Source organism: Pecten maximus, chromosome 4 (assembly GCF_902652985.1).
Source record: "Pecten maximus chromosome 4, xPecMax1.1, whole genome shotgun sequence".
NCBI lineage: Eukaryota > Metazoa > Mollusca > Bivalvia > Pectinida > Pectinidae > Pecten > Pecten maximus.
In genome coordinates this window covers 40,147,532-40,291,710 of record NC_047018.1, presented here as the reverse complement: position 1 = coordinate 40,291,710, position 144,179 = coordinate 40,147,532, and the positions used below count along the sequence as shown (strand labels likewise).

Below are 144,179 nucleotides of genomic sequence, written 5' to 3'. Positions count from 1 at the left end.
TTATTTTGGTAAGATAAGTCATAACGGACTGCAAGTTATGATACAATGTTGATGTGCGAAACGGCTTTCTGGTGTTACAGGTCAACAGATAAACAGAGTTCAATTAATCACGAATGGATCTGATAAATCACTGTTACGTTACCTTTAAACGGCTTTCCAGTTCATGTAGCTTTGATATGATATTCAATCATGAAAGACTGAGAACTAGGAATACGTCAGTTCTATATGGCAAACACATCATTAGATGTTATCAAATCTGTCCCTCTCAGAATCCGGATTGACGTCTGTGCTGTTTCCAGTGTTGGGGATATTGTAACGTCCAAACTGTTACAAAGGCGCTAAGCCATGAAAAAATGTCTTAAAGTTATAATGAAATGAATTCGTGATGCATAAATCTTAATTTCAAATGTCATGGCTTATCATTGATAAGACAATTCTGACTTTTAAATGCGAATGCTTTTGTTTACAGTTCACTGAGCTTCTATAGATGAAAACTAACAAACTACAGATCTGGTTTTTTGTTTGTTTTGTTTGTTTTTTGTTTGTTTTGTACATAACAGTGGAATCCTATTGCAATGTTTATTTTATCATTTTAAAACATGTCACGACAAAATATTCCTTTCATTCCCAGCACCATAGCCACATATGAGTGTATTTATTTGAGTTATTTTATTTTATTTAACAACAACAACAACAACAACAACAACAACAACAACAACAACAACAACAACACTGAGACGAAGTTGTCTTGTTAGAGTATACACAATTCAGTATTATCTAATGCATTTATCATCTTGTCACGTTACTCGAGTTAGAGACATTCTGTATTTACCGACAACTTCATGGATTTTTCAGAATTGCTTTCTAAATATAGGTTTGGGTTTGTGGCAATACACAATACACTTTAGAATATATCCCCAACATTCCCTCGAGCCTTTCCGTTACTCGGGGGCGTGTCACGAAAAATGGCAGATGCTTTACGCGCGCGACATACCCACGCCAACTAGAGACTGCCGACCAGTGAAAAGCGCTGCTGAACGGAGACACTGGAGCTGTGCTCTACACGCGTACACTTTAATGGAATAGATTTTGAGCTGTAATCTCTGTAAGTATGAATATGTTTGATTGTATGACTTTTGTATTATATATTAAGTATTTAGCATTTCCGAGAAAAAAAAGTCTATCGGTTGACATTTAACAATATCATTTTAAAGTTATTGCTTCTTGAATACTATTCCCTGTAAGATTTTGCTGCCAGGTTGCCTTTTTGGATACGTTCCTATTTCACTGTCAGATGTTACATAGATACCAACATACATACCTTATATGGGACTGTTTAAATCCTCTCCCAAATAGTTTATTCATGTTTCTTCCTGTAATTTCTTACCAAGATTTGCATCAACGTTATTTTGTTGTGCTCTTCATATATACTCGACGCCCGCATTGTATTCCTTTAGATATGATGATTTAGATGATTTTTCTTGATGGCGACATTTTGAATATTTTTATTTAGGATAAGGTGTTATCTTTCCTGATGAAACGTCTTGCTATTTTTGGTGTTTTGAGTTAGGTAATAAATGCTATAAGGAATAGTTTTTGTATTGTGATTTCTAGCTGTCCAAAGATGTCCTGTAGCTTTCAAATAAGCTACATGTGGCTGTTCAATAACTTAACCCTTCAATCTCTAATAAGTAACCCGTTGTGGTCACCTACTTGGCAGATACAGACACAATTAAGACTATCTAATATTTTACACGAAAGAAAAAGATCGGCTTATATTCCTAACATAAACATACTGTTATAACCTATTGGATAGCTACAGGTAATAGTTAGACTATCCTATATTGTATATCAAAGATAACGTTTGGCTTATCTCCTTAACATGAACCTGCTACATATGTATTATTTTATTCACTAATAATTGGACAGCTTCAGGTAAAATTCAGATTATTCGATAGCTTAATAGACAACTTGGAAAACTCCACCGAAGCCTATTTTCGATTTTGAAGAATTGGAATTCAATTAGGAGGCTCAATGTTTCTTCTGCGAGTCTATATTAGATTTTATGCATCTTTTATACTGATGTCTATGTAAGGATATTTGTAATAGAAATTATTTTCAAGGAGAATGCATACTAGAATTAGATTTAGAGTCAGCAATTGATATAAATATGGTCTTTGTTTAATCATCATTCCTTAATTTTCAATTTCATACTTAAATGTATGTTCGAAGAACGTTGCATAGAAAAACGACATATTTATCTTTACAGCAGTAGAAAAAATATACTCGGTGTGTAAAATAATCAATGATAAGGGATTTGTTTTTGCATATGATTGGTACAAGTATAATATTCCCTTGGACGATTTCCATAGGCTGTGCTGCCCTGCAGGTAGGGCGTTAGAATTGTACCTGCTGCGCCCATTGCATGATCGTAAAAGGCGACTAAATATGGGATTTATTTTTCCTAAACAACTTATTCTTCCTCCTAATGTCTCCCTTGACACTGCCGAACTTTTGGCCGTTAGCTGTACTTTAGCCTTTGTGAGGAAGGCTTTTGGTTTTGTCCTTGTCGAAACATACCACAGTCTATATAAATGGTCATTAAATGACCAAAGCTGTTGATGGGACGTTAAACGATACCAAACCAAACCAATAGCTATGCAAATCAGAAAACAAAATTGTGACGTCATAATATGAACGATGCAGTTACATCATGAATTGAAAAATGGCGCAGCAAAAGAGCTGCATCTGGTTTTGTTTGTCCTCCACATTTTCACGACATCATTATCTCAATTAGAAATATTCTATTTCTTGTGGGATGTGATGTCAGACTAGTCGATGCTTAAATGTTGATATACCTAGTGATCCGTTGTCATCATCCTTGTTCTTCTCATTTTGAGTGTGTGACTTAAAATGGATATGCACGGTGGATATCGTCGATGAAGTATCAGACGCTTACCATTTTGGAACACATGGTCTTATTGTACTTTTTTTTAAGGATGTCCATGCAAACATACAAATGTACATGTATATCTATATTTCGTATTTTGCCCCCCCCTCCCCCCCCCCCCCCCTTTTTTTTTTATTTCAGTCGGAATTAGGGTTTTAAATGTTTGATTCTTACATTCCCTTTTCTTTTGACATGATTATGTTATCCATATTGTCTTCCCTGTTTTAATTTACAGATCATACAGGAAAACAGGCATAATGCCTCTTTCTGTTTGCGGAACTTACCGATGGGCGCGATCTTTCTTTCCCCAATTCAATGCTACAAAGGAAGAAAAACTACATTTCGTGAAATACTCAACTTCAGAAAATGATATGGAATTATGTGAACTCACGAACGGTAACTTTCCTCATTCGGATTCGGACGGAATTGGCATTGATCCAAAAGATCAAATCAACGAATGGCAGGCTGCTTGGAACATAACGAACGCTATACAGGTAAATGCTGTTACTGTAAATGTTAATTTTTTTTGAAACATTAATTTTTCACTTATACTGCATTCACAGGAATGTGGCGCCCATTCTCAGCCCTATACTCATATTTGTGTGGCACACATATGAACAGTGGATAAGAAATTTGTGCCAAGTCCCTGTGACTTTGTTTGATATACGTAATCATAACATGGAAAATAAAGTACATATTTCAGTTGCATTTCAATTTTAAACTTTAAAAGGAGTATATGACCTTTTAAAAGGGCTAATCAAATAATTCGCATTTGAATAAGTGCATTTGTATCTTTATGATGCATAGACAAATAAGAATTTGAACTAAAGTAGCAATTATCAGTAAATGCAATTGAAACTATAATTCAGGGCATTGATTTTACTGATGCCATCCCTAACCGTATAGAAACAGGCAGTCCCGTTTTGATTGCAAAACTGTTTTCATTAATTGAGTAGAACAAAGCCAGTTCTTTTTAAATCCCTACAGGAAATAACAATTTGGGATTTTACAAAAACAAAACATATGCAAGGTAAAGATGAATCACTATTTATGTCTTGATAGGAAATTGATTTTTCTTGGATTTCATCCAAATCCATTTTCGATTGAAAGAATCCTATTATTTAGCAGCTGTGTTGTAGCACAATGTAAGATGATATTGGATGGAAAAAAAATTACTGTTAATGACATCTTCAATATTTTCTATCAGTCCTGTTTAGACAATACCATATCGATGACATTAAAGAAAGAGTTTAGAAAAGCATTGTGAAAAGATCCGGAGATAAAGGATATGAATAGCGGTAACATTGTTTTCGACAACACACATAATGACTTGTTGACAAATTTTACATTACATTACATGCTTAGCGAAAGGAACATTGCATATCCTCGTCAAAATTTAATTCATAGGACACAGTAGTGAATAGTACTTTTAGAAAATTTACAGTCGACCTTCGTTATTTCAAAGTCAGCTGGGTCATTGAGTATTGTACATATACTTTTTATCATTGGAACTGGATTTTGATTTCCAGTTTAACAAGGTTTTAGGGTGATAAGAATTCGAGATATCGTCGTTTGTATAGTAGTTTTCTCGAGGTCGGCTGGGTTATAGAGTATATTCTACATAATTTTATGTTTTTTTTTGTGACTGGATTTTTGTTTCGCGTTAAACAAGGTTTTCAAGGTATAAATTTGAGATATCGTAGTTTGACTGTAGTTTAATTAAACCGAATAATTAATATAGAGAACTAGATCATACAGCTGTTTCGTCCTTCTAGGACTCGTGAGTAATGCTAAGGGTCAAAATTGTGGAAGACAGGAAAATCACAATAGACCTCAAATTTGGTGCATTCTTATTAAATTAAATTAGTATATTTTGGATAATAAATAATTCTGAACGAACGTGAAACACTTCAAAATGTTATTTAAAGAATGAATAACTGACAAATATCTTATCCATTCGTTGAAACACATCAAAATATTATTTAAAGAATGGAAACTAACAAGTATTTGATTCATGAAATTATTTTTATCAAGTTTTGTACATGTCACGGATAAGTTGTATTGGTATGCACTATGGATGAAAAAGGAGTATCGGCCTATGTCTAAAACTCGTTTTGGCTCTACTGTACTAACTAGTATTTGACTTTCAATTTGTATTGAAAGGTATAGCTATCATTATTGTTATATCTTGAGATGACTTTATGAATTGGATAACGTCTTCCGGTTTGCAGTACATGTATCATTACTATTTATACATTTGTTTTACAGGGTATGGTGATTGTCAGTCTTCCATACGTAGTCCTGAAAAGTGGCTATTGGGCCGTAGTCGCCAACGTGCTGGTGGCTGGCATTTGTTGCTACACGGGAAAGATCCTTGTCGACTGTTTGTATGAAGAAAACGAGTTTGGGGTCAAGGTCAGAGTAAGGAAGAGTTACGTTGAGGTCGCAGACCTTGCGTTTGGGTCTGTGATCGGAGGGAGGATTGTAAATTTCGCTCAGATCATTGAGTTGCTGATGACGTGTATTCTATATATGGTCCTGAGCGGTGATCTGATCGTCGGTAGTTTCCCCAACCTTCCAGTCGATCTGTCGTCATGGATTATGATAAGCACAGCGTTCCTGATCCCCTGTGCGTTTCTGCAGTCACTTCGTAGCGTGTCTTGGTCAAGCTTCTGGTGCACCGTTGCACATCTTATCATCAACGCCATTGTACTTATTTTCTGTATCACCAAGGCGGCTAAATGGAAAGTTCAAGAGGTCAAAGTTCATTTGGATATATGGTCATTCCCCATATGCCTTGGGATCATTGTATTCAGTTATACGTCACAGATATTTGTGCCTACGTTAGAAGGAAACATGACTGACAAAAGTAAATTTTCGTGCATGATGAACTGGACTCATTTTGCTGCTGCCATGTTCAAGTCTTTGTTCGGATACATTGGATTCCTCACATGGGGAAGTGCTACACAGGAAGTGATAACCAATAACATATCGTCAGAAATATTCAAAATAATCATCAACATGTTTCTTGTCATCAAAGCGTTGTTTTCATACCCTCTGCCATACTATGCTGCTGTAGAACTGATTGACACCGCCCTGTTTAGTACAGGATCTAAGACAGTATTTCCCTCCTGTCTAGACGACAAGAAAACATTGAAAGTCTGGGCTGTTGCGCTACGTTTAGGACTTGTACTAGCCACCATGTTGATGGCTATATTTGTACCATTCTTTGCTCTTTTGATGGGACTCATTGGGAGCTTCACGGGAACAATGCTATCCCTGGTGTGGCCCTCCTACTTTCATTTGTACATAAAATGGAGGGTCTTGCGTTGGTATTCCAAAGTTTTTGATATCGGAGTTATGATTCTAGGATTTGTATGTTGTTTTGTTGGGATGTACTACAGCGGAATAGCACTTTATCAAGCCATACAGGGACTCCCTGCCACCCCTAGTCACGCGTCCCATGTGCCCTTCCATAAAGGCGTATAATCTACTAAATCTTAGCCTGGGACGGTTTAATTGTATATCAAAAAGAAATTTTCTTTTAACTATCTTTCGGTGTTCTATTCAATCGAATCTATAATGGATTTTCAGACATGCAGGCAATAATTCAATACACTGAAAGTACGATTTCGTTCCGTTAAAACTTCCTCAACTTCATACTGAGAAAGAAATTTCCGTCACATACCATCTTTGTGTTCAATTTTCCAAGAACGTTGGACTAGCTGCCTATACTCTCCATGATTATAGACATCGTGTTTTCAAGTATCTCGTTTGTTTATTTTGTAGCCGAGGTAAAATGATGCTGTTAAAGAAAAAATATGTTTTCCAATTTTGAAAATCAAATGGAGCTAAGATATCAGCGCAAACATTTGTCGTTCTCTCTTGCTAATTTACTAATAATCGTTAGTTTTGAAATAAAATAACAATTAGTAATAAATGCAATTTACAGGTAAGTATATATTGATTTTAAAAAATGCAATAAAATCTGCACATCTTTGCTATAATCGTTGAAGAAATGAAACGATTCTAAATGTTCGCTGTGTCTTTTTTGTTGTGAAATTTCAATCTCTCTCACCATGGACAAGTATTTCTTAGAATTTACTCTAATTTTACTATAGATTTGAGACGGTGATATTCACTATTCACAATACAATGACGTCTAGTTAAATACATAATGTCCAAGCAATGTATTTTAGCTGAAAAGGGACTCATTCTAGAACACTCCTCGGGGTAGGACTATTGATCTGCTGAGCAATCTGCATGCCTCGTCTTTGTCAAATTGAAAGTCCTCCTCGGTTTGGGATCGCACTGTGAAGTGAAAGGTTCTATTTGTCTATTATGACTCTATCTTGTTGACAAGTTAAACTTTGTCCAAGATTTTGCAGTGGAAGCAATGCTCCATATGGTGCCCGATATAACTGAATGTCCGGATTTTGTGCAATATTTTAATACTATTCACTATTGTGATAGGTATATGTATATACATGTATTCGTTTGAGTTCTTCCATATTGTATACGTTCATACTTTAGCGGTGTTATTATCTTGCGCATTTGGCACTGATAGCTTTCCGAATGATTGCGCCAATTGCAGATTCTTAATACACCAATCAATCGTCGCTATTCCTTTTAAACTCAATTTGCTTGCGCCAAAATAAATATGTTGACTAATAGAGAAAATATTATCACATTTGTCTAGTCAAAGCTCCTTTTTTTATGTCTCGTGCGTTTTTGTTGCATCTAAACGTTTTATCATTCGTTTCGACACGGATGGATTTCATTTATATCCTTATGGACACCAACTAAGCCTAGCTAAATTGTAGGTTGTAGTAAGTGGATCCCGAGTGTTTCCTGTCATCGAAATGACATATTTGTAGGCTTGTTACACGGTAATGTCAGTGTATGTATATGTTGTGGATTGTTTGCATTGATATTCAGACTAAAACAATAATTGATTAAATCATCAATTTTAATTCAATCTGAAAATTGTAATGATATCAATATGTGAAATCTTATTTCACTGGTACTTACGAATATAACCGATATATCTTTTTGAACAAACTTGTCAGTCGTATTTGCTATAATTCTTATGATTTACAACCAAGCTAAGATCATAGGCTATACACATTTAAACATTTATGGGGAGGCATGTGACATTATCTATATACTAGTAGTTAGTATTAAGTACATATTCGTACACTTTTCCCCGAAAAATGCAAAGAAGACGCGAGTTAATTAACTAGACACAGTTAAGAAACTAAGCTATGCAATTACATGTATCTACTATATATGTTTTCGATGATATTCTTGTATACTTCAAGTAATCTGAAATCAAACCAACGCTCACACTAGCTTTTACGGTCAAAATACAACAATTGATAACAAAAATACTATTTTCTCTGTCTTTTACTCATTTAGTAACATATTATATTCAACCCGGTTGGTTTCATTTGAAACGGTAAATATAGATTTTACTAAACTACTTTTAACCATCCGTTTATTTATTTTTCTATTTATTTTGTCAAAAATATACAGCAGATGTGCTATCCTTTTCTGCCGACTTTACGTCTGAATCACTGCCACTATCTATAAAAGGTATTTCGTTTGCTGTGCCCTGTTCAGCTGAATTTTGACTCGAAGAGGCACAAAAAACGTTCTCTAGATCTCTCGATTCCTTCGGGGTGGTGAATTCCTCTGAATCAGATTCACTAGATGAGCTGGATGAAGATTCAGAACTTGAGGAGGTGTCTTTATCGCCATCATGAACAGATGGAGTAGGAGTTCGAACTTTAACACGCTTACAAAGCAGCCTGATCTTCTCAACAGGACCACTTTTGGTTGGCGAATCAACCCCTCCCTGTTTTCCATACAATGCATTTGTATCTCTGTTATCCTCTTTACAAGGTATAGCTGACATATCAATATAATCCGTTGACAAAGTTGCTTCAGTTGACACAGTCTCACCATACTTGCTAGGTAACTCCGAAATCTTGGGATGGCTATCGTGTTTATCAGATAATATGGATGATGAAACCTGGTCATATGTTTCAGGTAGTGTAGCCGTCTCAACATGGTCTTGTTTGTCAGGAAATGTAGGCGTCTCACCGTATGTTTCAGGCATTGAAATTGCATCCACGCACACCTGATTGGCAGCAATTGCAAGTGTCTCCTTCTGGTCCTGATTTCCAGATAACAAAGACATCTCTACGTAGTCTTGTTCACCAGATATTTCAGCCTCGATACCCCCATGTATAATCGGATACCACTTTTGTTCTGTTGTTGTGTTTAATGTGTCCTCAGGGAGTTCTCTTTGATCCCTGCTTCTGTCCTGATCATCCACATTGTCACTACTACTCTTAAAGGACTCGGATGAATCACTCTTTTGACCACGGCCAAGTGAGGTATCGTCTGCTAGCGTGGCATCAAGAGCGGCCAATGCCTCAACAGATGCCGAGAAAAAGTCTTGTAAACCGAAATCGTCATTATTATGAATGGCCAGTTTGTAACTTGACCTCTTAACTAGGGAGTTTTTGCTATCTGAGGATCGAGAACTGTCTTCAGTATGAGAGTCTCGGCGAATAGTATCTGTTGTTATGATGGCGGGTCTGTCTTGTTTAGAGTTTATCGAACCTGTTGAAGATCCCGAACTTTCAGTTTGTTCCTCGCAGTTATCCATGGTAATGAAGTGGGATGAAGGTTTTGCTTGAAAAGCCAGTCCTGTATTGTTTAATTTAGAATCATTTGTGTTTGGAATGACTTCTAAAGATACAGACTTCTTGTCGTCAATATGTGATGTAGATCTAGGTTTGGTTGTCGCCATTGGTATATCTGCTTCACTGTAACAGAGATTGTGTCTTGAACTTCTACCGAAGTTTAAAGGCGTCCCATTTAACCAATTCTGGAAGTCGTTAACGCCGAAATCATCCACACGTTTCGTCTGCATGGGAGAAATATCCTCCACATGTATGTATCCTTGTGTTTGTTGGACTGGAACTTGGTATGCCTGCATTTTATCGGAGACCGAATGATCGTCATCAAGGTCGAAGTTCTTTGTATCATTTGGATTTATATGCATAACAAAAGATTCTTTATTATCCGCCAGTATGAATTGGTTGTTTGAATTTTCCTCGTGAGAGTTTTGGAAGGTGTTGGTGTTTTTTATTATGCCACTTCCGTTTGATGTACCGGTCTCAAGCCTAGCTCCTCCTTGTTTTGGTTGGCTGGTGTCCGGAACTGCGTAATTATAGAATGTTGCTTTATAAAAATGTTAAGTATAAAGTATATCCTAGATGAAATATGTGTTTGCTTTTTTCTACAGATATGAAGATGATTTGTGTGTACAATAATACGTAATGATAAAATATTATTGGAATGAGGGCGATTTATATCCCTTTAAGCGCAGCAAGACTGTAATACTTGATCACAAATTTAAACATATTTTACAAACAAAAATATTGTTGGGAGACGGAAATCAACAATGACCGATTTTGTTTCAAAGACCTAAGATTGAAAATACTGTAAAGTGGTGCGAAAATACTACGGTTCATTCACAAAACCTTCATGTGATAAAGAAAAAAGCGTCGTTAGAAATGAAGTCTATGCTACAAATGTGTAAGCAGGGAAAATAGACATGTCAGAGTTTTAAAACAATGTATGTGTGAAACATCAGAATAACATGTTAAGACAACCTTCCCAGTGACAAATATCCTAGATGTTTTAAACTTTATTTATATTATTTTATACTCACGATTGTTTTGGTTCCAACAAGATTCCTCCCTCTCCTTTTCCGGCTGTAAATATTGTTATATTTTCATTTTCTTGTTATATTCAGTAAATCGTTATATGAAAAACACTATGCTTTTATGTTGAATTGTCCATTTACTATAAGAAATTACACGCCCTTTTAATGAGAATTCCTAGTAATTCAAATCTCAATTATTTAAAAGCTTCATATCCACAGCAAGCAGAAAGCTATGTTTCAGCTATTCTTAATCAAATAAAACTTCTTATTTCAAGTCAGTATAATTTTTTCAATATATGAAATTAATGAAACTAACTGTAGATGAAACACAAGGTTGTCCTTTGTATGATTACCGCATTAAAACACACATCTAATTTTGATACAACGTTTTGTGTACGACGTAAACAAATTATACTTTTAATCCCTAAACTTTAGTGTAAGATATACACATGTAATTGGTGTTCTAATATTTTAGTGGATTCATACTACATGTACGTGTATTTTGGAAGATAACGCCTTATTGAAATGATTAAAATTTAGGAAAATACCTTTGCGTTAATATATTAAACTTATATTTGAAATTAATGATTTATCTTACAAGCATACTTGCATGATAGCAATTGCACTGTGAAATACCCCTTTGTATGGTAGTTTTTGCTATAGTCCTCTACATTGTACATCGAACAGGATGCGCCAGCATCACTAACCTGAATACGTGCTTTTCTGAATACCTGTAAGTCAATTGACAATCATAACCAACGATATTAGCTTAACATCTTTTGACTGCTGAATACTCGGTTGGGATGTTTCTAAGTTTAAACTTATCATATAAGTTAATTCCTAAGATATTGTACAGTCATTGTTATGTATGTTGAGTAAAATATTCCTTTTATCAGCAACTGTCACTCACTGTTACACTATGACAATGATTTATTTAATATCCTTATAAAACTATAAGTAACTCGTATGCTTTATGTTGGAAACAACTTTGTGCAACTGGAAGATGTGAACAGCGTTGAATTCACTACTGAAACAACTTTTATTAGCACACATTTTGTATACCGTGGGAACCGTCTTATGTGTTGGTGTATACGAACTGTTTATGGTATTTTTATGTTCGATATGAAGTCGGATGTGTTAGATGCTAAATGATATGCTTGGTGGATTCGTTGTCACCATCCTACTTCTCCTTTTGAGAACATGACATTACCTGGATCTGATTTAGATCGACATGGTGGATCCGTTGATGAAGCAGAATACGTATGCCCTTCCGAAGCACATGGTCTTATTTTCCTTGTACTTTTCAATTGTATCCATGTAATGTTTTTTGAAGTTTTTGTTCGTATTTAGATCTTTTTCATCTGGTTTATTTCGGTTGTATGTCGGCATTCTCATTTATAAAAATAGTTGATTAAAACTATGGTGTGGGAATATGTTCCTGGTGGTTCATTTTGTTATTTGATACTCCCTGCAACGCTTAAGTCATATCTGAACTATTATGTTTGCACTTAAATTGAATGGCAGCAGTTTCTATTACTTCTCGAATACTTTTCGATTTGATATATAAGAAATTAAACTGATTATATGATAAATTCAAACTTTCATCGATGTTGAAAATAATAGAAAAGTGTAGCCTTCTTAAATTTATGTCAGAAAAGATAATTGAACCTTGATGATTTAATCAGTATATTCAGGCTTATAAATTGTGCTTATACGATGTTAATTGTTAATTGTTCTTATAAATACGTATATCAGATGGTTTCATCTAATTAATGTGGGGTGTATAATTGTTTGACATTTTGTGGATATTACTGTCGGTACAGGATTAAGTCTCCATTTTTGTTGTGGCTTATAATGAATTTTCTTTTGTTGTTTCCTTGTTTTTATCGTATTTTTTCCTATTTACTGATTGTATTATCTTTTTATTTAATCATGATACCGTCGATAGAATTGTTGTTAGAATCTAGAAATATTTTAATATGCAGGCATATTTCTTTCAACTAGTCTTGAGCAAAGGATCTCTTGGTTCTGTTTTTCATATTGTAGTTGTGTGTTAACCTTGATTATGAGTAAATTCGTTTAAAACTAATATGCGTGAATAAGGTGCGTCGTTTCATATACAAAATACGTTTAAGTTATACCTTATTAGAAACATTTACAATAATCAACACCAAAAATAATTCGGTCAACTGAAACAATAAATAGAATACTAGACATGCATAAAAATAAATATTGTATTTATTGTTTATAAAATATCAAAATAACGAACATCAATGATAACTCTATTAAAACAATATAGCTATATAATATGAAAGTGAAAACTGCACATGCAGGTGAAACAGGTGTGAATGCGCACATGCAATACTGGTGATTTGTCAGTTCGTGTTGTGGAGAAAACTTCGGATCATGCCAACGGCTTCGTCAAGTCCTCGCACATCGTGTCCATATTAGTCCACATTAAGGCAGGTGATAAACGAATTTCTGAGGAAAAAGAGGCGCCTTATACTGTCACTGGTCCACCATAGATTATAATGGAACGAAGAAATTTCTACAAATTAAGAGATGTTTGTGATGTAATACCAAATGAGCGTGATATATTTACATGCGTGTGACGTAAGAGTGCTGTTGTGCATTATTTTTTCGTTGGTATTATTTTGATATATATTATCCTCTGTAAATATATATGACGATTATGATATCATTTTGATTATCTATTCCTTAACCATAAACCAAAAATACAGGTTCGTCATGTTCGTCGTCATTTCATTTATTGTTAGTCAAACGACGTGTGTTTGGATTTCTTCAAATTTCTTTCATTCCGTATATGTAAAAGATAATTACAAGCGATAATATCAATTAAATGATCATACCATAATTTTATCTTTTGGAAGAAAATCCACGTTTAACCGTGTTTAAACTTACAGGCAGAATTAATACAAAAGTTGTTTGTTGTTCCATTGTACCGATTTACGGATGGTTTTTGTTGGATCATGTCCATAGAATGGATTTTCCAGCTCATGCCGATTGGGCAGACTGTGAGAGGAAGTACTGTAGTGCCCATGCGTAGTGCTTGTAATGTTGATACCAAAGTTATCATGCCGGTCATTATTTATCACGTGATCTCTATACATGCGGTGAGCAGCTGAAGCAGCCAGTTGGCTGTCGTGGTCATATGGTTTACGAACCTGTCTCCTTTTCCGTATAAAGAAGATGATAATTCCAATTAAGATAAAAAGGACAACAGCTCCCATCACGCCTGCTGCAATATAGGGGGCGCTGTTAGGACTTCCGGCGGACGCCAAAGCCTGTTGGCCATTACTCCCTGACATAAAAGCAAAATTCAAGATCTCTTCAGATCGAACAGAACTAGAATGTCATTACGATGAAGTATAAAGCCAAGCTGTCCGCAGCTTCTTCAGTTTTTATGACAGTTTAATAACATACTATAAAACAAAAATCCACTATCTACGAAAAGTACTTTTTCTAGCAAATTGATAAAAAAATATCTCTTTCACCTATACGAATTATAATGACATGAAGAATAAGGAAGTAAAAAGAGTTAAATAAACAATGACATTGAGACGAGGTGCTTATAATTAGATATGTTCCTTCTATAAAATTGCACCCCACCCAAGTTTATGGTATAGTAAACTAATTTACAAATATATACGAATATAACTTACCTGTAGACGTCTGGGCTGCAATTTCAGATGAGCAGCTGAGAAGTTCTGGATACAAATCTGATGTTGCACATATTTTAAAGGAGTAGCGCGTCCCAGACTTTAGGTTCGATGCCAAAAACATGGCCGTGGTGTCGTTGAGAATAGTATCATACTGACTACCGCTCTCTGATTGTTGGAGGACAAAAAATTGACCGGATCCGCCGTCAAACCCTGGATTACATTGTACCTGGATTTCAGCTTCATTTAGTGAGGACCATGAACAGTTTGTAGGCACTTCCGGTGGACCTAGGTAAAATAAATTCTTACATAGCAAAGGGTTGGGGAATATCTAGAAGCATTGTTTATCATGTAAATCCTTTATTTATGTACAAACAATTTGCGTTGTGCTTAAATCTGACAATATGATATGAATTTGAATACAAAATAGTTAAAAATTCCATAGATCTTAGATAGTTGCTGACATTGATTGGCATATTCCTTCATTTCATAAACGTTTACTTTGCTTTACACCAGAGATATACAGAGGGAGGTGTGTAAAAAGTGCTCAAGAAAACACCACTTTAGTGGCAGCAAACGTATCGTCAACGAAGCTAGAGGCATTGTATTGAAAGTTTTACCACTAACCTGGCCTCACTATACGGTAAAGACATGGAGACCTAGATACACCGATGGCGTTTGTTCCCAAACATTCAACGTCTGTGTACTGCCAATCATTCCTGTTAACCAAAACGAGGCCACATTATTATTCAAAAGTGTCATCGACACTCTGATGGGTTTGTGGATATTATTGTTTGGAGATTTTTCAAATCAATTGCTTTATATTGAAATATATTCGATTCCATTTTATTTATAAATTCGCAAATTGCTCTAAAACAAATAACTCATTTTTGCTTAGGCTCTACATGCTATTGATGAAGCATAAAAAATATGTTTACGCACTTGATTTGACATAAAAAAAACAGAATTTATCAATAATAATACATTATTATAATCACTCTATTATGTCATTATCAGACATTCGCTAAATCTCGATCAAAGCAATTCCAAAATTGTTCTCGATGCACAGAAACATAAATACACTAATATTAGAACGCTTGCAGAGTTCATTCTATACTTTCAATACTAACATGACTGAAATAACTGCCGTCGAAGTGATTTCTCTCGGTCTCCCGTACACCGATCGAGCCGAACCTCTAGGATTTATTGTAATACCCGTCCCCTTGTAACGCCATTTGATAGTTGAATTCCCAGGGTTCCCATCAACTGTACACGTGACCGTTACAGAGCCCCCTAGTTTAACAGCATGCTTCACAACGCCACCTTGTGTGCAAAACGGACGATCTGAAAGCAAGGTTAAGTATAAGTAAGTTAATTGAATCAAAATCACCACGTTTGCGTTAATAACTAAATATATACAGTCACAGGAACATCAAATTGAATGACTCATACTCCAGAAAGATGGAAATGCAAAATGGATGTCGCTTATCAGAAGCAAATTGTTTAGATTGAATTAATTTGTAATTCTAAAAGTTGAAGTATACATGTAATTCAGAATGACACTTGAAATAAATTTGGTTTATTAAGAGGGTAAACCGAAAAAATTATCCAGAGAAAAATCAATCTGATAATTGATTTCTACGAAAGAGTCCAACACTCAAAGCGAAATCAGTTGATGAGCATCATCCCTGGTCATAATAAATATGAACATTATAATTCATCTAGTTAATTAACAAAATGGCCCTATTACGGACGTAATGGAAGAATGAAGAAAGACATTTTAATTCAGCATGATAATTACTACAATAGTACGTTTAAGTATTCATATCTTGCACAGAGGATCTCTCCACGCAATGCTTTAATAGCACAGGAGGTCTTTTTACAGTGGTTGGCTCAATCAACATGGTAATAAGTGAAAATTTTATTAAGCGACTGGCCGCTTGATAAGGTAGTCACTACAGCAGGCTTTGCATGTACTTACAGGACACGTCGATGTGGACTTTCTGCCCTGTCCCTACACCAATAGTGTTCAGAGCCTGACACATGTAATCCCCGGCATCCTCTCTGTGGAAAAATCGGAATGGGGATAACAGGGTACATAAAGCATTGAAGGTTGGTTATATATGTTAAAGGCGACGTCAGTGAAAATCTCTTACACTATCCAGTGTTTCCTCGGGGATATTTGTTAAGCAATATTGTATATAGTGATATGAAGCAATTATTAGAATGCTTTGGATCGTATCTTCACCTGATGACTGTTGTTTGGATGCTGAGTTTCTGACCGTGTACTTGGACCTTTTTAATTAGTTTTAATCAATTTGCTTAAAAGAAGCTCAATATCATTCAAATATTTTTAAACAATCACCTTATTGATAAGATAGCTCTAATGCAATATGAACACCACCATACTTTTGCGATTAAAATGGTAATTATGGAAATAGATATAACTAGTACTTTGAAACATATTTACCTTTTCACTGACGAGATGTGAAGGTCTGCTACTCTACTTGCAGTATAATTAAATCTACTTCCGGTTCCGGTAGATATCATTTTGTTATTATGACGCCAGAATATGTTTTGTGGTATAGGCATTGGCCTAGCATCGACAAGACAGGTGAGGACAATGTCAGAATCCTCTGTGACCTCCCTTGTTCCGTTCTCTGAGGTGATTTCAGGAGAATCTTCATATAAAAATTAAAATATATTCCATAAGTTATTAATTTTCTCTATTTTCTACTTTTAATTATGGATCATCTTCTTATTTTCTAAAAATCAATCAAATCTGGAAAAGAAACACAGTATTTCCATTTTATGAAGGGATGGTGCTAAATCCATATAAAGAGAATACATGATCAGTGTCTTAAAATATAAGCTGTATTTTGGCGAGGGTAAAGAAAGACAAAAGTGGCGAGCCTTGGCGAGCCTTGGCGAGCCACTTTTGTCTTTCTGTCCCGAGCCAAAAATACAGCTTATATTTTAAGACACTGACCATGTATTCTATTTATCCTGCAACAGTCATAAAAATACTCATAAAAATAATCATTTTGAAGTGAAACGGTGTCAAAAATGATAGAAATATGTTCGCCTTTTAAACGTAGTTTCACTTTGAAGTAGGTCAGTCGAACTGACGCACGTGCAAAGATTCCAAAATACAGCTGTTTTCCGTCACTGCCGTATACAGCAAAAATATATACGGTGGGTGTATTCCGACAATGCGGTGGCAGTTGCAGGATAAAAGATACTATCTGAATGATAAGGAGTACAATTAATGGCGATATATCGTCCTTCTGGAAGTACCATGCTGGAAACATTTACATTAATTTAAAACACATAATATCAATTTAAGTAATTAGTATTGTTATATTCATTAGTTCAAATAATATATTAATGTTTATATGATATTGTTTAATGAAAGCAATACAATGTCAAAACACAATGTCAAGGGTTAATTTCCGAAAAAATGTAGATTTTTGAGACTTACATGTAACCAAAAGTGTAATGGATCTGTTTACTTCGCCGACGCCATTGTTTTGTACCACAGAGTTTGAGGCAGCACACCTCATGTGTCTTCCACTCATGCTCTTGTCAAAAGTCACCGATATTATTCCGGTAACGAAAAATGTTCCGTCAGACCTCGGCAGGACTTCATGAATAGTGTTACTCAACTTAGTGTTATCTATATACCAGTTAATGGTGGCTGCTGGTCTGCTTCCCGCCGAAGTACATGTAATGGTTTTCGTCTCGCCATTATTAAACAAACCCGTGAAATATCCGATAGTAGGAACTATAGGTGAAACTGAAATGCCAAAGGTTAGTAAAAAGTTATACTGAAAGGTCATCAAGGGTCATCAAACATAACACTGAAAGATAAAATGTTATTGAAGGTTTTATCTAAAGCCGAGAGTCACTTAAGAAACTTTTATTATGCTGTTCTGAAAATCAATGAAAACAAATGCAAATGGTCTCTTAGATAGTGTCACTAAGCTGATGAAATAATATAAGAACATATAACTTGCTAATTACCAATAAATATACACGTATACTAGCTATTATTACATGCTTTTGATAATACAAAATAACAAAAAACGTTTAGTGGTTCCTTAAATAGGACAGAAAACCACAAGGAGTAGTAACGTTTTCACGACTTTTTCATGGCATACTTTAGCTAAATACGTAAAACAGTATTCATTTTGTCATGTCATAATTTAAGAATTGGTCTTGGCACACTGAAGCAACAGAGAACTTGCAAACAGAATTTGAACTCAAAATCAAAACAACGAGGATTGATACAAACAACAACTTACAGATCGTCATTGCGACACTCAGAACAGTACAAGGATAATAAGACAACTTGCTCCAAAGGAGTGAGCGTCTTTTGTTTTATAGGTGATATCCGTCATACAAATCAAGATCAGATCTGGGTTACTGTAAACCAACTTGTTTTCGCGTGCGGTTAATTTCCGCGTATTTCGTGGGCGATTAAAATGTACCGCGAAATAGTTTCAATCATAGGTATCGTAAGCCTCCTATGACTATTGATCGCGAAATTCGTTCGGCAATGTAAACGCGAAATTAAGGTCGCCGCGAAAATAAGTTGGTTCACAGTAAGTAAGTCTCAAAATGAGAAATATTGTGTTGACAACTGAACCAGCAAGCAACAAACATGTCTGACTTCATATCACATAATGAAATCGAATATTTCCCAATAAATATCATGATTTCGATCATGAAACTTTCACATATTCAACTAGATAATTGAAACCTAATTTTGATTAGCTCTTTGGTTGTTGTAATACTGCCGATTTTGACTACTTACGATTGACATCAAGTTGAGTCTGGAAGCTTTCATTGTAGAAAGGGATTGGGCCTGTGTTTACTAAACAGAACAGAGCGCCGCGATACATCTGTCTCGTTACCGTGAACGTTAGGCTACTTCTTTTATACCAGGTTCCGTTCGGATACTGCTTGGCATCTTCATTGCCAATTAACTTTGTTCTGTTGACATCAGGTCCTGCAGAAATCAATCAGATTTACTTACATGTACATGGGTATGGTAGCAACATTCAATGCATTTCATTGATGAAAATTAATGTGAGAGTGCCAACACAAAATAGCATGTACCAAACATGTCATATCGACATTTTGAAGAATATTTCAAAAGTGGCGAGTTTCTGAATCACTTACTTAGCTCCTAAGAGAGGCATTCGTTGATTTCTTATGTTTTTCACACTTTTGTGTTTTACATATTATGTGATAAGATAGTGGAAAGTTCTAACATTGAAACAAAGGACTGTGATGTTTTTATTTAATTTTTATTTGCAGATAAGCGCAATGATGAATTGACACATAATTAAAACTATATACAGAAACTATATTTAGCTCCACCATGATTAAGTGGAAAACTGTTCAATGCAAAATAAGATTTCCGCCAAATTGTGTACGTTTACAATATATAGTATCTAATTTACACAATACCTGATGGAGTATATGAAATGAAATATGTACTAAACCTTGTAATTTTATTGTATAATATGTCGTGTATCTATATATGTTTAGAGTTTAATTATCTTAAATGAATGAATGATGGATTGGTTGATGGAAATGCTATCTTACCTAGGAGGTACCATTCAATGCTCGGGGAGGGCTTCCCGCCATCAGCTGTACACGTGATCGTTTGTTGGGTGCCCTCGTCGATCTGACCAATCAATGAAGACACTCCAATATCGAAAGGGCGTACTGAAAGGAGAAAAGGGGCGTACTGAACGAGGAAAGGGGCGTACTGAACGAGGAAAGGGGCGTAATGAAACGAGGAAAGGGGCGTACTGAAACAAGACAAAGCTTCTTTAGAGACAGGAAGTGGCGAAACGATTGACTTAACGATTTCAACTGATCTACGTTTAAATGGCCTATGATTTGGTCATATATATATACAAATACCCTTACGCGAACCCTTAAAAAAAGGTTATTATTATTTATAGAGGTCCGTCATTTGACGCAATGAAATAATTCTGAACTATCGTATTATCCTGTTTGTATTAGAATCGCATGAAAATTAATTAGATGAGTCAAAATAAATAATTAACTAATTACTTAGTGACATGAATGCTTTGTAATATCCAGACAAACAATTCCTTAGAATTATTACATACTGCAGATTTTATATCGTTTTATATAAGAGCAAATACAGAAGGTCGAGGCCCGGTCAGGGCACGAGTTATAAAATTGTCTTCATTAGTCATTTGAATTACTATGTTATATGTCTAATTACTGACACAGTGTATCAAAATTTCTATGTGTTGTTGATCCGAATTTTAAAGAATTTAAGTTCCCGTCGTAGATGTACTGTATTGAATGTCGTTTTTTATATATTATATACACTAATTATAGAATTATTTTGACAAAAAAAAAAACATTTACCAAGAATGGTTACATCAAATCTATCAACCGACAGCATATCGATGACGTCATAACACCTGTATTCGCCATCCTCCGCCAGGCCCATCGACTTTAGCTCAAGTGACGTCGAATTATCGGCACGTACGTGAATTGATACTTTAGGGGAGTTCTGGAACCCTGTCTGTAACTTATCGTTAATGGCGATGAACGTCTTTGTGGGGTTTGTTTTCTCCCAGATCATGAATGAGTTGGGAGACGGGGACACAGTACAATCTAGAGTCACAGAGCTTCCCAATACCGCAGGTATCATTCGAAGAACTGTCTGCGTCGATATCAGGAGTGGCCCAAAACATAACACAATGAAGATGATCGAAGATCCGTGAACAAACATTGTCGCTGTAAGAATAATGGTAACTTGACATCAACACATTCAATGTAAAATTGATCAATATTAAAAGATAATAAAAAGATATTTAGAATAAGTTTTTTGTTAATATAAACTGTCATTTGCAATAATCTACATCTACACAAATTTACAAGTAAAATAGACATAAAGCAAAATACATTGTCAATAGTGACAACAGAGGATATACATGTATTCAAATAATGATTTCTATCTCCATAATTTTATAAATAAAATGAACATGAAACAAAATACATTGTCAATACTATCACATAAGGATATATTCAAACAATAACTTCTATCTATATAAAATTACAAATAAAATAAATATGAAATAAAATACATTGTACTTTGTCAATACTGACACAAGTAGATATATCTTAAAACAAAACAAAAACAAACAAAAAAAGAGAGAGAAAATGTTTCATGTACAGTACTTCCTTTAAATTCACCATATCATGGCGGCCACCCTATGCTCCAGACCAAGGACTATTTATGACAAATTAACTTGCATTACAGGCAAATCATACATCATTGGATATAATCATGAAAAAAAGGGAATACATCCCTCGCTCTTCAGATTAACACGACCAGTTTATTCGTCCACGATTAGCCTGACTTTCATTAAATTATAAATTTATTTTATAAGATACCAAAAGTGGAAACAGAAATGCTTGTACATAACTGTTAAAAGTAAAATGATAAGAATAGATGTTACAAGAAATATAATTAGAAATTTTGAGCATAGGAGACAAACAAATCTATGTTATACACAAAACAACAACAAAACAATGGAAATACAGCATGAATCAAATAAATAATTGTTGTAAAAGGCAAATACTACAGAAGTCACCTACCTGAACGAATTTGAAGCTTTCTTTTCGGAAACTCTTGTGTTTGATATAGAACGGCTAATACTCCATATGATAAAAGTCCTATATGTTGGTATCTTTACCTAAATACGCACACAATCTACCCACGTAACATTAACTATTCCATAATTCGAAAAAAATGTATAAATGATTCACCGTGTTGGGCGACTACAGTGACTATATATAAAGTGTGAAATAGACATACCAAATATACAAACACAACTAATTATGATAGCACTACCAAAGGTAACGACGGGGAAATGTATTTATATAAATATATTCAGCATTCATGTCTATAAATAGAAAAAGGGACAGTGCCTTGAAGTCACATTTTGGTATAGCTCTTGTGAATAAATTCAGATTTTCAAAACGTCTTTGCTAGCATTCACAATTACGTAAGAGTTTAAATAACTAATGATAGTAATTAATAAAAAGTATTTATGAATATTTCTGCTACACCCCAATCCCCTTGGACGGGCCTCTTTTGTTTACCATATACGGATTTGTATGACTGCTACAGATCGAGGTGGATGTGGTCCTAAGGGAGATAACTTTGGAGTTATCGGATAATTAGCCGGAGACAAGCTTATTTCCAGTCATTCGCCCGCGCTCTATTTGTCCAATGGGCTCAGCGTGTTTACTGACCATCCCAAACAGATTAGGTCATATCTGTGATTACGGGTTAGGTATTGTACATATTTGTTTAAATGTTTACATATTTATTACAATAAATTATTTGTCTGGGTCAACCAAACGTCATGACATGTGTTTTACTAATTCAAAGTATACAGAATGGGGTATAATATATGGAATTGTTACCTGGAAAAAGTGTGAACTTCAATTGATAATAATTTAGTCCCAACTCCTCTCCATCTCGTAAGTATTGATAAGAAACAAAGGTTTATTTATGTATATGACACCAGCACAAAATCCTGACTGCGGCAGTCATACACCAATCCTGTTAAGACAGTATCGGCCTACTGCATAACGCCTGCCAAACTTCAATATAGGTTGATTTAGACATTTCATCATATGCGAGATGGAAACTTGAGGTGTAAATAGAGATTTTGGACACTGTGTACACATCTTTTATCAGTCAAATCAAATCAAATCATTTTATTACTTTTGACCTGACAGCCAATCAGTACAAACATAATACGTAATACTTCATACTGTACAAAATACAAAGGATAACATATGGAGATCAACATGAACATACATGATATACATATTACATCAGGTACTAGATATAAATATCAATCTACATCTCTACACTTATATATGATGATATTTATTACTTGTATCGAATAATCTTACCACTTTTAAAACACATATAATGTACTATCAATAAATTTGCAATATAATTAAACACATATTAAATCATTCTCTGTTTATTTGCTTGTACAATGAATTTACCTAATATATGCAGTTCCTTTATTTTATTTGAATTCAGTAAATCAAAAACTTTAAAGACCGGTGGTTTATACCATTTTTTTTTTTTATAAATCTCTTCCTTAAATCTGAATACTTAGGACATATAAGTAAAAAGTGAAATTCATCCTCAACCTCGTTTTGTGTATACAGCGTAGTTGTTACAAAGTCTATTATTCCTAACAATGCTTCTACTTCTACCAACTTCTATAGCAAGATTATGTGCAGACATGTAATGACTTGGTTGAATAATATTGCAAAGTGACATTGTCTATTAGATACTTACATAAATCACATTTACTAGAAATATTTAAAGAATTAAATACGGTTTGCTTAGCCTGATCCTCTGGACGCTGTTTGATGAAAGGTAATAAACTGATGTCGGCAGGGGTATGTCTCACTCATATAAAACCCAATCCAAGTTCAAAAACTTTCTGTTTTACAAACACTAACCAATTAGATTTCGGATAAACTTTTTCAGTTTCTAGTAACAAAAATATGTAAACTTCATTCAAGATACAATTATCATGACTTAATAACTTAAACCAATATTTTATCATCCTAAATATGTGCTCATTTGCCAATGGCAATCGACCTAATTCAACATAAACCATAGCATTACAGGTAGATTTCTTGACACCAAGTATATTTTTACAAAATTCCAAATGAATCCTTTCTACACAATTAGACCTCCCTCCCCCATATTTCACAAGAATAATTGAAAAAATGTCCAACAAATGTATCAAAAAGATCTAACAATGTTTTAATATTTAATTGAAAGCTGTTGCATTTGGATTGTAATGCAAAAAGTGCTTTACGACCCTGATCAGCTAATGCTTAATCATATGGGTAAACTTATTATTGAATCTAAACAAGGCATCAATTCTGAAAAGTTAGGAGTTCTATCTAATATAAATGACAATAACGTTGACTGAATATTAACAACAACGAGACATTCCAGAGATTTCATGGTTTTGGTTTTAAAGCGTATTTTGATAATTTTCACATTTGTCAAGTTCAGTTCGATTTTTGTTCTAGAATCTATTTGGTCTAAAAGGTACCCTAAGTTGGCCATCATCGTAATCCGTACATATGAAGATATTTCTTGCTACGTTAGGATTTTTAGTGGCCAAACATGCGCAACTTTCAATAATAGAAATAATTTGTTGTTTTTCTACGCGACTACCAAACCTGTTTCCATCCTTATATTATTGAAACCCTGAGGAAATAGATGTGCCGACATTTTCCCCACACTGATACATAACTTATTCCCGAATGAAAAAATACCTTAATTTTACTATTGGTGAGATGTGTTTCCATGTCATTATGCTACTAGATAATCTAGTACTGGTCTAAGTAATATTTGCCGTTCAAGTGTTACCTTTAATTTACTTAACTGATATCAGTTAATCATTATATATACAATATATTTTTTACTCTTCCTTACATAGACTTATCTTTAAAGGATTGCTGTAAAATCTCTACATCATTACGAATCCCTTCCACCAATAGACTAATACACCCATTATCTAGCTATCCTGTTGGTCCTGCAAGATTGCCTTCGGTCCCTATCATTTGTAGTTATCTCGCCAAATCCATAAATTACAATATGGCATGTTTACCTTTATGTGTTACTCGGTTCATTAAAACGCTTTCTAAGTTCGTGGTATCTCTGTCGCAGCTCTATTTCTGCTTATCCATTTGCTGGTCTTTGCGGCTCATTTCTTCTTCTTCACGGTTGAACGTCGTATTCCGATTATACGGAACAGTCGTTAGCCGTTGTTCTCAATGTCGAGGCATGTTCTCTTATATACAAATACCCTTTTCTTATTTCCCAAAACACTGCAAATGTTTTTTAGGCACGTAAATTTGTAAATGTCACATCGTAGCCATTGCACGTGCAATACATTTCATCGATCGATCAAGGCCTCTTCTCTCGACGGAACAATGGCATCTTCGTAATTCCATCAAAGACGCTGTCATTTTCTTCTTTGTCGTCAAACAAATATCGCATTCATCACTTGCAATTTTTTTCTCAAGATTCTCCCCTTGTTTTGTTGGCCGAATTCTTGGTCCTGTCTTTTTGTATTGGTTCTAGACTCCTATAGCCATTTCTTATTTAATATGTTATTAAAACTTATTCTTATAACTAAATAGCCAATAGCATCCATTTATCAAATTATCAAATTAACATATAATTATGCATAATCAATCACTAGGTTAGTGGCACACATGATGATGAAACAACTCAAATCAACAAAGAAAAACTTAAAATGTCTTGTCATTCATCTTTATTCGTCATTTTACAAAGACATTGTACAAGAAAATTTGTAAATATTTCTGGCATCTAGCATCAAGCTTCACCAGAACAAATAAGAACTGACATAGTTGACTAATCAACTACATATACAAGCCTGGCCGTGACCTACATACAGATAAACCAGGCTGTATCTGTGACCTACATACAGATAAGCCTTGCCGTATCCGTGACCTACATACAGATAAGCCAGGCCGTGTCCGTGACCTACATACAGACAAGCCAGGCCGTGTCCATGACTTACATTCAGATAAGCCAAGCAGTGTCCGTGACTTACATACAGATAAGCCAAGCCGTGTCCGTGACCTACATACAGATAAGCCTGGACGTATCTGTGACCTACATACAGACAAGCCCGACCGTATCCGTGACCTACATACAGACAAGCCCGACCATATCCCGTGACCTTCATACAGATAAGCCAAGCCATATCCGTGACCTACATACAGATAAGCCTTGCCGTATCTGTGACTTACATACAGACAAGCCCGACCGTATCCGTGACTTATATACAGATAAGCCAGGCTGTATCTGTGACCTACATACAGATAAGCCAGGCCGTGTCCGTGACCTACATATAGACAAGCCTGACCGTATCTGTGACCTACATAGAGACCGTGACTTACATACAGACAAGCCCGGCCGTATCCGTGACCTACATAGAGACAAGCCCGGCCGTATCTGTGACCTACATAGAGACCGTGACTTACATACAGGCAAGCCAGGTCATATTTTTGACCTACGTATAGACGTGCCTGGCCGTCAGTACACTACATACATACCAGTGAGATCGTTAGTAAACCACATACAGACCTGTCAGACCGTCAGTAACGAGCCAGACTATATTATTGACTACATACAACCTCCATGTCATTGTTAGCTTTCCTACGAGTATTCACATACAACTTTTACATTATTACTCCTTGTGATAAAAATAGGTCACTACTGTACATGGTGAATGTACTCACCATTGAAATGAAGTGCGATATACACAAGGTCATCTCGCTCAGTTCTTACTGACCGAAAGATAAAAATGCTCCGCGAAATGACAGATGAGTTGAATGGACATATAGATGATATATATTTGAAAAGTGATTTCACAATCTGATTCTACAGGAAATGTGAAAATAACATACAGTTATTATAAGAAAATTGTACGTAATGTACTGCATAGTGAAAATTTCCTACAAGTGATCTTGACGTTTAAAAAAAAAATCCAAATCCCTGCTACTCCTTCCTCCAATTGAATGAACTTCAGTATCAATAAATATTCAATTGATGATATGATGTGGATGATTTACACCAAGTTAGTAGGCTATATATATATTACATCATTTAATGGAGAGATAAATCTGTTTATCATGGAGAATGATTGAATCTCCACTCAACACCTTTTGTAGTTACACCAAGTCATAGCGATTCATTTACATAACAGATATTTACAACACACTTTGAATATACAAATTCAATTTAAAAATTACAAATAAATTATATATCAATCAAGACTTTTAATAAATAATCTTCCATAAATTACTTTATAATGATCACAATGAACCCTGCTCCTATTAACGACTCATCAATGGTGAGTCTGTAGAAACAGCAATACTGGGACGGAATGTTGTATAACATTACATTTGGCATATCTTGCTGAAATGTCGAAATCTTTTTAAGAACTCATTTCAAATTATCAAATCATTTTCATTATAACCAATCATGTAGGAAACTACAAAATGATTAATTATTTGAAAGTGAATCTTCTTTTCAAAATCATATGCAGCCAGACAAAAAAAATATCTTCATAATCACATAGAGGATGATGGATTTCCGACGCTATCACAAACCGGCTTACCATTCATCAAATAACAATGTTAACAGTGAACAGTTAGCAATATTTCATCTAAACACAGTCTTTCCAACAAATATCACATATTCAGAAGATATTTTTTCTGGCAAAGCTGCAACACAACAAGGAAGGAAGGATATTTGCTTCAAACACTTCAAAGCAATAAATTTGTTAGGTAGTCTGGTCTATAATATGAAATTAAAGCATCTTATAAATAATTTCTCGATTTGGAAAACAAATTTTGTTTCACTTTTAAAACTGAATAAATAAAACAAGTAAAATCATTTTTTCTAAAAAAAAGAAAAAAAAAAAAGAAAGTAAAATCACACAAGCTTATCACTTAAAAGACACATTTCTCATTTATATATAAACATGTATACATCAATGGACGGCAGTTGACATCATATTTGGATAAAGTTAAGTATAAAGAAAGAGTGAATGAGAAAAGGACAAATAATTTGACAGAGGTATCTTGAAGCTGGCAATTACTTATATCAAATTAAAAAAGCAGATCTTTAAATTGATTTGAACTCGTACATGAAAAGGGTGATAAAAAAAAAAAAAATTTAACACAAAATAAAGAACAACCGAATACAAAGCATTTATTTATCAAATGGTTACTTATATTTATTCGAAATTAAAGAAAAATAAAATAAAATATAAGATATAAAAACATGTAAACATCTAAGAGATGCAACCAACAGTTGCTGGAATTATTCAATTAACATGGAATGCAAAATGTAAATTAATGAAACGCATCATTCAACACCAAAATATATGAATATTCTGCAAACAGTATGCTACTATGTTAGGATGGTTATATTGTTAATGAAATACAACTGTGATATATATTGGACGGCAAAAACGGTGATATTCTATACGACACTTATCACACTATGGGTAGACATCATAAAATATTTAAATTCAACAATATTTCTTTTTAAATGAAATCATATTTTCACAACAAAAAAATGTGACTTTCCAACATGTGCATTTTTGTTTGATTCTGTGCGGAGTGTGTTAAGAGCATATATACTTTTGAGGAACACACCAGCAGTCCTACCAGGACCTGAAAAATCCTCATTTTCAATCTTTTACTCAACTGTGGGTATTTCAATGAACACATTTTCAGCAAAAACCTAGTTTAAACTATTCTGTGCAATACGCAATCCTTTCAAAATATCACTTACTTTCAACATAATTGACATTTCTATTTTACAAACAGTGTTGTTTTTTTTATTATTAATTTAATTTTTCTATATAAATAATTCAATTAAATGTTTCTCGTTTTAAAATCATTTTTCTCTAATCTACCTCTCAATTTTTCAAAACACTGAGTAAAGTCAGAGAATAGAAGAAAATGGTTCAGCTTTTGAAAATAGAAAAATTACCCCAGCACTTTTAAAGTTTTGCATGCAATCATTTTACAACCAATCAAGATATTTTGTCCTCACTTTAGGACAATCCTCTCAACCTGAATCTCTCTTCCATGTCCTCACGAACATTCCCTCTACTCATTACACACACATCCTCTCCTTGCAAGCGAATCAGGTAGATTTTGCAAATCAATGATACACTATATATAGTTTTACCAATCCACAGCCACAATACTATAGAATTATTTCCAACACACCTCAGACCAGAGTGAAACAGAACACAAGACACAGCTTTGTTCCCAGATCTGACATTTTTTTTCCGTCTACACATGACATGGCCCGCAGAACATCAAAATACGATTTTATCCCAGATTGTGTACTTGACCTTCAACTTTTAGGTATAAAACGGTTACCCATTACAAACTCAGTTTGAAAGAAATCTAATTATATATCTAGGGTACTACAATTTTGCAAAGAATAAACATTTTTGATTCTTTTTTGATTGGTTGTGATCCAACCTTAATTGTAGAATTTTGGAGTGGTATAAGACACTGCATTGTCTAGAGAGGATAAATACAAACATTGTACAATATTTAACTTGCAATAAGGCCTCGGGGGTATATTATCTCTGATGTTAAATTATGTACCACTTTTACATTTAATTTCATACAGTGCCTTCATTTATTTTGAAACCAAAAATCAGAGATTTGAAGCAGAAAGAATTGGGCAATGACATTTGTCCTGTCAGCCAGTAAAATGGATAAAATATGTTTATTAGAAATTTAATTGAAGCAGACAGACAGGCAATGCTATTTGTCCTTTCAACCATTAAAATTGACATATAAATGGAAACAGAATCTTGACAACATGATTTTAAACCAACATATGATGAAATTTTACAATGAAAAGTTGAGCCATGGCAAATAAATACCTTGTGTACAATAGTCTTTTACCTCCCCTGTGTTGCTGAAATGGAAGCGCCGTCTTTGGCAATAAAAAAAAAATAAAGAAAAAAATAATCCAATTCCATATTTTGTTTCAGGGACTATTACACCATCTGTACTATATACTATTGCTTTCTTTGTTGCAAAAATCTAAATCTCCGAATTTTTTATTTATTTTCTTTTAAAATACAGAACTCATCCGCTTGCACCCATGCATAATCTGTATATTAATAATTAATATAAACCTCTGGTGGCTAAAAATAACTATTTCCATTTGAAAATCAAATTTACATGCATTTTACCACTTTTCAAAGGTTTTTTGGCCAGTTGTAAACATCTTACAGATTTACCTCCAAAACATCATTAATCTTTTTCTCTCCTGGTTCTGATGGCAACATCGGCCTGTTTTCAACAAACAAGCCAACTACGAATCTGACACATCTATAGCTTAAAAATGTTGTTTCATTCCTTAAAACACCTTATTCTGGTTCATAGATAATGGAATACATATCTCTATCTTAAAGTTCAAGGAAGAAAGCTAGTGTCAGATTTAAGGTATGTCATGTGCAGACATAACGTTTTGTAGCCTGATAATGTCATCAGTGACCTTTCATGACCTCTTGCCCTGGATTGAGGCTAGTGCCGAGGAGGAGATGGTGCCGACGTTCTGATTGTAACTGCCGAAGTAGGCTTTGTGAGAACCTGCTGACGGATTGTTTATAGCATTGCTGTACTGTTTTTTGCCATACAATGGTTTTCTCTGCTGTTGGCTGGTGGCTGATGATGGCCGCTGACCAGGTACCTAAAACATACAACGACGACTCATTTAACGACAAGAAACTACCATATCTATACCACAAATAAGCCCTGCGGCCCAAAAATAAGCTTCATTTTTGCAGTATCATCAATCCAACCCTCCCGAATCTTTGAATACTAATTTTTTACAGGTGCTTATTTGAGGATAAATTCATCATAATGTCGGAGTAGCAATGGGCAGTATACCAAATTACTATCTTGGGTGACCGGGTACATCAAAGAGTGGATAAAATTCTATCCCCATTCCTGAAACTCAACATGAGGAGACACGGATAACAGTAAAACTAGACCTAATTTCATCTTCACTAATTAAAAAAACAATAATTAGTGTTTAATTTGAATAAAGATACATATATACCTAGCAAAAAAATAATTATGATATAATTAATTTATGCTGGAATTAATAGATATTATTAAAGGAAATTATAGCCATTATACAGCATGTTCCTACTTCATTACTAGTGATAAAACCAAATATCAAAAATTTATCTATGAAATGCCAATACATGTATATCACATTCCATGGCAGAGAAGCATCTGTAACTACATGGCTATATATACTATTATTATTAGGAAAAACAATCTGATTAAAATACAGATAATCATATACATTACGGTATAATGACAATCGGTATCTAATCAGATTGTTGGCAAAACCTTTGTTCAAGCTTGGAAAATTCCAGGTTTTAAATATTAATCCATTGTTTTGTTTAAAATCCTCTCAAACATGCATAAAATACAACGAAAGTTGCAGCAATATAAAAATGCTTTCACTTCACTTCTACTTCGGAACTATCTATATTTTCTTGTGTCAGCATTATAATTATAGTCTACAAGCAAGAGAAGATATAAGTAGTGTGTATAGGTATTTTAGTAAGAGGTATTACAGATATATGACAGAAACATACATATATATATATATATACATATAAGGCTGTCAAAGTTATATGCAAATAAGGTAAAAAACCAACTCTATCTAAATTCCATTTTAACTGATCTTATATAAGAGATTCTTTTTCACAGATCGATATGCAACATCAATGGCTGTATTTTAACGTCACATTTTTCGCACAATTTTTCGACTTTTTTTTTTATAGAGGTATGAAAAAAAATCTCAACCGTTCAGGAAGCTGCATTCTACGTACAAACAATGAATGAAAAATTAATTATTTATTATTAAACAGAACAACTTCATGGTAAAAAATATCTGAAAATGAGGCAAAATATTGAGGAAAACTTCCTTACCCCTGTTTATATAAGGTTCCCTATAGAAAAACTTTCCAAAATATCCTCAAATTAAGGAATATTTAGTCTCGTTCTACCAGACTCTAGATAAAGATGCATGCATAAATCAAGCTTTTGAATGAACGAGACTAAGAAATGTTTGATTGAAAACAGCCTCATATATATAAATAAGTTAGAGTAAAAGTTAGAAAGCCCGGTGTAGTATGGTATTTTGACCCCCATGGTAAATTGACCCCGGGGTCCGGGGTCATTTCACCATAATGGTATTTTGACCCCGGGGTCATTTCACCATGATTCAAAATACCATGCTACACCGGAACAAACCTCAAAAACATTCAGAATTAGCCGAGTATCACTACAGCATGTTCAAATCATGACTGTGAAGATTGTCAGTGGCCAGGTCAGATCTGGTATTAAATCCAGAACTGTCCACAATAGTGACACACTATATATCCATTACTTAGTTAACATAAATGGGTGTGTTAGGAAAAACTAGAAAGTTAGCGAAAAAAACAAACAAACAGAGCAATGGACCCAACAAACTCCTCCAAAAATACACCTCCCGATATTTAAAAGATAGAAAAATGGAAGGTTGAAAAAAATAAAATAAAATGTGTTTATCCTTTTTGATAGGATCTTTACATTAAATCCCCCAAAATTGGCAGTACAGGATAGGAATGATAAATTGTAATGATCTGTTGGTCAATCAAAACTAGAGAATTTCACTGAAATTATTACCTTTTTCTTACACCAGCAAGAATTCAACAGAGATCGGTTAAAAGTGAGGTTAAAATATTCCAATTCTGAAATAATGCCAATTTCCTGCAGAACATGCTATAGTGATGTCAATGTTAAAAGCTGTATATGAATGCAAGGAATATCTCAGACTGATGACAAACTATTCTTTATTTCACAATGATACAGATTATCTTGTTAAGTCATTACTGAAGAGACAAAGAACTTGAAGATATTGAAAATAAAATATTTATGAAATTAAAAAAAGTAGTTATTCTTGCAACTTGCAAAAAAAAAAAATATCTTTAATTTTCAAATTAAAAAAAAATTTCTTAACCAAAGTGAAAAGACTGCATAAAAAATTATTGTAATCAATATGCATAATTTTGAAGAAAAAAAATCCCTAAATTTCAGTCTATGTAACTAAATACTGTATATGGTTGGTTTGTAAGATTTAGATGGTGATGCTATTAAATATGATAAAAAGATTCTGGTGTGCTTGCTGATCGATTAGGAGCCAGTACATCTATAAGTAAACCCCTCACTTACAGAGCAGTCATCAAAAGGTTCGTGGTAGTCATGGTAATACGACTTTATCGGAGGAAGAGGGTCCATTGCGCAAGAAAGCAATCGGCCAATCCCCGACTAGGACAAGTGAAAATTACACAAACAAGTAAGGCAAAAATCCAGATTAACAAAAGGGCTTTGTTTCCACTCTCCAGATAGCATTTGAAATACAGTGGAATGTATACATATTTTTACGGCTTTAGAAATTTTATTAGAGACTGGTCATTTCATCTCTGAATACAAGAAAAATGCGGGGAATAAAACTTTAACACAAACTCCTCTCCCTTAAAAAAAAAACAAAAAAAAAAAACCCAGAAAAAAATCACTCAAGAACCCAGTGTTTAGTCAATGATGTATTTTGTAGTTAAAACACATCAAAGAAAAATTAAAGCAGTCTTGCAGATAGGCAAGACGCTATGAGAAAAAATCATCTATGTGTTATATGAAAATTTTTGTATAATAATTGATTAAATTTGTTCTATGTGAAGTACAAAGCAAAGTAACAAGGCCAAAATTCAGTAAGTACTTTAAATTATTCCAGAATTATCATGATTTTTTAAACACCCCTGCACTTAATCTCTAGATATCTTTGTGCACACAACCTCGTTAAAAAATATTAACCTTTTTGGAACAAATCTTCAAAGGTATATATCTAATCTATGTAAAGTGTTACCTGTCGGATATTGAATTTTTACAAAAATCACTACACGAAGGGAAATAACTCTTGTCTTAATGAAAGACATTTTGATAATTTCTAATGCCAACCTCAACACATATATCTTAATGAAAAAATAAAATAAAATCACTATGTTTATAAATATAGATATGTTTTCATCCTTGTTAGAAAAAAAAAAAATCCAAGTCTGTGAATGCTGACCCAAATTGAACTCTTCTTTTTTGGAAACACAAAACTGAGTGCTGAGACTCTCTACCTAGAAAGGAGGCATCCACTGTATTTCAAATGGGGCAAACAAGGGATACAACCAATTTCAAATAAAAAAGAAACTCTGGCTATATACATTATATAGTGTATGTGAATAATATGTAAATAATATTAATAGTATTGGTTAATTATGTTATATCTATTAGAAATATTTCAAATATCTAGTTAAAATCAAAGAGATCAAACGAAGCACAACAAAGCAAAATTATATACGTAAAAGTGTTGTTGAAATTCTTGAATGTATATACATCATTGTATATCTTAAAGAATTTCCTACAGAGCTCTGAAGAAAATCAACCGTTTCTGTCTACTTTTTCAGAATTTTTTTAGAATATAATAAAAAGTCAAATTTTAACAGGAAAAATTTTGAATTTTGAAATAATAACAAAAAATTGTGTAAATCTGACATATTGTCACCTTTTTTTTGTATTTTCATAAAAAAAAAAAAAAAAAATGTGTAACAGCAACAGCTTCAACAGCAGTCCCTTTAATTAATAATATTGAATTACTGATATTAAATTCTTATTTAATTTGAACAAATGATTAACAGTAAATACTGATGTCTTAATTATTCCTCATATTTTTACTAAACAAGGAGTATGTTAGTTGGTGTATAAACTTACCATTCGTGAGCTGGTAACACTTAGGCCTGACGATTTATCGTCCCGTGTTATGGTTGGGTTCTTTGCACCGTATGCACCAGATATTGGTCGACTGCCCATCCGGGATGCGGCAGGTGCTGAGGCTTGTCGGTTCTTCGATAAAGCTGGGTAGGGATCCTGAGTCATCTACAAAAAAAAATAAAAAAAATAGTATAATTCAAATCAAAGCCAACTACATCAAATGCCAGAATAAATAACTTCCCATCATCTACACAAAGTATTATGATGTGCAGGCAATATCATTGCCAAAGATGACATGTGTATCTAGAGCAATGTCCATTGTTACTATTGTGTTGGCAGACAATGAAATTAGCTGACGCTGACAGGTGATGGTTGAATATTGAAATTAGCAACTTTAAAAATGTAAAATGTAAATGTGGGATGCTAAACACATTATGACCTTGTTGATAGAGCACCATTGTCTCATAGTATTTTTCTTCATGATGGAAAAAGGGTCATATAACATATTATTGGTAAAAATAACAAATTACCCCTGAAAGTAGTTCAGAAGATACTCTGCCGAAAAAAAAAAGAAAAAAAAGAAGAAAAAGAAAAGAAAGAAAAGAAAAAATCATTGAAAAGACTGCAAGATCATATAGGAAGACTACAGAAACTTTACTGCATTAGCTGAAAAATCAATGTCAGTCATTTGATGAATCCAAGCTAATGGTATGAAATCCATATGTTTTTTCTTCTTCTTAATTTTCACCATTGTGAACCCCATGTACAGTGTAAGAAACAGCATTTTCTGTCTTACCAGTTAGATAATTTTTACTCAAGCCATATATCTGTGCTGCTGATCATAAGGTAAATTTATCCAAAGTGAATCCATATTTTTCAATTCATATGATTTTTGGAGATGTGGGGAGAGATGGTACCTAAATTTTTGCTTCTATAAGGGTCATATCTGGGGATAAGCTCATCCACTACTTTTGCCCATTTTCAGAACATTAACTCTCTGGGCTAATATACATACTCATGAAATATGGGTCTGTAAATTCTATGTGAACAATCCTATTACCTGGTAAGTTTGATTTTTAGAATTAATATGATTTAATACATGAACAAAATAAACACAATTTCATGTTTTAACTTCAAAATTTTAATCTAAGTTTTACATTGTTAGCTATGTATTAAACTTGGAGCCAAATACTTTTTCATTCAATAAACCATTATGTATGATTTTTAAAAATGCATTTAAATAAACTTTTCCTTGCTGTGTTGAAATAAAATTTCTTTGCGGTATATAAATTAACTACATTTTTGTACATGCAACAATTTTTAATTATGTATTAAACAATTCATACTTGATGTACATATTTCTCTTTCTGAAGAATTCATAAAAATACACACCTGTTAATATTATCATACAAGTATATTATACATGCAGTATTAATGTTATATTCTAATAATCAATATGCAGTATTCATGTTATATTCTAATAATCAATATTTGGCAAAAGCAAGATTTCACTAGTACATTGCTTCAAATTAAATTGCTGCATAAAACCTGGCCTTCTTGCATGTATACTAGCAAAATGGCATGCTAGACAAACATAAAGCATTAAAAGATGATTATTTGAAAATAAAATAACTAAGTTTTTAGTATTTATAAAAGAAGTTGGTTAGTAATTATGGCATTTTCTAGCAAAACAGAACTGTTATTCGTTTGGACAACTGACAATAACCTACATATTCTGTGAACTGTTAAATTGTAAATTCCTTTAATTGTCAATCCAGACACAAGTCTGCAAATATTGGTCTCCAAAGTTTACGTTCGAAAACTATAAATTTCACATTAGGCATGGTTGTTTAATCCTTATAAATTCAGGACTATTGAATTTCGGGTACTTGTGAAATTCCAAAACTTGTGTACATGCAATACTTGTGTACTCATATATTAAGTTAAACAGAAACAATATTATACAACAGGGAAAATTGCTACGCTACAAACCTAGATCTACATCTACACTGCGTTTATACTGTATATAGGAAAATAACATGTCTCTAGTGGATGGCTTATCAGTATATGGTATATATGTCTTTCAAACATGCCCTAACTGGTAATGTGTCTATGGTTCACGAGACTGCCAGCTCATGACTAATGGCGTATAAATATAGCAACTGGATCATTCCCAAATCGGCCACTGGCATATGGATGTTTCCTTAATTAGTTTCAGGGAAAAAAAACAATGAAAATGATACACATGAAAATGACATGCAAATTATTATATAATCCAATATAGCGTCATGATCATTGCCATCAAAAGCCTCTTACACCCAGAATTTTGGTATTTCAAAGGAGACTAGAGTTCAAAGTATCACTGATTTTGAGAGTGTTCACAGCACAAGAAAGCATACATTTGTATGATTTTATTAGTAAACTCATTACATAATTTTTTTTTTCAGACTTAGTAATGCTTAGGAAAACTTGGCAATGTTGTGTTAATAGTATGTTTAATTTGACAGTGGGGTTCATTTGCAATAAAAAAATAAATGAAAAAGCAGATTTTTCACGCCTCTATTTGACACAGACTACCAGTAAGTACATTTAGTATTAAGACATACACAGCATCACTGTCAAGCCTCTCACTCACCTTGGGCATATTACGGCCATAGAGAAATTGATTCATCTGAACTTTGGGGTTTTGAGATCTGAGGAAGACTTCAAACATCTCCATCTAAATAAATTCAACACCTTATCAGCTTCAAGGTGACTGATGCAAGGCAAATTCAACACCAATAGTAAGGTAAAAAAATAACCAAGACAAATTCAACCAGTATAGGATTCAAGGTAACCATGGAAACTCAAGGCCTAACTAGTAAGCACCAAAATGACCCAGACAAATTCAACACTTTGTAAGTTCTAAGGATGCCAAGACAAATTGTAGACTACATGTACTACCCAGTAAGCTTAAGTGTTATCCAGACAAAATAAAAAAAAAAAAAAAAAAAATCTACAAATTACTCCTGCAAAATCAACATCTAGTAATTACACAAGCTTCTCTAGAGATTGCTGAGGAAATGTTTAACACCTTGTAAGCTTAAGGTTATCCAAGCATTTTCAAAACTCAGGCAGCTTCACGGCGACAAAGGCAAATTTAATGTCTAGTTATGTAAGCATCAATGTTATCCAGGCAAATCCCATACCTTGCGAGATTCAAAATTATCAATTATCAATGCCAAATGCCAGGTAAGTTCTAAGCGTAAAAAGCTGCAGCGACCTGTCCCAAACACTTGTAAGTATTAGACTTCAGTTTTAACTATTGTATGCCACATCATGAACTTCATACATGTAACATTATATACACTGTATATCTAATGACCAAAATTCTTACTGACTTCACAGGCCTAAATTTATACACCAATTCAAACTAATAAGTGTATGAAATCATTCCCCCCCCCCCCCTCCCCCTTGTTTAAATTAATTTGCCACAATATGCAATATTTGTAATCGATATTGATTTTGTTTTCACGAACTAATATACAAATTACTGTTATTTCTAATTAACTTACTTATTAATTGATACAATGATATGTAATATACCTATACACTTATTACCATTGCAGTACATTGTCTAAACGATGGATAGTACAAAATATCCCTTTGTATGTAGCAATACACAAAGTGTAACATACATATATTATTTTTACAGGGAAAAAAAATCTAGTAAAACAGTAAAGTCCTACCATCTAAAGCATTATTTTTAAATTACAAGATATGTTAGCTGTTCATCTGAATCATTAATTTGAATTCACAAAGAAGATTAGAACTTTCGGTATGTTGTAGCATTTATATTACAAACGTATTAGCATGGAGTGTTAAATAGATTTTGTAGATTAGATGTGATGAAAAAACATTCCTATGTAAACCTATGTCAAAGACATCCATATTTCCTCATTCAAGGAAATGTAAGTTACCCTCAATCGTGGTATTTCCATGTAAATATGGGGTGTACAGTTTGAACAATAGCCAGAAGTGCAGCCTTAAAAATATCTTAAACCTGACTTTTATTTTGGTGATCAACACTGCAAAAATTTCATCTGCACCGATATGATAGTTAATTAAAGGCATTGGGCAGGTGGAATTTTAATCCATCTGAATTCAATAGAAACAAAATATCTAGTCACAAAATTCAGGGTGTACATAAATTAATGTGAAATATGAAAATATATAAAAATATTGTAATTCTGTCATTACAACATGACATTTATTCCACCAGTAGTTGTTAAATTCATATTCTAGAAGAGAACTGAAGTTCTGTTCCGGATCAGCTTTTGTATTAACACACAGATGTCTTGATTGTATTTAATGTTTCAGAATTGTGCCATAAGCATACAACTTATTACTGTTACTTTGCCTACAAGTGCAGCACAGAAATTGTATAACAGTTTGTGAGGTTACAGCAAAGCAGATTTAGGTACAGGTGTGCATTTTATTATCCTTTTCTTCTAATATTATTTACAATATGATGCAGTTGACCTCAACGTTTTATTATTCAAATTGAGAATTTTCAATTGAGCGAAAAAAAAAAAAAAAAAATTATATATATATATTGAATTTGACACTAGACAAAAGTCTTCCAGAATTTCAAAATAACAGCAACTTAAACAAAGCAGTTTAATGTTTATTCATACGCTAGATTTAATTTTTTTTTCCTGATAACATTTTCTGGTAGTGCGAGTAAATTTGATACCAGCAGTTCAGAGTAAGAAAGCATTTTAAAGCAATCCATTTAACTGAAAACTGCAGAAGAAATTTTCCATTGTTCATTAAAATTGATATCATGCTCTATTTCATACTGTATGAGATCCTACAATGGATTTGTTCTGTGTATTGAGCACTGTAAAACAGACAGAATCCCAAAAATTCCTCCACGAGTTGTATGGATTTCCATAACCAAATCTGTGATTGGGTGAAACAAATCAAAACTAATTCAGGTGTGTGGGTGAATATGAGATGATATCTGATGTTAAATGTATTATGTTGATGAAATACCGTGTGGAAGCTAGAGTGGGGGCTGAGAGGGAAATTTGATGTTTAAATACAGGAGTGAAAAGGCCTTAAGGGCTGGGAAAGATGTCTGAGGCCTGAACACATCAGTCAGAGGTCCTGGAAGATTAGGAAGGAAGTTTGAGTCTCAAATGGTATCCAAAAGGTCTGGGAGGTCAGGAATCAAAAGGCTAGGGAGGCTGCGACGGAATTTAAAGATTGGAACGGAGATTTAAATACTGAAGGCTAGCACTGAGGCTGGAGGCCAAGATACTGGAGACATAACAACCAAGAGGCTAGGATGGATATAGGGGAGGCCGAGATGGAAAAGTAAAGTTTGGAGACTGGGACAGAGATTTAAAGATTGGAGGATTAGGCAAAGATTTAACTATTGGAGTTGGGGACGGCCATTTGAGGTTTAAAAACAAGAGTCAGAAGGTTGGGACAGATGTTAAGGCTTAAATACAACAGTAAGAAGGCTTGGGAGGCTCCAATCTTTAAAAACAAAGGAGTTAAAAATCTTGAGAGGCTGGGGCGGAGCTTTCAGGCTTAAATACAGCAGTGAAACGGCCTGAAGGATGAAACAGCTATTTAAGGATTAAATCAAAGTATCAGAAGTCCCAAGAGGCTGGAAGTGAGATTTCAAGCTTAAATACAACACAAAGTGTAAGATTTAAAGTTTATTGGAAAATTGGAGATCGGGAACGAGAAGGGTGGTAGGGAAGAACTTGATTGAGAACTACATGGCACAACAGTCTTGGCTTATATAGTAACACTTACACCGGCATTGGTTGCTGCTCTCTCCATGTTCTCATTGTTTGGTCGTCGCGCATTTCTCGACTTTGATTGTGGAGGGGCTTGATCGCCATGTGTTGTTCTTCCGAATGCTAAAATTCAAAATATAGAATACAACTTTAATCTTGAATCACTTTTTAACATTGAGAAATTTTAACATAATTTGACATTGGCATGGAACCCCACAAGACTGAAGACATTGGCATCAAACCCCACAAGACTGAAGACATTGGTATCAAACCCCACAAGACTGAAGACATTGGCATTGAACCCCACATGATTTTAGACATTGGCATTGAACCCCACAAGACTGAAGACATAGACATCAAACCCCACAAGAATTACAGATCAGTTGTAGTGACTTTACATTGTACAGGTAACTCTGACCTATCCTCACCTGAAAATGATGAATGGTGTTGAGGGGCTGATTGAGGAGGGCCGTCCCCTGCATGTTTGTTGTTGTAGACTTTTGGGGATGCCCCTTTGGGAGAGTTGTCTTTGTGGTATGGTTCGCTGGGAGGATGAGGACTTTCTGTGCGTACACGAGTCGGATGAGGAGCACTCCTCATCTCCTGGCGCCGTCTGCGACGCTCCTGTTTCTTTTGCATAATCATCTGTAAATCAAATATCAAATATTTACAAGGCTGGCATTCTAACATCTGAACTTCAATGTGGTTATAATCTGAACTAAAGTAGATCAAATGTTTTATTTTTCCTGTAGGAGGCTTACCTCTGTCCTCCACCAGTACTGTTCAAATAATAATGCTGCAAACATAATTTGATCAAAATCTCTCTATCCAAACAGAAGAGACTTTTTAAAGATTTACCTCACACTGTTTTCCCTAATGGGTTATACCTACATTTTGTACAAAATTTGGTCCCCTTAACTGAAGGATGCTCTTGACCAAATTTGGCCAAAATCAATTCAGGCATACTTGATAAGTAGCATTTTAGAGGAAAAGGTGGATAGATGGATAATGAATGTTGCATCATGACAAAACCTCAACAGGATTTAAGTAAATGAAGAAGAAATGAACGAGGTTCTCATTAGAGGTCATTTGTATTCAGTGTCATGCTATATATGGGAAAAGACAAATTTTAAGTCTTTCAACTTTTATCTGATCCAATGTTTTCATTTTCAACCACAAATATGCTGCAAGTTGCCATAGCTTACCTCGTATAATTTATTTCTATATTCATCGACTGTTAGCTGTACATCGTCACTAAGTGGAGGGACCACATCATAGTCTATACTTTTTTCTTCAGAAGGATTATGAAACCTGTAATGGAAAATTTCAACTCAACAAATTTGATAATATAAATTATGTATTTATATAAAAAAAAGACTTCTTCATTCAGGTTACCATTATTTGTGCTATGCAGTGCAATATACAACCCAATGGTATTTGGTCATGTTTTACAGACAAAAACAGGTTGTTTCTCCATGTCAAAAAGCATGTTATTTTCCCAAAATACAGAATATTTAGGAACATTTTCCCAATTTCATGTTTGGGAAGGGCTTATTAAATTTTTCTGCTACTTTTAGATTATCTACGTAATTAATTTAAATAGCATACTATTTAAAAATTGATGTTTCTGCGAAAAAGAAGAAAGTGGCTCCCTTGTGGGCTGGGTTTATTTCTGGAAAAATACATTACTATACATCACCTACAATAGCAAATATCTGCTATCCTTTATCTGATCCATTAACTCTTTCTTCACAACCCCTTCCACCCCCCCCCCCCCCCCCCCAAAAAAAAAAAAAAAAACGAAACAAATTTCTGCACATTTCCCATTTGAGAATTTTGAAGGGTTCTGCAATAGTTTTTTTCTCTAACAGGTAGAAAAGGATATGTTCCTAAAGAAAGGATAATGGAAGTGGACTGTGGTCCCTGGGATTGGTTCCTATCTCACAAAACTTACCTAGATACATAAGGATGGCGTAGCCCTTCATCAGCAGTTATACGTTTGTCAGGGTTGAAGTGTAGAAGTCGTCGTAATAAGTCTATAGCTTCCTTGGGAGTATCTGGCAGCATATCTTCAAAAGTCCTCTTAGGCCTGTAGGAAAGGGTTTGATGGAGAAGTTTTAAAAGGTTTAAAAGAAAGTATCAAGGTATACCACATAATAGCAAGTTAGAAAACTGAAAAATCATAAGTTGTACCCTTTGCATGTGCAAAATTGAAGTTCATTACCCCACTTAAAAAAAAAATCTTTTTAGATTTTATTTTGACTGCTACATAATATCATGTGGGCAAAAATTTCTTGAAGGTGAGAGTAGTATAAAAGTGGTAGAGAGCAAGAGGTTGTTTCTGAACTGCAGAAAATAAATAATTAAATTTAGCAGGCTATTCTGCTGTTATTAACATATAGCTTGAGCTATACTTACTTTACAGAAGCTTTCCCTAACACCGAAGAACCGTAGGCTGAACGTATACTCTCTATGTCTGCAATAAAATGGCATAGCACTTGTTTCAAAAATTTCATATTGCACTCATTTACTATCCTATACACAAACTCATTTTTCTCAACACTTCTTTCCACAATTTCAGAAATTATTCATATATTAACTTCTCCTAAACATTGTGCATTGAATATTTAAGCTTTCACATTTTCTTTGCAATAGCTTTTTTTCACAGTCCTACTTTTCTGAATTGTCAGAGGGATGACTCGATCCCACTTTCTTTGCCTAATAGTAATACTGTATTTGACCTAATAAGGGCGCAGGGCGCGGGTAATTGACAGTGGGGGCGCCCTTAGTAAGATTAGTTATTCTGTAGTTTTATGAAACAAACTATATCTTATAGCAGAATACCCAAGGCTGTGGAAACAGTAAAATATTCAGTCATAAAAATATTTCAGATGAAGATATCTATTCATTATCATATATAAAGCTTAAACATCACTTGAATATTCCTGTAAACTTGTAAACCATGCCAGCTGATCTTTAGACCAGAGAATATGTGTTCCATTTATGTTCAAATGGAACTCTTATGTTCTATTTATAGACACAGGTGATTTCCCAGATCATATCAGACATCGTTTTCTTTGACCTAATAATTGATTTACAATGTCTTTTACTAGCTTTCTGTTCTGAACAGAAGTTATTTATCAACAAAAATGAAGTCTTTTACTTTATCTTCAAATAAAGATGGTAAGTTATTATTTGTATGTGTGTTTATTTCCGGGTGCTCTTTGCACTGACATGTCATCTGTAGGAATAGACAAAATGTGGCGAAAACTTGTGTTCCAGTTACTTAATTTGCTGAAGAAAATTGAACACATAAAGTAGCAAAACTTTTCACATGAATTATTACTTTTGAACACCATTTTGACAATCAGTCAAAGATTTATTTCCTTGAAAAAAGGTAGGGGCGCCCTTATTAGGGCAGGCGCCCTTATTAGGTCAAATACGGTATCCCATTTTGGTGATGGAGTTTCTTCCATTATTTTACTACACAGGGAGAGTATAACCTAATATTATTTCTCTCTACCTACATACCCAAAGATAGCTAGAATTATTTCCTTTTTCTTACCTTCTCGAGTTGGTGCCGGGATGCCTGACATAATTTTCTCTATCTGATTAAGGGTCGAGGAGCCTGGAAACAGAGGCTTGCCTCCTAACAGTTCCCCTAGTATACAGCCCAGACTCCACATGTCCACACCTTTGGTATACCTGTTAAAATACATTAAACAAATATATACCAGTCACTCAGAAGTCATGAAATTACATTATTGGTTCAGCGGTGAAAGTCATTTGACTGGCATCAAATTTGTTTTATAGTGATGATATATAGAATTGTGAGTATTCACACTGATATTCATTTTACAAAAAATGTAATCTTTCGTTCTGGTATTTATCATGTATCATATTTAATTTATTAAACTTGTCCAATGATTTATACAACACTCACTTAAAGAATTCTGTCATGTCAAACTGTTCCAATTTATTTCATGAAATTCAACAGACATCATATTTATATACAGATCCTAAACTCAAAGTTGGTTTGGTAGAAATGCTGGCCATTTTGACCGATCTTTTATAATATGGAACATTAATTACACACAAACATGAATTATTATATCCGAAAATTACCAGATAAATGGAGCTAACCAAAAATTAGGTTCACCAAGTGGGAGACTCGACCTCGGACAGCAGGAATTAGTCAACACTATGTTCATACCTGTGTGATGCTAGCAGGATCTCTGGTGCCCTGTACCAGCGTGTGGCCACATACTCGGTGAGATTTGGATCTCCGGTCTCTGCATCTATCCCTATTTGAGTTAGGGAACGGGCCAGTCCAAAATCACAAACCTTCACCACACAATCACTGTCTAGTAATACATTTGATGGCTGCAAAAAAAAAAAAAAACCCAAATAATTAAATAACAGCTTGCACTTATAAGTTTACACAAGTGAAATGTAATAAGGATATCTATTACAATATAGGACAACTCAGAACTGAGGAAAAACAATCTTAAAATGTTGGCAGTAGTTCACAAACTGTCTCACAATGAGCTTATAACTCTTAGAGACTGCCAGGGCTAAAAACTATGGACCCTTTAGGCCTTTAGTCACCTAGCCCTGCATCCTACCACCCGACCACCGTGCCTTTATAAAATACTAAAATATATTGGCCCTACCGAGTGGCAAATCAGAAGTGTATTTTATCTCCTTTTTTGAAGAGCTGCCAAGGGGAGACTACCTTGAAAATTGTGTATCAACACAAGACAATGTTTTTTTCAAAAACATCCTTAGAAAATAATTCCAGACCAAATGATATCTAACTCGATAATTCCAGTATATCACATATTCAATACGAAATGTTACATAGAGAGATGAAAAAAGCACATAATGTCACGCCTTACCTTGTTATCTCGGTGAATGACGTTACCAGAGTGAAGGTATTTAGTAGCCTTTAGCAGCTGATACATAATGTAACGTTTGTGTACATCCCGGAGAATACTGCCTCGCTTGATGACATTATGGAGGTCAGTTTCTGTCAAAACAATAATAGAACATTTCAGCCTCAATCAAAGCGGTAAATAATAATATCATTTTGTGTCAAAAATATATAAAAAGCTACGTGATTAAACCAAACATAATTTGACAGTAATTAAAGACATTTTGATGATTTCCTGCCACCAAACTCATGACAAATCAAATTCAAATTTTAACTTCGTTTAACTGCTAAAGTCCAATGATTAGGGTAAATTATCAAAGTTAGAACCTTCAGAATTAACTAGCAATTCATCATTGTTTCAAATTAACACCAAAGAAAGACTAATATGACATGCAATCAGTCCCGGAACTTTCAGGAATCTGTCTACACATTTCAGGTACATGAAAACAATTTTCTATGTTTCAAGAAGGAAAAGTAATATACCTAATATAAGAAATTGACTACTCTGCTGAAACTTACCCATAAATTCAAACACTAGATAGATATCTTTGTCATTCTCGGCTTTGATAACATTATGCAGTTTGATGATATTAGGGTGGTCTCCGAATTCCTGCAGGAACATAATCTCGCGGAATGTCCGCTGTAAAGATAAAAAACATCTATTGGTCAAGATACTCGAGAGTTGTATCATTGTTTGAAGTACATTATTCAAATAAGGATCAATGTTATTTTGATAACACATAATAAAAGACTCAACTATATATAAATTATACTTATTAGAGGTCCTCTTTGAACTTCAACAAAATTAAACTTAAAAGGTTATAAATCATCTGTACAACCCACAAATATATTAGATGTAATTAATTAATAAAAACCTGAGCATCTGTCTGGTTTCGAAAGGCATCAAATATTTTCTTCACAGCAACTACTTCCCCCGTCCGCCGGTCCACAGCCTTCCAAACAATCCCATAGGCCTACAAATAATATTGTTGACACCATGGTGAGTTAAAACATGTCAAATTGAATACCATATTCATCCTCAAATAAGCTTCCCCAGCTAGTGTAAATGTGTTATAATTATTTATCCTGAAATAAGCTACCTCCTCTAAACTTTTGGTACTGAAGTTGAGGAAAGCTTAAATGTGTACAACTTTTAGCTTACCTGGTACTATTTTCATTTAAAATTGATGATCCTACAAAAATATGTGTATGGGCTTAATTATTTGAAGAACTAGTCTTACTGTGGATTTACTAAAACACATGTGAGGTGTGCTCATTGTGATTCTTTTTTTTTAGTTCTTTGAAACAGTCTTTGGTTTAATTAGCGAAGATTGCATTGACAAAACAGTGACTATAGTGAGCTAGTATAATCAACATTATGGGCATCAATTAAGTGAGTTAATATTGTATTACATTTTAGATGAACGTGACGGCCATGACTGTTAGGGAGCCCTTTACAGAGAAAAATGTTTGGAAATTGTATGAAGTTTTAATATTCAATGACAACAATTTCAGTAATTAATACATGAAATGCCCCCTACAGCCCTTAGTTGGCCCACGTCACTATCGTATCGTTTTGTAAACTGTCACAGGTTATGAGTCGTAGGGTAGACATATTAAGAGTTTACAAAACGATACGATAGTGACGTGGCCCTTTGGTTGGCCCATACTGATATGTTACTAAGTTTGAAACGATACATTATATTTGGGAAGTGACACTGACAGTACAGGATTCATTTTATGGGGCCCAATTAAGTGTTTGGAACGAGTTCCCTTCAATATGTACGTACGTCTGATCTACACAAAATGACACTTTTGTCTTTCTTGAACCCTTGTGTCACCAAAATATTATTGCTTTAATACTGGCAATTTGCCATTTATTTCGCCTATATCAGGGGAAGCGTTTTGTGATACAAATGCATACTACAATAAAATTATAAGATGTCAAAGTTGTTTATGTCATATCATGGCACTGCCATGCCACATAAATTCAAATGTGTAAAAGGATAAATGTTCAAAGAGAGATAACGATGTTTCCATGCTCTGATGACTCCTTAATTTCGACCACGTTGGTCCTAATAATAAATACTAACAACAGTGAGTGTTTATTTCTGTCAATTGCATTTCCAAACGTTGGCCGATGGAAATGAATTCTGTCAAGATAGACTAATAGGTACCAGATATCTACAATCTCGGTGTGATATTATAAGTATTTAGCGTGGTGCGTAAGTAATACAAATAAATTGCATTGGGTAGGCACCTATTTTAGAAATGCAAGCTTCGACACATCGATTTTCAGCTGTTTTGCTGGAATGACAGTACGCCGAAACAAAGGTATTAACGTTTTAAGTATATCAAATATTAACTCAATCTGTTAAAAACTTACCCCTTTTCCCAATCTCTTTTTGATTTCATATTTTTTACTAATGTGGGGCTCAATTTCAGAATTCATGTTCCTACAACATCGGGATTTACAGTTCCGTAAATCAAGCGACCACCATTGAAAAACAACCACTTTACTGCCAAAAATTCCTCCGACAGATTCATATGTAGGTTTTGAAAAATTATTAAAGCAATGATGACAATAACCTTTTATGCATGAAATATGTAAGTTATTCAAGTATAACATGATTAATGTATTTATAAAACTGTTTTTAATGCTCGAATATTTTATAAAATGGATGTAAGTGTTTTTGGCGTATTGATATCACAGGTAAAAAGGTTGAGCTCAATATTTTTAACGTCATCAATATTGCGAAGTTTTGTGGTGTTGTTATGACTACATACTCTCTAATATCGTTTATATCGATAGCATTTTGGGTTGTAGACTATGTAGGCACTTCCGATAAACTTGGCGGGAATATCACACGCACCTTTTATTGACAGATAACGATGTCGCGTAAGAGTATTTTGTTATTAGAAGCTTTAGTAGGACTACACAAATTTATTTATTGTGACGCGTTGTTCGTCGTCGAAAAAGAAGCATGCAATATCATTTTCGTAATCATGTGTGAAACAATTTTCGAGGTCAGGATCCTCCGGATTCTACTCGTCTTGTTCCTTTCTGTCCGTGCACGGGGATTTGTTGTTAAAAAAATGATAACAATAAAATACGTCTATTTTGTTATTGTTCTGTCAATAATTATAAAACTATTAAAACAACCTTCAGCTTCAATTAGTATTCCCGAAAAATACATTGCAAATAAAACGTTTTAAAGGTGTACAATACAGTAACCATTGCTAATTTGCTAATACATGTAGTTAATTATGAAAAACAATAATTTAAGATGGAGAAGACACCACGAAGATCCCAAAACCATTTGAAATTTCTGTGAAGTAATTAAAACATATGAGTGTATTTAAGCCTAGGCTACATTTAAAGAGTTTATTTGCAATAGTTAAAAAAAAAAAAAAAAAAAGAATTCGGGAATACTAATTGAAGCTGAAGGTTTTAGTTTTTACTGATTATGGGGCAATAGTTTCTGTTGTGTTAAGCACTGAATATTTCGTGTTTGTGCACGTGTCGTGGTCAAATTTCTTCTGCGTTTCAGTATAATTTCATTTAAATTAATTAAATTTAAATTAATATCAAGATTATTTTTCTTTTAATGTACGTAAATATTAGTGTGTATTTTGGAATATATACTGTATGTACACAGTAACAGTGTCGAAGTTATAATGGTGTTTTTTCGTAGATCCATAAATCTGTGATGTAACAATCTAATTTAGTGCTGTGATATATTTATGTGATTGTTAGTACAAATAAAAGCTCTCTCGAGCTTGTGTTACTCTGTTGTGTATATTTGATGTAAAATAAAGTCTTTTGTATCTTGTAGATATTCACTATTACATAAAAGAAGAAATAAGAAACAATAAAAACAGACATCGCTTCAGACAACTTGCAAGAGAAGTTTGTGGTGAAGTTTTTGATGTGCCAGAAGATAATCGTGTTTTATTTGCTTACCAAAAACTTCGTGGCATGGAGACACTTGTTGGCGAATTAAGTTTTCAACTTGCAAATGAACAGTTGACATCACCAGGGGTAACGTTTAATTCGGATTATTTTCATCAAGTCACATTTATGTTTGTGAAATATGATTTTCAAGGAATGGGAATTGGTCGCCGTCTGATATCCAAAGTTTTAAAGATTATGACGGAAAAGTCTGTTCGGCCTGTTCGAGTACAAAGTGCAGAAAAAGCTGTTGGATTCTTTGAGAAGATGAATTTTGTGTGTCAGTGTGAACCGATTGAAAGTCTCTGTGGTGTGCATTTATTTCGATTCATGTATAATATGGAAAGACCTCCAGGAAAACCTGCTTTTAATTGAGATCTGCAAACTTGTTACATACCTGTGTACAAACAAACAAAAAGTGCATTTCCATGGAAGCATGTGTATTTAATGTTTAAAAAAGAAAAAGAAAAATAAAGGCTTATAATATTAGTAATTTTGAATGAAATAACGTTTTCTACATTACCATGATTACTGAAGCTTAATCTTACATTATATATACTGTTTTGGTCCTAAAATAGTTTTTCACCAATTTTGTAAATTACTACATGTAGATTATTGGCAGCTTGAGGTATTCAGAGAATTATATATTTCAATACTGAATTAATTTGAAAACCTTACTTGATGTTTTGAAGATGTTATACTCTCATCTACTCACAGGTACTTGCATGCATTGATGTGTTGTTAACCTCATTGTCTTTATATATATATATATATATATATATGTATTGTAAGGACTGTAAGGGTATAAATTTGGACCAAGTTCCTGTGTCTCCAGTGTACTAATATTCTATATTTTGGGAAAATTTGGTCAGTACAGTTAAATTTTATAGTGATAATCAATTTAACTTAAATGTCTGTTCATTGATGTATTTTACAAATCACAAATGCTATCATAATGCTATTCTTAAAAATGTTTTGTTTTCCAGTCTAAACCTTCCTTTCTCATAGTGTTGTGGCAGTATTAGATAGTTTATATTAAATATATATCTTTTTTACATTTTTTTGTAAAGAATAATTATGAAATTTTGAATATAATTTCATGTACAATTGTATGTAAAAAAAGGTTGTAGTTTTAGTATTTTGTATCATTTTGATGATACTAAATGTATGTGTATATACACGTATAAGATATTCTTGTACGAAACACTTGGAAAAATTAAATGTATATAAAAGATGAATCAAGTTTAGTGTCATTTTTAGCCCACCATCATCAGATGGAAGGCTATTCAAATCGCCTTGTGTCCGTAGTTCGCCCCTCTGTAAACAATTCTTGTTATCGCTATTTCTGAGAAAGTACTGAAGGGATTTTTGTCAAATTTCATATGCAGGTCTGTTGTTATGCATATTGCATTTTGGGACCAATCTGAAAACAACTGTGAACATGGCTAACAGGCAGACATCTTGGATTTTGACAATTGAGGTTTGTTATCGCTATTTAACAGAAGGTACTGAAGGGATCTTTCTCGAATTTCATATGTAGGTTCCTCTTGATTCCAAGTTGTGCATATTGCATTTTGGGATTGATCAGAAACAACACGGCCGACCGGCAGCCATCTTGGATTTTGACCATTGATGTTTAATTTGTTATCGCTGTTTCTCGGAAAGTACTGAAGGGATCTTTCTAAAATTTATATATACATGTATGTAGATACTCATTGGTCCCTAGTTATGCAAATTGCATTTTAGAACCAATCTGAAAACAACATTGCTGACAGGCAGACATCTTTGATTTTGACAATTGAAGTTTGTTATCGCTATTTAACAAAAGGGATTTTTTTCAAATTTCATATGTAGGTTCCCCTTGGTCCGTCGTATTGCATTTTTGGACCAATCTGAAAACAACATGGTCGACAGACAGCCATTATCGCTTAAATCTCAAATTTCATATGTTAGTTCCCCTTGTTTGAAAAGTACTGGAAGGTTGTTTCTCAATTTACACAGATTAGTATGAGGAAGGGAAAAATAGAGAGAAGATCAATCTGACGTGGAACCTATAAAGATCATTCAATGGTTGGCGCCAAGATCCCTCTGGGATTTCTTGTTTCATGTAGCTGTCTTACATGTATTTGTTTTACCGAGGACCACAGGGACTTCTCAAGAATTTACCGTCCAAAGTTCATATATAAGTATTACGGTATTATATTATGTATACATAGACTGTGACAAATCCCTGTGCCAAAGATGGAACGTATTTCGGCCTAAGGGACATAACTCCCTCATCCTTGTAATAGCTTTGATGAAACTGACGAGCATTCCGTTGTATTGACCATGAGCATTAATTTGTAGTACATTTTATAAATAAGATAATAATAAAATGCAAAGTATACACGAAGACTCATACTGGGTACAATTATTTTATTATTGTTCAATGTATACATACAAATGTCTGGTGTTTCATGAGCTCGCCGACTCCTATAACATAAGAGGCCGCTGGTCGGCTCTTTTTCTATCGGATATTATTTTGCCGACGGCGCTAGTCAAAAGTATCTCTCCGTGTAAAACCTCTTAACATTGTTGGAGTAGAGCTCGCCGAGGTCAACGATGTCGCTACGATATTTGTTTTGCCTATTTGAGTTCTGTCGTACCCATCTACTATCATTTTTAAAAGTGCCAAATATATACACTTGTATCATGCACCCAGACAGAAAAAGTAGGTATTATCGTTGCAAAGATTCAAATTAAAGTGAAGAAAAAACTCAACTTTAAAATGTTTGCCCTAAAAATAATGCAAAAATAAGTAAATTACACAAATCAGTCTCTGCACAAATGAAATCCCTGTAATCGTTAAGACGCCACAAAAGCATTCATGCAACGAGCATCAACTGACACTTTTTAAACTTGCCCTTGAGCATTTCAAGAAATAAAAAAAAGAAAAAAAAAAAATGAAATTAGCCTAGAAATCTAATTATGAAAAAAATAAAGTCGCAGACATGTCAAGTTTAGTTTAAACATATTTTATTGCAAAACGTTTTGACAAAAGGATTGGGCACAAGTTAGTGCAATTTAAGTAATGGCAAGTATATGTATTGTATCCTGAAAGTATTATCCAATAATATGAATTCATCACAATGTGACCATCCTGTATTTAGAGGTCGAGGCATCGAGTAACCACCCTATAATTAGGGGGTCGGGTTAGTGAGTAACCATCCTGTTATTAGGGATCGGGTAAGTGAGAAACCACCCTGTAATTAGGGGTCGGGTTAGTGAGTAACCATCCTGTTATTAGGGGTCGGGTTAGTGAGAAAACACCCTGTAATTAGGGGTCGGGTTAGTGAGAAATCATCCTGTAATTAGGGGTCGGGTTAGTGAGTAATCATCCTGTAATTAGGGGTCGGGTTAGTGAGTAACCATTCTGTTATTAGGGGTCGGGTTAGTGAGTAACCATTCTGTTATTAGGGGTCGGGTTAGTGAGAAACCATCCTGTTATTAGGGGTCGGGTTAGTGAGAAACCACCCTGTTATTAGGGGTCGGGTTAGTGAGAAACCACCCTGTAATTAGGGGTCGGGTTAGTGAAAACCATCCTGTAATTAGGGGTCGGGTTAGTGAGAAACCATCCTGTTATTAAGGGTCGGTTAGTGAGAAATCACTCTGTAATTAGGGGTCAGGTTAGTGAGAAACCATTCTGTTATTAGGGGTCGGGTTAGTGAGAAACCATCCTGTTATTAGGGGTCGGGTTAGTGAGAAAACATCCTGTTATTAGGGGTCGGGTTAGTGAGAAACCATCCTGTAATTAGGGGTCGGGTTAGTGAGAAACCACTCTGTAATTAGGGGTCGGGTTAGTGAGAAACCATCCTGTCATTAGGGGTCGGGTTAGTGAGAAAGCATCCTGTTATTATGAGTCAGGTTAGTGAGAAACCACTCTGTAATTAGAGGGTCGGGTTAGTGAGAAACCATCCTGTTATTAGGGGTCGGGTTAGTGAGTAAATACTTTGTAATTAGGGGTCGGGTTAGTGAGAAACCATCCTATTATTAGGGGTCGGGTTAGTGAGAAACCACTCTGTAATTAGGGGTCGGGTTAGTGAGTAACCACTCTGTAATTAGGGGTCGGGTTAGTGAGAAACCACTCTGTAATTAGGGGCCGGGTTAGTGAGAAACCATCCTGTAATTAGGGGTCGGGTTAGTGAGAAACCATCCTGTAATTAGGGGTCGGGTTAGTGAGAAACCAATCTGTAATTAGGGGTCGGGTTAGTGAGAAACCACTCTGTAATTAGGGGTCTGGTTAGTGAGAAACCACCCTGTAATTAGGGGTCGGGTTAGTGAGAAACCATCCTGTAATTAGGGGTCGGGTTAGTGAGAAATTACCCTGTTATTAGGGGTCGGGTTAGTGAGTAACCACTCTGTAATTAGGGGTCGGGTTAGTGAGAAACCATCCCGTTGTTAGGGGTCGGGTTAGTGAGAAACCATCCTATTATTTGGGGTCGGGTTAGTGAGAAACCACCCTGTAATTAGGGGTAGGGTTACTGAGAAACCATTCTGTTATTAGGGGTCGGGTTAGTGAGAAACCATCCTATTATTAGGGGTCGGGTTAGTGAGAAACCACTCTTTAATTAGGGGTCGGGTTAGTGAGTAACCACTCTGTAATTAGGGGTCGGGTTAGTGAGAAACCACTCTGTAATTAGGGGCCGGGTTAGTGAGAAACCATCCTGTAATTAGGGGTCGGGTTAGTGAGAAACCATCCTGTAATTAGGGGTCGGGTTAGTGAGAAACCAATCTGTAATTAGGGGTCGGGTTAGTGAGAAACCACTCTGTAATTAGGGGTCTGGTTAGTGAGAAACCACCCTGTAATTAGGGGTCGGGTTAGTGAGAAACCATCCTGTAATTAGGGGTCGGGTTAGTGAGAAATTACCCTGTTATTAGGGGTCGGGTTAGTGAGTAACCACTCTGTAATTAGGGGTCGGGTTAGTGAGAAACCATCCCGTTGTTAGGGGTCGGGTTAGTGAGAAACCATCCTATTATTTGGGGTCGGGTTAGTGAGAAACCACCCTGTAATTAGGGGTAGGGTTACTGAGAAACCATTCTGTTATTAGGGGTCGGGTTAGTGAGAAACCATTCTGTTATTAGGGGTCGTATTATTGAGAAACCATCCTGTAATTAGGGGTCGGGTTAGTGAGAAACCATCCTGTTATTAGGGGTCGGGTTAGTGAGAAACCACCCTGTAATTAGGGGTCGGGTTAGTGAGAAAACACCCTGTAATTAGGGGTCGGGTTAGTGAGAAACACCCTATAATTAGGGGTCGGGTTAGTGAGAAACCACCCTGTTATTAGGGGTCGGGTTAGTGAGAAACTACCCTGTTATTAGGGGTCGACTTAGTGAGAAACCATCCCGTTGTTAGGGGTCGGGTTAGTGAGAAAACACCCTGTAATTAGGGGTCGGGTTAGTGAGAAAACACCCTGTAATTAGGGGTCGGGTTAGTGAAAAACCACCCTGTTATTAGGGGTCGGGTTAGTGAGAAACTACCCTGTTATTAGGGGTCGACTTAGTGAGAAACCATCCCGTTGTTAGGGGTCGGGTTAGTGAGAAACCATCCTATTATTTGGGGTCGGGTTAGTGAGAAACCACCCTGTAATTAGGGGTAGGGTTAGTGAGAAACCATTCTGTTATTAGGGGTCGGGTTAGTGAGAAACCATTCTGTTATTAGGGGTCGTATTATTGAGAAACCATCCTGTAATTAGGGGTCGGGTTAGTGAGAAACCATCCTGTAATTAGGGGTCGGGTTAGTGAGAAACCACCCTGTAATTAGGGGTCGGGTTAGTGAGAAAACACCCTGTAATTAGGGGTCGGGTTAGTGAGAAAACACCCTATAATTAGGGGTCGGGTTAGTGAGAAACCACCCTGTTATTAGGGGTCGGGTTAGTGAGAAACTACCCTGTTATTAGGGGTCGACTTAGTGAGAAACCATTCTGTAATTAGGGGTCGGGTTAGTAAGAAACCACCCTGTTATTAGAGGTCCGGTTGCTGAGTGACCTTTCCGTAATTAGGGGTCGGGTTAGTGAGAAACCACCCTGTAATTAGGGGTCGGGTTAGTGAGAAACCATCTAGTTATTAGGGGTCGGGTTGGTGAGAAAACACCCTGTTATTAGGGGTCGGGTTAGTGAGAAACCATCCTGTAATTAGGGGTCGGGTTAGTGAGAAACCACTCTGTAATTAGGGGTTGGGTTAGTGAGTGACATTCCCGTAATTAGGGGTCGTGTTAGTGAGAAAACACCCTATAATTAGGGGTCGGGTTGGTGATCGAGTGACCTTTCTGTACTTAGGGGTCGGTTAGTGAGTATAACCACGCTGAAATGAAAGGGGGTCGGATTAACGAGTAATCGGATTTCGCAATGATAAGTATACGTAGCCGCACTGAAAATAAAAGCATCCGGTAAATGAGGGGTCGGATTAATATATACTCACCCCGAGTGAAATTTAGTTATGACCACTTGCAATTAAAGTGGTTGTCAAAACGTTCATAACAAAATGTATATTGCATTACTGCTAATTCAAAGACCAGTGTTGAGGTCCTCTAAGCCCTTGAGTAGGTGTAAACAGATATTTTCCTGACGTAATGCCTAGCTAGAACTTGTGGCGTAAACAATAATACCTATTTTTGGGGTTTAATTAAGTATTCATCCATTCACCGGATATGTACACGTCTCTGCCGGAACGTTAATATATATGAAAAGCCTATTATTTAACCACGGAGTGTTTCCAGGAATTGTATTACAAGGAAAAATAAGTCCCGATAATCAACACACAAGAGAATTAAAGTACATTACATTGATTGATTATAATGTCATAGTTCACGTTTACTGATAGTCTGAAGATTTGTGGTGGGGATGCTATACCAACATGCACATATGTCTCAGCCATGGCCTATATATATAATAAGGTCTGCTAAACGTAAACTACACGCTATGGTCACACATAATGACACATACTATATATATATCTGTCAGACTGATATCCGGTTTTGGGGTTTTCCGGCTTTCCAGTATAAATTACTCTTATGTTTGACCGTCGACTTCCCCCGTAGGCGCCCCACAACCATTTAACGTGCTAACCCGTACGAATGCTCGCGTAGAAGAAGAATATTTCTACCGGGGGTGTGTTACGGTGGAAGTCTGCTGTCTAAACCAGTGAGCTCAGACATGAGGGCTCGTTGGACACTTCTCGCTTTTATAGGGACCGTATTCATGTTTACTTCAATATACTTCGTCAACAAAGGCAATCTTAAGCTGCAGCTCGGTGATGCTGCGCTGCCAACCACCGAGGCATCGAAGGTGAGTATCGCTTTGTATGTGAAGAAGTAGGCCTAGACCTTCCACACATGTGACCGCTACGTTTCCTCACACTGTTTACACATTCTGTGTCTCCAGACGATGTCTAAGCAGGCACCATGCATATGATGTATTGAGACTGACTTGAGACGAACATTGGTCATACATGTTCTAAAACTGTCAGAGATCGACCACTTGTGGGTAGATAATAGATTGTGTGCTTAGAAGATACACACATATATATATAGTCAAGTGGTCAAATGGGTCACAATGGTAAGAATTTCACACATGGTCAAGTGGTCAAATGGATCACAAATTAATGATAAGAATTTTTATACCTCAAGGGGTAAAAGAATTAAAATCTTATATTATATTCATTACATGAATTTTTATCTAATAATGTAAACTGAATCAAATATTATCCCTTAAATTTTTTTATTATACAATATGATTTATTGGAATGTAGCACTATTATTATGTCTTAACTGTACTTGCAACAATGTACCAAAATACTTCAAATTTACAGTCAGGGGAAAAAAAATTCATAAGAAATTTGACCACAATGGTTACAACAATGTATCATTATACATGTATCTAAATAATGTACATTGTATCAAAATACTTAAGATCTACAACAAATGATGAAAAAAATTAATATTATATAATAATCACCGAATTTGCTACAGTTCATTTAGAAAATTGTCTCTTTCAGCCCGTAATATTTGGGTCTTTTTTTAGAAACATCATTTTGACATAATTTTTTTTGTCCCTAAAATGGCATCACTAAAAATTTTCCTGGCCAATAAAACATTGATTTCTCAGAAAATATATACCAACCACTAATACAAAAAAAATAATGCCAATATTGTAAGCTGAAAGAGGCAACAATTAAAAAAAAAAAATTGTACAAGTAAGAAGAAAAAAGAAGAAAATTCAAAGAAAAAAAGGTGAAAATGCATGAATCAAAGGGAAAAATTACAAAAGTTGTGATATTTTCGGTATGTGAGTGAATATTAAAAGATATACAGGTCTAAAAAGAGAATGAAGAAAGGATTATTTCAAGTGTAACTTCATATGGCACAGTAATTGAAATGATGAATTATTTTGGTGACTAATGTATATATTGTGTTAATTGTGTATATTGTATAAACATACGTGACAAAGGATGACAATCTTATGACTCAAGCCCAGTCTGGGCCTCAAACTCACGATCTACGGGACCTAATCACCTAGCCAGAAATAACCGCAGTTTATACCACTGGGCCACATCCACGTTCCTCAAAAGAACGTTACAGTTGCACAGTGATGGTCGGCCCGATACCCTGACAGGGTCATAGTGACAAGTCATCTATTAGATGATATGAATACCTGGATCACAACGTATACAATGTATATACATACGTGGATGCGAATTGTACACAAATAGCTACATATATTCCCAATACAGTACAACTATGACAGGAAATTCAAATCTAGTTTACACTTGGACAACAGCACATTTTGCATATGATGCATTCTGCTAAATGATTAGATATATAACATATTACAGGTAACACAAATGACGAAGGAAGACAATTTTGACTCTTGCCCCGACGAAGTGACCAGGCCTTAAACTCAGAATATACAGCACCTAGTTGCCTAGCCTATGTATCTAGTGTTTTCAAGTCTTTTAACGTTTTCTTTATATATATATATGTATATATATACATGGTATACATGTATATCTTGTACAATTGCCAGATATTGCATGCAAGACTTCTTGAGACAATACATAATTAAATGTAAAGTATTAGTGTCGTTGTTCACAGTGGCACTTTTCCAAGACATATTTAATTGTCTCGTTATGATACATTAAGCTTATGCATGGCTCTTTGTTCCTTGTTTAAAGCCACAAGCAGAGGAGTTTTGGTTGTTGGAAAAATACTAGAGTGAGTTAGGGATATAGATTTTAAGTCTTGATTAAGGATGTAACAGAGCACATGATTAATTAAATTTAAATCACTGCCTCCGCTAGGGATCGAACCCGGGACCTCTGGCTTACTAGTCTTACGCTCAACCGATCGAGCTAAAGAGAAGATCTCTCTAGCCGAGCGGTATATTGCGGCTAGTATTTACCAGGGTTACATACTCCCCCTCCAGGAAAGAACTCGTCCTCATGCTAAAGAGAAGATCTCTCTAGCCGAGCGGTATATTGCAGCTAGTATTTACCAGGGTTACATACTCCCCCTCCAGGAAAGAACTCGTCCTCGAGTTTCCAGGGGTAACAGCGATGTTTGTGGAGCAATCCTGAGTATTTTCCCGCGTCCCTACATGGGCGCCAATGTAACAGAGCACATGATTAATTAAATTTAAATCACTGCCTCCGCTAGGGATCGAACCCGGACCTCTGGCTTACTAGTCTTACGCTCAACCGATTGAGCTAAAGAGAAGATCTCTCTAGCCGAGCGGTATATTGCGGCTAGTATTTACCAGGGTTACAAGGATACCTCTTAGGGGCCATGTTGGCTGAGTGGTTAAGGTGTCCCAACACTTTATCACTATAGTCCTCCACCTCTTTGTCGCAAGTTTGAAACCCATGTGGGACAGTTGCCTGGTACCGACTGTAGGTCGGTGATTTTTCTCCAGGTACTCCGGCTTTCCTCCACCTCCGAAATCAGGCATGTCCTTCAATGACCCTGGTTGTTAATAGGACGTTAAACGAAATAAACTAAATTAGGATACAATCTTTGCTTATTATGACTATAGATTAGTATTTATCTCTGGGATTGAAGATGGTAAGGTTCATGTGGTGTCAGAAGTTTACCCTAGGGATTAAGTCTGGTGTTCTACACCACGTTACACCACATGGAATATACTCCTCCCAGAATCTTTTGGGGTGCAACCTCCATCAATGAACATCCCAAGGTGTGTGGTTTGATCGCCACTCATGGTAATTAGGGATTTTTGAGGAAATTGAGATTAATGACCATGGTATCGAGGGAAAAATCTAAAATAGCCCTATTGCTTTGGATGGCAAACGATTGGCCTCAAAACTATATTAAATAATTGATAGGTAGCCACTTGCTACAACAAGTAGACCCCCACCTTAAAATGATCCAGGCATTTGACGGGGCAATAAATCCCGCAAACAAACGAGGCAAACCTAGGTACATGTATATTATAATTGACTTTTTGCTAGGTTTATGTAAATGAAAAAAACAACAGATCATGGAAACTGCTTTACTTAAGCTTATTTGCTCCCCATATAGCTGTAACCAATTCTAGCTAGAAGGTTCACTACTGTTAGAAAACATAAATAATGTTTTCCATGACAGGTATACATCACAACAAGGCTTTATGTTTATGACGCTATACCTGACACTATGTATTTGTCACATGCTTGTCACACAAGTAAATTAGTGTTTAACTTTAAAACTTTGATCCACAATGAGGCATTGTCTTTATCAACATCATTATTCATTTACAGATAAAACAAACAGCCATAGCTTTCAAGACAGATGACCATGTACAATATCTATGTTAATGGCTGGGAGGTAGATGCCCAGAAGTACAGGGACACTTTTTTACGTGTTGATGACATGATTGATCTGCCATCATAGACATGTCACTTGTGTTCACCTCGTCCATAAATAATTCTTGAGCTCGCTAAAGAATGTAGCTCCTAGTTTACCACCTACATGACTTCGCTTATTGCCAGGTTTCATTTCACTGATTTTGGTCAGTCATTGTGAGAAAATGTAGAGCTTACATTTATTATTGACCACTTTTCTGTGACTAAGAATGAAAAACTAACCCCAGGACTTGACCCCTAGATCAGTTATTATTGAAAATAAGTGATCTAAGGGCTGGACCCTGGGGTTTATTTTTTCATTCTTGATCATAGGATCGTGTCAAGCCCCTGTGTCTACAGCTTTAATATGTTTTCAGACTACATAATAAAAAAATTGTTTTTGTTTAATTGGGAACATTTTCAATTAAATATAAATAGAATATTGCATATATTTCTTTAATTTTTTTTGATATAGAAATATAAATAGAATATGGCAAATATTAAAAATAAATGTAATTTTAGACTTTATCTTACAGTATATAGTTGTAATTTTTTTGTTAATTATGGAGCTGATAACTTGTCCAGTAACCTAAAGTGTCAGACTGGAGTTCTGTACTGCAGGGAGTCTAAATATAACAACAGCTGTAATTATATTTATGTAATATATAAATGATGTGTGACTGTTAGCTGTACATGTACAGAATTAGTCATTGTCCTTTTGGAAGGACCCTATGGGGATTTGCACCATTAGCTAAAGTTGAAGATTGTTACATAATATTAAGCCATCCCAGTTGTAGTGGCCAGAGGATACTTGTCTATCTAGACAGATTAATTATGACTGTGATGTTTGTATTAACATAACATTAAACATACAGTAATGTATACTTCAAACTTTGTATCGACCATTAACCATTGTTGAGGTTATCTGGTCACCATGCATGCTTAAGGAAAACTGACAGAACATGTACACCATTCAAATTATATATAAGATTGAGCTTTATAATATTGGTCACTATCATATGTTTGACTCTAGAGATCCCAAGTTTCAAACTACAGAGGGAAATAACCTTGTATTAAAATGGTTATTTCTGTACAAAAATTTATGATTAGATTATAAGTTTAGGGGTTGATTAGATTATAAGTTTAGGGGCTGGTGGCCAGTCTAATACAGGGTCGGATACAGGATTTTCAGTTAGGGGGAGCATGCCAAATTACTGGGGGTACAGGAGTACTCCCCGGGGAAAAAATTAGCAGGTAAATGCAAAATATTGCATTCTAGTGTATTACTTTGACAATTTTGGTGGTGGTGGTGGTGGTGGTGGGGGGGGGGGGGGGGGGGGGGGGGGGGGGGGGGGACTTTGCTCATCTTTTGTACAAACAGAGAGTATCAAGACTGTGGATTACCGTTATAACCATGCTGGGAACCATCAGCATTCTAAATATTTATTACGTAATGGCATATACTGGTGTTAATAAAATATGGAATTTAAATAAATATAGTCATATTTCAACCACTTTAATGTGTTGGTGTCAAACGACATGTACCCACAGTATAGAAATATGTCTAATTAACACCAGCAAATAATTAATAACACAGTCCTAAAAATGATATATAACTTATAAGACCTATAATGTCACAAACCAATTATAGAGGCAGAGTTAAATAGAATTTCTTTGGAATGCAGTAATTTATTTATTGAAGAATTAAATTAAAAATGTAAAAACAGAAGCTCAGACTTTTTTTTTGATGGTAAAAGTGTAAAGTATGTAACTTTTGGTATTGAATAAAAAATAAACAACAGTCTAGCTATATATTCCTGTTTTGAATTACTTTCTGTTGGGCATGTGCAGCACCTTAAAATTTAATTTTAGTTGTTAATTATCCTCATATGCAGCTTCTAGTGCCAAAGTCAAAAATATATTATGTAATTCATTTCATTGTAGTGACCTTTTGATGTTTTTTTTTTTTTTTTAAATGTTTAAGGTCCTATTAACAGCTTAGGTCATTTAAGGACGGCCTCCCGTGTTTGTGATATGAATGCGTGTGGTGAGTGCGTATGTGTGTTTTGAGAGGCTGCGGTATGTACGTGTTAAGTCTCCTTGTGATAGGCCGGAACTTTTGCTGATTTGTAATGCTATCTCACTGAAGCATACTGCAGAAGACACCCAGCAGTACACCCCACCCGGTCACATTATACTGACAACGGGCCAACCAGTCGTCCCACTCCCAAAATGCTGAGCGCTAAGCAGGAGTAGCTTGTAACTACCATTTTTAATGACTCTGTATGTCTCGGCCAGGGGACAGAACCCAAAGCCTTCCTCACAGGGGCGAACACTCAACTGAAGACCATTGTCAAGGGAGACATTAGGAAGAAGAAAGTTGTTCAGAAAGAAGAGAAAACATAAGATCCCAAATTTAGTCGCCTCTTACGATCATATATATAGATGATATTTCTACTGTCGTGAATTTTATTCATAATACTTTATTTAAATTCTTTGCTGCATTTGCCTATATGTCGTTAGTAAACAAAATTGTATTCATGAGACTGTATACTACAATTTACAGTGATTCGGTCAGAGTAGGAATACAGCCCCAGGTGTTGCTGGTCAAAACAATGGCCGCCAGCTACTTTCGGCCTGGAGAGATTTCGAATGCTAGCATTTATAATCCACAACACAAAAAATAAAGCAACTTCACAAGTTATGAGAGTGATATTTTATAATTAAAACAAAATGTGGTCAACACAAAATAACTATAAGCGCCGTTATTGATCTAAGAATTATCAAATTGTCAATGTCGTCACACTCACAGGGGCTCGTTCCCGAATTTTCAGAAATGTAAGACACGACAACATTAAAAGTCCAGTATTTATAGAAAAATAAAATAAAAATCTTGTGACAAATCGGGAGCATCGACATGGTTTCCGTTTGTGTATGCATATTTTAGTTTAGTGGTTATTCACTGATGTTAAAGACCTACTGTACCTTACAAAATCGAGCCCCTGTGAAGTTGAAAATTGTCTGCTAAGATGCGACTGGTTAAACTTGAATCTGTTTCGAACAAAATATCTTTGGAATCGTTTTCACCTACTGTCAAGACGACTTTCATTTAGAATTTAAGAACTGATATTCTTCTGAAAATAACATAAATCCAGTCGATAGAAACTTAAGTATTTCAGAGGAGTGGAGTATGTCCTTTGCAGCCGCATCACTTCTAAATGTTAACCGTATAGCATTGCGCCGAAAAACGGCTTGGATATTAAACAATCAGAAATTATGCAATTGTGAATAATTTGACGATATCTACAAACGTATAAGAAATAGAAAATAAAGCCAACTTTGTGCAAAACTATTGTATGTGTTTGCTATCAATAACGACATGAGGGACTATATTAATCCTGGCAGTTTCAACTGTTTTGGTATTTGAACCTGATGACGTCAGTGATAGAGGAAGCGGCAAATTTAAACACGTCTTAAGCTACAGTAAATTTTAAAAATTATGAAAGTAAATATAAACATTGAACTGTTACCAAATGGTAGTTTACAGTCGATATGAATACAATTTGGGTGACAGATAAATATTTCATGTCGCCCTAATGGGCGACATTCTATTTTATCTGTCACCCAAATTGTATTCATATCGACTGTATACATGTACTACCATTTGGTAACAGTTCAATGCTTAAGAATATACATTTAAAAGATGTTACTCTACCATTTTTAGAATATTCCAGTGTTATTCATACTTTATAAACCATGTATAGCTTACTTAATACTTCAATATTAAATTAAAATTTTATAAAGGTTTTGAATATCCATGGGAACTTTCATTTTTCATTGTGTTATTTTTCATATGGAGACATAAATGAGTCTCAGCTAATCATATTTTTGTGAAGAATTTTATTTTCCAAAGAATATTTATAAAACTGCTAGCTGGAAAAATACATCACAATATTAAGCTGCTTGGTGGGCTTCATTGAAAGGATAATGTCAAGTTTATGAACACGTTAAATAAGTTATATGATGTGAATACGGAGAAAATTTTCGGTGCGGAAGTTTTATTCTTCATTGTCATTCACAGGGGCTTGGCATGATTTTCCAAATGATGGTCTACTATAATACATACAGTATATATATAGACCATCATTTGGAAAATCGTGCCAAGCCCCTGTGTTGTCATTTAAATCCCAGTGGACATGACATGTTTAGCATCATGGATGGAAAGTTTTATATCTATTTAATCAGATAACATACAAGCTTCCTGCTTCATCACAGAAATCATTCAAATCTGGAAAGAATAGGAACAATTACTTGATTCTAAGGTGGAGATGAACTCAAAGCAATGGAATTTAGGAGAGGACAAAAAAATTCCCTGAGGAAGAGAAATTATATAATAAGGACAATGTAGTTTGAAAACTAGGGTAAAAAGATTTCCCTCAGCAGAAGTTAAGCCTGAAAGCTAGGCTATTTTGAGAAAGGAACTTTTGTAAGATTATACATTTATTTCCGCTTTTAGGGATTTATATGAAATAGTATCAAATGAAATGCGGTCACCATTGCTCCAATAAGGGCCTCTCCTACTTTATTATGGACTTGTATTAAAATCTCACTGTTTCTTTGATGAAATATGTTTTGTATTTAAAATGCTAGAGAAATTTGTCTAAAAACAAAAAAAAATTGTTTTACTTCATTTATTTTTAAACATTCAAATTGCCGCTATTTACTGATAAACTTAGGGTTTTCATAACCTAATACGCACCTGTTCCTCCTTCGGCAATTTTCAAATACAGTACTTTTAGATTGAATTTCAACAGGATTCCTTTTTTTACCATAATGAATATCTTGTTGAAAATATTTTATCAAACAAGTAAAATTAAACCTTCTTTCTCTTTCTTTACTGATGAACTGTGTTAAAGATTAAATATCAATGAATGTACCTGTAACTCAAATGTTCCGCAAGCACAGATTCCTGCTATTCATATATTATAGCTTAACCGAAATATTGGTCTGAATTTTACAAGGAATAGGGACCATCTGAATATACATTGTAACAAATTTAAGATGGACATTTGTTTGTTTCTTGCATAAAAACCTGACAAATTGCTAAGTAATGTGGAAGATTACAGACATTTGGCTAACCACAGGTGCCTGACTCATTTTATAAAATAATAACATATATAGTATATATAAATGAGAATAAGGCACCTGTGGGCTAACATACGTATATATTTCTTCTTTGTATTATTTACATCAAAAGCTACTTTAAAATTTGCCACTGTTAAATGCTTCCTTATAGTAAAACTTAACAAAAGAAATAATGCATTCAGAAAGAGGAGTGGAAATGTACGTCATACAATTATGGGAATTTTCATTGAATTCTGATACCAGGTATTTGTTAAGAAATTTACATTTCATTTAGAAATTTATGGGTGTTGATGGTTTAGAGGGATGGGTGGTGATTATAATAACTGGTAGTTACTTACAGATGGAGTTGATGGTTTAGAGGGAGGGGTGGTGATTATAATAACTGTGGTAGTTACTTACAGAGGGTGTTGATGGTTTAGAGGGTGGGGTGGTGATTATAATAACTGTGGTAGTTACTTACAGATGGAGTTGATGGTTTAGAGGGATGGGTGGTGCTTATAATAACTGTGGTAGTTACTTACAGAGGGTGTTGATGGTTTAGAGGGTGGGGTGGTGATTATAATAACTGTGGTAGTTACTTACAGATGGAGTTGATGGTTTAGAGGGATGGGTGGTGCTTATAATAGCTGTGGTAGTTACTTACAGAGGGTGTTGATGGTTTAGAGGGAGGGGTGGTGCTTATAATAACTGTGGTAGTTACTTACAGGTGGAGTTGATGGTTTAGAGGGAGGGGTGGTGATTATAATAGCTATTGTAGTTACTTACAGAGGGAGTTGATGGTTTAGAGGAAGGGGTGGTGATTGTAATAGCTATTGTAGTTATACTTACAGAGGGAGTTGATGATTTAGAGGGAGGGGTGGTGATTATAATAGCTATTGTATTTACTTACAGAGGGAGTTGATGGTTTAGAGGAAGGGGTGGTGATTATAATAGCTATTGTATTTACTTACAGAGGGAGTTGATGGTTTAGAGGGAGGGGTGGTGCTTATAATAACTGTGGTAGTTACTTACAGGTGGAGTTGATGGTTTAGAGGGAGGGGTGGTGATTATAATAGCTATGGTAGTTACTTACAGATGGAGTTGATGGTTTAGAGGGATGGGTGGTGCTTATAATAGCTGTGGTAGTTACTTACAGAGGGTGTTGATGGTTTAGAGGGAGGGGTGGTGCTTATAATAACTGTGGTAGTTACTTACAGGTGGAGTTGATGGTTTAGAGGGAGGGGTGGTGATTATAATAGCTATTGTAGTTACTTACAGAGGGAGTTGATGGTTTAGAGGAAGGGGTGGTGATTGTAATAGCTATTGTAGTTATACTTACAGAGGGAGTTGATGATTTAGAGGGAGGGGTGGTGATTATAATAGCTATTGTATTTACTTACAGAGGGAGTTGATGGTTTAGAGGAAGGGGTGGTGATTATAATAGCTATTGTATTTACTTACAGAGGGAGTTGATGGTTTAGAGGGAGGGGTGGTGCTTATAATAACTGTGGTAGTTACTTACAGGTGGAGTTGATGGTTTAGAGGGAGGGGTGGTGATTATAATAGCTATGGTAGTTACTTACAGATGGAGTTGATGGTTTAGAGGGAGGGGTGGTGATTATAATAACTGTGGTAGTTACTTACAGAGGGTGTTGATGGTTTAGAGGGTGGGGTGGTGATTATAATAACTGTGGTAGTTACTTACAGATGGAGTTGATGGTTTAGAGGGATGGGTGGTGCTTATAATAGCTGTGGTAGTTACTTACAGAGGGTGTTGATGGTTTAGAAGGAGGGGTGGTGCTTATAATAACTGTGGTAGTTACTTACAGGTGGAGTTGATGGTTTAGAGGGAGGGGTGGTGATTATAATAGCTATGGTAGTTACTTACAGAGGGGGTTGATGGTTTAGAGGGAGGGGTGGTGATTATAATAGCTGTGGTAGTTATACTTACAGATGGAGTTGATGGTTTAGAGGGAGGGGTGGTGATTATAATAACTGTGGTAGTTACTTACAGAGGGTGTTGATGGTTTAGAGGGATGGGTGGTGCTTATTTAATAATAGCTGTGGTATACTTACAGAAGGGGTTGATGGTTTAGAGGGATGGGTGGTGATTATAATAGCTATTGTAGTTACTTACAGAGGGGGTTGATGGTTTAGAGGGAGGGGTGGTGATTATAATAACTGTGGTAGTTACTTACAGAGGGGGTTGATGGTTTAGAGGGAGGGGTGGTGATTATAATAACTGTGGTAGTTACTTACAAAGGGGGTTGATGGTTTAGAGGGAGGGGTGGTGATTATAATAACTGTGGTAGTTACTTACAGATGGAGTTGATGATTTAGAGGGAGGGGTGGTGATTATAATAGCTATTGTAGTTACTTACAGAGGGAGTTGATGGTTTAGAGGAAGGGGTGGTGATTGTAATAGCTATTGTAGTTATACTTACAGAGGGAGTTGATGATTTAGAGGGAGGGGTGGTGATTATAATAGCTATTGTATTTACTTACAGAGGGAGTTGATGGTTTAGAGGAAGGGGTGGTGATTATAATAGCTATTGTATTTACTTACAGAGGGAGTTGATGGTTTAGAGTGAGAAGGTCACCAGGGTATAAGATTAACCATGGACAATACTTATAGAGGGAGTTTAGAGGGAGCTCGAGGGTTTGTTCAAAAGAATAACTGTTGTAGTTACTGAAAGAGATTTGTGGTTTGGAGGAAAGTGTTGGTTGGTTTGTGGTTTTGGGGAAGAGGTTGGATACAAGAATAACTATGGTATTTACTTGCAGAGGAGGGTTGGTTTGTGGTTTAGGGGTAATGGGTTAGATACAAGGTTAAATATGGTATTTACTTACAGAGGGTGGTAGGTTTGTGGTTTAGGGGGAAGGGGTTGGATACAAGGATAAATATGGTATTAACTTACAGAGGGGGTTGGTTTGTGGTTTAGAGGGAAGGGGTTAGATACAAGGATAAATATGGTATTTAATTACAGAGGGGGTTGGTTTGTGGTTTAGAGGGAAGGGGTTAGATACAAGGATAAATATGGTATTAACTTACAGAGGGTGGTAGGTTTGTGGTTTAGGGGTACTGGGTTAGATACAAGGATAAATATGGTACATCTTATTTACTTATATACAGAGGGTGGTTGGTTTGTGGTTTAGAGGTAGTTATTAGTGGTAGTAATTTAACATATGGGGGTGATGGTTGGTTTGTGGTAAAGAGGGAAGGGGTTGGATACAAGAATAAATATGGTAGTTATTTAGATATGGGAGGTGGTGGTTGGTTTGTGGTTTAGATCCAAGGTTGTAGTGCATTAAGGTGGGTGGTGTGGTGTGTGTAATTAACATACAATTAGTGCTCATGAATAAGTTTAGACTGAATATTTAGTTATGTCTAAAAATGATTTTCAGTCTGTAGATATTGTAAGCCGTCTTTTATTGTAGTTTCTACGTCCAAAGGTTTTTTGATGACTGTGCCAATAAAAGCAGATATTTTATATTATTGGCTTTTTATCATGCAGCCTCTGGGCAGCCTAAAGAATTTGTGAGGAGTATAATGCTATTAGATAATTATTGCCATTTAACAGCTCTGGAAGATCCTGGTGGAAAGGAAAATATTTGGGTCATCATTGATACGATATATATATTATTGTAAACAATGTTTGTAGGAAACTTAAGTGTGAGTCATATGCCTTCTCCCCGAAGTTTTAGAAATCATGCATTCACGTGTATATAATAGGGCTGTGGGTTATAAGATGCTAGCACTGCAAAACATCAGGACAAAAAATGCGATAAGCCTTACTTATATTTCAAGTGTGAACCGAACAGGTCCTGTTTCAGAATTGAATACATATGTGCTGGTGTTTCTTTTTAAAAAGGGTTTTATTAAGATGAATGACATGTCATCCCAGTGTTAAAATAAACATTATAAAATATCTGATTCAAGATCAAGGCTATACTGGTGATCAGGGCACAGATAATGGCACCAGTCTTGACTGTCCAGTGCATGTTACTACATCCATAATACATCAATGGTAATTATAATTAGCTAAGTTTCATGCTACCTTTTAAAACTCACACAGCTAATTCAGCCAATCAGCTGGTGTTTTGCCTGAACCAAGTCCCAGAGGAAAATGTGTTTCTTGGGTTTGTGGCTATTTCCTGAGTAAATAACCAATAAAATTGGTACTTCCTATATTCAAGAATAAAGAATAAGGTCTTGAGATTTTGAAAATCAAAACTATACACTCCTGGTGTAAATAGAAAGACGTAGGATTCCAGGTGTATAAAGGCGGAAATTCCCCAGGTCGGGGTTCCCCTGTCCATTGTATACTTTGTGCTCTTATATGCTAATAAACATATCCAATAACATAATTTTTCTGGAAGGGAAATCTTCAAAGCTTCAAATAAGTGATTGAGGGGATGTAGTCATTGCTGATAGTGAATTAATTAGTTGTGCAAGACCTGCACAGATGGTGCAGTTACGTCCCTTGATTGTATTTTGGCTCACCTGTTAAATCTGAGCTGTGACTTTAAGGTACTATTGTATAAAACCAGCTGAACAGTGCCATTTTTTTCTTGATATTGTTTTTAAAAAGTGTAGACTTTATATTGATCAGTTTCTGATGGAAGCTGGAGTACACTGGGTGCCCTATTGCTGAAGGAACTCCCAACATTATATATAATGGTTGCCCAGGTGAGACCGACACCTTTTTATGTCCCATCAGGGAATCAAACTAAGGTCATCTATGTAAAAAGCGAATATGTTTTCGCTGTGAAACCTGATCAACCAAGAGATGAATTTACAAAACCATTTAACAGTTTGTTGAAAATAATTTATGTAGGCATTTTGCAGGCATATGGAGCCTCTTTTTCATATCAACAACAGATTTTGAATGTGATATATATATAACCTTGTTAATATTACTGTTATAAATCGATTTTGCTCCTACATATCTATTATTTGCTTGCTAAATCCAAGATCAAATCATCACAAAATTAAAATACTGGTTCCATAAAACAGAAAGCTGACCCTCAGATATGGTCCATATATTAAAACAAGAAATAAATCCACGAACTACATGTAATGCGGTTCAGCACGGATAACAAAATTATATCAGTTTGAATCATTGGTGGTGATAATAAGACTGCATTTGAATCAGGAATATAATTTTATTAATGTGTCATTTTAAAAGATGAATCCACTTATTCAGCTTGCATTCAATCTTAACTTTGTTTCGTTATTAACTGCATATCTGCATTTTGCATTTACTGCTACATTGACCAATCACATACATACTTCATCTTGACCAGTAACGCCACCTGTCGCGTCATATGCGAAAAGAATATTATACGGTATGGCGAAAAAACTAAAACTTATGAAAGTTTTTGCTTCTATTTTGGTAATATATAGCTTAAATGGGTTTTAAATCTCTCGATGAAGGACACAATCCGCTCGCAATGATAGACTGCATGTGCAAATTCAGTCACAACACCTATATGGGATAATTTGCTACCTAAAGGGAAATGTTCTATGTCTGATTTACTCTGCTCGAAATTATGGAAATTTTGTTTGCCAGGTATAGGTGAGAATTCACTGTTCATCACAACACAGCTTGTCTTAGTATGAAAATAATACACAGTCATAAGAAACCATTAGCAAGGCATCAATTTGTGCTGCTTAAGCAGTTGACCAATTACTGTAAACGTGGTTATTTTCGCGGGGGTTTAATTTCGCAATTTTGATACGTTAACTATACACATGGGGATAATTTTCGCGATTGACCCACCTTCTTTTGTTGTTTGAGTTTACTCAAATTAATATCAAAATGATACACGTGGGGGAAATTTTTGCGATCAAAAGGGATCCGCATAATTAGCGTAATTTTCCCCATCGCGTAAATTTACACATTTACAGTATTAGACTGATATAAATGCTATTAAAAATTCTCTATGTCATTGCAAAGGCTGTTGAAAATATAATTGCACCAAAAGCGGGAGAATAACATTGGTGAAGCAGTGAATAATTTAATATAATAAGCTTGTTTGTCAGATGGAGTTTATTAAGGGACTATCAGGTTTTGACATTAATAGGAGCGAAATAATCTCGTAAACTTGTTCAGCAAATGAGTGTTTGCTACACACAATGCGAGTGATGCCATATTAGAGGAACTTGTAGTAATATAAATAGTTAATTGATTTTACATCCATAATACTGTAGGTTTTTGTGACAGTAAGCCAGCAAAATACACCATTGGCGATACTCACTGGGACATATGAGCTCTCAGGAGATGACTCACAAATGAAAAAAAGTGTTTATTGAAAAAATTATCCTATCAAAGAATCCATTTATCTGATAATTCATTGTTGGAATTATGTGAGAATAAATTTGAATCTTGATAATTAAAAGGGTTTATAAAAAAATGCTTTCAATTAAGCCATATATATCTGTTATAATCTATTGTTGTATGTCTGCTGAAAGTTTTTGAAGTTGAAGTGAGTGAGTGAGTGAGTGAGTCATATTGTTATGGAAAAATAAGTTACCAGAATAAATTTCAAGCTCAATATTAATGTACCTGCCTATGTATATAGCTGAACTAGATGTATTGAACAAATTAAGGTATGTATAAGTTGCAATTAGTTGGGTAGTGTTTGTACCGAGTCTGTTCATTCATCATCATATCATTAATTTCAAGTTTACTTGAAACTTACTATAAGTAATTATAAAATTTAGTTGTTAGACAACCCAACCCCTTGCTTAGGGAATTGGACGTATGATGTTTAACTTTGTCAAAAGCAATCAGTTAGCAAAATAATTTGAAATCAGAAGTGTTTTGAAATACCTAAGCAAATTTGAAATCAGAAGTGTTTTGAAATACCTAAGCAGTAATTTGGAATAAATAATCAAGCAAAATTTGAAATAAGCATTTACATGTAAGTAATAATTTGAAATAAGCAATTAATAAGCAATGATTTAAAATTATTGATGATTTTAAATAAGCAATATTTTGAAATAAGCAATAATTTCAGATAACAAAATTGAAATCAGTAATTAATGATTTGAAATAAGTGTTCTTTCTAAACATCTATAGATAAAATATAATCAAACAGTTCAGCGTAAAAAATTATGGATCACCTGTTAAACTTGAAAATACATTAAATGGAAATGGATTTTTCAATTAAGGTGGACCTCTCGCACTTTGAACAGTTTTAAGTATAGATTTATTTAACTGGACATATGCTAACATTCTCCTGCTGTAACGAGACCCAAGATGTTCGCCATCAACAGTACTTACAACAAAGTATATCGACTTAACGTGGTGTGTTGGACATCAAAAATCGTGAACCTGTGTAAATTTGAAAGGATTGAATTCAGAGCAATAGCAAGTCATTCGGGGATTGCTTTTGTGCTACTTTCATTTCTCTAGTGAAGCATTAAGGACATTTATTTTGAAAAGAACTCCATTTATGTCCAAAATGTGGACTTGTAAAGATCCTTAATCCCTCTGATAATACACACATACTATCTGTCCTTTAAACATTCTATTCCATTTTGTCTGGTCCATCTATAATAAGACCTTAGAAAATGGAAGGGGTTGTCATGGGGGCAGGAAAAAATTTAAAGAAAATATTCGAGAATGCGTAAAAAAGTGATATGTAACAAAAAAGTGCTCCATCACAAAATAAAATGATGTAAATATAGTACAAGATATCTCAAATTTTTTGTTTAACAGGGTTGCATTTTTAGGATTGTAACAGACAAATACACTGGTATTGTGAATTTTACCTAACATTGAAAAAATTTGGTAACAAGTTATGCAATGAAAAACTTGGAAATCAGTTTTAATGAGTTCAGAAATACTTGGTTTGAAAAGTTTAGAGGGCAATATCAAATATATCTCGAGACTCTGGTGGTTGTGTGATTGCTACTATGCCCCTGTGGTATAGAATGCAGAAACAGTAAATTGATAGATAAAAATGAACAATACAATCACAGGGGCTACACAAATTCCAAACTCATTGTCCATTTACACTTATATTATTTATTAAGGAACTCCGCTGAGGAGCAAACCAGATCAACCTCTTAAAAATTATAATGTATGATTGTTTAAGTCTATACTAAAAAGAAATTGTCCAAAAATAGCAGTCTATAATTGAGCAAGTTGATGACACAAGGCTTTTAAGAAAATAGGAAGATTAGGCTAGTTACACATTTCACTGTCTGCCTGAATGTCCGTCCAGTCACTTTAAATGAATAGCTAATTAACAAAAGGCATTTGACAAAAAAGGACGATTATATATAATAGGCTACATGTAGGTAGACATTTCCTGTGTCTGCCTGAATGTCAGCCCAGTCACTAATGCATAGCTAATTAACAAAATGGCATTTTATGCTTAATTGGGATTGCCATCACTGTTAAGCACACAAAACCAAACTCACTTACCTAAATTAGATGTTGGTAATCGGACCAATTTTTGGTACAGAAATTAAATATATTGACTAACCGTGATATCCTTGCACAGTGTCATCATGGTATATTTTAATATTTTAAGAAGTGGTATTTACGATCTGTAAAAGTGTAGGAGCTGACAATGTATGATTTGAAAAAAAAAGTTTGTGTGGTTTGCTCCTGTGAGGAGTTACTACTTTTGATACATAATACTGTATAAATCATTAATATACCTTTATATTTCCTCCATGGGTTAGGAAGGGGTGCCAAGCCCCTGTGGATACAAGTATTGTACCGTTATAGAAAGAACACGACATTTCAAATATCTAACTTCCTTTGCCATTACTGCAATGTCCTGCAAATCCTATTACGAAGTGGAATAATATGATACATACTGGTATATAGCAATTAGTGATTAACTGTGGGAGACTTGGGAGTATCATGTTTCAAGTTTTGTTCAAGTTTGTGTATGTACTGGTGGTGGTGGTGTTACTGGAGGTGGTGAACTGGTGGTGGTGGGGGGGGGGGGGGGAGGAGGTCCTGGACATAGCTGTATATTTGGTAGTTGGGTGCCGCACTTGCATTACCTAGACATTTGGGGGGTTCAACTCCCTGCTTTGATGTGAAAAGGTATGGGGTCATCTGCTCGGCCCTTGTGCGCTTCAATTGTGGCCAATAAGTATGGAAATTTAAGTTCATATAATTGTTCTGAAATTGTTGTAAAATAGATAAGTTTTCACATTCAATGTGTGTTTCGAAAGGATGATAGGGTGTGTGTGTGGTGGTGGTTGGGGAAGGTTTTTTAGTGGTGTGTGTGTGTGTGTGGGTGTGTGTGTGTGTGTGTGTGTGTGTGCATGCACACGTGCGTGTGCCTGTGTGCATGTGTGCATGTGTGTAGGTGTGGGAGAGGGTGTTTGAGTGTGTATTTGTGTATTTTTCTCCCTGATCTAAGCTGGGTGATCAATTTAATGAATGCTTGATGAGCAGACCTGGTTGTAATATTATACATTTATTTCCTCCTCATTGTAATGATAATATGGACTACAAGGTAATGTCAGACTGGAGCCTAGAATTTGATACATAAAACCTGTGTATTATTGATGTCATTATAGAAATAATGTACATCTGTCACTGATACAGTGATATCTGAAGATCAGCATCATGATTCATTTCTGAATATCAGTATCATAAATAATGATTTATTTCTGAATATCATTCATTTTCTTGTCATCCTATGGCAACAGGTACAGATACTGACATATGGTATCAATAATATATAATAACATATTATTATTGATGATACATAACTAGAACTGTCGCCAGGATGGCTGACTAATACCCCCACAATCTGCACGAGTCAATGGTGAATTGGAACTGTTAATTAGAGGCTAACTAAGATAACCCAGTGATATAGTGACCAGTTGCCATAGCAGCCATAATTTTGAGAAAAAAGAAAGTGGCATGCACATCTACACATAGTCCTCTATATTTGTGTGAAGTTTCATTGAAATTGGCCCTTAGGTTTAGGAGGAGTTGTCCGGACAAACTTAAAGTTAGGTTCTTATCGGAAAACCTGTTTATAGTGACCAGTTGCCATAGCAACCATAATTTTGAGAAAAAGAAAGTGGCATGCACATCTACACATGGTCCTCTATATTTGTGTGAAGTTTCATTGAAATCGGCCCTTCGGTTTAGGAGGAGTTGTCCGGACAAACTTAAAGTTGGGGTTCTTATCGGAAAACCTGTTTATATTGACCAGTTGCCATAGCAACCATAATTTTGAGAAAAAGAAAGTGGCATGCACATCTACACACGGTCCTCTATATTTGTGTGAAGTTTCATTGGAATTGGCCCATCAGTTTAGGAGGAGTTGTCCGGACAAAATTCGTCTACAGACAGACGGACGGCCGGACAGACGGACGGACGGACAGACAACCTGATTCCAGTATACCCCCCTAACTTTGTTGCTGGGGTATAATAAGTGTAGATCTAGGAGTCAAACCTTCTGGGTCATAGGAACGTGTCAAGCCCCTGTGTGTGGTCTGAACCCATAGGACAGATTGTGCAGGTGATATTAGGCTTTTGTCATAATACTTTAGTTAATATCTGAAGCGAAAGGGACAAATTTTTGTATTGTTCTTTTTTTTGTTTGTTTCAGCCAAAAGAAATCACCAGAGCAGAGAGGCTGCAGCACTTGTACCCCGACCCCAACAATGACACGTTGCTTCTGCCTACTAAACACTTTATGGATCGTATGGTGCGACAGGACCTCATGACCTTATATCACAGGTTTGTGACCTTGAAACTTTAGTGACATCTTCAAGTCTGTTAGTACACTTACAGCGTGTTCCATTTAGCGGAACGTTCCGGTTGTGCCAACTTGGAACGGGTTCGCTAAATGGTACATGACGTTCCAATCACGTTCTGCGCTCGCGAAATCCAACATGGCGGACATAACCATGATTGCGTCAGCGTCCTATACGTTTTTGTCGTTTTTCAACGAGGACGATGACGATACCGTAGAAACAGCAGCGGCGGTTTGTAATATAAGAAACGAACGTACCCGAATTTCTTTTTATGTACTGACTATTGTCAAATATTATGACGAACAGGAGTTTAATTCTCATTTCAGAATGACCAGGAGTTGTTTTGAAATTTTTTTTTTTTTTTTTTTTTTAAATTTCATTTTTTTATTTATAAATTAAATAATAATGCAATCAAGCATAGCAAAGTTTCGAATTTCAACTAAGATGTACAGCCAGAATGATGTGCGATTAACTAACAAATAAATTATTATCACTATTATCATCTTTATTTCCTCCACAAAGAAGAGCATGATAATACAAATACAATCAATGTAACGTAGATAATACGTGACTATTTACATAGTGATATCAAGCAAAAAAGTGCATGCGAGTTCACAATATAATGTTATATACATATACATGTAGTTAATTATCGTAGATATAAGTTGAGTAATATATATGTCTTATATTCCATGTACATAAATATATATACATGTATATATATATGATACTACATGTATTAATTATGTGTACAGATCAAACATTCGTTTTATGGCATATATGGACTCTAATCTAAATTCTTCATGATCAGATTCATTCACCTGATGGTTCATTGGACCACCTAGTAAAATATGTATTTATGAATAATCAGGTAGTGAATGCAGATATGTACTTAGTTCTATACTTGAAATGGATGCTATAATACACCATAGATTATCACGGATATTATCCGTTACAGAACACTGCAAAATAACATGAGTTACAAAATCTGTGTAGAAAAGGCCACAGTGGTGACATAAAAGCTGAACATTACTTACCCGAACAGATACAATCAATTTCATTATGTATCCAATATTATAAAGAAAATTTGGATGACGCAAAGCTAATTGCCATAAATAATGAGGTTTAAGATCGTCATGCAGCAATAAAAATCGTGTGAAGTCTGCGTCATTAGACATGCTATGCAACCAAGCATTAGTTTCATAATTAGATACAGATTTATAAATCAATGACTTCCAGTGTATTTTGTTTGGAAAGCTACCATCATCAAGAAAAAGTACAATATATTCATATAAGTTATACTTCTTAAGTATTCTAACGATATCGGGTATAAAACCTTTTTGACTACATTTGTTCACTATGTACATAAAAAATCTCGAAATGAATACTCTGCAGATTAAGTTATTTCTATTCATTCTGCAGATCCTACCTAAATACAAAAGTTTTTTAATATCAATGTACGCTTCTATAGAGAGCCATCCAATCAAGGAAGTACACATATCAGTTCTTGTTCTTTTCCCAAAACCTTGAATCGACTTTACAATAAAGTGTTGAGCTCTTTCTAGCATCAATAATTCAGTATTTGAAAGTACCCACAGTTCACATCCGTAGAGTGCAGATGGGTATACTTTAATTTTTAAAATTTTAGCAATAGTTAAAGGGTTTAATGCGCATTGATGTGCCCCAGTGAGTGCCACTTTTTAATTTAGTGCATGCTTGTTTTGTTCTTTCAATGGAATTGTGTTTATCATTTGATAAGATGCTTACATGAGTAATCTCCGAAACAACTGGCAATATGTTATCATAAAGGCGTAAAGTACAGTTAATGGTTATGGTTCTTTTATTTGAAAATACAACAACTTTACTTTTTGAGGCTGAATACAAAAATCGCCATTTGCGACTGTATGATTTACAAATAGTTAACATTTTATTTAAACTCGCACTGGTAAAGTGCCGGTCTATCATGAGCAGGGCCGTAAGCCCATATCTATTGAAAAGCAAGTTTTGGTAACCATATGGTACTTAGCCAATAAAGATTCACACAGAGAGATAGAAGACCGTTTCGATGTCACTGTCAGTAGTATCGCCAGGACTAAGGCCCGAGTCATCATCGCCATAATGGAATATGATGAAGGAGTTCATCGTCTGGCCAACTGGTAAATAACACACAATCTACCTTTTACGATGCCATCTACTTTCACTTTTGAACTTGATAGAATGTAATACAGTCAAACCTCGTTAACTCCAAGTCGTCGGGATCGTGAAAAAAACTTCGAGTTATCTGAGTCTTCCAGTTAACCGAGTTTCAAGGTAGACGTGTTGGTATATTATATCTATAAAAATCATTTACATAAACCAGAGACCTATAGGCCTCTGCATAAACACGCATCCTTAACAGTCAGAAACACGCCTATTTGATTTCAAATACTAATTATAACAAAATCGTATTTATTATTTATGCTAGACACGACATTTCTAAAAAGTAAATAATATATGATACAATACTATCATATCGTTTTGAAATCAAGTAAGCCAGTATATTTGTGATTGGGAGTCGTGTCCGACATGCCATTTCTAAGTGAAGATTAACACAAAATTTCATCACTTTAAAATCTATTTAAATAATTTCTTGTACAAAAATTATATTATCGTTAAAAATCATAAAAAAAAAAACAATATACGAAGTCTGCGGCAAATAATACATACACAAATGTATCGGCACAGATCACGTGTTGACAAGTGCAGAAGCAGCAGGAAATGCACAGTTTATCATAGTTCGATCAGAAACGAAGTCCTGGAATTAATTCACACGTTACCCAGCCATAGGACCTAGTTGTGATTTCAGGTGTGTCGGATAGTTCCGCCTGAACGCACATGGTCACCTAGACAGCTGTACAGAGGCGCCAGCTTGGGTGTAACTTGGGTATAATTATCGCACTGCTTTAATCATCAGAGGGATTATGTAAGTTCTGTTTGTCAACATCAATACTGTTGGATCTTAACCCTTTAAGCCCTGATGATGCATTAATGCATCACCGTGCCGGGGCCGAATGATGCATTAATGCATCACGGAAGTAGATTTTTTTCTGCATTTTTTTGAAGTGATGATACAGCGATTTAAATAATCATGACTGATTCTTACTTGAATGAGATAATGTTTGGCAATAAATAATGAAATTAACAATACGTAACACAACTTTAGATGTCTAAATTTACGTATAACGTCCAACTTGTTTTAAACTTCTGCTCTCGAGAACTTCCGGTCGGACGGGAGCGAGTAAACAACTGATTCCCGAAAAAATATATAACGAATCTAGTTTTTTGTCCTGTGTAATAAAGCTGGGAATGTTCAGGACAGTTTGCAATATGTATTTAAATTGACGTTTTGTACAAATGGTTCACATATTCGTGAATTAAAAACACAGAAACAACGATACGTTTGATTAATTGAATGAACCACTGGTGCATCACGTCAGCGGCGCGGCAGTGTCTGCCAACTCGCTAGCTTTTATGATCAAATCTCCACCATCTATCAAAGACATCGTTCCAAAACTACTTGCATGGATTTATATGTATGTTTCATTGTATTTCTGTTGATACTTTATCGGGAAAACGAGCTAATAATTCGGATTTTTAACACAAACAGAAGACCGAGTATTCTAATTTTAGTAACACAGATCATGATCACATGACCATATCTTATCCAAGATGGCTCTATAAACACACACATGTGAGTACGTCGATTGATACGAATTCACGATTTGGTTTATATTTAATTGCGTGGTTTTTTAAAAGATTTTGAACTTGTAATTCATATCGTTTTTTACATTCTCGTTACAATCATGGAAACGTATTATATCTACCAATAAAGTAGCGATCTTTGTTGTCATGTAGTTATTTTGCGTGCTGTCAAAATCTGACAAATGTCTACGGCTTCGATTATTTTGAGAGAAGGCGACGACATATTTTTACATCAAGGGGAAACACAAGGTCCTTGACTTAAGACAAGGAGTCAGTGGATTATCTGGCATTGTTTTTAGATCAGGTATTAATTGATACACTGATAGAGGAGATCGGAATTACATTTTTTGTATATATATATGCTCAACACTGCAAATTCGAAATTGACACAAGTGACAAATCCGGAATAAAACAAAATTGCAAGCAACCTCGGAAGGGCCGCATTGAAAGGCTGTTAGTGTTGTTAAATGAAAGCTTTCCTGTGTCTTTGTATGGCATTGAGTGTGGATTTCGTCACTGAATAAATTGCATGATGGGTATTGTGGCCCTAAGAAAATATGCACATGGCTTTTCCTGGCCTGAATTAATTTACGATTATTGACGTTCAATTTGACATTTATTTTTAAAAGCACGTTTTTGAGAGAAATGCATTGCAGAATTGATGATACAGACGCACATAAGTAAACAGGATTATCGAGAATATCTTATAGATTTAATACGCGTGAAAAATACAGTCGAAAACAACAAATTGGCTTGTGACTTGCCTACCTTGCGTATAATTGTAGCGGAGAACACGATTCCAAAATTGGGAATGTGTACTTTCGTTTTACAGTAAAAATGGTCAGATATGTTTAAGGTAATTTAATAACAAAACGAAACAAAAACTGGATATTTCTCGTGCACGAAATTGTAAACAATTTAACCAAGACGTACGATGAGTATTTTGTTGACACATTTTGTTTAAAAATGAAAATTATGTTTTCAATTTCGGGATAACCGGTACATTTTACATAGGTTTTATAATATCGCGACCAATATTTTAGTTCGGAATAACCGAGTTTTTCGAATTACGGTATCGGAGTTTTTATTACTAAGAAAAAGAAGGATTTTTGCCGGGACCGGAGTAATACTTCGAGTGGAACGGGGTTTTCGAGTTGTCCGAGTTCGAGTTAACGAAGTTTGACTGTAGTTTAAAATGGTCATTTAAATCTACTTACGCGGCACAATGCCGCAAAATAGGTCACAGTACATAGTCCTCGTCCTCCTTTGCCGTTTCAGTCAATTCAAAACAATGTGGGTTGAAAGTTCACAAGAGCGATAACTCCTGCAGGTGCATTCGATCGACAAAATATTACTAAGTAAACCTTGTCACATTAAAATTCGATGTAGCTATTAACAATTCCAGTTTAATTACCGGCAAGTGTTTCGACAGACTTTTCTTGAATCATCTGGATATCAGCGAAATCGTTAAGGAAGAAAATGATAGTACCGGTAAATACAATAATAGAACATTCTGTTGTAAACGGTCTAATATTGTTTTTTAAGACTGGCCAAATCCAAAGACTCGCCCACTTTCTTCAAATATCTGGTTTCATATTTCAATATACAATATCATTATTTAATTTACTAAATGTTAGTTTGATCAGAAATAAAACAATTAACAAGTCATTCCTAAATGCCTCAGAGTAAAAAGAAATGGTTTTGGCTAATGATCATTCCAACGGTGGTTACAAAAAAAAAACTTCATACATAAACGTTTACGTAGGTGTTGAACATCACTGCTCCAACATTGTGATTGGAAGTTTCTGATAGATACAGTAGCATCGCCAAAAATGTCGAGACGTAAAAAGTATTAATAAGCCATGATATTTAGAGATCTGAGGTATGTTTGTCTTCTCCCCGTAAAAATACCTTTCATTATGTTTCACATTTAAATTAGATTTCAAGTAACTCGACTACAGATGGTCCAGGAAAAGTTCAGGAGGAAACATGTTTTATTTTAGAAATGCTTAATTTAAATAGACAGAAATATTGGTCCATTAGTACATGTGTATATGTATAGTCAGACTACCTTGGAGTCAGAGTAACAACATCTATGCTCTGTCTCCGAATAAAACTTCATTCATCTATACATGTGTCCAGACCTTTCATTTTCAACACCACATCATTCATCTATAAGGTGAATGGTTTTCCCGGAGTTGTTGGTGCCATTGACGGGACGCACATTTCCATAGCTGAGCCAAGTATTCATAAAATCTCTTACTTCAACAGAAAAAAATTCTATAGTGCTACAGGTACAAAAACGTTTTTTTTTTTTAAATAATGCTTTATTCATACCAGATTAAAAGAATTTTCTTTCAGTTCTGCGTTTACGTATCTTGTTTTCTAATCAAAAGTTGCTTGGGTATATATACATATTTTTAACCCAAATACATAAAAGAAATGAAACATGAACACCTGCTTTTAATGTACATTTGATATCTGTACAGACAGTGGTTGACCACCGGATGGGTTTCGCAGACATATATATATAGGATGGCCAGGCTCTGTACATGACGCCAGGATTTACAAGACAGGCGCGGTTGGACCCAATGAGGATCCAATGTAACTTGGAAATTACCGTAAACGTTGCATCTTTGACCCATATATATATACATATAAGTATATCTACTGTTCTGTGTGGCAAGTGCGTATGTGTGTTTTGGGTAGCCACACGCATGCATGTCGCACGCACGGCGGGCCGTCCTAAAAATACCTTTGCTGTTAATAGGACATTAAACAAAATAAACCAAACCAAACTGTTCTGTGTATTTGTGTCGGCTTGTGTCATGATGAAGAAGTTGACTGCTTCGAAAATGACAACTTTCATTTATACATGAATAGGGCACAAGTAACATAAAATAAGATACATTTTCTTTGATAATTTAACTTTTATGCCAAAATTATATGTGATATTTTACAATAAACAGGATATGAATGAATTTACAATGTCATACGAATATCAATATGTCTACAGCAATTATTCATCAGCACAAAACAGGTGTAGATAAATATATGTGTTGGCTGATGCACATACATGGTACCGAGTTTACAAATGCAATTGTATTGTGACAAGACTCGCTAAACTGGTAATTTAAGACACAATATGTTAATACCAAATATGTGTATGTTTTCTCGTATAAAAAAAATGCCACCATTTCCATTGTTTCGCACCAACCAATGAAAGTGGTTTGAAATTCTCCATTTCTTACAGGTATAACTTGCATTAAAACCAAGCAAAAGACCAGTTGGTTGCTATCTACAACGTTAGCCTAGTTAACGTCATCTTCGCTAGCCAAGGCTTCTGATTACGTTACACTGTTCGTGTAGTGTAACGTAATCAGAAGCCTTGGCTAGCGAAGATGAGTTAACGTTATATTACGTCAAGGTGTTAAACGAAACCGTCTGCGCAGGAAAGTCGTCTACTATCAAATCAATAACTTATGGATACTTTTAGGCATTTGTGATTCATTTGACACCCAGTGCACCGAAAGTACATTTTTATTATAAATTTTGATCATTATTTTTACACGCTTTCATTTCTCCCGTGTTTATTGACAAAAAACGCACTTCGCCCGGATATAGCCTAAAGAATAGAGGCGTAAAATACGGCAAAACAATAACGATTTACGTCGTTGAGTTCGGCATGAAAGCTGAGAATACCTTAAATATTATGCAACATGTTATACTGCAAATTCATCGTTTTCTGTTGAAATTCGACTCAAAGATCTTTCAACGGCGGCCATATTGGTTCCAACATGGAACCCTCAAATGGGACGTGCCAGACGAACCGGTTCGTTCCAGCGGAACGTCGCATTCCATTTACCGGAACGGCCGGTTCGAACTGGAACAACCGGAACGTTCCGCTAAATGGAACACGCTGTTAATGTGATATGAAACACTCATAAAATGCTACCTCCAAATTTAAGAAAAAGATTTCCAACCGACCTTCAGATCTATGTTTGTGCACAGTTTGTAAGAGTTATCCCCTCCTGTAAGCACTTATACAGATGCTAATGTTGTCGGAAGCTACAGTGTATGTTGGTTGTAACACCAGGGGAACGAAGGAGCAACTTGATGAAATATAAATTCCTTTTTATGTGATAAAAAGAAGAAACAACAATAATGTGTTATCATTTTAATGGTAAATTAAGGTTTTCATTCTTCCATAATCTAACCTTTATCTTAATCTATCAATAAAAAAAAAAAATGAAAAAAAATGTTCTAATTTCAATATTTTTGTGAAATGTAAAATGTCCCCCAAAATAAAATTCTTACTTGTAGGTAAAGTTTCTCAACAAAAACATTATTCTCCTTGTAATCACTAAACATTCACAGAAAATTGTGCCTTTTTTGTGGTTATTTTGAAATAATCACTTTTTTAAAAAAAATGCATGTTTTCTCCAAAAGGTCTAGACATCAAGAAAATTATCATGGAAAGACATACCTGGTAATGATTTTTTGTAACAAAGCAAATGGTTGTGCAAAGATCACTCATGTCAATTTTCATGACAATCAGTTGATTATTTCCTGAGCGTGTCATATCCCCTAACACGATACATGAATTAGATGATTCTTCATTTTCAAATGAATTTTTCTGGCTAGCATGTTTTAACATCATTTTATGATTTATAAACATTATACTGGCAATTCAATATTTTGTTTTTTTCATTACATATATTGATATTTGCCAATTTATCAATGAGCTCATCTGCTGAAATTCAATGATGCACCAAAAAATTGAACCATGGCAAAAATATGAACGCTCACAATAATTTCATATTGGCCCAGTGATCAAACGTAGTTTTAAATCTTTCAAGTCTTATGATATATTAAAATCATTGTTATTAAATTTGAAACAACTGTTGTATTGTATCTGAATATTCTTGATTACAGATATATCAATAGTCTTCAGTATTTCTGTCGCCGAGTCCTCCATCTTGGCAAGCTTGATGATGGTGGATGGGATATTTGTGATGACAAGGATTTTAGACCTAATGACAACTGTCTTGTATATTCTTATGGGTAAGTGTTTACTTACTGTACATATCGGGCACATAGCTGCCACATACCCAAGGTTAGCAAAAAGGTAGCTGCATGCACATAAAAAATCGAAATGTACTTTTATATATTTCGTTTGTCTGTTTGCTGTCTCGAAAAGTGTTAAATAATGAATACAATTGAAGAAAAAAACATATACATGTATAAAATTTAACTGTATAAACAACAGCTGACATTCATTACACATCTGGTACCTGGTGCGATTTATTATTAATATTTTTAAAGTTGTTGATATCGAAAACATGGCTGCAAAGTCAACAAAAAAAAACCTGTATCATTTCCGGAGACATAGAGAATAACATTGACCAGACATCTGAAATAGTTTTGTTGGATACAGTCCCCTTGTTTTGAAAGTTGAAGGGCCGCGATGGCCGAGTGGTTAAGGTGTCCTGACACTTTATCACTAGCCCTCGATCCACCTCTGGGTTGCGAGTTCGAAACCTACATGGGGCAGTTGCCTGATACTGACCATACGCCGGTGGTTTTTCTCCGGTTTTCCATTACCTCCAACAGCTGGAACGTCTTTAAATGATCTGGCTGTTAATAGGATGTTAAACAAAAATAAATTAAATGAAATTTGAAGGTGGTCAAGAGTGCTAGCAGCAAAGATTTAGTAAAAAAAGATTGTTGTGCTTTGTCTTGCATGGATGGATCAGGTAAATTTTAAGTGTCATCAGTGTCATTCATGACTGGAAATCAAGCCAAACAATTCTATTGACGGTATTTTAAAAAGGGTGTGTTCTGTTGGGGAAAAATATATAGAGTTACATAATCTTTTATAAAAGGTCCTTGTTATTTCTGGTTTTACCAGAGACATGCAAATGTACAGAAGTTTCCGATTAGTACGTGTGATAATGTAAGGACTCATTGAGTCATTGGGAAAATTCACCTGACAGATATCAACACAGGTAATTGTGTGCTAAATTCGCCCAACAAAAATTCACCCAAATATATCCATCTCCAATGCAAATTTAAATATACGCTTGATTCAATCACCATTGCTTGCTTAGGTAGCACACCACAGTAAGACAGCCTGGCCATGGGCAATTTTTTTGTTAAGCAAATAACTCCTGTATTATGATATGCATAAAAAATGAGAAAATAAATGTACACTATAATTGGTATATTCAGTATGAAGTAGTACATACAGGCTTCACATTTATTAAAACAAAAATCAATAAATTGGTTCCGGATTTTAAATATCCGGATTTTCCGAACGTGTGTTTACACAGGAAATTTAGTTTCGCCTACAGCGCAAAATGGAAGCCCACAGAAAAGGTAAGATAGCGCAAAAACTTAATTTACAACATATGTCCAAACAAGATTAATTCTGTCTTTGGGATAGAGATATTTAATTTTAAACAGGTTTCAGAAAAAAAATTGTGTAGAGAATTGTGCCATTTTGGGTCAAATATCATAATATTTTGCAATTTTTGAGAATTTTTTAAGCTGTTACCATGGTATTCACAGCTCTAAAAATCACAGAAAATATCAGTTTACTTATCCTTCAGAGCTCTATTAAAATTGCAAATGTTGTACAGATTTCAAATATATATACTTTATTAGAGGTTATATGTAAGGTTAACTGGCAATGTTTACATATCTAAAACAAGTGCCATATTTTTCAGAATTTGGCATTTTTACTGTACACTGCTACCTTATAAAGACCAATTTTTTTATCTTTTTTTTTTGGTGTTTTTTTCCCCAGAATTATACAAAGGCGTGAATAACTTTTCCCCATCATCAATTTGCCTGTTCTCTAATTCAAGCTGACAAAATCCCTGAAAATGTATAATGTCATTGTTCTTTTCATTCCACTAATCAGGAAGTTGATTTTGTTCAAAATTAATCCATTACTCTGCCAATGTGGATGTGTGTGGGAGTGAGATTCAAATTATTCCGTGACTTCTCATAAACAGTTATTTGAAAGTGTTCTCCATCCCTATGACATCAAGCCGTACTGTACCTGATTACAAGGCCTCGTCCTTACCTTATATATCGCAGTCATGTCAATCAAACCTTGCCCATCCCTTCTTAATCTGGACACTTTCAGGGCTATATTTTGGGTTGATTATGTACATAATTAATCTGACACAATTAGAGTAGTCCGTCAATAACTGTCGTGTGTCATTAAAGTCTCTCAATTAAGTTGGAGGCAAACAGGACCAGATTTGTTTGATTAATGGCACTGTTGACACAGTTAATAGTAATATTCATGATCAGTATTAAGGGACCTAGCTTCAAAAACAAACATAAGTAATGACTGACATAAAAATGATATGAATGTGGAAATTGTCATCTGTCGATGTCATTTCTATTTCACTTCCTTCAACAAATATATTTCCCTTTAATTGTTATCAACTTTCTATTATCTGGTAAGGAGTTCTCTGTGGGTGTGCATATTAATTATCAGGAATGTTTTCAATGTTAGAACATAAACATGAAACTAGGTACACCTAATTAATATCTAATTAGACAGATGTGTGCTCACTTTATTGATCATTTTGATGGGTTTTTTTAGGAGTTATATCCCTTTAATGATTTCTTATCGTAATTTTTTATGTGGGATCAGGGAGTTTGCTTTTGTGCACAGTACCGAAATTCCCCTTGACAAATTTTTTTCTTCAATCATGACAACAAAAAATCACTTTCAAAAGCAATGATCAGTAATTCCTTTGTCCGTAACCATACAGTGACAAATGTCGTTGTCAACATATTAGATTGGACTCTGCCAGTGGGCCATGTATCATGGGATGAATAGTTATATATACGACTCAAAGGCTTGTGTGTTACCTAAGATATTGTGTATTCAGTATCAGTAAAACCTGTATAAGTACAATGTTATAAACATGGGGGCAATTAGGTTAGACATGAACTATAATAAAACAGAGTGTGAAAAACACATCAATTTATCACAACGATCAAGCTCAGCCTGCCCGAACAAAGGCGGACGATTTACAAAGAAAACTCTGTGATGACTTGACGTCACACTTAATAACGTTACGAAACCATAACCTTAAAGAATACAAGACATCTCCACTACATAAATTGACAGCTCTATCTCGTAACAAGACATTTCTACCCACATACACACGAACAATGGAACAGGTACCCAAGCTGGTTACCCAGGTGTGACGGCTAAATATAGATCGCTTCTTCTAGAGAACGGCACATGCACATGTTCACGACAATAAATAAAGCCACTCGTTCACTCACATCAACACAGGTATCTATACTGACTAACACAGGCTAATAATTACAGGTAATACATAGCTAAAAGCTTACTGCATGACGATATGTCATATACTGTGTTGGTGAAAAAATGATATTATAAAAATGAATAAGATATTTTCCAGCAGAAAAATTGTCTTCTTTTTGAATATTTATGAAAAAGATAATTAATTTATTGATCAAGTATTACTGGAAAGACAGCATTAAATGTATTACTGTATTTATCCATTAATTAATAAGCCCTTGTCCTCTATATACTCGATACATGCTTCATAACAACAAACTCAATATAGGACTTACAAGACCACCTTACCACGGCCCATACTTCTGAACCAATCCCATTGGCCAATACAAACTGCACGTACTCCCCGATCTATATGACCGACACGTGAAGCTATAGGACAAATATTTCCCGCTATTCTCCGAAATTTGAATTCTTTTTTTCATAATTGGTGTGCAAATAAACGCTCCCCAAACATAACTACTAAATTTTAACACTAGGATAGGATAGGATGCTCATTTAAGGATAGATATGGTATTGGGAAAAATTAACAGCTGAAAATTTGGTGGGATTGCTAATAAGGATACTGTACATGTACCCCTAATATAAGTAAAATATACTGGTGTAGCTGTACATTTCAAATGTCATAAAAAGGTTTTGCAGTTTAATGTTTTACTTTCTTTCTTTTAGAATCAACTTCGACTTCAGTTTTGATGATGCCATTGTGAAACAATATGGCTGTGAAGTTCATGCCTATGATCCGAGGTAAGTTTACATAGTAGTGTATAGTTGGGGTACATCAGTCTTACTTTCAGTATATAAACAGTACAGATGTGAAGTTCAGGCCTAGGTAGGGTAGAGTTGGGGTACAGTCTACCTTCAGTATATAAACAGTACGGATGTGAAGTTCAGGCCTACAGTCCTAGGTAGGGTATAGTTGGGGTACAGTATACATTCAGTATATAAACAGTACGGATGTGAAGTTCAGGCCTAGGTAGGGTAGAGTTGGGGTACAGTCTACCTTCAGTATATAAACAGTACAGATGTGAAGTTCAGGCCTAGCCTAGGAGGTAGGGGGTACAGTCTACCTTCAGTATATAAACAGTACGGATGTGAAGTTCAGGCCTACAGTCCATATAGGGGTACAGTCTACCTTCAGTATATAAACAGTACGGATGTGAAGTTCAGGCCTACAGTCCTATAGTTCGGGTACAGTCTACCTTCAGTATATAAACAGTATGGATGTGAAGTTCAGGCCTTTGGTCCTATAGAGGGTACAGTCTACCTTCAGTATATAAACAGTATGGATGTGAAGTTCAGACCTAGGTAGGGTATAGTTGGGGTACAGTCTACCTTCAGTATATAAACAGTATGGATGTGAAGTTCAGACCTAGGTAGGGTCCTATAGAGGGTACAGTCTACCTTCAGTATATAAACAGTACGGATGTGAAGTTCCTACAGTCCTAGGTAGGGTATAGTTGGGGTACAGTCTACCTTCAGTATATAAAACAGTATGGATGTGAAGTTCAGGCCTTTGGTCCTATAGAGGGTACAGTCTACCTTCAGTATATAAACAGTACGGATGTGAAGTTCAGACCTATTGTCCTATAGAGGGTACAGTCTACCTTCAGTATATAAACAGTATGTATGTGAGGTAAAAAAGACCTGTACATGTGATCCAATGTAAGTTTAAACATCATAATGTAGTTGGGGGTGCAGTCCAAGTGACCTTGAGGAAACAGATTGATATTTCATTGTTTCGTCCCCACCATAAAAAGGGGGGGGAGCATGTAGTTTTACCTATATCCTTCCCATCTCATCGCATCATGTCCCGTCTTGTCCGGATGCAATGTAACTAGCTAATCTCAGAAACTGCTGATGCAATCCTCACCAAACTTGGTTTTGGGTGTGAAATGGCAGCAGGTCATTTAAGTTTGGCTGGCATGAAGTGAAAATACCTATAATATTAGATTGTTAAATTGAAATACCAATATACAGTTTTTGAGGTCAGTCTAAATGACCTTTAAACAACTGCATGCCTGGCTGTTAGAAAATATAACCGTCACTAATTAGTCCCCTGCCGTTTGAAAAACGGGGGGACTATAGGTTTACCCTCCGTCCGTCTGTCCGTCCGTCCGTCCGTCCCTCCGTCCGTCTGTCTGTCTGTCTGTCTGTCACGCAATAGTTGTCCGGACAACTCCTTCTAAAGTACTACTCCGATTTTAATGAAACTTGGTATACATGATCAGTATAACATGTAGTTGTGCATCCCACATTTTTTTTTCAAAAATTCATTTTTCAAAATGGCCGCCGACTTCTCATTGGTTGAGACTTGTCCGGACAACTCCTCCTCAAGTACTACTCCGATTTAAACGAAACTTGGTATACATGATCAGTATCACATGTAGTTGTGCATCCCAATTTTTCTTTTCGATAAAAAACATTTTTCAAAATGGCTGCCGGCTTCTCATTGGTTGAGACTTGTCCGGACAACTCCTCCTCAAGTACTACTCCGATTTTAATGAAACTTGGTATACGTGATCAGTATAACACGTAGTTTAAAAAATGGGAAATAAATAGTTGCACTCCTGGGTCAGGCAGGGGACTTTGTATTGCTGTTGCAATACTATCCATCCTTGTTTGATAAGTTAAAACATCATGCCAGATGGACTTCTATGCAATGTGCTTTGCCTGGTACAATACATACCTGGGGTAGATTTGAACATAGTGGCAGAAATCCCTATGTCTACATATCCATGTATATCATATAATCCTATTGGATTAAATCCTATTATAAATGTAACATTAAAAAATACTAACTACTGAAATCTTTTGATAAAAATGTGGTTTGTCAAAACTCAAAACTTACCAGGTATATAAAAACTTTTTTCTTGCATTGCAGTATGAACATGATGGACCATGTCCACGGAAATAAAGTATTTTTTCACAGCATCGGCTTGACCAGCGATAATAAAACCATGAATGTAAAAGGCATTCCGTGGAAAATGGGAACATTTGGAAAACACAGATCCATCAACGGCCACGTAAAAGTGAGTATCCCGGGGGTAGTGCTGGGTATCTAGTAATCTAGTGCAAGTTTTGACTGTTATCAACCATCATTTTAACTTCTTCCCAATAACCAGGCCTGAATTGACCTACTTTCATTAGGTCTCTTTCAAGGTCAAAGGGGTCAAGTCTGTATAAATTGTTCAATGACATCTTAGGGATACAGTAATCTGTTGTTCCAGTCAAGCCTTTTGGGATTAGAAGCTTCCAAGTTTCAATTGCATGACCTTGACAGACCTTCAAAGTCACAGCCTTATAATGGTCGGATATGTTAAAATTTTACAAGCATAAACAACCTGTACATATCCGATCTCGGGTGACAGTTATGGACCATTTGTCTCTTGCTATGTGTTTAGCTAATTTTCAGATCAATATGGAAAGAATTGACCGATGTCCAGTTGTTCACACATGTGTCCTATTTATAAGAACAGTTGAGTTTCTCACATCTGATAACCTGCTGAGGATGTCATGTTTACTGCCAAAAAAAAAAAAAATATAGCAGTTTGAGTGAATTCGATCAGAAGCTAAACTGACTGTGGTCTGAAGAATCAAGCTCACTTTGGTTATATATAACGCGTATGTGTACGGAAACCACAAGTTACCATTTGTAAAATGGTGCATGTCTTGATAATTATGTACGGTTTAACCATGGTCTATTTCCTTTTGTCCAACCACAGAACCTAAATTTCATCTGCAAATTTCTGTTTCTGTTTGCTGTCGGTTTGCTGGGTATTTTGAGGCAGAGTCTCCTTGTAGTAGTTGGTGACTACCTCACTGAACATCATACAGGGAGGCCCATCGCATGCAATCCAGAGTAATTAGGGTAAAGTGTGTTGCTGAAGGATGCAACCACATCAGCACAGACTGGCCCGTTTCTCAGCTTCCCGAGAAACACAATCTGACATGGGTAGCTAGGGAGCATCGAACCACACACATCGGATCTTCACATTAGGTTACATTGTCGGCACTCTAACCACGTAATATCAGGTGACGATCCGAGGTGTGTGGTTCGACACTCCCTACCCTCGTCATCTGCACTAATGCATCATCATTTGTTGGTAGCATGGCAGTAATTGGTTGCTAATTACTGGCATATATGTAATCAAATTAGAATAAACAGTCTCAATTTCACAAATTGTTGATGATGGAAGTCGGTAAGTAAAGGACTTGCCTGTTGTCTAATCCCTTTAGTTAATACATTACTGTTATATTTACCACTACTTGCATTATTTTTGTTATGATGACAATAAAATATTTTGAAATGAAGTAATCGAAATTGATTTACAAGAGCTGGATAATACAAGGGAGATAACTCAGTATTTAAATTGTCGGCATACCTAGTAATTCTGTAACTTATATTGTTTCCTAAAATAAGGATTTATTTCTTGTCATAGTTGTTATCAGATTAGAACTACAGACATAGATTACTAACCGTTTGTCCACCCATATGTCAGTCTTCATAAACCATTGGTTGAACTGTTTTTGGACATGTTTCTTCTAAAAATCCTACATTTATCAAAAAAAGAATGTTCTTCTTTGTGACTTCAATTTGTGAAAAAAAAAAATAATAAAAATTGACATATTTTGGCAAAATGTCAAGGACTTTTGGTGAAATTTTCAAAGGACAGTATCTTGCATCCATCTGAAGATGCTATTTCGACTTTTTTGGATGAAATCTGATTTATTTCTGATGTTTTCAGAGGCCAATTGATATCTTAAAAGTGGACATCGAGGATTGGGAATGGGTGGCGTTACCTGAAATGTTGAATTCTGGGATGCTTCGGGATGTGCAGCAATTTGTCATAGAACTCCACCTGACTAGGGTCAAAGCTGAACCAAGTACTGTACAGTACCTCAAGTGCTTGAAAATACTCAAAGATATATATGACGAAGGATTCAGAATATTCTGGACACATCGCAATCTATGGTGCAAATTTTACTCATCGTTTGGACGTGATGAAAGATGTGGATGTCATGAGGTTTCGTTTGTGCGAGTGAAATGATCCGACACTTGGTGTTTATTTTCACTCAAATTTTCATCGAATGCAAGTATAAGTACCCTGTGAAGTTATTTTTAAATGACAGAAAACATTCATGCTGAGTAAAGTTTTACACAAATGTTGCTGTGTATAGTTGTTGAAAGATAAATTTGTGAAATTTTAAGTGTGTGTGCACAATATAAGGCACTTACTGACAGCAGGTCCTTGTTCACAATCGTAGCCAGCTGTTATAAAGTCATTTCATTTTGAGGAATTATGGTATTTCAAGTCATTCTGAATAATGAATTCTATTTTAACAGGGAGACTTCAAAGTTGGTTTTGAAATTTCATTAAGTGCTGTTTAACATGAAATATTCGTGTGAACTTTCATTCGTTGTTCGGAGATTTCAATTTTATTGTTCATGGTTAGCCAATGCAACAATAATATAACAATAATACATTCATGGTTCCATAGCAACCACAAAAACAACAAAAATTTATACACAACAAATATTACATGTTATACTGTAGATGTCAACTTTTACTCCATCATAATGAATAAAGTTGATTTTTTTTAATGAAATTGTATATTTCAAATGATTTTGATTTGCTGTAAATGGAACAGCAAAAGGCTTTATATTAAGTGTCTATTGTTAAACTGTGCCTCATGAATATTTAAAGATTAGCCATGTGGATGTTTTTTGAAAAAAGATTTCCCTTGAAACATCTTGAGATTATCGTATATACGTAAGGAATTTCATGTTTCATTTTTGTGGAGAGAAAGTGAGATTAGTTATTGTGAGGTGAAGTGATCAAGCATAATGTATAAAGTTTGAGAATATTTTTTGAGCATAAAGTAATTACTATGATACAGATATTTTTATACATTTAAGCCACTAAAAATGTTTTATCACCATTTGAAATGTTTATGATATTACTATAGAGATCACTGTAATAATAATCAAAAAGCGTATTATTATTTTTTTTTTTATAATATTTTTATTATATTAAATGTCTAGAACAGACCATCGATTTGATTTTAATAGAATTTTTGTCTTAGTTTTTCTTGATTAAGAATTGTATTTAGATGAAACATTTAACTCATTAGTCAAAACGAATGCCATGTGAAGCTCACATAACCAGCAATGCAAAATGGAGTTTGTACTATGTAATTGGCCTTGTCATTGAACAGAATTCATTTTCATATGAGAGATTACATTGTTGTCATTCTTCAGTATGCAGTCAAACCTGCTACGAAGACTACCTGTATTATGAGACCACCTGTGTTATAAGACCACTCTTAGACTTGCCGTTGTAGTTGTTTCATGTTTACAGAACCTGTGTAAAGATTCCACTTTATGGACTTTGTGGTCTCTGGAAGCAAGTTAAAAGGCTGTAAAGTATAACCTGTCTAAACCGGATGTGACCGGGACCAGAATGTTTGGCCGGTTTACACAGGTATCCTGTTTATATTGATCGGTAATAATCAAACTTAACTCAAATTTAACTATGTACTATAATTTAAGATGGAAAACACCAGCCCCAAACAATAAATCCAGAATAGACAAGGATCCAGATTAGACAGGGGTCGGTTTTGACAAGTTATACTGTATATCTTTTCAAGGTTGCATATGTTTATTATGACATCTAATATATTATCATATATTGCCTTTGTGTATGTAGAATGATGTCATTATTCATGTAGTCAGAGTTAAATGATAATTGTACCATATCTATCCTATAACAAGCCCAAAGGTTGTTGAATAGTCAAACACATCGTTTAGCATTCATTATATGGCTGGATCTGCTTTAGAGATATTGAGCGTGTCTGGAATTGTTACCCTGATTTCATTAATTTTCCTAAACTTAAACTGATATTCTGCCTTCAGCAGTGTCTTCCCGTTGTTAAAATTTAAGTTTAGGAAAATAAATTAGTTGTTTTGAGGCCTGATGTTAAAACAGTGAGTATAGAAAGCCAAGGCATGATTGTGTAAGGAAAATGATATTTTTTTATGTTGATTTTTACAATACATTTCAAAGTTATGTATGTCCTATTTTAATTACTTCTTCAAATTAATGATTTCCAGTCTCTTTTTAGGCCCTGTAATATTTTTAATAGCTGTTTCCAGATTGTTTTGAATTGAAGTAACATGATAGTAATTTTTATTATTTTTTTAAAAATTTTAATTCAAAATTTGATGACGATGTATAAAATTGTGGATCGTTGTAGTGTATATGTAGGAGCTGTCACTGGATAGATCTGTTTAAAGCTTGAGAGTTCAGGGTCACTGTGATGTTTCAGGCTCTATTTCCTGTTGGCTGATATTAAGAAGACACTTGACATTTTGATAAGTGCTGTGCTGTTGTAATGTTTTGTGTAAGATATGTTGGCCCTTTCCTTAACAGTTGTGGTTACATGTATTTTGTATCTCCTCTGTTAGGATTTTATGATTTTATTTTGAAAAACAAAATAAAAGATAATAAAAAAATCCGTGTTCATTTCCCTAGTACATTTCATGTCTCTTTACTCAAATTACCATCTATAAACAGGATTTACAAAAATTTCTTCTCACTTTTAATAAAATATCTTTCTCATTTTCATGTTAATATTTCCAGTTATGATATTTCTTAGATTCACATGTTTTTCCCACCATACAGCACTGTTGAGAAGAAATTATACATGTTTTCCCATCCTGCATCACTGTTGTGTCAAAATATTACCTAGTACACAATTTTCCCATCATGCATCGCTGTTGGGTCAAAAATATTACCTAGTACACGATTTTCCCATCATTCATTGCTGTTGAGTCAAAATATTACCTGGTACACGTTTTCCCCCCCATCATGCATTGCTGTTGAGTCAAAATATTACCTGGTACACATTTTTCCCCATGATGCACCACTGTTGAGTCAAAATATTACCTAGTACACGATTTTCCCATCATGCATCGCTGTTGAGTCAAAATATTACCTGGTACACGTTTTTCCTATCATACAGCACTATTGAAAAGAAATTCTACATTTTTTCCCATCATGCATCACTGTTGAGTCAAAATATTACCTGCAGGTATACATTTTTTCCCCCATCATGCATCACTGTTCATCATGCATCAATGTTCAGATTGCTTTGTCATTATTGCAGGGATAACAAATTTTTCTAGTCAATTTCTTACAATCATCTAATACTCATGTAAATGTATATATGTATGTGAAAAATTCTTCCCTACGAGTCTAAATGTTACATATAGTTCTGGATCAAAGTGAACACAAGTTTGAATTCCTTTGTTACATTAAGTATTATTTTAATACAATGTGTTCACATGGATATCAAGGAGTGATAAGTAAAGTCTTTGATGGTGTAAATTTTAGTTTCAATGTTTGACATGAATCTCCGTTCGGTGTGAATGCACTAGTATAATGTATTATGTAGATAGCATAATATTTTAAAATGGGTAAAAGTAGAGACAATGTATTTTGAATGAGATTATGTTGACTTTTGATATTTGTTTTAAGTATATTTTGTACCAGAAGTCCCCTCCCCTGGAGTCTGTTGCTTACCATTCTGTCCATAGATGAGCCCCTCCAATTGTGTAAAAGTTCAGTATGAAAGTTTGGAGAGAGCTTATGTGATCTCCTGATTTTAAAAAATATGATTCTACACAAACGAAAGAGGCTTGTTTGTAGGCAGGGGGCATAATTATGAAAATATAATCAGTGCACGATCAATTTTGTTGACAGGAAGTGATTTCATTTATTATTTAAAACTGGATAATTTGAAGTTCAATGCAAATTACAATGGAAATTTGTTGACAAGGAATTTTATGATAATTTTGCTATGTTATCTTTTTGGATATACATGTATTCCGTTTATAGTAACCAAAGAGATTATTCTGTAAAGCTTTAACCACACGATAATAGGCCATTTTTGTTTATTGAGATCCGAACAGTGTATAGAGTTGTTGGTATATGAAATAAAATGGACCTATAGCTAGTTATTTACCATAGTTTAAATTTATGTTACTTTCTTGACGGGTTTTTTCAAAGCTTTCAAAGCCTGTAATTTTTGATAACAAAAGGCACCACGGTTTAATTTTTTAGTACGGGAACAATCCAAGGGACATAACTCTTGAAATGCATAAGTTTTTATATTATCCTAGAATACAGCAGAAATAAAGTTTATACGGTTGTATATGTCCGTAAAATACAAATTGATCTTTTACTTTGTGATAAGAATTAACAAAAAAAAACCATTAGCACAGGATCAAGTACATATGTACATAATTATTCATAAATGAATTCTCAGCATAACTACGCAAGCTTCAAAATACCCATCTATCTTCACTCTAACTGCTTATAAATAATGCTGTAGGTAGCGCTCTTAGCTTTTCGGGAAGCTAACATTTATTTCAAGATTAAAATTGTATGTTTTTCAGATTTAGAATTAATTTAACCTTCATTTGGTTACTGCCAAAATTATCTGCAATGTCTGAATGTATTGTGGTCTTTTGATTTTAAAAAGTTTGAGTAACGTTCCTTTTACACCTTAATTAATATATTGATATAACATTCTAGTCACCATTACCTAAATGTCCACAGTGTTCTCAAAATGACCTTATGACCTTGTAAGATATATATGATATTATGAAAATACATGTATATCTTGTTTTGATTTTTAAAAACAAATTATTTAAAAACTGCCCTTTGTTATGTTTTTGAAACAGTTGTTATTCAATAATACATGATTTTCAAGTTAAGTTTTTATATATTCCTAAATGGTTGCTTCATGGCAGTAATTTTGATATAAAGATTACAGTTATAGTTTATTTGATTCTTTTTTATTTAGATTGCCCTGTCATAGCATAATTGATAATTAACGGCTCTTCCAAATAATTGTAATTAATTAAATATTTCTTTCAGATTAATTAACTTCGTAAATGCCAAAAATATTTAGCGATCCAGTATGTGTTTAACTTCATTAAAATGTATGCTTCCTTACAAATTTTATGTCACATTAGAGTTGTATTCCTTGATAGTATTTTTTATCAATATTTCCCAAATATTTCAGTATTTGATTTTTGTTTTTGTTCATTTTTAGATAATCATTCATAAACACATTTCCATGTGAACAAGATATACGTGATGTGGAACTCTTTAGCAGGAAGGTGCATTTAGCATCGTAAAGTCAAACCTGCTCGAGAGACCATGTGTAAAGACCACATATAATAATGGACCATTTTAAAACTTCCAGTTCTTTTTATCTGTATTATTTTATGGGCTTCAAATGTGGGCTATGAACTAATGTTTGACAGTATATTTAAACCCCACCGAAAAAACTTTCACCTACAGAGAAGGGAAAGAACTATATTTGTAGAGTATCTGTTTTTATGGAAAGAAATATTGTCACAAAAATAAAATTCATATGTCCTTTTAAAATTGAGGAAATTTGTAGTACCAGGTATTTTTTTCAGACGATAATTTTTATTTTCAATTTTGTTGAATAAGTTAGTTAGGTATAAGTAGAGTAATACTTTTTGTTAAATAGAACTATTTCCACAAAAACAACATTCAAATATCCTCTTAATTTAAGGAAACAAGTATTTTTTTCAGATTTTTTAATTTATGATTTTGTTGAATATGTTGGTTAAGTATTGTGCGTTTGGATGTCACTGTTGTTATAGGCGATCCACGACATCCTTGCATTTATACCATTGATCTTCATGTATTCAAATTGGACCAATTTGAGGTCAATAACGACAGGTCATTGTTATCTGATGATAACAATAAAGAGAAATTGCCAAAAGATCATCTGTCTTCAATTAGAAGATTCAACCTTTGCTGATCTTAAAATCAAAAGTCAAAAATGCATTTACATTGTATCATTTCAGTCGTCCAATATTCAACTAAAACTTGTATTAGTATATCTTAATACTACAGAGCTGTCTCTCCAAAGTAGGCATTAATATTGATGTATGAAATATCAAAGTGCTTATAAGTATTTTAATTACAAGCCTTAGTATGTACTCATTTGTTAAATGATCAATGAAATATGATTTCACTAATTTTTGAGAATTTGTGAATTAATTTAAGTTGTTATATACTTGGTACTTGTTTAGTTACGTACACTGTATTTGTACATGTACATGGGTTCAATATTAAATGAACATTTGAAATAGATAACGTGTTGTTATTTCTTTGAAAAACACAGCATAGGTTTTGTCAACATATTCCCTTTTCTCATAGACTTTTACAGAGTGAATCAAGTGTGGGCTATTTAAAATCTGTGCTTGATCCAATAAGTTCAAATGAGTCTTATTATTTACTCTTGGGGTCTGCTTCAAAGAGAGATGTTCTTGAGTAATTGTTCATCTCTGTCAGCACTTTTGATTCCCAATTCTCAAATCTGATGGCCAATATTTCTGATATATTTGACACAGGTGATGCACTGTTGGAAGGTGGACAGTAGGATTTTTATCAATACAACAATTTCAAAGTCACTTGATGACAGGCCAAGGCCAAATTTAAAAATCTCTTTAATCTAACGGATATAAGAATAACTGTGTGAAGCAAAGTAACGAGGTCCACAACAAAAGGTCAAGGTCTTTTAGTCAGAAAACTGACCATGCAAAGATCAATTTACATGTTTTCGGGTCAAATGTCTGGGTCAAGTTTTGTGTTTCAACTTATGATCAATTTTGATGTGATAGTATGAATAAAATTGGTGGACATGAATAAACATCAGACAAGGTTATAAGGTCAAGGTCAAGGTCAAAGCTGCTGCTTCCAAATCGAGTATGTTCTATATTGCATTTGATTAGGTGATGTCCGTAAGGGATGCATCAGGCCCAAGGATTGTTAAACAATTTTAAGTCTATTTTTTCAAAGTTTTGACTTGGCCAATCACGGTTAACATCATGAAAAATCATGTACGTGATTGACTAAATAATAGCTTCTAAAATTGGTTCACAATCCTTTTTGTCTGATCCTTGCTGACTTGCGTCGCTACTCTTTATTTTTCTTAAAAACATTGTAATACCTTTCTCCCAATGGATTAATCATTTTCTTGATCAAGTATCTGGAAACGATATTAACACCATTGATGAATATACAACAAAGACAAACTTCTATGATTAGACAACATGTATTTCAATGACAATAAATGATAAATATACAAAACTATATTTTGGGAGTGTCAGTGAACTTTGACCCCTCTGTACAGCTGGTTCCTCTGGAAATGCACTAGCTCCAAACTTTGTCTGACAGCAGTCTGGTGTTGAATCTGTTCCAACAAAACCGGGGAAAAAAAAGTTAAAAAATGTAACAAGTGTTGCTTATCTTCATTGAATATATCATATTCTATCTACCACAACTGATATTCCTGCAAGTTCTATGAAATATTCCAGTTTTCACTTGATGGAAAAGTATTCAAACTGAAACTACAGTGAGCTCTAAAATACCTCTTGACCTGTATTATAGATTTTCTTCAGACAGTGTGGTCTGCCACACAGAAAAATGTGAAAACCATGTCCAAACATGATTATATTACTGTGTGATACATTGTACAATTAATTTTATGTAAAAATATGTACATATCTTTCAGTTCAGGGGAAGTTTTGAAGTGAAACAACTAGAATTTACTACATTTGCAGACCTGCCAACCTTTCAAATTCAAAAATAGTAATTTGGCCCATTTTTGAGCAAAAAAAGAGTAATTCTTAACAATTCTTGCCAAATCTATTGCATCAAAAAGAGTAATTTGCTACTATTTCGAGAGAAAAAAGAGTAACGACCACCACAAAATAGTAAAGATTACTATAAAATAGTAGTTGGCAGGTCTGCATTTGTGTATGCTTGGCCGTCAGTGATTAAGAGTTATCTCCCTTGAGACTGTATACGTCATGGTTTGTAAAGTTATGATACATATTCAAGCCTAACATGATTTAGCCCACATTCGAAAATAAATGAGTAACAGTTATTACCGTCAAACAAGCAATTATTTCACAGTCAGTTCTAGAAACGATCTCCACAAACAAAAATGTTCAGCACAGGTTATTAGACAATCATACAAATACTACTTCAGTATGATTTCCATGGTAATAAAATATGTAAATATACCTGGATATATCAAACTTACATTATCAAACCAGCGAGATAGGTTCATCAATGTCTCTTTTTCATAAAATGTCAGACTTCCCTGAAAAGTAGAAGAGAGCCAGTTTCATTGAAATAACATACACACAGAATATCAAAAAAAAAAATTTTGTTTTTTGTTTTTTGACATGAAAATACATTGTATCACCAAAGGTACCGTTTTATTTGCAATGATAATGAATTTTAACCAGTAACAATTATTTTAATGATTACCGTATTTAGATCTAAATTACCGTGAATAAAGGTAATTTTTGTGTTGTCATAAATCGATTCTAATCATAATTAGATGAAACCAAACTTATCTCAGAATAATGATCAGATATGAGAAACAGATACACTACTTGACTCCCCTCATCACAGTTACAGAATGTTTCTTTTTCACCAAAGACGTTAAAGGTTAATATTGTAAGTATATAATGATTTAAATAATGAAGCAATTTGTATTGCTTACAAAATTAATCCAGTCTCTGAATCAAAATATTTGGAAAGCAAACATTTATAAAAGTCTTCAATTTAACATCACTAAAGCAACAAGAACCAGTGAAATACAAAATTAATGTAGATCCATGCTACCCTGATCCATTGTGTTGAAATATGTCTATAGGACTAGACAGGGGGAAAAAGGTTGAAAATCATATTTTGACACTTGACTTTAAATATTCCATATTTCTGGCAATAAACTCTGGCAATATATCCACCAATGCATACTGTTGTTCAATAAAAAATGGCAACAAATACTATTTCAATGTCCTGCAATAAGCCCATGCTCTTCCTCAAGTCAAAGATTATGTGTTGGCCCAAATGAGCCCCGATGTGCCTATAGCAGGATAGTGCTCTTACCATGCCTTTGACGAGCCCATTGTATAGGAGGATGTCGGCCAAGGTTAGAGAATTGCCCATTACATATACCTTGTCTGTCAAGTAATGGTTGAGCTCCTGTTAGGGGTAGAAGATACATCAAAATTAACTATAATATTATATTAAGTAGAGATAAAATTGATATACTGCATTACATATTATCAGTATACTGTACATGTATACAGATTAGCTGTAGCACTTCGGTCAAATGACACCTGATGTAAAAATATAAAAATATATTTTACAACAACTGCAAAACATGTATTAACAACTTATATTAATTACTCTTGTTGGCACGGATGGAAGCGACATTCAGACTACTCCATTCTTCTGAGCTGAGGGGGGAGGTACATTAACCAAGATTCAGGTAATTCCATTCTCTGAGCTGAGGGGAAGGTGCCTTAACCAACATTCAGACTACTTCATTTTCCTGAGCTGAGGGGGGAGGTACATTAAAGAACATTCAGGTAATTCCATTCTCTGAAGCTGAGGGGGAGGTGCATTAATTACCAACATTCAGATGATTCCATTCTCTTAAGCTGAGTGATGGGGAAGCTAACACTAACAGAATCATTGATTCACAGTTAACCGTCTGGCTACCAACCCCTAATTTGTTGTAAAGAATTTCTCAGCTCAATTCTTACACTAGCTTATCTCCCCGTGGATGAGCGAACATGTCCTAGAACCAAAACTACAACTTTATTTACAATTTTAATATTATATATGAAGAGACAACTAGTAGCCAGTCTATGTTGACTGGTGAGATGTGAGATGTGCATGTGGAACAGAAAATTATCAAAAATATATGTATAACTTGATTAAACAAAAGGACCTGTTGGCCTGTATCCTTCACTAAGTGAGAGGGGAGTGAGTATGTCATATAACTGACACTATAATACCTTGAGAGTGTTTGAGACATCCTTATCTTGTGTTGACCGGTCAATGCGTGTAACTCTGTACTCCAACCATTGGTCAATAGCAGCTTTCTCCTCCGAGGTAGCTCCTAGTGGTCATAGAATGTAAAGTTCAATCAAAATTAAAGGGAAGTAACTCCAGTTATGCAAAATAATGGAACCAGCAGACAATCAATCTACTAGAATATATCTAAACATTTACATTATAAATATATCAGAGTGCACAATTAATACATTTTACTGCCTTCACTAGGAGCCAAGCCCAGTATCTCTAGGTTTCTTAAATTAGCCTCAATCGATCAAGCTGAAGAGAAGTTCTCTCAAGCTGAGTGGTATAGATTGGGGCATTCAGTTCAGTCCAGTAGTGCTACTGTGCTACACACAGTTTTGAACACATTTGATAGTTCCATTTCCCTGAGCTGTCATTAGCCCTTGTCTCAATTTTTATAGGGAGATGAAATGTTGATTCAATATTCTGCTTCGAACATACGTTAATCAACTGAATATTCTTGGTTTCTTCATGAGTAAGATATATTTATTATATATATCTGAAAAATTTCCAAAAGCCTTTCACTTTTGCATGTACTTCTAAAAATGATCAAAATCTTCAGCTCACTCTAATATGCATGTTGTCTTTCACTACTTACCTAGAAGACTTTTTGCATGCTGACTGGATCTTGTTAAATATTTTGCCACAGTTATCAGTCCTTTTGGATTCGAGTTGTTTTGAACTTTCAGAACTGGTACCTGTAATGAAAAAACTCCTTTGTTTATACTTATCAATTAGCCCGAGTTTCCTCTGGTTCTGACGCCATGTCTGATTTAGGTAGCCCAAGTTCCTCTGGCCCTGACACCAGATGGTGTCTGGGCCAGAGGAAACTCGGCTATAATTAATATGGATCGAAAATATTAAAAACATTGATAATATCTCTGATTTGTTCAAATTCAGGAACAAAAAAAAATACCAAAAATGATCAATAATTGTAGAAATAAAGGGAGAGCTTTCAGGTCAACCACAGATATTTGACATTCTGACAGTAAATTGAAATTATAGGTCGTTTCGCACTAAATCCTGATCGCCCTAAGGGTACTTCAGCTACAAGCTAAAGGTCTCTGGCTAATTTTTGGTTCTGACGCAAACTGACAGAGCGCCTGTCATAATTATATTTAAGTTTCTCGCCGTGTTATCCTCTAACATTGTTGGAGTAGCCCTAAGGGTTGTTTTGCGCTAAATCCCGTTCACCCCAGGTTGTTTTGCCCAAATTTTTCATAATTTTTTTTTTCGTCAGGTGGGACACTTTTTTGTACCAATTATTAAACAAACCAAACTTACATTTCTCTTCAATATAATGATATAATTTATACCGGAAGACTGTGAACTATCCATACAACAATACCGCAATATCATAGTACTCTGCCTTGGATGACGCAAGACATCATGGCCGCCAACTATTAGCCAAAACACTGAAAAATGTAAGTGTTGAAAAGTTTATCCAGTGTCTATAAGATAAACACGAAAACTTGACCCCTACAATTAGGATTTAGCAATGGAGTTATTATGTAAGAATCAATTCTGTGATAATGCTTTATATCTTATTTAATTTGCAGGAGATTAATACCTAATTGATATATTCATAATTCTTTATGTTGTTAATTGTACTAGAGTACTAAAAACAGCATATGTAGGTCTCTGATTTTACATTATATAACGAGTGTCCAGCTAAAGGCTCCCCTGGTCACTCATTAAAACTATTTATCTTAGAATATATATAATTTTCGTATCCATTTTAGAATACAAAGTCTCCGATGTTATCTCACATTCGAATTACTGGGTAACTGACAAAATAATCGTAACTGATGACTTACGAAATAATCGTAACTGATGAAATAGTACGTTTTTATATGTATTTTTTTCGGGTTTCAATATGTGGGAAGGGACGCAGGTTAATGATCAATTAACAGGGACATGCCAAATTGTTATGTACACCAATACAATTACCGGTCACACCGCAGGTGGGCGGTGCTATGGGATTAATTTGTCAGATCCCAGCAGGGATGGTAGACCTAAAATGGCCTGGACAGTGAAGTGATCACTGAAGGCTGGATTCAATATCAAAATACATCCAAATACACCCGTCCGATCGCAGTAAAATTTTGTATGGTGTTAGATAGTGTTGTAATGTGTATTTAACAGAAAGAAATATAAGAAAATCTTAAATAACGAATTCCTGGGCGTGAAAAAAACCTCCCTGCACATTCGGACCGCAGTCAGACTGCAGGGCAACTTTATCGTAACTTCGTAAGGTTTAATGCTAAAATTCAATAATATGCTGTAATCTGATCGAAGTGAAATTTTGCATGGTGTTATATAATAGTATAATCTATAAATCACTGAAAAAATATATCAAAATCTTAATCAATGAATTCCTGGGCATGAAAAATTGTCCTAGACACTCCAGAGCCGACCACAGACGGAATACAGGGCAACTTCATCGTAACTTCGTAGGATTTGATGCTAAATTTACAATATGTAAATCCATTGTAACTTTGTAAGATTTAATGCTAAAATTGAGTATTATGCACTCAACCCATCGAAGTGAAATTTTGCACGATGTTAGATAAAGGTATAATTGGTATGTAACAGAAAAAATCATTAGAAAATATAAATGAACGACTTCCTGGGTGTGAAAAAATATGCCCTGGACACTCGAGTGCATACTGCACTGCACTTCAGCTGGTCCGATCAAAGTGAAATTTTGCATGATGTTATATTAGATAATGGTATACGTTCCAGAAAAGATTATCAAAAAATCTTCAATAATGAATTCCTGGGCAAGAAAAATATCTCCCTGTACACTCATTCCTCCCTGGCCATTCATTAGGTGCCACCCCACAGGGGCTCGGTTTAGGAATTCTGAGTAACATCTACATGTACATATAATACACTGGTCTGGCAAACTTGACAATTACTCAGCGTTGCGCAGAGGTACTCGGGTAACATTTGTTATATGATGACTATATATTAAATATATTGTGTACATGTACATGAATAGTGTGGATAAGTGCATGTATATACATGTGAATGTATGTGCGTCGGTGAGGGTGTGTGTAACATATGACATCAGTTAACAACCATAAGACTGTAAATTAAGTATTAATGTACACCCTGATTTTTATAAGGTTTTAGAATGTACATGAATATTTAATTTATAGTGTTGTGGTGATGTTATATGTTACTAAGAATCCCGAAACCGAGTGGACTACTGCTGTACTGTAGTGTAGACCTTTTACTGTTTTAGTCAACATGTGTACCGGTACTGATATTATCATAGCCGATTTTGCTAAATATAAACGGGATGGTTTCTTTTTGTTCATCTAGCGGAACTACAAGATTGATAAACACACTGATGTTAACCTTTTCCTTTCCGTCAAATGAGATCTTTCCACAAGAAACACCTAAATATGTTGCCAGTCGTGAGAGTTCATCACATGTGTCGACCATCTTGGATCTCTATTCGGAAGTTGAAAACACTATGGTAAAATTATATAGATACTCCGCGAGAGACTCGAAAAAAAGAGTGTTTGTTGCAAAGTATATCATTAAAATTTATGTTGCTTGAATATATATTTGATTTAATTCAAAATGATTCAGTTTTTACATATCTGTATAAACAATCATTCAAAATAAGGACAGTGAAATGCATTCGTCTATTTATAGCCAAAGTATAACTGTTTTAAGTATAAATAATGAGACCTCCCCGAAGCCTCGCTACCGGATCAATGTGCATGGATCGAGGTTGTCGACACGTATGTATTGCACACCTGTGATTGTTCAAGACACTTGTCAGTATGTAGCCGGCGAGAACAGAATGTCAGTTTTCTATGTGTAACTAAAACGGTTCAGGATTATATGTGAAATGCACCCAAAGGACATACAAATACGATCCCTACGAGAAGATGAAATTGGATTTGCATACGAGTTAGAAAAAGAAGGTAATCTTATATTTTCATGTAGATTATCTATTTTGTTTACTTTAAAAAAAATTGTTTACAACAATATATCAGAGAATTCTCATTATAAAATGTACGTCCCTGAATGTAGATACGGCTTATGTGAGAGAATACATTACCCAAATCAAATGTTTCTTAATACATACATACTTTTTGTATGACGGTAATTGATTAACAAGTCGATGTTTCTAATTAGTTTTATTTATCAAAATCTGAAAAGTTGGAAGATACTAACTCAAAACATTTCACTACGCACGGGTAACAGACAAACTGGAAAACCATGGATGTGCGGTAGGTACATGTATACACATATATTTATACACAATATGGTACAGACGCAAACTCGTGCACACGAGGCGTATACGTACGTATCGTGTTTCTATATATACATACTGTTCATCGTTCATGTTTGGCGAGCTACTTATTTTCGCGTTAGTTTGCGATTCATTATGCAGTTTATTTCATTCTCAAAACTCGTGTACGTGTACGTATCGTGTTTATATTAGTCCGGTACATATCCTTTACTGTACATCATACAGATTTGGCGAGGTACTTTTTTTCGCGGTATTGTGATTTCGCGAAAGCGATCTGTTTCAATCCAAAATAAAGTTTCTTCAACTAAATGGTGAACACAGATAAAAGGAAATAAATTAAATAGATAAATAAAGAATTGTAAAATAGATATAATAAACGGATATGTATTTAATCAAAACGTATAATATGCATTTGCTATATTAGTATTTGGGATTATTGGTGATATCCTGGGGAGTATATGAAGGACGACACTAGCTAGGGTTATATTGTACATCCATACATCATATGCATGTACCTGAGGATAGACACTCGCTACTCTCACGGAACTTACTTGAATCGATTAGCCCTCGCGCGACTTCTCAAGATACTAGGCTATGGACTTTTAGCAAACTTTGTTAATGGAACATGTATGTTGTTTAATTATAATAATACCGCGGGATGTAATTTTTTTTGCCATTACATGTAGAGTATACGCCAAATTCATAAATGAAAGTACTTCACGAGAATATCAAACCCACCCTCTTCCGCATCAATCATGTCAGTCGTCAGGCGATATTCAAGTGTATGTATCAACACGCACATAGGACCATTACCTGCTTTATTTGAATATAATTTTCCTCGTTTTACTTGATAACCTCGCTAGCTACTAGTACATTTCAATATGATCCATCCTTCAAATTTATTGTGCCTTTAATCGTACATATATGTTGATGAATCGCCGAACCACTTTAGAAAATGGCAATCTGGAACACAGGGGCTTGGCCCATTTCCCTAACCCAATATTGTCCATATCAGATACACTCTGTATATAATAGTACGTGTGCTATATCACATTATCGATAGTAATAATTTGTGCCATGTCCCTGTAAGCTGGACAGTATAGGGGAGGTAAAAATCACACTAGGCCATATATGTTTCCTGTATTTTATATTGTATGTCAAGCTGATTAATTATTATGTAGTTAGTTTTTAACATGTTACAATGGTCGTTCACAACATGGTTGGAGAGGGGTGGAGTTGTCATACGTGTTGGTACGCCTTGTGACAAAACCGTATCGATCCTGAACTGTATTAAAAGTGAAACAATAACGTTATCTTTTAAGAGTTCCGGAAGTGCAATAACACTAGAGCTACTCAAATATGTATATAAAATAAAATAAATATCGGAGTATTTCAAAGACTCTTGGTCGGGGATTTTTTTTTTTTAATTTAAAGAGTACATTTGTATTTTAAAGGTATGGACTGTAGTTTGCGAATTTGTGTCATTACTATAAAATTGAAAAGATGTTTTAGTTTTTAGGACTCTGCGAGTCCATTTTTAGGTTTCAGAAACAACATATATCTAGATAAAAAAACAACAACAACAAAAACCAAAAACAAACAAACAAAAATCGTAAGGTCTGTGAAGTATTGTACTTGTTCCAAACGAGGTATATTTACACGTTTCCAGACACTATTTGTTTACACTATGCTCAAATATTCTGTTGATTGTTGCATCAAATGATCCCACTCGTCAATCTTATATTTTGATTAAAACATATCTTACTGAAGACCAGCCATAATGCACAAGTTTGCACGATGACCAAATGATTACGGCCTTCGTAATCTACGGACCTTAAGGTCAGGAATTAGATCCAGACATTTCAGACAATGCGTTCTGCTGCCCTCTGCCAAAGAAAATGCTTTCATGGTACAAATTGCGTTTTACTGCAATGGAATTTATACGATTATCTGCGAAAGGTGCTCTCAATCTTAACCCATTTTCGACCCCACACAATCGTGCAAATTTCGGTTTAGCAGACTAATGAAAGAAAAAGCCTATATTTTTTCGATATCAATGTAAATATTAACTTCGTTTATAGAAGATATATAACTATTGATCTTTAATTCTATACAAACTCAGTTGGGTCAGCAAACATTTGAGGTAGAATGAAAGCGAACCAAGAAAACGTTTATTTAATTAACTGCTATAAGTGAGAGGTGTCAAGCTCCTACTCAAATTAGATTTCGAACATGTTGAATGAACAAAAATATAGTTCATTGTGGAATTTCGTTTGCAGAACTCCTCACCAGCAGACTCTATTTTATCATTCTGTTTATTTTTACCCGTGGTGAATATGAATATTCGATAATGTATGAAGAGGCTTTGAATGAATAGTTAATTGTTCCGGAATAGAGGGAGCATGCAGTGTAGGTTATTGTAAGAGTCCGCCAAAAGGTCTCCACGTTGTAAATTTGATACAACGAAAATTCGACCGGTGCAAACGTAAATCCCATTTCCTTTGTTGAACAACTTTCTTTAATTAAGAATGAGCATTATTTGACGAACAGACGGACAATAGCAGTGCTTTACGTAATGCACTTCAGAACTAACATTGTGTATATCTTTTTTTCCCCGTTCGTTTCTTGTTTCTATGTAGGCATGCTTTTGTATGACGTCCTGGATTGTAATTAGAGGCCATATAGTCGTCTTGGCGGAGACGTTTCCTTTGTACACGTGTGATACTTTGAAATACAAGATTATTTCATGCTTAAAATCGTTAAAATTACGTAACACTGATGATTGGTTTATATTCATCATGTTTCTGGCACCATAGTCACAATCTAATTAAGAAGTGAACTTGTAATTCCACTCCTCTGCGATACACATTTGAGAGTATCGTAAATGAGATATTTTGTATGTCTAATATCAAACAGCTTGATCTAGCCAAAGAGTCTTGATGACATTGATAACTTCGGATATGTTGGGAGGTCTGTTGCATGTTTGTGACGAATTAAAGCTATGGCAATTCGAAAGGTTGATTCCTTGTTAAATTTTCAGATTCGTTTTAAATTTATCACATAGAAAAATTGAAACGGATATCATCTTAATGTGTTGCCATGGTTTGATATCTTGAAATACTCTGGCGTAATGATAGACAAGTACATACCCGCATTTGCACTGATTGAGAACACAATGGACCCTTACAACACATTTCAATAGCCACTTGACTGTAATTTTCCATATTCTTACTGATAGTTTTCTAGAGATAAATGGGTCTCATTTAAAACAAGAATTTTATCTGCAGAAAGACAACTTTTTGCATAACTTTGAATCAGGATAATTATTGTAAAATAGAGTTAATTTGACCACAGATTGTTAGCCCCCTGAGGTGAAATTGCAGCAAATATGGCCAAATTGCTCCTTACGGGACCATCTCCAGGTGTCGCCTCTCATTTTGAAGTTTTAATTCGTATGACCTTATAGGATGTTGCCAAGATATTACGTTTCAGAAACATTCATTTGAAAAAGAATCTATCCGACGAACACCAAGTAAGACCTACCAGATTAATTGTAAAGTGAGGTTAAATTATGGTCACTAAGTGTTAATACACCATTACCGCGATTTTACACGAAAGGGGCCAATATATTCGCCCGCTGACAAGCTACCTGGTATATTGCTAAAATCGAAACCTATGAAGTCGATGGCAATTTACCTGTAGGGAATTCGTGATCAATAAATACTACCGTGACATGGAAACGTTTAATTAAGGTCCCTATAGCGTGGGCGACCGTCCGTGTAATTCACAGGGGACCGTTACCTTTGTGAATTCCCAATATCTCAGAAATAACACAAACTGTCAGTTTCTCATAAATACCCATATCTTTGTTTGGTTGGTATTCTGTAATGGCCACGACAATTTATCAACATGGTTCATTGCCTCGGTTAATTTATAAAATGTGAAGCGGCTTCTTCCCATATATATATACATTGCCGTATGATAATCGATAACTTACGCGGAAACGTGTTGTCATGGTACGATTTCATGTTTTATGAATAACTGATAGTAACTCATTTATCTAGATGTTCAAATGTTGTTTACTTAAAGTCAATATGATTTATTAACAATAAATCACATGCATGGTTTCATTTTCCGGATTAAGGAAGTAGTCAGCGACGAAAAAAATGTTTAATTGGTTCAATATGCACTGTATGTTTCAATGATTATATATTGTTCTTTTCTGGTGGCCATTATTATGGGCGTTCCTTACGTCCAATGCTCCCCTCTGTTATTTTTCTATATTAATTCTCGAGTTCTAATTGAAGTCATTGTATATTGCGTCAGTTGCTAAAATGACAGTTATTGTTTCACGAATGAACTTGCATTCGAATACCTCGCCTTATGTACAAGGAGAGATTTGTCACCTCAATAATAAAGATATGTTTGTCTTTTTTGTTAATGTGCCGATGTATATAAACGGCATCGATGGCATTTATACAGAAACTCAAAGATAAACGTAATATCAACAAAGACGATGGTCACAAACTAATTATTGTTATTTTTAATTGATGTGTAAATGGAAGACTATCCAGCGCATACTCTGTTATTTTCCCTTGGTTAGTTTCTCCGCAGGGAAGTCCCATTCATCCCATTCTGTGTGGGGGTTATCTCTACCAGAAGTGATCGACTGAATCCGGATATTTGTAGAAGCATTATAGATTAGACAGGCATATTTTACTTCGGGTGAATATTGACGCACGCCGACACTGTATCAACAAGGAGTACATTAAGCTGATTTATGTACTAATAACCATATTTGTTATGCAACCCACGAGAGCAGTGCTAGATCAAGTGAGCGGGTCTCCACCCAAATCTAATGTATAATTACAACAGCGCCAGGCGCCCGGTCAATACAGTTCTCTAAGTGGAGTAGGTCGTAAATCTGATCCAGCTTCAATGGTGTTATAGTCCTATCCTTATAACTACCATATTATTTCAAGAAAACGTTCGAATAAATGTGATTTCTGTTGTGTAGTACAATAGGTTATTAACAAAATAATTTTCTAAAATAAACATAGGGACAAGAAGGTAATTAGTTGATGAATATATTCTTTAAAATCAGGAAAAAGGAGCAAAATATATATTAAATAAAAGAAAAGAAAAGAAACAAACAAACAATATTGACATATAGAAAACTTAATTCTAACTTAACGTTGATAAAACGGGGGCAAGTTACAAAAAAAATAAGATAAATAAATAAATAAAAATTAATAATACACGTATAGATTTATCCCGAAACATTGAAGAATCACAATAAGACCAGGGTTTCAGGATACATAGCGTCTTCTGTTTCATCGTTGATGCCCCAAGTGTAAATCAAGGTCACGAGCAAGGTCACGTTTTCAAAATGATATCTGGGCCTCATTTTGAGAAAATAACATCATATCAAAACCATCATGCATATTAATGAACGTTGGGAATGATGTCACGAATTTCATATAGAAAAAACAAATTGAATACGATTTATTTAACATCAGATTATATTTACATTTGCTCCGCATTTCCCCATTGACACAATGCTAAGAGGCAGTTGCCACGATACGCCTATAACACCAAGTGCATCAGGCTATGACACCCAGCGGGTCATGTGACATCAAAAATGTTGGTTCAGTTTTTTTTCAAAGTTGACAGAAATGGTAAGACAATGTAAATATAAGTATTGAACAGTGGTTTTAATGTTGTTATAGTCGATATGGCAGCAAGATGTACAGTATGGTGGGTAAATGTAGCATGGGAACCCTAACGGCGGGTTCCCATGCCATTTGCCCACCATACATCTTGCTGCCATATCGACAATAACAACATCAAAACCACTGTTCATTGCTTAAATAATGACAGTGGCCATGGGAAGTTCCAAGTCTCGTCGTTCTGCTCCTCAAGGAGTCGTGTGCTGTAGCTCTCGGAAGTTCTTCCCCAGCAATCGACATCTACGTGAATTATAATGAAAAAGTAAGATGCAAACAAGAGGAACGACATTTGTATAGACACCAATACTAAAGTCATTTTCATAAAAAAAATACATTATTATTAACTGGAATCGATATTCCTTCGTGGGGCATCCTTAGATAATTAGGAATTATTTCGGACTATTGAAAAATATCAAAGTACTGATAATGGATGTACGGTGTATCTTCTTGATACAAAGCGTCATTTTGACACGCACTTCGTATTAAACATCTACTTTAACTTTGTTGTTGTTTAAAATAAATTTCTCAAGATTTGTTTTAAGTGGATTAATCCTATCTCTACAAAGAGAAAGCATCAAAGATCGACAATGTGAAGTGTATGTGTTTTAGGATTACTATTCATCCAAGTTTTCACACTAAATTCCATCCTATCTATGCCAAAGTATGTTATCTTAAACTATAATCCGCGACGTACAGCCACAACAAATACCAGTGTATCAACGACGTCTCACCTTGAGCCCTAACAGGGGTCTGTCGTCGGCCTTGTATAGAGTACCACGATTGCCCTGATTGTGGCTGGTGTTTGTTCAGAGATCGTATAAAAGGGTCACAAAGATCCACGAGTTATCTCAAAATCAACGGAGGTTTAAACTCTGATTTCAACATGTTTACACGAAGAGCTAAACATACCCTATCCTGATTTCTAATCAGCTACCTTACAGAAATCAATTTAAAAATACAGGTATGAGAATTCACCAGGAAACTTCACAGGTATACAGTTACTTTGATTGCAACTTGCTTCATTGCATTGTGTTCCAGCAATGCTCACTGAATGGAGTGGCTTATGGTGTGAAATGCAGCTCTTTATGTAATAAATATCATACATCAAACAGAATTTATATGTTACCTTGGGGGATGGGAAATTAATTAACCTAAGTAAAAACGTCATGTTTTGAAGTAGTCATTGTTAATTTCGTAGTAAAAAAAAATGTGTCAATTTGTTAAAAATCGTTTGATTGTAAACTGCATGTTATCAAATAGTTGATTTTTTTCCAAGTAAGTAACTTCGTACTTAACGTTCTTTTGAAACGCAATGTTGACAATTTATTGAGTTATGGGGCCTTTGCTCCTCCCCATCAAGATTTTGACATTAATTTCGACCTATTTTTATAGCCCTCTCGATATCAACACTCTAGGCTCCAAACATCACTGACGAGTCATAGAAGGACTAAACAGCTTTATGATGTCCCTAATATCACTGACGAAGCCTAGAAGGACAAAAAAGCTGTATGATGTCCCTAATATCACTGACGAATCCTAGAAGACAAAAAAGCTGTATGATGTCCCTAATATCACTGACGAGTCCGCGAAGGATAAAACAGCTGTTTAATTTCCCTAATATCACTGACGAATCCTAGAAGACAAAAAGCTGTATGATGTCCCTAATATCACTGACGAAGCCTAGAAGGACAAAACAGCTGTACGATGTCCCTAACATCAGTGACGAGTCCGAGAAGGATAAAACAGCTGTATGATGCCCCTAACATCACTGACGCGTCCGAGAAGGATAAAACAGCTGTATGATGTCCCTAACATCGCTGACGAGCCCAAGCAGGATAGAACAGCTGTATGATGTCCTTAAGTATCACTGACGAGTCAGAGAAGGATAGAACAGCTGTATGATGTCCCTAACACTACTGACGAGTCGTAGAAGACAAAACAGCTGCATGATGTCCCTAACATCATTCGCGAGTCCTAGAAGACAAAACAGCTGATGTCCCTAACATCACTGACGAGCCCAAGCAGGATAAAACAGCTGTATGATGTCCCTAATATCACTGACGCGTCCGAGAAGGATAAAACAGCTGTATGATGTCCCTAACATCACTGACGAGACCTAGAAGGTCAAAACATCTGTATGATGTCCCTAACATCACTGGCAAGTCCGAGAAGGATAAAACAGCTGTATGATGTCCTTAACTATCACTGACGAGTTATAGGAACAGCTATGTGATGCGTTTTGATTAAGTTGGGTTCTACTTTAGAACTCCCATTTTGTGTTGAAAATGTTTGCCTTTCGTATAATTCTTAGTAGTACAGGTTTTTACGAAAGGCTCTTCAGTCGACACTGATGGTAAAAGAAGTAGGTATTGTCATTTTAGCTGCTGGTATTGACCCGGAGAAGTTTTCAATTTGATTTTTCTACCTCATGACTATGTCATTGGATGGGTACACAATCGATCGGACTGTTAAAGAGAAGAACTGGTTGTATAGAACTAATATAACTACATGTAAGGGCTAGTTAATGGAGGTCAGTTGATGTTATTTTATTAAGTCAGATGGCGCAATATAACGGAAACAATCATCTGCAGTTCTGATTTGCGGATTTTACTGATTGATGGGTATTGGTGTAAGTTGTAATTCAAGCATCAAGAAAATAATCGTGTTATTGTACCCAGGAATTCGCATCTATTTATATCAATTTAATATAAAATCCGTTTTCGCGTACTCGAGAAATTATTATTTTCTATAAAGTGTCAAATGACATTACCGTGTTATTATTTTGATGCCAATCTATAGAGTTCATTACTAGGGAAGTCTGATAAAACATGTAGGTACATGTATTCTAAAGGCGTTTACTTTTAATTTCACTTTCCAAATATATTTTAAAAGATAATAATCTTCAGCAGACAGTCTCATGTCTAAACGGCTTGAACCATCGATGATTCATAACATACATCATATTCGTACTAGACAAAACGGCTGTTAAACCGTTTTAAAAATATAATTGGAAAGCAAAGTCTACTGAGAAGTAGCTTTAAATTATTTGTGAAAAAAAAACCTGCACAGAATTGTTTAGGGACTACTAATCCATAGAAGCCTTTATGACACACTGGTTCCAATTACAAGGGTGTCGTAATGCTAAAGTAGCTAGTGTTTGTCTTCGATATCGACACCAAGTGTGAACTATCTGCCCGTCAAAGAAGTCCAATTACATTTTGTGATTTTCACACGTATCGTTGTATGGTCCTCTCCTCGATCTAAATCGTGTTCTTATTAGCTAATTGTAGGCGCTAAGTTAAAAGTAAACAATAAACAATGATTCACTCACGGTACCCTACTAGCCGGTCGAGTAGGAATACCGTTAAAATTGGCAATCGAAAGTCATCAAACGTTCTAATGGTTGCCAAACAATAGGAAACGGGAAACTCGAACAACGAAGTCATTCGGAACACGAATAATGGACTCAATCGTCCACATGAAAACCAAACACATTTAATAGTTGGCTTCTGTTCCTAACATTCCAGTGAGCATAACGAATAAATACAATCGATAATTCAGTGGCAAAAAGAGCTATTAATGTTTCGTTCCATATGGTAATATGATATGGGTACCTTTTTACACATGCAGAAAAAACTATTAAAGGTATATTATGCTTTCAACAGCGAATGTGTTGGCGACAGGTAGAGACTATTTGTACATGCTTTTCATGGGTTGTTTGACTAAAGATTTTCTGTTACTTATTCTGTTAGTATTTTCGTTATTTATGATCATTTTCAAAGTAGTAATGATTTATTGTGTTTGCAGAGCGATAAATCTAATACTTCGCTCAAATAGAAAACATCAAACGGGTGTAACATTTTAGCGTTAAGTGGGGAGTATTTTATTCTGATCCAGTGATCTGATTTGTGGCGTTCATTGGTTCCGATTTGTATATATGCAAACATTTCCATGTTTTTAATAGCGTGAAAAGACGCGTGAAAAAAACTAAAATGTCCTAAAAATGATTCCTTTTTTGACATACAAAATGCAATAATAGAAAGGTTTAAAGTGTTCGATGACGTGGAAATTTCATTAAATTTGAACAAGAAGGAAAATGCGAGGACGATTTTGCTGCACTCATTTTCCAATAATAGTGTTGATGACCGATTTATTATTTATATCTTGTTGACGGCAACAAATAGATGCATGTGTATGATTTATTTTGCCATACAGATGTACACTTTCCGTTATTATCCTGGTGCCTGGTGCATGTTTATGTAATTTATTGTGGATGGGGTGATAGTGATCATCAAGCTACATGGGCTGTATGTAAATTTACTAATGATTTATATAACTTTTGTAGTACCAAACATAATTTTATGTTGTATAATGAGAAATTGGGATTTTGCAAGAATTTATCCTTCTTCAATAAATGAGGTTTTAACAAAAATGATATTCTTATTTGTCCTTGTGAGTCTACCCCAGTCTCTGAATATTTCTCAGGCTAACTCAAATATGTATCTGTGTTACATGCTTGCTTATTATTCTTCATGCTTGTTGTGTGCTTATAGCAAACCACATTTTAATTGCTTCATTAAATACTTTCTTGTTATGAGACAGTTTGTCTTCATTCCATACTTTTAAATCGTTATATTTTAACATTTTAAATCCCGTGGTTTAGCTAAAACAAATATTTAAAAGAGACAGTTATATTTTAACATTTTAAATCCCATGGTTTAGTTAAAAATGTTTAAAAGAGACCACACATATTCCTTCTTCACAAATTACAGAAAGGAACGTTTAATTTGTCCCATGCAATGAAGTTGAATTTTCTTCATATAGATTTAGAGAATTCCAATAATTTCTAAAGTCTCCATAAAAGATACAAAATCTGAAGTCTTCTTCTGGATTGAAGTCATGCATACTTACTAATTAAAAGATTAAAGTCTGTCTCTACAACATAAACCTACAATATTCAACAAAACATTACTTCAGATGATCACAATCAAATATAATTACGTCATGGACTTTATAGTTGTTAATTTTGTAGGGGCTTATATTTGGCGGTTGACCAAGTCCGATCTAGTTCGTGGGTGTTAGATTTTACATGTGCAACCACGCCTGGTAAACAATATGCAGTGATTGAAAAATTCCAATATATATATTAATATTCAATAGTATTTATTTGTGGTATTTATTTCCACGCTATATTAAATTACCGCGAATATTGCGAGATCAAATCCCCGCGAACATTACCAACTATACAATATCTTCTTCTATTGGCAGGCTTCCCTGAAGATGAGGCTGCGACCTTTGATACGATTATGTACCGTCATAGTGAGGCTCCTGAACTCACGGTCGGGTACTTTGATAAAGGAGAACTTATTGGGGTAGGTCACGTGTTACATTGTCAATCATCAGTACATTTCTAGATGAGTTGTTATTTATTGCTTATCTTGCAAACATATAGGTATAATACAAGACAAACTAGTATTTTATTTAGTAACAAGTAATGTCACCAGTTGGATGTTAAGATCAACCTTGGATAAGAAGGTTACTGATAATACGACTTAACATAAAACAAACGTTAAAGTGTGAAAGAACATATTGATGAATGTTGTGCTATTATATAATACTGAATATGAAATTCTTAGAAATCTCGTAGGTTACGGTAGGTGATGTTTTTGGAGTAGTCCAATATGAAAAATGTATATGTATCGAAAAATGATAAACCATGTTAAAGAAATAGATAAATGAATGAACATCGTTTTATCTTGATATGACTTTTTTTTGTTTTGCACAAGAGCATCACGAATCAAACTTTCTGAGGTTCCTTTTACAAAGACACATTTGAATGCATTTTTGGTTTGTTCTAAACATGTTTACATATATAAATGGATGTATATTTAGTGTAGGGATTCCTTTAATGTAAAGTTTGGCACGTGCGCAAATTGTGTATCTATATAACGTTTAATCACTGTATTATATGGACGATGTGTCCTTTCCGGCACACGAAGACCAATCAGACCTGGTCGATATTGTATTGTGACGACCGACACTAGACCATACACACTTCGTTAATATTTTATATATCTGTTCAATACGTCATAAATAAATGATCGAGACCAGAATCATGGCACATGTCACACACCGCGGCCTTTGAATAGATACCCTTCATCCGTATCCAAAATACCAATAATCATGAGTTGTAATGGCCATTAATAGTTTTGGCCATCAATGATGTAGGACGACATGTTTAAAAATCATTTATGTTCTGTCTTAACGGGTTTATTATGCGGTGTTTATATCTCAGGAACATAAGTACCATATAGTATTAAAATGTTACAACAAAATGAGCTGGATATCAGAATTTACATTAACATAGGGATTAGAAACGAGTATTTTATGATCATAGGGAATCAGAAACGAGCAAATATTTGACTTATTCATCTCTTTTGTCTAACTCGAGATATCCAGAAATGTTGTTTCTAATTGTTTGTGTAATAATGTTTCATATTCTAGATACTGAGGAATTTCATTTCAGTAAAATATAGGAAAATATATTTCAAACAATACTGATAATATTTATCAACAGATGAACAGTTTACTAATGATAGCAATGTTAATATAGGAAGAAATACTCCTAGTTCGTTGTGTCTTTTGTTATCCAAGACATGAATGGAGACTTCAAATGAAAACAATTGTGACATATTTAAATTGATTATTAAAGTCGAATCAAAGGATACTTGAAAAATATTACATGTAAGAGAAACAAAAAGACAACAAGCAACAACAAAAAAATATACTGTAAATCACTTAGATTTCGCGAATATTTTGTGTCGCGAGCATAGCTCTAATGACATATCTCTAAAACGACTTTTAATTCGCGAATGATTAGCAATTTGAGTCATGGCAAGATTCCTATATCTGTAACCGATAAATTGGTCGCCATCCAAAGGTTTCATTTCGTACAAATAATCGCGAAGACTTTGATTTCACGATTGACTCTCCTCGCCTTTGAACGTGAAAATAAATTCTACTCGAGAAATAAGTGATATACAGTAAAAATCTATACCACGTCCTATTTAACTAATGTTGATGCTAAGCGTGGCTCCTCAAACAGATGAGATATTAAATCAAGAGGGGAGATCGAAAAACGACCGATAACTTTTTCGCAGTGGTATATGTAATTCAATAACTTTAAACATATATATGGTACTATTTTTTGCTTCTAACAACATGTGATTGCATGGATAAAAACAAACAATAGCATTTGTATATACTGGACTACATTTCGTTGTGTACAGCTTGTCCTGCTTAGGGTTCGTTCGTCTGTATCCCGAGAAGGCTCACTGTTGATGTAGTTTTTTCCTATAACAGTACCTCAAATTGGTAAAGCCAAATTGGGTACAACATACCGAACGATATAGGTGTACGCGAATAGGGGATAAGGTTTGAGATGAAATACAAATGTCGACATTGGAATACTTGGTAGATAATTCTCAATCAGGGTGACAAGGGATTGCATTGTCTTTTAAAAATCTACAGTTAGGTAGGAACAAGTAAAGAAGGATTAGTATCGCGTGACGGGGTGTCTTATCTAAATAGCTACCTATCTGTCTGTGTTGACACGGCGCGTGCTAATGATCACAGTGTTTGTTTAAATAGCGACAGGTCGCAGGGGTTGTGTAAATAAATCAAGCTTAATTACCAAAGAACAATTAAAAATATTCGGATTGGAAAACAAACACAAGACAAACAATCGGTGGCATTTTCAGTGGAAATTGCGTGTGATAAACAATTCTACACTCTTTTGATGACCGGTGACAATTCTACACTCTTTTGATGACCGGTGACAATTGAGTGTAGAAATATTGAAAAGGTAGACAGAGAGAATAGATTGAGATAGGGGAGCCGATAGTAAGGTATACCGGACCAGACTTGTACCAGGTAAATTGAACAAATACCTAACTATGCTACTCTAACTAAGGCGTATTCTCACTTGAAAACAATGCCCTGATTTTGGCAGTGTAACAAAACACCGGCATAGCCAGGTGAAATAAAAATTAAGATATATAGTAATAAAACCAGCAGTATTATTGCTATATGTAAGAAATGCTGTTTTTAGGGAATACAGCATTTATTCGACAGGGATTCCAGTTAATAAAATTCCACTTAACGCACTCTAGTTTGATCCAATGCTACCAGTACAATTTGCCTCAATGCTATTTCTGTTGTCACGTTGAGTTAAAACACATTTCTCTTGTTTTTTCACAGTACATATCTGGGACCCGTTTCCATGAGCCAAACCTTACTCATGCTGCCATGAATATGCATATTCCCAATGGAGGTAAATAATAATGAGATTGTTTTAACATAGAATGGTTTTAATGATTGTACTAAAGTCAAGTAAGATATTGTGCTTTTAAGTAAGAAATCAGAGTTAGATACAATAGAACCAAAAATACTTTAAACTGCAACATACAGCTGTTTCGTCCTTCTAGGACTCGTCAGTGTCGCTTAAAGGCATATTTTTAGCCCACCATCATCAGATGGTGGGCTATTCAAATCGCCCTGCGTCCGTCCGTCCGTCCGTCCGTATACAATTCTTGTTATCGCTATTTCTCAGAAAGTACTGAAGGGATCTTTCTCAAATTTCATTTCTAGGTTTTCCTTGGTGCCTAGTTATGCATATTGCATTTTGAGACCAATCAGAAAACAGCATGGCCGACAGGCAGCCATCTTGGATTTTGACAATTGAAGTTTGTTATCGCTATTTCTAAGAAACTAATGAGGGGATCTTTCTCCAATTTCATATGTAGGTTCCCCTTGGTGCCTAGTTATGCATATTGCATTTTGAGACCAATCGGAAAACAACATGTCCGACAGGCAGCCATCTTGGATTTTGACAATTGATGTTTGTTATGGCTATTTTACAGAAGGTACTGAAGGGATCTTTCTCAAATTTCATATGTAGGTTCCCCTTGGTCCCTGGTATTGCATTTTGCGACAAATCCGAAAACAACATGGCCGACAGACAGCCATTATCGCTAAATCTTAAATTTTATATATATGTTCACCTTGTTTGAAAAGTACTAGAGGGCTGTTTCTGAATTTACAAAGATTAGTAAGACTTAGAGGAAGGGAAAAGTAGAGAAAAGATCAATCTGTCATGGAACCTATAAAGATCATTCAATGGTGGTCGCCAAGATCCCTTTGGGATCCCTTGTTTAGACTTAGGGAGAAATACTGAAAGTAGGCCGAAAGAAATCAAATACAAATTCGTCATACCTAGTGGGCTTTAAGCCAAATTGAATTATACACATTTTTTTCTGTCTTAATGAGCACAGGTGTTAACATTGTATTTTTAGAATTTCAAAATGTATATATTTCAACAATTGTTTCGAAACAACTTCAATCATTTTTTTCTCCAATGTTATTCCACGACTTTCACTGTGGATCTCTAGTATCCAGACTGACAAAATAAATCTATGATGAGGTTTGGTTTTCATTGTTCGATGTATAATATATCTACATATATTAATATATTAACAGTTAAGGTTGCTATTTATTTGTGTGTATTCCGTACAATCCAATCCTTGACCTGTATCACACGAGCCTCAGTGGACGAGATAACCATATGGTATGGTAACTGATTAATTACTCTAGCTTTCTGTATCGATTTACTTATTTCTTTACATTTCACCGGATAATTGTACCCGGCATAGGAAGTATTGTCAGTTTTCATGAAATACACGTGTTAGATAGTTACGAACAGTTCTGTACCATTTCTATTATTTTTTATGACGATTTATACAAAGAACAAAAACATTATTTTCTTCATCGCATTTTTTTTCGCTTTTTGATTCATTAACTGATATTTTACGTTATTGAATACTACTGTAATTGAATCGAAACCCAAGGCCATATTAACCACCCTGCTCACTTTCTTGTCATCCTGCATTGACATTGTCATAACTTGCTTATCTATTATTGAACGAATAACCGATTCCTATGCTATTCGTTACAGGGTTGATTTTTAATCTTCTCGTTCTCATAGTATCTTATCAGACGCATTCTTGCCTTCCGAGTTTTCATTCCCTTCCGTTCCGAATCGATTAACCTGAAGCTATTCTTACGTAAAGTTCCTCATTGAGATTGTCTGGGTATAGCCTGTTCAGAATGTTCTTCTCCATCTAGCGTGATTAAATAATTCTGTTGTAATAATTACTTGTTTCCAGCTACGGGATTCCCATGACATTATGACCAGCTGCTCTGAACTGACATACTAACTTCCATGCCTTTTAATTATTCGTTCATTGGTTTAAGATATAACATCTTACATCTGTGACCTGTAGTGAAGGAATCAGCTTATTCGTTTGGAATTCATTGTGTCGTCCAAAGTACAATAGTTTTGACGTTTCTTTTGTTAATGTTAATTTTGTACATAATATCAACTCATTGCTTGTTTAATTTTACCTAGCGTATAGATTATGTTTAATATTTATATTGGTTTCGCTTAAATATCTGATAAGTGACCGAGCATACTGATTTGTGTTGAATCAGTGCTCAATAAGACACATTCTGAATGCTTCAGAAACTTATTACTCACATAGTATAGACAATGGCATTGAGGTGAATTGGTGGCTTTATCTGCCTTCGCATTGCTAGATAGGTACAATGTAAGTCTATAGCGCAGCAATTGTCATTTGATATAATTGAAAGTGATGTTTAGATATATTGTGTTGTTGTCCGTTAACATAGAACATAATATTGTTGACGATCTGATGATGTCCAGTACATTTATCGTGATTCTTCTACAACTTCAATGCGTGTTACAGGACCATAACGTCATATAACTTTTATTTAGATGTTAAAAGAGTTTTTTTGTTTTATTTCCAGTCAAACTTCGTTATTTCGATCTTTGACTCGAAGACCCTGTTTAACTCGAAATGAAAAAAGGTCGTTCCGACAGTTAATCTTAAATATAGAATACACTCTATTACCCTTGAATACTCCATGTTTTTTATAATGACACCACCACATCGCCAACTGAAGTCAAGATAATGAGTTTAACCAGATACCTATATACTAATTAATATAGGTCTCTGGTTTAACTGCGAGTTATGTTATAGGAATGTCGAAGTCGAGAAGCGAATGATTTTGTAGTCACTCTATACGCTCTGCACTCTCTGTACAGTGTGAAAATGTCATCTTTATAAATAATGCATACTTTAGTAGTTGAAATTCAAATTCATTTTTTTTTCACAGAAAGTGTATGTATCCACTCCGTATGTGTGGCAGAGATTCGGAGAAGACAGGTAGGTCACCAGAGTTTTCTCCCTTCAAATATATAAAATATTTTTCGTACTTTAAATCCGTTTATATTTTAAAGCGGATCAACAACAGACATATGATGTACTTGTATTATTTTTACATGTCCTCATATCTGTTAGGTGTATACGATTATAATTTTACTTGATATTGATTTTATTTTCTATTGATGATAGGGAATCGCATCGAGATTACTTGAGTGGTATACAGATTCCATGAAGACATCAGAAAATGACGTCAAACGTATTTTGCTGATCGCTCACTCTAAGCTGATCCCTCTCTACACACGGGCAGGATTTACCTTCAAGTGCAAGTCTGACATTGTCCACGGTATGTCAAAAGTTCCCTCAATATTCACAGCTCATTCGAGCACCCTTTGACGGTATTATATTGATAGAAAACCCTGAAAAATGGTATAGACATTGCTACGAGATACGGGTTTCCCCTCCGCCAGTCTTGTACGTACGTATGTACGTAATGTCAAACTTTGTCGGAACTCTTAACAGCTTCATTCCTGAGGGATTTTGATAAACTTCACACAGTGATAAAGGACCATCATTTAATATGTCGGATATGTTCGAGTTTCGGGATTTTTGGGTCAAGGTCTCTGTTGCTATTTTAGCGGGGTAAGTATAGGGGACACATATTGCTTTGGTAATACCTATTTAGTTTGTTCTGAACCGACTTTGAAAAAACGAGTTTGTTCATACATCTTTACGTGTCGGTTTTATTCAATGATAGTGTGTGAACGCCGGAGACCCCGGTTTTTGGGGCCGCGGTGGCCGAGTGGTAAGGTGTCCCGACACTTTATCACTAGCCCTCCACCTCTCGGTTGCGAGTTCGAAACCTACGTGGGGCAGTTGCCAGGTACTGACCGTAGGCCGGTGGTTTTTCTCCGGGTACTCCGGCTTTCCTCCACCTTCAAAACCTGGCACGTCCTTAAATGACCCTGGCTGTTGATAGGACATTAAACAAAAACAAACCCAAACCCCCGGTTCGATTCCTCTCGGGGCACTCGGAAGGAATGTGTTTTTCACTGTTCTTTCATATACATTGTACATGTAGTGTTAACACCACGTTATACTATTTTAGTGCTAAACTCTTAACTTTATATCTGTTCCAGGAAAGGAGACGTGGTATGAAATGGAGATGCTAGTATGACACAAGTGATAATGATAGTTGAAAGCTATCTCCCAGATGGAATGCTATTCGTGAGGATTGGGAAATGAGTCTGGCTGCAGCGAGCGCTAGCGATATGATTTCTCTTTCTAAAATGATTATTTAGAACTAGCATTCCTTAATGTTTTTATTTAAGTTCACAATTTCTAACATTGACCTTTACCTGTAATAAATCAGACGTTGTAATGCGTTTTGATAATGAATGGATTTTCTCTGAATTGGAGTGTCCATGCGAACTTATATCCTACCACTAACCATCGTAAAAATACATTGCGCAATAAATTCCATGCATTCATGCACATTAAGTTTAGGAAGGGCAAAATGGTACAAAATTGTATAATATATCTCGTGGTGTCCACGTGGGTATTCTGTAGAAATAAACGTTATATAGATGTTTTTGAATATCGATTTCTAATTGCAGTGTTTCGGAGAATGTTGCCTGCATCAGTTGTCAGATCAATGTGAATATGGACATTTTGTGTCATGTATAACGAAAGTTGGGGATAGTTTTCCGGTACGAAGAGTGTGATAGACGAGGAAATGTATATTTTATTTGTCAAAATGAGTATAACGTGAAAGCCTAACGAATGAAAATGGTAATAAATGGTCATAGAGTGAGAATAACTGTCTGTGATAAAAGTGCTTGATAGTCATTATTAGTATATATTCAGTATAAGTTTTATTCGTTTATATCTTCTGAATGAGTCCGATATGAAACATTATTATTTATTTCGTGTATGAGAGTTGACATTATCTAAATTGTTTTTGTGTTAGTAGTAAACTTTAAAGGGAGAACACGTACGGGGAAAATATTAAAACCGATATAGAGAGTAATCCAGATTAGACAGGTGATCCTGTACATTAATATTTTGTTGGATCTTTTAGATACTTTAAACAAATTAAGTTTTGCACATAACTGCAACGACGAATGTCAACCTCTATGTTTGTCATTGAAAATAATATGCCGAAAGTGCAATTATTATATGTTGAAAATTAAAGAATTTAGAGAATACGAGCTGAATGCTTATACTTAGTATAATTCCGTATTTTCAGTATAACGGTTTCCTGTTTATATGAGTCGTTAGAAACTGAATTCATATTTTTGAGAATGATGATCTATTTTAATATTTTTATTAATGGATTCTTTTGAATACCTTAAGTTTGTGCGAGAGGATACATTATTAATCACGTTCGTGGATGACTTTTTTCTTTTTTTTTCTTTCTCTATTCTAAAATAATGATTAAGTGTCGGAGTTCACATGTCATTATTTAATTTAAGGGAGTTATGCCCCTTTTGTTAATTCTGTAAACTATTAAATGTATACATTGTATTGATATCGATTGTTATATGTCAAAGAAACAGTTATGTCCAGGTTGCTGTAACGTGTATGTCAACTTTAATTTTTTTTGAATAGTGACACGGTTCAGAATATTCACATATATATTAACTTTTTTTTTTTAAATTCAATATTAAAAATCATGAAATATAGCATTATCGGGCCATTACACCTCCCCTTCTAAATTTCGACAGTTTTTTTTACCCATTTTAGTTTTCTCAACTGCCTTTCAAATATCATCTTTATATGTCTCTACCATCAATGACAAGTCCAATAAGGACGAAATAGCTGTGTGATGCAGTTTACTTCAACGTTTTGTCTACTGAATCTAACTCTCATTTTATATTAAAAGGTGTAAACATCTTGTGTGTTCGGTCACTACCTGTAGCTGTATTTGTGTTGGTCCATGGAATGTTAACCAGCATACCGAATTATGTATTCATACATTGTATATATCTTTCCATTGATTGAGAGTCGGCGTTTTCTACATGCTATAATAAATAAATGGCAATATATATTGTAATAAATAATTATCTTTAGCTAGTTTGACTTGTTATTTGATAAAAGGTTTTCGGTGTCGCATGACCGTATGATCTCCAGGGTCATTACTCAGAGATATTAATTATCTGATTACAGGCACACATTTCGACTCTTTTAAATTTCTATTTAAATAGACACCGATTGGTCTTCGAAAAAAAAATCATCAAACTCTACATTGAAGTAAATGGCGCTCGCACATAAACATGATCAAGTTGATTAATTAAAGAAAGTCCTTGGAGAAAAAACAATGTATGTAATGCCACTTTCTTCATTCTTGAACACGCACTGTTACATGAACCTTACCTCCCATATGGAACGTATCCACCACAGGGGACTGTTACATGAACCTTACCTCCCATATAGTACGTATCCACCACAGGGGACTGTTACATAAAATTTACCTCCCATATAGTATGTAGCCACCACAGGGGACTGTTACATGAACCTTACCTCCCATATAGTACGTAGCCTCCACAGGGGTCTGTTACATGAACCGTACCTCCCATATAGTACGTAGCCACCACAGGGGACTGTTACACGAACCTTACCTCCCATATAGTACGTAGCCACCACAGGGGACTGTTACATGAACCGTACCTCCCATATAGTATGTAGCCACCACAGGGGACTGTTACATGAACCTTACCTCCCATATAGTACGTAGCCACCACAGGGGACTGTTACATGAACCTTACCTCCCATATAGTACGTAGCCACCACAGGGGACTGTTACATGAACCTTACCTCCCATATAGTACGTAGCCACCACAGGGGACTGTTACATGAACCTTACCTCCCATATAGTACGTAGCAACCACAGGGGACTGTTACATGAACCTTACCTCCCATATAGTACGTAGTCACCACAGAGGACTGTTACATGAACCGTACCTCCCATATAGTACGTAGCCACCACAGGGGACTGTTACATAAACCTTACCTCCCATATAGTACGTAGCCACCACAGGGGACTGTTACATGAACCTTACCTCCCATATAGTACGTAGCCACCACAGGGGACTGTTACATGAACCTTACCTCCCATATAGTACGTAGCCACATGCACCACAGGGGTCTGTTACATGAGCCGTACCTCCCATATAGTACGTAGCCACCACAGGGGACTGTTACACGAACCTTACCTCCCATATAGTACGTAGCCACCACAGGGGACTGTTACACGAACCTTACCTCCCATATAGAATGTAGCCACCACAGGGGACTGTTACATGAACCTTACCTCCAATATAGTACGTATAGCCACCACAGGGGACTGTTACATGAACCTTACGTACCACATAGTATGTAGCCACCACAGGGGACTGTTACATGATTCTTACCTCCAATATAGTATGTAGCCACCACAGGGGACTGTTACACGAACCTTACCTCCCATATAGTACGTAGCCACCACAGGAGACTGTTACATGAATCTTACCTCCCATATAGTACGTAGCCACCACAGGGGACTGTTACATGAACCTTACCTCCCATGTAGTACGTAGCCACCACAGGGGACTGTTACATGAACCTTACCTCCAATATAGTACGTAGCCACCACAGGAGACTGTTACATGAATCTTACCTCCCATATAGTACGTAGCCACCACAGGGGACTGTTACATGAACCTTACCTCCCATGTAGTACGTAGCCACCACAGGGGACTGTTACATGAACCTTACCTCCAATATAGTACGTAGCCACCACAGGGGACTGTTACATGAACCTTACCTCCCATATAGTACGTAGCCACCACAGGGGACTTACATGAACCTTACCTCCCATATAGTACGTAGCTACCACAGGGGACTGTTACATAAACCTTACCGCCCATATAGTACGTAGCCACCACAGGGGACTGTTACACGAACCTTACCTCCCATATAGTACGTAGCCACCACAGGGGACTGTTACACGAACCTTACCTACCATATAGTACGTAGCCACCACAGGGGACTGTTACATGAACCTTACCTCCCATATAGTACGTAGCCACCACAGGGGACTGTTACATGAACCTTACCTCCCATATAGTATGTAGCCACCACAGGGGACTGTTACATAAACCTTACCTCCCATATAGTACGTAGCCACCACAGGGGACTGTTACATGAACTTTACCTCCCATATAGTACGTAGCCACCACAGGGGACTGTTACATGAACCTTACCTCCCATATAGTACGTAGCCACATGCACCACAGGGGACTGTTACATGAACCGTACCTCCCATGTAGTACGTAGCCACATGCACCACAGGGGACTGTTACATGAACCTTACCTCCCATATAGTACGTAGCCACCAAAGAGGACTGTGAAATGACCCTTGCCAATATTGTATGCGGCCACCACAGGGAGCTGTCTCATGTACACGAATATCACTTAACCTTATGTCTGCCATCACACACAGGGGACTGTTACATGATCCCTACCTCCAAAACTTTAATTTACCTGCGTGAATGAATAACTTTTAAACAATAACTTTGTAGAGCTTGCCTGTTTGCTTGAGTACTACTTTCCACAACAGGTACAGCCCTGATGGCTCTATTATCATACACTGTATGCTATCATGCCAAGTGGGCTCCAGGGTTGTTTTCTTTTCACAAAATAGATTGATACGAAAATTGTATACCAATAACCTAAAGCATGACCCAATTGATAGCCCAATACTATACTTTTAAGCGAAAGTTTTGTACATTTTCAATGTTTTTACATGCAACAATTTCAAAATTATGAACCTCTTAACTTGTTACCTACCCCTCAGATAATATAGGCTTGTTGGAATAAGTTTTGTTATACAGTTGTACATAATAAGAAATAAAATATTGCTTATGAAGAATTACGTAGTAAACAGCATTGATACCAAAAATGTTTCTCCTTCGCCAAAAAATGCCTCAGACCAAATTTTGACCAAATCCTTTTATTTCTACAAAAGAAGGATTTTAGGGAGTTTGATATATCCATTATTGAGCGCCGCCCCTCACCAACCCCACCCCTGGGATCCACCGTTTACATAAAATTGGTTTCCCTTTACCCAAGGATGTTTCAGATTAAACCATGTCAAATTCACTCAGGCATGACTAGTAGCGATTGTTGGGGAAAACAGACGGACGATAGAACTGAAGGACGACGGACGCCGCGCCATGACGTAATCTCAACGGTTCATTGGACCAAGTGAGCTAAAAAAGGAATTAAAAAATATCCGAAACCACGACAGAAAAATGTGAACAAGGAGTAAACCAAACAAACATTAAGGTATTGTTTTCTCTTTATCGCAAGGTCGCATTGCCGCATCGCACTGACGAACCCCCATGAATATGGTGTGCGACATTGCCGAAATCAGTCACCAACTTTTATCAGAAAGAACATGAAGATACATCTGTTATATCTTATTATACGTAAAACATATAAGTTTAACGTAAAGCAACCACAGGGACTTGGAAACCCGTAATTCGTATATATAGATCGTGGATTGGGTCCTTGTGCCAAGTCCCTGTGATTGCATTTATCAAGTCAACGGCACAGGGACTTGAGAATTAGTTACAGTCTACATGTATTTGGACCTACCCTAGTGTGTATGTGTATAGCACATTTTGAGACGTTTTGGGGGGCTAGCTTTAAATTCGGTAAAAATAACACCCCCGGTCTTGATATATACGGGAAGTAGCCTGCCAATGGCAATACAGCTAGAACTCATGTATATTAACCGTGCCATCATGGGTCGGATTTTTTCCAAATAGTGGAAATGGCATGGGTTTTGGAGGAAGCGGAAGTGCATGCGTCGGAACGAGAATACATTTTACGTGTATATAGGATGCTATTGAAAGAAAAAATATCCATCTTTACAACGATCACTATAAGCATATTTCTCTACACGCAGCAGAAACATTTTTTTATCATGCATCGAGAAACGCAGGCGGTGTTGTTTTTTTGTCACAGGGAGCTTTCCTCCCTTTCCGAATTCTAAAAAAAAAAAAAGTATATCAACACCAGGGCTGTCATTTTTACCGAATTTTCCAAAAAACGTCTCAAAATGTGCTACACACACTAGGGAAGGTCCAAATACATGCAGACTGTAACTAATTCTCAAGTCCCTGTGGTCAAAAGTAGAGCTATACGTGTATATCTAAACTTCATTTCAATTAATTGTGTTAAGTGTATGAGATACAATAAGCTAGTAATTTGATAAAGAAATTATAGAGGTTCCTCTTAGCTTGTTTTCATACTGTATACGTATTTTACGAGTATCGACTTGCGCCAGTTTGGTAAACACGTATACAGGTGAGACCCGACACGATCATCACGTGCACCTGCTCGTGTAGTTCACGTACATAGGCTGACGTGGACATGGACGAACATTTTATACAACACAAAACTTACATTTGAACAGGTAAATATCTTAGAAAATGTTAGAAAGCGCATTCTATCTAAATGCTCTATAATGTGTGAGGATTAAGGATATCAAGATTATCTAAACTATCGTGTGTGTGTGTGTTAGTATATAAAGAGTGGGGTACGGAAGGGGTCACACTAGTGCCTGTGACATTCAATTTACATATATAGGTATAGGTCTATGTTTTAAAATTGCAACAGTTCATTTATTTGGGCTGCTACTTTATGAAGATTTCTAATGTTGCAGTTAATTCTCAACAGGAAAACGAATTACTGTACATGTAAAGTATTTTTCTTTTACTTTTTTTTCAAAGATTAATATGAAAATACTGAAAAGACAGAAAGAATAACGTGAGTCCCCTGCATGTCCCCACTGTCCCGACGACGAGGTGTGTACATATTTTCGTTACATGATAAAACTGAAAACAACATTGTAGTATGCTTTTAACATCTTTTGTTTCCTATACGAAGTCAGAGCAAAATAATCGTTTGTACTGAATTTAACAATTATACCAACACAAATTACTTCATCCTTTGACACTGACTGGTATGAAAATTACGAACCATATCTTATACTGTATTATCCATTGTAAGTAGGAGACAGATAGCTGTGGTATTTATTTTTCCTAGCTATGATTTCCCTCGGAATTGAATAATACATTTGTTGACGTGTAAAGGACACATGTACATATCTCGTTATTGTAGTTCATCTATTTCACATCTTTCCTTTACCTTGATTTTCTACATTGAAACTTGTTTTGATTGACGAAAAGAAGATAGCTGAAAGGTATGTATATGTAAGTATGGTCGATTTATATAAACACCTGTACGATTATCACCTGTCCTTTATTGTACGGTTTTACATTTATTAATAAATACGTATCAAAATCCTTGTGTATGCTGTCTTAATTGGTGCGCGGTATTTTCTCAAGAGAAAAAGTATGAAAACGCTGAGAAGATCACAGTAAGTACCCAGCATGCGTCCCACTGCCCATTTCCTGTTGTAAATAACACTTACGGTTCCTGTCATCTTTCTTCTGTTCGTTATGTTGACTGATGATACTAATTCCAACAAAAATGAATGAGGATTTTTTCCTTCCGTGTTTATTTTCTCCATTAACATAGTATGACATTCGGCACACAAAATAAAACTTAATATGTAGATAACGAAAGATGGTAATGTATCATTTCAAGTTTCCGGCGTGAAGGACATAGTCTCGTTATGTTTAAAAGTCCCGGGTATGTGTGGCTTGTACATAACAATAAATAGGTCGCTGCCACTCAGCTGACAAAGCATGATTCTTTGACTCAGAAGGTAAAGCCAAGGATTATCACACCGAGGATCTGGGTACGATTCCTGTCGGGCTACTCGTCAGGACTATGTTTAATTCTTGTTGTATGCATTTTCAACAAAAATGGAACCTACTGAACATTATAACACAATTACCGTCGATATGGTAAAATGGTCACTTCCCAACAATGGTATGACACATGGCGATTAATGACGTAAAAGTAATGACGTAAACATGTACACTGCAAATGATATATAGAGGATATCTAACAGTGTTTTAAGTAATACCAAATATGTTTCACGAGTGGGGCTAATATTTTGATATTTTTCACGAGTGCGCAGCACGAGTGAAAAATATCTAAATATTCGCCACACGAGTGAAATATATTTGGTATTACTGAAGACACTGTTATATATTCTGTTTATTACATATTTTATCAACGAAAAACCTACCCCGTATGCTAACTAGGCCTACAGCTATAATTTGTAAACAAAAAATGTAGTTCCCCCTGTCCAGGTGAAGAGATATATGTCGGGCTTTCTGTTTGGTCAATTATTTTGGTATTTTCTAATCATTAATTTGATTGGTCAAATCAGCAAAAGCGATATTTTTCACAAGTGATAAATATGATATTTTTCACTAGTGAAAAGTATCACTTTTATAGAATGAATAATTTTTGATATTTCACTGGTAAAATGTAATAAAGAAATGATACTAACCTGGTAAGCATTGTTTGTTTATTCAGTGGTGAGATAATACATTAAAGCTTGTCATCATGTTTGTAATTTGATTTTTGAATTAAAAGAGGCTGTCGTCAAGGCGACCCGATCGCCCCCTATATTTTCATCCTCTGTGCAGAAATACTAGCGATAAAACTCCGAAATAATTCAAAAATCAAAGGTATTGATGTTGATAACTGTCCCATACTTTTGTCACAATATGCAGATGATACGTCTCTTGCTCTTGATGGTACAGAACTATCTCTACAGGAATCAATATCCGAACTTAATTTTTATGCAAATATATCTGGATTAAAAATTAATATTTCTAAAACTCAAGTGGTTTGGATAGGTAGTAAAAAGTTTAGTTCTGACAAATTTCTTCCAGATCTGGGTTTACAGTGGGGAAGGGAAAATTTTACACTTTTGGGAATTGAATTCCATATTAATTTACATGAGATTCCAAAGCTCAATTTCGATAAGAAATTAACTAAGCTTAAATCTCTTATTAGATCATGGAACAGGAGAATTTTAACGCCAATTGGTAGAATTAACATTATTAAATCAATTTTAGTTTCACAATTTAATCATTTATTTATCTCACTACCCAACCCAGATTATAGGTTTATTAGTAAAGTTAAATACTATTTTCTTTGAATTTTTATGGAATAGCAAAGTTGACAAAGTTAAAAGAGATGTAATTGTTCAAGACTACATTAATGGTGGTTTAAAAATGATAAATATTAAGGCTTTCATAGACTCTCTTAAGTTAGGTTGGATAAGAAGATTATTTTCTAGCACCTCCAAATGGCAAGCAATTATAAAAACATATGTGAATACTGATATGTTGATACAGTGTGGCTCAGACTATTTACAGCAATGTGAAAAGAAATGTAAAAATTTGTTTTGGATAGATGTTTTGAAAGCATGTAGAAAGTTTGTTACATCAAATGAAGTAAATATAAATATTAATTGTATAAATGCGTATCTGAGGCACCATTATGGTTTAATGACAAAATTACTATGGACAAAAAGTCTGTTTTTTTTCCAAGACTGGTATAAGAAAGGAGTTGTAAATATAAATGATTTGATAAAGGATCATAATGCTGGTACATTTTATACGTTTCAAGATTTTACACAACTGTATCGAATACGGACTAATTTTCTCCAATATCATAGTGTCATTTCAGCTGTAAAAAAGTTCAATCCCAATCCTGTTCTCCCCATGCTGGAAATAACACGTCCATTTATTCCAGTAAACTTTGAATTTTTTTTTTAACATTTCAAAGGGTCAAAACACTTTTATAACATTATGATCAGAAATAATATTGTGCCCTCAGGACAAAGAAAATGGAATTCAATTTTTGATAGAAGCAATATTTACTGGAGTCAGGTTTTCAAACTTCCGTTTATTGTAACTAATAACACAAAATTCCAATGGTTTCAATATGGAATCAATCACCATATTCTTACAACAAACTCTCTTTTATTTAAAACTCGAATGGTGCCATCGCCTTTGTGTACACTGTGTAACTCAGAGATTGAAACCATTATTCATATTTTATGGGAATGTCAGGAGGTTCAAAATCTTCTTCTTAGCTTTGAAACTCTTTTAGATACACTCCTTATTCCTTTTGGTTTTAATAAAGAATCATTTTTATTTGGTCTTCTCACACAAAATGTAAATGGTAAAATTGATAATGAAATTCTCATTGTAATTAAACAGTACATATATAAAATGCGCTGTCTGCACAAGTCCTTAAATTTAAATGCTTTAATAAATACTATACAGGACTATTTTAATATACAAAGATGTGTAGCTTATAGCAAAGGAGGTATGTATAAGGAGAGATTTAGAAACGAATGGCTAAAATGGGAAAAATTAATTAGGTTATAGCTTTCATTTCATAATATATTTAACTGACATGTCTCCTAGGCTCTAAAACACTAAACTGGTCAATAATTTTGATTTGTTGCTCTGATAATATATTGTGATTTTTCCATCCCCTTTCTCTCACTTTTTTTGTCTATTTATCTTTCTATTTATGTATGTCAATACTGTCTGTATGTCTGTGTCTCTGTTAAGTCTGTCTGTGTCTTTCGGTCTAAGTAGGTTGGTGTTAGTCTATGTATCTGTTTGTCTGTATATGTCTGTCAGTCTTTCTGTATATGTCTGTGTCTCTGTTTAGTCTGTCTGTGTCTTTTTGTCTAAGTAGGTTGGTGTTGTTAGTCTATGTATCTGTCTGTCTGTGTGTATGTCTGTCAGTCTTTCTGTATATGTCTGTGTCTCTGTTTAGTCTGTCTGTATCTTTCTGTCTAAGTAGGTTGGTTTATGTATCTGTCTGTGTGTATGTCTGTCTGTTTGTCTGTACATGGATGAATAGCAGGATAATAGAAACAGAATGTGTGTTTAATATGCATTTTCTTATATATGTATGTATACAATAATATATACAACATGTGTAGTATGTGTGAACTTGTATGGGTATATTTGAGTTGTAGTAGGTGCGGTATGTGGATATGTTTTCATGTAAGTGCTGTGTGTACATGCCAATGGATGGATATCAAAATAGTACATGTATGTGTAGTAAAGCATGTGTGCTCATTGTCATATGCAATAGTTAGTATATGACTATATGTAGTACGTATGAACATGTATATGTGTATAGTGTTGTGTACATGTATGTATATGTACTAGAACATTCATGTGTGTGGGAAGGTGTTAGCGTGGGGTGTGTCATTCTCATTCATCAGAGTTACTTCCCTTCGTTTCATATGTCACTCGGTCAGTACGGTGGTGTAGCTTAGCAGACTCTGGGGGGCGAGAATGGGGGTGTGTTGGTGTGTATGTGTGTGTGTAAGCTTGTGCGTAGTAAATTATAATAGAAATACACATCAGTGCTGAAAGGTGTGAATGACCATAAAATGTAGATGTCTTGTGTTTGTTGATAATATATGTTTAACTGAATAAAATTTAAATTACAAAAAAAAAATGTTTGTAATTTGATTCGGCGACGGGAAAGTAATATATTACTATAGTATGTTAACTATCAAAGTCTGATGTTCATCGTTGGCAATTTCGAAATCGGGGATTTTTACAGCGGATGTTTTTGTGTATATATTTTTAGGATCGGAGTGCAAAGTTATACGAAACGCAATCGTTTACGGTCTCTGACCAACTGTCTCGGAAATCGTTTTGCTCTATCATCAAAGAGAACAAATTCTAAAAATATGTTAGAAAGAAGTACAAAATGTTCACGAGGAGATACTGATTATCGTGTCGTTCAGAAAAGAAGAATTTTCTGAAAACAACATTAAGATTGAGGTGGTTCGTCTACAGTAACCAGCATTCACGAAGGTAATATTTGAATTAAACTGAGTAGGCTACGGTATTACCATTTACTATATACGAAGTGTGTAGGCTTAATTGTTGTTAAACGTTTAGATTCAAATTTTCTTAAAGAAAGCTTCAATATATCAGTGTCCGGGATAACTGTTTATTTGATATTTTTTCTCACCTAACCAAAACACCATTTATTTTTTCAGCAAATAATGATAAACTTTATATGGCAGTGGAACTTGGTTACTAAGGACCACCCGGGAAGAGGACGAATTATCCGGATAAGATGAAGAAACTGGTCAATTTGATTGTCAGCTCTAACAACACACACGGTCCATGCTGGTAAATGTTTCCATGACGATAACTCAAATTCCATTGGGCCGATCAAACTTAAACTGAATGCAGATTTTCCTTACTAAAAGTACTTTCTTATGATTCCTTTTCATGTCCGAAGGTAAAAGGTCAAAGTCACTATTACTTAAAATAGAAAATTCATTACCCTCAGTTTCTTTGTGCCGTTCATACATATTTCCTTACTAAAAATGCTTGCTTGGGATTCTTTTCAGGCCAAGGGTCAAAGTCACTTAAGATAGAAAATTTGTTCTCTGTGATAACTCATTTTTGTCGGAAACTCTTGGTTTGACTAGGCACCTGCCTCCCATCCAGGTAGATAACATGCAATATCAAACACATTTATAAATTCTAATTATAACAGTAATGGAAAACCCACTGTATATATACATAGAGAATTTGAAATTCTTCCCCCTGTACATATACATGTTTAACATGTGCGAGTGTGTGTGTGTGTGTGTGTGTGTGTGTGTAATACTATATATTACTCTACATTGTATGCTATTAATACCGGATGTTTTTTTGTTAATAATATTATAACACGGAGAGAACTTAAAATAGGCTTAAGCCTGATGTTCAATCCTATTGTTTTTTAAACAATAAAATTTATTGAAATGAAATAACTCAAGTTCCTTTGGATGGGTGAGTATCAGACTCAATTTTCAGTGTATCCTGACCACAAGTACTTGCATAGTTTTTTTTACTGGTGCAAAGGTCAAATGGCAAGGTTACTCTTTCTATAAATAGAAAATATGTTGCAATAACTCTTTTTTTTTGCGCTGGCGACACACCAGCTTTCGTGGAGTTCCTGTCATGAAGAGTGATCTTTGTCATATTTGGGTGAATTAATGTGTTTGCGGTATGTCTTAATTCCTTTGCAATCTCATCGATAGTTTCACATGTTTATACTTTATAATTAACGTAGAGGTTTGTATAATTGTGCTGGAATTTAAAAAAAATGTTTTTGGTGAATTTTGGAGTTTGTGTAAACTTACTATATTGTCTTAGCTGAAAAGGCGAGACACACAACCATGCGTGATGATTATTATATTGTAGAATGAATAAATAGATAAATGAATAAATAGAAGAATAAATATCCTTACTTTCACAGATGGTTATGAAAATGTTGAAATCAAGACAGAAAACACAACGTGAGTCTCCCTGCATGTCCCCACTGCCCCACGAGACATGTACATGAGTTAATTACATGTTCAAACTTATTACGGTATTTTTCAACTATTACTTATTTTCACATATGACAATATGATTGTAATCACGTTTATTTATGCATGAGAGCTCATGCTACTCCAGGTTTTGATGCTGGTGAATAAATGAAATATAGTTCTGATAAGTTTATTATTCTCCTATATTAAGATTTTACTCGGACCTGAAGTTGTTTTTTGTTTATGTTTGTTTACGTTTAACGAACACATGTACATATTTCGTTATTGTTGTCTATCTATTTCAAAGCTTCCCTACTCTTTAACTTTCGAAATAAATATCATGAACGAAAAACAAAGAGAAGAGAGCAGAAAGGTACGTATGTGTAAGTATGGCCGATTTATATAAACACCTGTACGATTATCACCTGTCCTTTATTGTACGGTTTTACATTTATTAATAAATATTGATCAAAATCGGATCGGTGTTTATGCTGTCAGATCTGATGCGCGATATTGTTACATGACAAAGAGCACGAAGACGCGGAGAAGACCACAGTAAGTACCCAGCATGCGTCACACTTCCCGTTTCCTGTTATAAATAACACTTCCGGTTTCTGTCCTTTTCCTCTGTTCGTTTTGTTGATTGTTAATGCTAATGTCAACCAAAATATGAATTGTGACGATTAATGGCGAAGACATTTAACCTGTATATGCAAATTCTATATAGCCGGTACTTGCCATGCAACACCTTTCGTAATTGAATTAGTGAATTTGAGAGATCGTGTAGCGATTTACCGCTAGATGTTTGTCCTTATTCACAGGTAGAATTTCCCCTCAATTTACAGGCCCTGTTTACGATTTAACGGAAAATAATCACAAAGCTTCGGAAAATAAATAAATAAACTCAGGTGCACAACTTTAGTATATGGTGATTACATCTACTGAGTTTCACAACATTTTTATGATGACCGTATGAGCAGTTGTCCGGACGATTTCCTGCAACACACAAACGGACGACCCCGAATGTTATTTCGAATTCTAGTATAGGGAACAAAGCCAAAGCATTAACCTTGATATATTCAGGTGTAAATCCATACTTCTTTACTGTAATGTAAAAAGTGTTTTCGTAAAACATGTTTTGTTAAACACCTGTCAGACACACTTAATAAACATGTAATGTGTTCTATTTAAAACATAAAACATGTTTTTATTTTAACCTTGGTTTTTTGGAAGTTGAAAACATGGGGCGATAAAAAAAAACAGCCGCTTATGTAAGAATATATGCATTTTATGAAAAACACATAAAATGTTTCAAATGAAATATGATATTACAATCACACCCAATTTGGAAAACATAGTGACCTTCTTTATTACAGATTCTACATATGAATCGTTTGTCCAGTTTTATGATGGGATAATGCATACAATTTTAGAAAAACCTTTCTAAATGTATTCTTTTATACAAATTACAATGTAAATCGCAGATTAATATGTTATTCAATATAACAGGACAATACTGATCACATCTTTCAAAATCTGAACCCTTAATTTGAACCACCATCTTTCACACAGTATCAGCTTTCATTATTTTATGAAAGCTTTATGAAAAAAACATTGAAATATTTTTTTTTTTTGTGTAATTAAATATTTCATTTCACATCTAACATCTGTCTTTGGTACGTTTTTATGACATCACTGCAAAAATACACAACAAGCTATTGAAATAGTTAGTTTTGTAATAGACTACAATTGTGCCTTAACAGTATGTGTATCATACTTTTTTCTGATAGCGGGATACACGAAAACGACTCACTTCGCATAATTAATTTGGCGATACAGCACGCAATACTCGTTTTGTAATAAGTTTAAAACGTAAACTTTGATCCAATATTCAGAGATGTTTTGCGCCTGATTGAGTGGTTAGTTTGGTTAGTTTCCATAAGCATTGTACGATACAGAGTCAAATTAATTACCCGAAGCAAGCCGTTTTCGTGTTAGGTATTTTACATATACATGTACTTTGGTTAGGCAATATTCAAAAACATTTTCTTCTATACATGTCATCATTTAGGACACATTATGATACCTGGCAATACAAAATATTAATAAAACATAATTAATATACATATATAAACAAGCTGCCATGGACCTAACTTCATCCAAGTGTAATTCTTTGCGAAAAATATGGCCATAAAGTCAACTACATGTATGTGGTGACCATCTTCAATCTAAGTATATGTGTATATATATATACAATTGCATTATACAACATTTACTGCTGTAACCTATAATACATTTCGGTGTAAAGACTTAAGACAGTCTATAAACTGTAAACTGATCGGAATATATAAATAATATTTAAAAAAAAAATAAAAAAAAAAAAAAAAAAACAAAAAAGAAAAATCAAACAAACAAACAATAACTTGTTCTTAGTTATTCAGTTTTGAAGGCAATAAAAAGACACTCATAACCTGTTTTGTCTTTTGCTACATTAAATAAATATCTCGTATCAGTTTTGGTTAAGTTTATTAGAGTTAAATTCTTCCAACACTTGAAATATCCTCACCTTATTTGGAAAAAAAAACTGTCTTGAAAACCAAGTAATTAATTGTATATTGTCAACCCCCCCCCCCCCCCCCCCCCCCCCCCCCCCCCCCCCCCCTTGACTGACCCAATTAGATTTCTTTTGCAAGCTCCCTGTCTAATAAGGTACACATTATTTTCGGATCTTCAGAGAGACTGCTTAACTAAAATCGTTCCAGTAAAACATACTGTTGGACAAGTTCCAAGTATTTGGGAAAGTTGTCTGGGGTATTCCAGATCTGTGATATAATATGTACATTTGTATGATATACGATATACAGTAATGCCGATTCGACATCAATTGTCTTGCAAAACAACTGTTCATCAACGATTATCACAAATTCTGTCATGTCTTCCCCATGCATGAAGCAACGGAGGCTAGGGGATGATAGCTCTCTGGACGAAGTCTTCTTTTCGATATCTTGTTCTTGAATTCCCTACAAAACAAGATGTTGCACGCTAAAATACATTTCATTTCCCTGGTTATATAGATTGATGTGTATCTACTATAGACAACTGACGTGTTCCTATAATAAAAACAACTGATGATGTGTACACACTATAGACAACTGACGTGTTCCTATAATAAAAACAACTGATGATGTATATCTACTATAGACAACTGACGTGTTCCTATAATAAAAACAACTAATGATGTGTATCTACTATAGACAACTGACGTGTTCCTATTATAAAAACAACTGATGATGTGTACACACTATAGACAACTGACGTGTTCCTATAATAAAAACAACTGATGATGTGTACACACTATAGACAACTGACGTGTTCCTATAATAAAAACAACTGATGATGTATATCTACTATAGACAACTGACGTGTTCCTATAATAAAAACAACTGATGATGTGTATCTACTATAGACAACTGACGTGGTCCTATTATAAAACAACTAATGATGTATATCTACCATAAACAACTGACGTGTTCCTATTATAATAAAAACAACTGATGATGTATATCTACCATAAACAACTGACGTGTTCCTATTATAAAAACAATTGATGATGTGTATCTACTATAGACAACTGACATGTTCCTGTTATAAAAACAACTGATGATGTGTATCGACTTTAACTGACGGCGGAACCTTAAATTGCCCATTTGCTATTTTTATGTCGCTAGTGTAATATGCACTGGAGGGCTTTTCATTGACTTCATCAGTCAATTTTTTTTGGTTAACTGTTCATACCGTAATTAACCAAACACTGCTTTTATTTACCAATTATTATGAACAAATTATCTTTTAAATGTACAACGCTTTTTTAAGAAAAGCGAAAAGTAAAGTATCTTATCATTTTTTTTAACCTAAGGTAAGTAGTCTGATTTTTAACCTAGGTAATGTGAAAATCTGTTTTTTCTTTAATATGTTTATTACAAAATCTGGCTGAAAGAATTATAGAGAATATTACCGCAATAGTAGTATTCCTTATTTGGCACAAAGACCTCATTAATGACTCATCATTGTTTCTAGAAAATTGAAATTATGAATAAAGATGAAACTTCTAATTTCGATAACGTCTTATTCTACGTTCCAAAGAATATAAGGAGTTAATCTCATAAGGTTATCGGGACAATTCATTTAAACCAATAGCTGGTGGTAGCTATTTTGAATTTTGGACAGAAAATTATCAAATAAGTGGTTAATATCATGATCACATGTGTTGTATGTTAGGATTATGTTAGCTTCCTCCTGTAGCGATGTTTTGTTGGATCCACACGATGGTATAATATTATGTATATCTATGGAAACGTTTATCTGCCGTAAATGTTATTATTTGAATTTTATCCAGTCTATAGGTAAACAAATAAGATATTTTAGGGGAGGGGATGTTAGTAGTTTGTTATTTGAAGCTTCACATAGGGGAACCGTCTGGACCCTACAGAACCTACCATAGCCATGGGTCATGCTGCGGTGCTTCCAGTTGTCCTATCATAAACCTCTACGGAATCATGGTCAGCCACAAGTGTCACTACCAGTCACACATCAGGAGGTCAAGTTCATGAGACACCATGAGATTGAGTCATTTTACATATGACGCTTATATGTGCCATGTTATTAGTATTTTGTTGAGGTATACCGTCACCTTTATATGGCCTAAGCTCTGTACTGACCCAGTCAGAATTCCGGATTCTTGTCGTGCAATCGTCTTGGAACAGTTAATGGACAATGTCCTCGGTGTGGTGAAGCCATATTGACTTTTCGTAACTTGAATGACAGTGGGTGTGTGACTGTGCGAGTTTCTATTTTAATTATTGATATTTATCTGTTATTTATGTTGTAAAAAGATTCAGGTTGTGTTATTGCATGATTGTGTTCTCATTTTCAGGGTAACATTTATCCAACGCTCGTCCTACGTTACAGTTATGATCTAAAAAAGATGCAAACATCAGTATTGTTAATGTCTTTAGTGTAATCACCTGACCGCAATAAATATTTTACTTACCGTCGAGCGGGGCACAAGTCACTTGAGAAATAATCAGCAGCGTTGTCGATAGTCTGATTGGCCAATGAAGACACTTCATTTTCGAATTCTTTTTCACGCATAC

General features: G+C 35.0%; 7 protein-coding genes across 8 annotated transcripts; 4 read left to right on the top strand and 3 right to left on the bottom strand.

The window, feature by feature from the left end:
* Window positions 1-3,282: 3,282 nt before the first annotated feature.
* Window positions 3,283-6,746, top strand: LOC117324829 (vesicular inhibitory amino acid transporter-like). Its single transcript, XM_033880656.1, has 2 exons — window positions 3,283-3,444; window positions 5,219-6,746. The coding sequence occupies exons 1-2, from the start codon at window positions 3,322-3,324 to the stop codon at window positions 6,437-6,439; spliced, it is 1,344 nt and encodes a 447-aa protein (XP_033736547.1). The 5' UTR covers window positions 3,283-3,321; the 3' UTR covers window positions 6,440-6,746.
* Window positions 6,747-8,005: 1,259 nt separating this feature from the next.
* LOC117326070 (serine-rich adhesin for platelets-like) lies at window positions 8,006-22,206 on the bottom strand. Its single transcript, XM_033882671.1, has 13 exons — window positions 22,028-22,206; window positions 20,789-21,163; window positions 19,985-20,107; window positions 19,188-19,382; window positions 17,853-18,167; window positions 16,842-17,052; window positions 16,353-16,435; window positions 15,502-15,715; window positions 14,999-15,090; window positions 14,375-14,659; window positions 13,877-14,013; window positions 10,698-10,740; window positions 8,006-10,183 (listed from the first exon to the last, which is right to left on the bottom strand). The coding sequence occupies exons 2-13, from the start codon at window positions 21,156-21,158 to the stop codon at window positions 8,472-8,474; spliced, it is 3,780 nt and encodes a 1,259-aa protein (XP_033738562.1). The 5' UTR covers window positions 21,159-21,163; window positions 22,028-22,206; the 3' UTR covers window positions 8,006-8,471.
* Window positions 22,207-25,746: 3,540 nt separating this feature from the next.
* On the bottom strand, window positions 25,747-48,140 carry LOC117326069 (mitogen-activated protein kinase 15-like). 2 transcript variants are annotated; one of them, XR_004532414.1, is made up of 14 exons: window positions 47,997-48,140; window positions 46,486-46,584; window positions 46,130-46,250; window positions 45,576-45,706; window positions 44,891-45,060; window positions 44,243-44,382; window positions 43,096-43,153; window positions 42,632-42,766; window positions 41,883-41,988; window positions 41,106-41,322; window positions 40,694-40,800; window positions 34,883-35,047; window positions 26,479-30,755; window positions 25,747-26,445 (listed from the first exon to the last, which is right to left on the bottom strand). XR_004532414.1 is itself a non-coding variant. In XM_033882670.1 (13 exons), the coding sequence occupies exons 1-13, from the start codon at window positions 48,060-48,062 to the stop codon at window positions 30,564-30,566; spliced, it is 1,707 nt and encodes a 568-aa protein (XP_033738561.1). In that variant the 5' UTR covers window positions 48,063-48,140; the 3' UTR covers window positions 25,747-30,563. The 2 variants fall into 2 exon arrangements, 1 of the variants encoding a protein (XP_033738561.1); XM_033882670.1 differs by having other exon boundaries at window positions 25,747-30,755.
* A 288-nt stretch (window positions 48,141-48,428) lies between these two features.
* Window positions 48,429-50,021, top strand: LOC117326068. Its single transcript, XM_033882669.1, has 2 exons — window positions 48,429-48,509; window positions 49,447-50,021. Exons 1-2 carry the CDS (start codon window positions 48,503-48,505, stop codon window positions 49,935-49,937), a joined length of 498 nt encoding a protein of 165 aa, XP_033738560.1. The 5' UTR covers window positions 48,429-48,502; the 3' UTR covers window positions 49,938-50,021.
* Window positions 50,022-56,595: 6,574 nt separating this feature from the next.
* On the top strand, window positions 56,596-99,597 carry LOC117326066 (methyltransferase-like protein 24). Its single transcript, XM_033882667.1, has 6 exons — window positions 56,596-56,884; window positions 76,158-76,288; window positions 84,982-85,110; window positions 89,069-89,143; window positions 91,281-91,428; window positions 93,145-99,597. The coding sequence occupies exons 1-6, from the start codon at window positions 56,753-56,755 to the stop codon at window positions 93,445-93,447; spliced, it is 918 nt and encodes a 305-aa protein (XP_033738558.1). The 5' UTR covers window positions 56,596-56,752; the 3' UTR covers window positions 93,448-99,597.
* Window positions 99,598-100,545: 948 nt separating this feature from the next.
* On the bottom strand, window positions 100,546-106,873 carry LOC117326067 (eukaryotic translation elongation factor 1 epsilon-1-like). Its single transcript, XM_033882668.1, has 6 exons — window positions 106,759-106,873; window positions 103,991-104,090; window positions 103,329-103,432; window positions 102,412-102,507; window positions 101,555-101,614; window positions 100,546-100,699 (listed from the first exon to the last, which is right to left on the bottom strand). The coding sequence occupies exons 1-6, from the start codon at window positions 106,843-106,845 to the stop codon at window positions 100,613-100,615; spliced, it is 534 nt and encodes a 177-aa protein (XP_033738559.1). The 5' UTR covers window positions 106,846-106,873; the 3' UTR covers window positions 100,546-100,612.
* Window positions 106,874-107,144: 271 nt separating this feature from the next.
* LOC117326065 (uncharacterized N-acetyltransferase C9.02c-like) lies at window positions 107,145-127,643 on the top strand. Its single transcript, XM_033882666.1, has 6 exons — window positions 107,145-107,336; window positions 118,666-118,769; window positions 121,657-121,729; window positions 124,651-124,700; window positions 124,890-125,043; window positions 125,837-127,643. The coding sequence occupies exons 1-6, from the start codon at window positions 107,261-107,263 to the stop codon at window positions 125,872-125,874; spliced, it is 495 nt and encodes a 164-aa protein (XP_033738557.1). The 5' UTR covers window positions 107,145-107,260; the 3' UTR covers window positions 125,875-127,643.
* The last annotated feature ends 16,536 nt before the right edge of the window (window positions 127,644-144,179 follow it).

What these genes read in the sequence shown, in the direction of transcription:
- LOC117324829 (XM_033880656.1), top strand. Translation starts at nt 3,322, where the DNA reads ATGGAATTATGTGAACTCACGAACGGTAACTTTCCTCATTCGGATTCG. An exon ending in ACATAACGAACGCTATACAG is followed by an intron (nt 3,445 to 5,218) that starts GTAAATGCTGTT and finishes TTTGTTTTACAG; the next exon opens with GGTATGGTGATTGTCAGTCT.
- LOC117326070 (XM_033882671.1), bottom strand. Translation starts at nt 21,158, where the DNA reads ATGTTTGTTCACGGATCTTCGATCATCTTCATTGTGTTATGTTTTGGG. An exon ending in ATTTGATGTAACCATTCTTG is followed by an intron (nt 20,108 to 20,788) that starts GTAAATGTTTTT and finishes TTCTCCTTTCAG; the next exon opens with TACGCCCTTTCGATATTGGA. An exon ending in CATTGAATGGTACCTCCTAG is followed by an intron (nt 19,383 to 19,984) that starts GTAAGATAGCAT and finishes TGATTTCTGCAG; the next exon opens with GACCTGATGTCAACAGAACA.
- LOC117326069 (XM_033882670.1), bottom strand. Translation starts at nt 48,062, where the DNA reads ATGAATTCTGAAATTGAGCCCCACATTAGTAAAAAATATGAAATCAAA. An exon ending in CGCCATCCTTATGTATCTAG is followed by an intron (nt 41,989 to 42,631) that starts GTAAGTTTTGTG and finishes TTTCCATTACAG; the next exon opens with GTTTCATAATCCTTCTGAAG. An exon ending in ATAGAAATAAATTATACGAG is followed by an intron (nt 41,323 to 41,882) that starts GTAAGCTATGGC and finishes TTTGATTTACAG; the next exon opens with ATGATTATGCAAAAGAAACA.
- LOC117326066 (XM_033882667.1), top strand. Translation starts at nt 56,753, where the DNA reads ATGAGGGCTCGTTGGACACTTCTCGCTTTTATAGGGACCGTATTCATG. An exon ending in CAACCACCGAGGCATCGAAG is followed by an intron (nt 56,885 to 76,157) that starts GTGAGTATCGCT and finishes TGTTTGTTTCAG; the next exon opens with CCAAAAGAAATCACCAGAGC. An exon ending in GTTCATGCCTATGATCCGAG is followed by an intron (nt 89,144 to 91,280) that starts GTAAGTTTACAT and finishes CTTGCATTGCAG; the next exon opens with TATGAACATGATGGACCATG.
- LOC117326067 (XM_033882668.1), bottom strand. Translation starts at nt 106,845, where the DNA reads ATGGTCGACACATGTGATGAACTCTCACGACTGGCAACATATTTAGGT. An exon ending in GCATGCAAAAAGTCTTCTAG is followed by an intron (nt 103,433 to 103,990) that starts GTAAGTAGTGAA and finishes TATGACCACTAG; the next exon opens with GAGCTACCTCGGAGGAGAAA. An exon ending in ATGTCTCAAACACTCTCAAG is followed by an intron (nt 102,508 to 103,328) that starts GTATTATAGTGT and finishes TACCCCTAACAG; the next exon opens with GAGCTCAACCATTACTTGAC.
- LOC117326065 (XM_033882666.1), top strand. Translation starts at nt 107,261, where the DNA reads ATGCACCCAAAGGACATACAAATACGATCCCTACGAGAAGATGAAATT. An exon ending in ATACGAGTTAGAAAAAGAAG is followed by an intron (nt 107,337 to 118,665) that starts GTAATCTTATAT and finishes TTCTATTGGCAG; the next exon opens with GCTTCCCTGAAGATGAGGCT. An exon ending in ATAAAGGAGAACTTATTGGG is followed by an intron (nt 118,770 to 121,656) that starts GTAGGTCACGTG and finishes GTTTTTTCACAG; the next exon opens with TACATATCTGGGACCCGTTT.